The 122,916-nt window shown below is 47.4% G+C and overlaps 2 protein-coding genes across 7 annotated transcripts; one reads left to right on the top strand and one right to left on the bottom strand.

Annotated features, from left to right (window-relative positions):
• Nucleotides 1-67,848: 67,848 nt before the first annotated feature.
• On the bottom strand, nt 67,849-105,565 carry ABCB7 (ATP binding cassette subfamily B member 7). Its single transcript, XM_069868027.1, has 16 exons — nt 105,431-105,565; nt 97,508-97,585; nt 95,845-95,931; nt 89,732-89,851; nt 83,058-83,190; nt 82,333-82,601; nt 81,007-81,095; nt 80,837-80,924; nt 79,768-79,942; nt 78,206-78,363; nt 77,526-77,689; nt 77,215-77,344; nt 76,569-76,740; nt 72,652-72,755; nt 70,952-71,059; nt 67,849-68,928 (listed from the first exon to the last, which is right to left on the bottom strand). The coding sequence occupies exons 1-16, from the start codon at nt 105,563-105,565 to the stop codon at nt 68,710-68,712; spliced, it is 2,229 nt and encodes a 742-aa protein (XP_069724128.1). The 3' UTR covers nt 67,849-68,709.
• Nucleotides 105,566-106,793: 1,228 nt separating this feature from the next.
• Nucleotides 106,794-121,486, top strand: HDAC8 (histone deacetylase 8). 6 transcript variants are annotated; one of them, XM_069867609.1, is made up of 11 exons: nt 106,794-106,859; nt 108,112-108,164; nt 109,482-109,612; nt 110,778-110,919; nt 113,374-113,486; nt 114,508-114,585; nt 115,536-115,644; nt 116,607-116,779; nt 118,298-118,392; nt 119,992-120,097; nt 120,953-121,486. In XM_069867609.1, exons 2-11 carry the CDS (start codon nt 108,118-108,120, stop codon nt 120,973-120,975), a joined length of 1,017 nt encoding a protein of 338 aa, XP_069723710.1. In that variant the 5' UTR covers nt 106,794-106,859; nt 108,112-108,117; the 3' UTR covers nt 120,976-121,486. The 6 variants fall into 6 exon arrangements, 5 of the variants coding, with proteins under 5 accessions (XP_069723710.1, XP_069723709.1, XP_069723712.1 ...); XM_069867608.1 differs by having other exon boundaries at nt 106,795-106,902; XM_069867612.1 differs by lacking the exons at nt 106,794-106,859; nt 108,112-108,164 and having other exon boundaries at nt 109,590-109,612; nt 110,778-110,878.
• The last annotated feature ends 1,430 nt before the right edge of the window (nt 121,487-122,916 follow it).

Here is a 122,916-nt window from a genome sequence, read left to right on the forward strand (position 1 = left end):
CAAAGAATCACAGAATCATGGAATGATTTGGGTTGGAAGGGACCTTAAGGCATCAAGTGCACCCTTAGCAAGTTTGCGGATGACACTAAGCTGGGTGGAAGTGTCAATCTGCTGGAGGGCAGGGAGGCTCCAAAAGGATCTGAACAGGCTGGACCGCTGGGCTGAGTCCAACGGGATGAGGTTTAACAAGGCCAAATGCCGGGTCCTGCACTTGGGGCACAACAACCCTGTGCAGCTACAGACTAGGAGAAGTCTGGCTGGAAAGCTGCCTGGAGGAGAGGGACCTGGGGGTGTTGGTTGACAGCGACTGAACATGAGCCAGCAGTGGCCCAGGTGGCCAAGAAGGCCAATGGCATCTTGGCTTGGATCAGACACGGCGTCACCAGCAGGTCCAGGGAGGTTCTTCTCCCTCTGTACTCAGCACTGGTGAGACCGCTCCTCGAATCTTGTGTTCAGTTCTGGGCCCCTCACCACAAGAAGGATGTTGAGGCTCCGGAGCGAGTCCAGAGAAGAGCAACGAAGCTGGTGAGGGGGCTGGAGAACAGGCCTTATGAGGAGCGGCTGAGAGAGCTGGGGGTGTTTAGCCTGGAGAAGAGGAGGCTGAGGGGAGACCTCATTGCTCTCTACAACTACCCGAAAGGAGGTTGTGGAGAGGAGGGGGCTGGGCTCTTCTCCCAAGTGACAGGGGACAGGACAAGAGGGAATGGCCTCAAGCTCCACCAGGGGAGATTTAAGCTGGACATTAGGAAAAAATTCTTCACAGCAAGGGTCATTGGGCACTGGCAGAGGCTGCCCAGGGAGGGGGTTGAGTCACCTTCCCTGGAGGTGTTTAAGGCACGGGTGGACGAGGTGCTAAGGGACATGGTTTAGTGTTTGATAGGAATGGTTGGACTCGAAGATCCGGTGGGTTTCTTCCAACCTGGTTATTCTATGATTCTATGATTCTATGATTCAAAGCCCATCCACTTCCACTCCCTGCCATGGGCAGGGACACCTCCCACTGGATCAGGGGCTCCAAGCCCCATCCAACCTGGCCTTGAACAACTCCAGGGATGGGGCAGCCACCACTGCTCTGGGCAACCCAGCCAAGGCCTCCCATGCCTCACAGCAAAGCATTTCTTCCTAAGATCCCATCTCAGTCTCCTCAAGATCTCATCTAAATCTCCCCTCTCCACCTTAAAACCATTCCTCCTCATCCTATCCCTGCCCTCCCTGATCCGGAGTCCCTCTCCAGCTTTCCTACCAATGGTAGGACCAGAGGGAAGGGCAGGAAGATGTGTCAGGGGAGGGTTAGGTTGGACATGAGGACAAGGTTCTTCTCCCAGAGGGTGGTGGAGCCCTGGAACAGCTCCCAGGGAAGCAGTCACAGCACCGAGCCTGACAATATCCCAGCAGCATCTGGCCAAGGCCCTCAGCCCCATGGTGTGAATGTTGGGGTGTCCTGTGCAGGGACAGGAGTTGGACTCGATAGTCCTTGTGGCTCCTTTCCGACTCAGAATCATAGAATGAGAGGCTGTCCCAAGTCTCACGCAAGGGAAGGGAGCAGCTGCCGGTGGCTGTTTATCAACCGCACATCACCCTGGCCAAGCAGGGAGGGTGCTGGTGCTCTCCTGGAGAAGGGAATTGGATGGCTTTCTGCAGTAGGCACAGGGGCAGGACCTCAGAGGGGACCAAGCAACCTCTCCATTGTCTGCAGGCTTCTTTCTGTTCTGCTTTGTTAAGTAAACTAGGATTTATTAGCAGTTGGAAAGAAGGGAAGTGGAGGGATGGCTGCTCCATCCAAAGCAGGCATCCCCTGATTGGGAGATAAGAGCAGTGAAAGGCTCCCTAGGGTCACTTATGCAGAGCACTGAGCAGGGTTCCAACAAGGATTCCATACAAAGCCCACGGATTTGTTTCTGTGAACTCCTGCCTCCTAGGAAAAAGAAGGAATGCACAGTAGGAGAGGAGGGTGTGGCTACAAAACAAAAAGCAAATGGCAAAAATAAATAAATAAATAAATGCAAATATAAATTAAAAAGAATTCCTAGTCACCTCCAAAGGCACCGTTTGGTTTGATGTTTACTCCTGCTGCACTCGTATCTAAATACCTAAGTAATCATTTGCCGAAATATACTCTGCTATTATTTCCTGAACATTAGATACACTGTAAAAATGGACCCTGAGAGTAATTAGGAGGTGCAGGATAATGCTGCTATTATTTCTGGTGCTCAGTTCCTGTAAATAGTGTCTAATGCACCTCAGAAGCTCACTATTAATCACAAAAACATCATGTCTCTACCTAATTCACAACCTGCGAATACTGAACACTTATCAGACTGTGTTTTGTTTGTTGTTTCTTTTTTTAAGGACTCCAATTTTCCAAAACATCCAGAGGGCTCCCAAGGAAGAGCATAAAACACACATTTTGCATTTTGCAAAATTAAAATTCTGGAAGAGGCTCTAAACTCAATGCTGAACACTTACGCAACTTGAATTTTAACCATCTTAACATCCTTAATCTTCATCACATTTAGTACATTACATTTCTTTGACAACTAATCAATCAAAGGCATCGTACCTTTGGCAAAGCTGCCAATTTAGTGTCATTCTGCCCTCTCCCAACAATGATTTATTTTCTACAGAAACTTCCTTGTTTATTTTCTATACGTATATTTAATATATAAAAATATAGCAGAACAGATAGGGAAATAAAAAAAGTGAAATGGCCAATACAACATTGCATTACTCAGGATCATCAAGAAGAAACCTGTTGCTCCTTAGCCTCCAGCCAACAACTCATCCCAACGACTCAGTGTCCAACAACTCAAAGCAAGGAATTGGCTCTAAAAGGGTCAGAAGCTCTGGAAAGAAGCCATCGGCAACCAAACAGCAGTAATAAGCTCTTCTAAGCGGACAGAGAGGAGAAGTTCTGGTGGAGGAAAAGAAATTCCATGAGGCTCAGGCAGGACACCACTACCAAACCCATCAAGCACTTAACCATTTGCCCATGATTTGACCTAACTGTCATAAAAGATAGAGGAAGAGCAGAAAGAGATTGGCATCAAAACCAAAAGCAACAGCATAAAACTACTCGAGGAAATGCCAGCTCCGAAATCACCCCAATCCCTACATCTCCCCCAAAATGAAAGCCGACTTCAAAGGAGCCCACCAGGAGCAGATGTCCCCAGGGGAATTCTGCTCAGCAGAAAGGCAGAGTCTTCTGTCAGGTTCTGCTCCTCTCAAAAGCAACAGGGTTTTCAAAACAAGATTGATTTCCTTAACAGGAACAACAACCCAGACTAATTCCATTATTTTCAATGGAGCTGAATTCCAAAGGTCTATTCAGGTGTAATGGTACCTTCCCAGAAAAGGCAGAAAGGAATCAATTTTACAAACTGCGGTGACTGAGGCCATTAAAAAACAACAACAAAAAAAATCAAACCTTTCACAACAATTCAAAGAACCCTTGTCTTAAGCATTCACAAGACAGCCAGGAGAGCAGCCCATCCTTGCCACAGCACAACTGGCATTGCTGCATGTCCAAGCTGGGTATGCTGTTTCCCATCCCAGGATCCCATTTCCCATCCTGGGATACCAGCAGGTACCTGAATGAACAGATGCTGCCCATGAGGTCTCCCCCTCCTCCTAGAAGCACCTTTTTAGACAACGTCTGGGCAAGGAATGCAGTCCCAGGACCTGCTCTGGCTACAAGACCTCAGCTGATGGTGCAGGATCGTCATCCCTACAAGGACCTTGGGAACGGGCATGGACCGGGAGAAGAAAAGGATGAAATAATGCCTGGAAGCAAGTGATGCCAATGCCAACTGGCACCTAATAAAAAGTTCTATCCAGCCCACCAGCCTGCCCCTCAGCATAGAAGCAAAACCACTCCACACCACGGCAGCGCTGCTCTCAACCAGTTTTAAGAAGAATCGAAGTATTTTAAATCTGAGACTCTGGATGACTTACTAAGAGAGGAGGGGAGGGTGTAAGCGAGGAAGGCTTCCACCTGGGGATGCCTCTTGAACTGGTTAGCAGGAATCTGCATCGGAAGAGAATACAGCTCTCAATTTGAACACCTGGCCAGGGAGGGCATTCAGCAGCCTCGCACTCTTATCGGTTGTTTTTGAGAGGCTGTTCATGTGTCCTGGCCATGCTGTTCAGTGGGGCTGTCAGATTGGGGTGGGATACAGTGACCTTTTAAGACCGCATTAGTGGCCATAATTTGCTGCACTAACATTTCCTCCTGCTGCTTTTGAATATATCAAATTAACTTTGAGCTACTGCTCGAGTCTAAAAAGCTTGTTATAATCCATTCTGGAGCCAGCCCCAATTCAGCATGCTGGGCACAGAAATCCTGCAGTCTCTGAGATCAAAAGTTCTACACAAGTTTTACATTCTGCTGCTCTAGCACCAAGAAAATAAAATTCAGTGGTCTAAGGATCTGCTAAGTACGAAAAGGAGCACAGGTACTTCCCATGTCGTTTCTAGAAGTTAAACTGCATACCTCTTCTTCAGAAATCCTTGTAGCTCTGTTCCATCTCTGTGAGATGCCAGCAACACAATTACACTGCATAATCTGAAACACGGAATTTTGCCCAAAAGCTCTAACGTACATACATTCTCTGCAATAAAACGTATCAGGGTCCAGATTTACATATTGTCCTCCTTTCTGATCATGTTTCTGGGGTTCTTGCAAACATCACAAAGAAACTGCAATTCCTCCACCCCAAAAGTCAGCCCAGCGGGATGCTGTGGGTGGGCAACCGTGCCTGGTTCTGCCTGCCTAGTCTTGTGTGAAAGGATCAGTGAGGAACATCCTCGAGCTGGACAACAACGAGAGGCGCAAGGACAAAGAGAAGCTACCAAATACTGATCTACTAAAGAAACACACAAATACTTACAAACTCACGCTCACCCCTGCATACAGTCTCTATTCCACGCAGCTCAGGAAGCATCTCACAGAAGCAGACTTGTCATCTGTCCTGATGTCCGAGGCCCTCGGACCTGCTGCTGCTCTAGCTGGTGACATGTCCCCGCAGTTTCTCCTCCTTCCTCTTATCCTAATGAATCTTGTTTACTCTGCTCCTGCGCACCTCCAGACAAAAATGGCCCTTCTCGCTACCGTGCATCGCATTTGTCCTTGCTGCTGCAACGAGCGCTCACATCAATGAGTGTTTAAAACAGTGTAAAATTCAAAAGGAACTCCCCTAGGTGGTCTATGCATACAAATAAGTATATATTTTGCTTTTCTTCATAAAAAGACACCCTGCAGGTTTCAAGCTTCTCTCACTGCAAGAGATATTTGCAGGCAACAATGCTGGTTTGGTGTAAGCTGATCCGTGTGGCTGGATCCTGCCTTTGTTTTTGGCAGTCCCCTTTCAAGGTGACTCAATTAAAGTGGAAGCACAGTTCCAGGCAGTCCAACGAGGGGGCCAGGCTGTTTTGCAAAATCCAAAAGATAAATAAGATGAAGCAGACCTTCAAGCTAAAGAATTAGCTCAAAAAAAAGCCCAAACCCAACAACAATGTCCATGCTGCTCTGAGAATGGCACTGGTGACATTGGAACTGAGAAGACAACACCAGCCAGGAGAAACCAAATCCCAACCTCCTGAATCAGAGCTATTCAAAACATCCCCTATTCAGTGGTCAAGGGGATGGGTAGAGTTCATGAAGCTGCTTTCCAGACTCAGTAACTGTAAGGAAAGAGCATCAGTGAACCTGATTTATGAGAACCCAAATGGTTCAGATCATGGCAAGCAACACGACGGGTCAGCCCGCAACACACAATTGCCACTGACCCTAGTACTTCCAAAACCAGCACACATGGCACATATCAACAGGCAAATGAAAAACCTAACTACATTTGTTTTAAGTATACGAGCCTGTAATTGCTAAGAAAAAATATTTGCTCCCTGCATCTGTGTGAAACTGAGATTGTGGCTCCAAGCGCTCTCAACGCCGTGCACATGATGGCACCAATACACTAATTGCCAACGGATGTTCTACAATCCTGCTAAAATGCAAGAGGAAAGAGCAAATTTCCTAATCTAACATGCCTCCAAAGATGATCTGGTGTCTCCTTCCTTTGCAGCAAAACCCAGCTCATCACTATGGGGACCTCTTAACATAAGTAAAGATTTCGGTACATCAGTCCCTGCCCCACACGGCCACCGGCCACACACAACACGTGGCTGCACAAGTTACTGCACACGTGCTAAAGCATATTTTCAGTTTGTTCATATGGTGAATCACCTCACATAGAAGCATTCTTCACAGATATCAGGGCTGTCCTTGATACTCCAGCTCACCACAGATGAGCTTTTCAGTCTGTCTAAAAAACGCACCTTTAAAATGACACGGCAAGGGAAAGACTCAACATGGCCTTGGCAAGTCATCGCTGGATCTGCACAGCACTCTCACCCCAGCAGGGGATCTGGAAAGCAAACCCTCCAGGCATGGTATGTTCTCCTCCTCATGTTGGAGATGCCTCGGCAGCTCCTGTCTAGGTCCACGCATGCTGGTTCTCCTCCTCAACCTTGCCGAAGTCAGAGTGTAAAACCATGTGTGTGCCCTCACCAGCAGAAGAGGAAAATAAGGCCATGCGACCAGAATATCAGGCAGAGGAGGAACTATCTGGGTCACGGTGCACTAACAAAGCACGGCAAAGCTTCAGAGCCAGCAGCAGGACCACAGGGAGAGGCCCGTGGAGTAGCGCTGCCTACTCTGCAACAAGCACGCCGTACAGACGCAAGGCCAGCCTGCTGCAATCTGAAATAGCTGCTGCATGAAGAGCACAGCCAGCTCTGCATATTCAAGATCCAAGCGGAGATAAATGATGAGATTCTCTGTGCTATGCACAAAAGCCAAAAATCACCAGTGCATTTACAGTTCAATATTCTCCTAATCCCATCTTTATTTCCAGTGCATAAATAAAGCTCATTACAAATTATTTTCTTCAGAAACCTACTAGCAACCCAAAATAATTCATGAATGTGCTGTTTGCATTTATATATCCTCGACACCCACAGTAAACATCACAACAAGGAATTCAGTCAGTCACACTGGCCCTAACACATAATTCCCCTTCTCTCTGTGGATACTGTCACAGCTACACCCAAACTCCTGCAGCAGCAGCAGCTTCCATATTATTTGGTGTAAAAATACACCAGCTCACATGGCCACTTGCATAGAATTATGGAATCGTAGAATGGTTTGGGTCAGAATGGACCTTAAAGCCCATCAAGTTCCACCCCTGCCATGGACAGGGACACCTCCCACTGGATCAGGGGCTCCAAGCCCCATCCAACCTGGCCTTGAACCCCTCCAGGGATGGGGCAGCCACCACTGCTCTGGGCAACCTGCACCAGGGCCTCCCCACCCTCATGGTAAAACATTTCTCCCTAAAATCTCATCTCAATCTCCCCTCTTGCAGCTCAAAACCATTCCCTTTGTCCTGTCCCTGCACTCCCTGATCAAGAGCCCCTCCCCAGCTTTCCTGGAGCCCCTTTCAGGACACCCAACAACATCCAAGCTGGCGGCTCTGCAGGATCTGAACCAGCCACCTTGAAAGAAAGCGACTGCTGCAGTCTGAGCTGCACAACTGCCCTTCTGAGGGCTTTGGCATCACAAGAACCAGACACCAAGAGCAACCCTTGCTACCTGCTCAGCACAGAGTTAAGCACACACATTCCTGACTGCACACACAAGGAGAAGTCAGCACCATTGATCCCCTTCAAAAGAAAATGTGCATGCCAGCCTCCCTCCCTCAACCAGGAGGACTTGCCTGCTTAGCCCTTGAATGCTGATTATTTTATGCAAAACTCAGTGTTTGGACTGAGTGGTACAAAAATTTACATTAAAAAAAAAGGGGGGTGGAGGAGGAGGAAACAGAGCAAATCTTCCATTCTCCACTTCTGGAAGCATCATCAGTCAAACCCAACTTCACCATAATCATCCCTCTGCCCCCAAAATAAAAAAAAAGGAAACCCAGAGTGCAAATTTAGGAAACCAAGAAGGAAGCCTGGCAATCTGCCACTAAAGGGAAAAAACGGATATGGCTTATGGAATAACCCCACCATTCCGTGTATAATCGTTATTTCCAGTTTGGCCTCTCTAAATTAAATCAGTTTTAATCTTCCCTGCTCAGCTGGCACAACACTGACTTCAGCTTTTTGGTGTCCATTTGTGCTACCACATGACATCATGAGATGCCTGCCAGTAACAGAGAGATGCCTAAAAGCCTTGAAATTCTTGGCGTTGGGACTCCAGGTTTTCTGAAAACTGTTAATTTACTTTGGCTTAAATCCTAGATTTTGGCTCCACTTGACAAAAGTATTTCTCGCCCAGTAATTAAACTTGTAGTGGACAACACTAAATCAATAGCTGAGCTCCAGGAGTACGCGGTCTCGGCACGTCTTCCTGAGGCTTCTCTTCCTGCAGCCACACAAAACCAGCAGTGAAGGAGCTGGGCACCAGCAATGCAGTTTTAGTTCCAATTTGACAATTAAGGAAGAAGAAATGTCATTTGCTAGACAAAACTTTCTATATTACTAAACTGGAGAAAGGCTGGCTGTCAGCTAAAACTTGGTCCACATAAAATTTAGAATGGCCATCCAACAGCAGTGAGATTCCCTTTCCCAAGCCCTACTCCCTGGGGTCCCCGCAGCATCCTTTGGGTGCTGCAAAGGAGAAAGAGCCTCTCCTTCAAAACAATAAAATGGGAGAGAGCACAAGGACAGTGTCTTGTCCTCCAAAACCATTTGGAACACGGACCCTTGGACTGCTCCTTCCTCAGAGCTTCCCGGGAATTAGGCAGCACTTCCCTGCGCTGCTTGAGGAGCAGAACAGCAACGGCACAAGACTGTGAGTTCAAATACATTACAAAACAGTCTGCAAAAATAGCTGGGCGCTGTAAGAAATATCGTTCTCCATGGAAACCACCAGACGCTCAGGATTCTGGCAGACTGGAGACAGTGGGGCTGTATTATGAAAGGAAATGTCTGTGGATTGAGGCTTTTAGAATCCTACAGTTCAGAAAGAGAGCAGAAATTCCTGGTCTCCAGAAGCGGTCAGCCAAACTCCCTAGAGCCCTCCGTCCTCTTCCTCTCCTCCTAGCGGGACTGCCAGTCCCAGGGGACAGAGGGATGGACAAGGGGGAGCTCTGCAGGTCTCCGCAGTGCTTTTAATTACAGATACGGAATGGAAGGAAGCCAGGGAAAAAAAACTGCCCTGGGGTTTTAAACCACCTGTCCATAGAAACCAGATACCTCCGCATATGGAGATGTGGAATGAGGCAAAGTGATGATCCTGCACCACACCAATGAACACGAGGGATGTAGTCTAACACAAGGGATGTAGTCTAACATCTGTGTATTCTGAGCATCTCACACCCCAGCAAGGGCAAGAGAAGCCATTGTTATTGTCCTCCTCATCCTAAACAGTTTCTACTTCGGATGCCATGTGGGGAAGTATAGATTAATTAACTTCCAACTCTCACCGATGAGATAATTACGCTCGCCTGCCTCTGGGTTTCACTATTTCCAGATGAATTGCCACACCAGAAAGCAAATCCTAACCAGGAACCTCCGCTTCTCTGCTGTATCCCAACAAGGTGTTGACCTCTCGCCTGCAGAGGCTAGGATACACAATTCAGAAGAAGTTAATAGAATATTTTTAAAGAAATAAAAGTGCTGCAGCCTCCAAACATGAAAGGGCTGGGCTACAAAGGAGCACTCATAGAGAGAGCAATTACAGTTTTGATATCTAATGGTTCTGACTCAGGAAGCATGAGGTAACCAGCATCAAACTGTAGAAAAGAAAGGATTATGGGCTCATGAAAAAAGAAGAATGCCATTTTGATTTAAAACCCAGCAAAGCAGAGTGCAGATTTGTTATTTTAACTCACAGTGCTTAATTCCTACAACGAGCCAGAATGCCTTTAAGGATGAAAGATTTTCAAAATACTCAGGGTACAAGAAATTAGAAGTAGCCTCACTTTTCATCAATGGCTGCTCACCAAATCGGCCATTCCTCACTCCTTGAAACTGCCCCAAGTTCACACCACACATCTTGGTGATGCCAGAGTTCAACAGGAAAAAACAAAACGTGTAAATCCCTGCCAGAGAAGCTCCCCAGCATTTCCCAGTTTATGGGAACAACCAGACAGAAGAGTCCAGACCCTCCTCGTGACTTCCCAACCAGCAGCAAGAGCAGGTCCCACCTGCATTCCCAGGACTCTGCAGTCCCACCTCCATTGGTGCCTCCAGTACCGTGGTCGGGTTTGGAAAGCAGATCCCCAGCATTGAAAGCCCAGTCCCAGCAACTGTCATCCCAAGTGGAATAGAGAGCTTGCACGGAAAGGAAAACGTTCAGTTCTTCCTCAATTCAAGAAATTAAAGGATAATCCCTCATTATTCCGAATACTCTTGTAGTCCAGTACCTCAATTCACCATTTTACTGCTACAGTAGAGTTGCAGTCATATTGTTGTGGGTTTCTTTGAAGTGACTCGTGTCCAAGAGGATTCAGAAATTACAAAAACCTGACTGGTGCTCCCCGTTGAAGGACAGGGCATGTTCAGTGCGCCTTGTTCGGAAGGAGCAACATGCAATAGGATAAACTAAAAGCATATAAATACATTCTTCCTGCATCAGTCTGTCTGACAGTAAAAACACTAAAATAACTGGTTCTAACTCATAGACATGGACGTGGCCTCTGCAGCAGCACCACAGCAATGGGTGACAGCACTCCAACATGGGGAATGATAGAATCACCAGGTTGGAAGAGACCCACCGGATCATCGAGTCCAACCATTCCTATCAAACACTAAACCATGTCCCTCAGCACCTTGTCCACCCGTCCCTTAAACACCTCCAGGGAAGGGGACTCAACGCCCTCCCTGGGCAGCCTGTTCCAGTGCCCAGTGACCCTTTCCATGAAAAATTTTTTCCTAATGTCCCCTGGTGCAGCTTGAGGCCATTCCCTCTCGTTCTGTCCCCTGTCACTTGGGAGAAGAGCCCAGCTCCCTCCTCTCCACAACCTCCTTTCAGGTAGTTGGAGAGAGCAATGAGGTCTCCCCTCAGCCACCTCCTCTCCAGGCTAAACACCCCCAGCTCTCTCAGCCGCTCCTCGTAAGGCCTGTAAAGACAGGGAAGAGGCCAAGGCACTGAGAAGGCTGGAGAACAGAGTCCATGCTCAGGTGTGACAGGCTGAGAGAGTTGGGGTTGTTCAGCCTGGAGAAGAGAAAGGTCTGGGGAGACCTTAGAGCAGCTTCCAGTCCTGAAAGGGGTACCAGGAGAGCTGGGGAGGGGCTCTGGATCAGGGAGTGCAGGGAAAGGACAAGTTTTGAGCTGCAAGAGGGGAGATTGAGATGAGACCTCGGGAAGCAATGTTTTGGTGTGAGGGTGGGGAGGCCCTGGCCCAGGTTGCCCAGAGCAGGGGTGGCTGCCCCATCCCCAGAGGGGTTCAAGGCCAGGTTGGATGGGGCTTGGAACTGGATGGGCTTTGAGGTTCCTTCCAACCCAAGCCACTGTGTGATTGTATGGTTCTATGTGGCACTCAGGGATGGGGAGCAGCAGCACAGCTGCAGGTCCCTGGCTTCTGGCAGCCCCAGGCAGCCTGGAGCACACTCCCACCTGGAGTGAGCTTCCGCCAGGGGATGCTCCTGGCAGCAGGGGCACGTGAAGGGCGTTAGGAGAGAGCATGGGACTGTTGGCCTGGGCAGGCAGAACAATTCCTTCATGCTGAGCACATCTGGCTGACCTGAAGCAGCCAAAGCACAGGGCAGGGCATCGCACACAAAGCACCGCTGGCTGTGGAGATACATAAGGAAAAGGGACAGCTGCAACTGGATTCCAATGAAAACATTTTATAAAGAGTTTTTCAGATCCTACATTTGATCCAAATCGCCCTGACGAGTTTTTGTGCTGTCACAGTCACATTTGGGGTTTTTTCCCCCCTCCTCTCTCACAGTCACATGCGAATGCCCTCCAGGAACAGAACAGAAAACTTAGTTAACCTAGCAGAGCACCAGGAGCTCAGCAGTGCGGGGTCACTCACCTCCTCAAAAGCTTGGAGCAGGTGATGGTTGCAGTTGTTAAAAATAAAAATGAGAACTATATTTTTTTAATTTGTGGCATTTATTGTTTGTTCTTTTTAACCTAAACAAGTCACTGTCCACACGATTTTCTACAGTTGCAACCTCTGGTAATAGTCCTGAAAGGTGAGAGGGGTTTTGATGTCAGAATGGGTTTATGTTCATTTGGACAAGCTAAAGGATAACACTGCTGTGTTCTCCTGCCTCGCCACCCTTTCACATTAATGGTTTTTTTTCTTTTCCAGCTGCAGTTCCTGAGCCACAGAATGCAGAGTGAGCTCTGCGCCCCCCACCACACAGAGACAGACGGTCACACTTAGAACATGAAAAATTCCACAATCAAGTCACCAGACTTCAGGTACTCGTGCTCAGCCAACGTTACCAAAGCAGAGGCTTTCTCCAAGACATCTCTCCAACCACTTCACGCAATGGCAAAGCAGTGTGGGGTTCAACTCCTAGAGATGACCACCAGGTGGAGAGCAGGCTGCTCCTCCCAGGAGCAACACCTTGATCAAGTGCACATTTTGGAGGCTCCATTTAGCAGACCTGAAGTTATTCTCAGTCAGCGGAGACCTGAGCAGACACCCCAAGCTTGCCAGCCAAGGGTACGCTTGACCTGTACAACAGCAAGGCGACAAATAGCCAAGCTGGGTTGGCTACTGAACCACCTTGTGGGTAGCCTTGAACCCAAGATACGTGTCTATCTCCATCCTGGGCTGCACGTAGCACAGATAAAACAAACTGAGTTTGTTTGATGTCACATGTGTTCATGAAGGCCTGAGCAGCACTGGCTCCCCAACAACCTCCCAGCTGGGGGATCAATGCAAGCAGTGTTGCTTATTCAAACACTGGCTAGCGGTGAAGCCCAGCAGATTGACCGTGCCCCATGGTGTTTGCAGCCCCAGGAGCAGGGAAAGGGTCAAGGGCTGCAAACAAAGCCTTCGATATGTGAGTGGAAGTCAGGTGGCCTCTTCACGTAACAAAACTGATGTCCCTGCCTCGCAGCACACAGGCGTGAGGGAGCGTGATAAACGCCAACTGCCAAAGACCTCACTGCTCAACAAGTTGGTGATGTTATCTCCAGGCATTATCCAGCCGCTTCACCTCAAGGAGTGAGCTCTACACTGTGAAATTTTGCACAGCTTTTCAACACCAGATAAGGGGGGGAAGAGGAAAAAAAAAAAAAAGAACCACCAGAAGACAGAAGCAAAACATTTCTTCCTGCACAGAAGGACCATTGGCCTTGGTCACAGTGATGCCAACAGCCACGTTGCCACATGGGGCTCTCCTCCAGCAGGACCCCTGGCATGAGGTGACATCCCTGCCATCAGCATCGATCCCATGACATCAATCCAGTCTGGGATCCCTGTACCCCAGAGAGATGTGAAGAAGCAGCACAAGGAGACTCGGTTGTGCTGGTTTATTATGATTTTGTGTCTGATGAGCAGAGCTAACTGCACAGCATCGAACGGGTGCTTTTTCTGTGTTATGGGAGAATGTGGTGCCAGGGCTGACCCGCAAATGGGGTTAAGGTGAAACAGAGGAACAGGATTGTTTTCTTGCTCAATTGCTCTCTCCAACTGTGTTTGAAACTTCACATTAGACAAGCTCTCAACAAAATATAATGGTAGATAAAAAAACGTAGTTGTAACAAGTAACAAGCTGCCTTCTGACAAGATGGATAATCCATTTATACAGGTGTGTCAAACCCCCTATCCTATAACATGAACACATTGTTCTTCAGGAAGAAGAAAGATCATCTCCTGTCACACCCCATCATTCCCAACACACTCCACCCCCACAAAATGCCATCTCCAGGCTTCCCACAAACACCCCATCTCCTTCCTTTTTATAAAAGGGGTATGGAAAAAACTCATGAAAAGCTCAGGAATGGTGTCACTGATGGAACACAAAACATTGCAAGATGCAATACACAAAATGCCACGTAATCTCCACTACGGAAAGACAGCTCTGTTTCCTTAGGTGGCACATCTTGCCGACAAACTCTGTGGTCATCACTTGCTCTTTCTTACAAACTCTCCTGAAAAATTCGTGTCCGAAACACTGTATTTAATAAACCAAAGGGATGAAACAAGGGAACATCAAATTATTATGGCAAAGAAAAAAATCATAGAATCAGAGAATGGTTTGGGTCAGAATGGACCTTAAAGCCCATCCAGTTCCACCCCCTGCCATGAGCAGGGACACCTCCCACTGGATCAGAGGCTCCAAGCCCCATCCAACCTGGCCTTGAACCCCTCCAGGGATGGGGCAGCCACCACTGCTCTGGGCAACCTGGGCTGGGGCCTCATCACTCTCATTGTGAAGAGATTCCTCCTTATGTCTAGTCTAAACCTGCCCCTCTCCAGTTTACAACCATCGCCCCTTGTCCTATCACTACAAGCCTTTGTGAACACTCCCTCCCCAGCTTTCTTGTAGTCCTCTCAATAGTAAATAAAATGCAACCTATCTGAACACCAAGTCATCCAAGATTCGCTTAGGTAACTCCACCCCTTCTCCCTTCTTCTCTCCCTTTCCCTATCCCACATCTCAGATCCCAAGCCCAAAGCCCACTGGAGCAGGAATCCAGCAACACTTTTGGGCTCCAGCCCAGCTCACACAAGGCAGCACCCGCTGTTGGTGCCTCTGTACATCTTGGAGTGCAGGCCAGGTGGCTGGACTAACTCAGAGTGAGCATCCCAGGAAGATCCCAGAGTCTCCATCTGGCTCCTTTAATAACGCTCCTATTAAAAAAAAAAAAAAAAACAAAACCACACCCAACCTACTTTCCAAGATTACTTTTTGTAAAAAAACTGGGTTAATTTTTTCTGAACACATGAAAAAAAAGATGTAGGTTTTTATGACTATCTTGGTTTGTATAAGATCCTTTCAGAAGGGAAAAAAAAACCCCAGCTATCCAGGAAAATAACAATTCTCTACAAAACAGAGCTGTCAAAAGCAACCACTAGTTAAAAACACTTGTTAATTTCTATAAATCACAGTAAGCTTTGATTTTGGGTGAAACCACAGCAGGTACATAACTTGAAGACAAAAATGTAGTTCTCCTCTTGATGTCTTTAAAACAATCAGACAAAGGAGACAGCAGAAAAAAGAAAATACACCGGTTTAAGCTGATGGATGGTTCTGAACAGCTACAAATTAATATAAAAATAATACTAAAAGTTGGAATTTGAAGGACGAGGGGCTGGTGGAGGACAAGCACCAGAGCCTCACCAGCCAAACGCAAAGCTGTTTGCTTGTGACCCATTTGCTTCCAATCTTTCAAAGTCCTGGAGGGGAAGAGCATTTTGCAGCATTCTGCGTGTAAAGGCACCTCCAAGTACAAAATTGTGAAGTTTAATCCTGAGCAAAAAATACTCACAGAAGATGCAGTTAAGCTTCTGCACCGTTCCAGCTTGGATTCACAGAAGAAACCCACTGGCAGCTGGAGGGGAAAAACTTCACTGCAGCTAACACAGAGCACAATGCTGGCACAGCACACAGGTTGTCTGCTGGCTTGGCTTTCACCAACATACAGCTCAGGTTTTTCTTGTCTGTGTTTCTAAGAGGTCCCAGGAGATAATGGCAAGGCAGCCTGCCTTTCTGTGTGGCTCTCCTAGGCATGGCACCAGCCCCATTTCGATTTTTAGCATCTGAAAGCTTCACACAAACTCACTCCACTCTTTCACTCCCTCTACAGAGGAAAATCACCAGGGAAGCACAAAGACCCACATACATAGGTGTATCTCTGCCTGCTGGGACCAGGCTGTCTGTGTGTGGGGATGTCCCCAGCCTGGCTCAGCAACATGGCTTCGGAGCAGATCCCCGGCCAGGGTGAGCTCCACAAAAGCTTGTCTAGGACCGGTTTCCCTCCCAAAGAGATGTACTCAAGCCTGGATGACACGTGCTCAATGAACTCATCTGCAGATAAAACATTTTTGGCTTTTACACCTTTACAACCCATTTAAAGGCAACATCTTGAATTTTTCATACTGTTTAAAGCTCCATTTTTGTAGGCGCATAGCATCTCACGGTACCACAGCTCCATATCTGTTGTGCCACACACAGGAAAAGTACAAATCATAGAATGGTTTAAGTTGTAAGGTAGCTCAAATCCCATCCAGTTCCAACCCCCTGCCATGGGCAGGGACACCTCCCACTGGATCAGGGTCTCCAAGCCCCATCCAACCTGGCCTTGAACACCTCCAGGGTGTTGTTCATTTTAATTTAATTTGAGAGGCATGTGTCTGCTGCCATCCCATAGGGCACATTTATATTCTCATGCTGACATTACAGGGGTTCCAAACCATCACTGCTGCACCAGCCAAACTCAGGTTGCCAGCCGTGCCGGGGACACCGTCATCTCACCCTGGCTCCTGCAGCAGAGCAAAACCTTGATGCAGCCTCTCCTCCTGCTGGAGGACCCCAAGCTGGGCACTTGGGTTCCAGCCCCACTAATGGGGCAGGTGGATGGACAGCCAGCCATCTCCTTGCCCTGGAGGATGGGTGGCAGTTCCCAGAGGCGAAGGCTTCCCCGGGGTGATCTGGGCTGCTCCAGCTGTGCCGAAGGCGGTGCCGGCTGCGGGGTTTGGTCAGCTGCAGTAACGGGTTTTCTCCAGGATCGGTCCCCTTGCAGGAACGATTCAAAGCATCTGCTGATCATATACCATTTGCATCTTTCCAAGGTACAGAATTAAAACCACAATGGCCAAAATAAAACCTCACTGGGGACGATCCACAGCTCACACTAAGGAGAACAAAACAGGGCAGGGAGTGGCAGGGTGAGAAAGGATCAGAACTGGAACATCACAGTGGCTCGGTTCCCTGGAAGATGATAGAATCATCAGGCTGGAAAAGACACACCGGATCATCGAGTCCAACCATTCCCATCAATCACTAAACCAGGCCCCTCAGCACCTTGTCCACCCGTCCCTTAAACACCTCCAGGGAAGGTGACTCACCACCCCTCTCAGAATCACAGAATCACAGAATAACCAGGTTGGAAGAGACCCACCGGATCATCGAGTCCAACCGTTCCTATCAAACACTCTCCAGGCAATACAATCTCCTATTTTCTCAGGCTATTGCGATGTCTAATCCCAAACCCATGTGAAGATTGCTCCGCTCAAGAGTCTGCTTCCAACAATCAAGAGAACCCAGCATCTACTGAGCTTGGCACGAGCCAGACCCACACACACAGCTCACTGAGAAAAACATCACCCGGCTCGTTGGCCAATGTTTTTCACCCATCAGTCCAGAATCACGGCAGGACAGGAGAGGACGGCATCATTAGCTCCCATTTTACAACCTGCAAAGCTAAGAGAGTGAGCTAGCACATCTTGTCCAGAATTCATCCCTGCGGAGCCCAGGAGAGACAACTGGACAGGACAGAGCGCTCTCCCACCACTCTACACTCTGGCTGCACCTCTTGATGCCCAGGATGGGGCGCAGGTCACTGAACAGACACCACCAGGAGCTCAGACCCTGTCAGAGCCAGTTTTTAATAGAATTAATACTCTCTGCAGTCTGAGCATTTTCCTGAAGTCACATAACTGCATGTTTTTTTCCTTTTTTGCTCCCCACCCCCCCTGCCCTTTTTCTTTTCTAAAAGAATTAGTCAGGAATATTCATCATCACTCTGTCCACTCCTCGGGTGGGCGGGAGGTGTTTATGCCAAAGGTATCATCAAGCGCTCAGACAGGCTTAGGAATTTTAAAGCAAGACATCTGTAATAAAAGCAATCACAGTCACAAACCACTAAGAGGAGCAGTAATGGGATTATCTGTCAACACAAACAAAAGGATAAATACAAGCAAAACCACCAGTCCCTGAAACCTAATTCTCATGTATTTAAACTGAGACTATGGCAGGGAAATTAAAGAACCTGAGGATCAAATAAAAAAGTTATTGATTGTAAAATTCTGGCTTTAAACAAAGGATTTGTTTATGGTTGAAGCTAACCAGCACACCAAGCATGTAGCAGCAGCTGATTGAACCACAGACACCGCATCATCTCCTTCGCGCAACAGATACAGGGCTGCCCACAGATCCTGGCACTGAAACCCCTGGTCACCCTCACCCTTTTCCAGAGGAGAAACTTCTCTCCCTTCCCTGCAGCAGGAAAAACCCCACCCCACCATTAAATGACAACGGAGCTGAAGCCAAAGTCACAGTTCCCTTCAAATCCCTCTTCCATCTCCCCAGCTTTGCTTGTGTGTGTGAGGGTGACCCGTGCAGCCTCCACCGCACGAGTGATCGCCGAGGCAAAGGGCACTTGGAAGCGTGGTATTGTTTGTCTCTGTCTTAAACATGGAAAACTCCAGGCTGTGTTTGGCAGCAAGCGTGCCCCTGGGCACCTGCGAGCGCCGTCAGGTGAGCAGATACATGTATGCGGGCGCACACACGCACGCGTGGGCACATGCAGGGAGGGAAAGCAGGCACAGCTTTATTCCTCCCCCTCTTTCACAGCAAACCCTGCTGGCTGCCCTCTTCCCTTTCCTATGTTCCACACAGCTGCCAAGGCTCCATCCAGATGAAAGGTTGGAAGCATGACATGAGCATCTATCCTGCTTCCCTCTCGGTCCAATTACCGGATTCTACTCGGCACATGTCGGAGGGAAGAGAGGGGGCCTGGAACTGTGAGGAGGCAGTGGCAGCTCCCAGTTAATCCAACAGGACCCAACTTCTGATCCAATTAAACCCAAAGTATTCTGGGATGGACAGAGCGATTGTCACCGCTGCTAACTCTACCTACCTGGACAACTGATCCCAAGAGCCCACAGTCTCGTGTGCTGCCATCAACGACGAGATTCCCACGTACTTAATCAGACTCAAAAAGCCTCAGTGATGCCTGCAAAACCAACAGTGTAGCCACTGGGAAGGCTGCTTTGGATAGGGATACCTGCTCACGTCTCATATGAACAGGAAACTTACCTCCCTACCCTGCTCTGCAGACACCAGCATGTGGATATCCCAAGCTACTGCCCTTCACCTGGATTTTGGACCCTCCCATCTTTTCTGGAAACCATTCCCTCTGCTCTTTTTACACCAATGCCCCACATCCACTCCAGACTCAGTGATCCCGGAGGTCTTTTCCAACCTAGTGATTCTGTGACACATGCAGACACCAAGCTCCTGGAGAAAAGTACAGGACAGACCAGACATCTCCGTAGGCATTTTCCATCTCCTTCCACACACAGAGATCCGCACACAGCTCAGCTATCCACCTCACGCTCACTTAATGGAAGTGTTTTCAGAAACACACTACATGAATTTTCAAATAGAAACAATTAGCATTCACGGTAATTTGCATCTCCTTTTCCCTATTTCCACAGCAGCGTGCTCTGCGTTAATATTAACCCCTGCTTGCTCATCCAAGCCCGGTGTGGGGAGTTCGCCACACAACTCCCATTAGCGACCATGGGAGCAATTAAATTCAGCAGTGAAAAGATTACACGGTGGTGTTGAAACGTGGGGGGACTGCCCTTTGTTTTGGAGCATCCTGTGTGTCAGCAAAATGAGCTGCTTCCATCACGCTGCAGCATTTTTATTTCCTAAATCACTCTCCTGTACATCCACAAGCCTTGGCAAGGGACGACTGATGGGATTTACAGGGGAATCGCTCCCCCCGCATCTCAGATGCCCTGAACACACGAGGGTCTGAGACCAGAGCAGCCAGGCTCCTCGGGAGGCTGGAAGGCACCCGGTCACTGGGGCAGAGAGGGGGATGGAAAGGTTTCACATCCCTGGAATTTTGCTGCAAGGCTCATTTTGAATGAATGAATGATCTCATGAACATTTACATCTCGGAATCGCAGTGAACACCTTTATGCTGGGAAGCTTGGGTTTTTCAAAACACCAAACAGCCTGTCCTGCCTTTAAGACTCCGCAAATAGACAGAATGTGAATATTCTGTCGAATAACCTGCTCTTGCATCTCAGAAGACACCTCGTGGCTGGTACTCGTGAGGTGGGTTGTGCCCCAAGCGAGCCGGCCCCGGGAGTCGGCACCATTTCTTATGCCTACACCACACAGAAGGTGGGGAGCGGATGGGGACGACGGAAAGCGCAGAGTAATTCCCGCGAAACAAGACTGTATTTGCAAAGATGCCCAGGAGAGTTACAGCTCAATCGACGTGAGATGAGCAAACTCTATGAGGCAAAGAAGAAAGGGAGCAGCTTCTTATTAAAACACAGTATCTTTTTTGCTGTCTAGCACAGAGCTGTACAAGATAGTAGGGTTTGGGGATTTTTTCCCCCCCGTTTTCTAAATCCCTGAGGAATCCCATGGAAAAAAGTCCAAGTTTAAAGACTCCAGATCTGATGATGTCTAAGCAGAGAACACTTGTGCAATGCAGTGCCGTCCCCTGTGCACACGTGCTGCTCTTCTGTCTTTAGGAGATCACACACAACTTTTCCTGCAGGACCCTGCCTCCCTTGGCTCTTGGGATTGATGGGAAGCAGCAAGCGATGCAGAACAAACGGGAAGGGTCTCATCAGTATCTGCCGGATGCGATGCCCAGTGCTGTCACAGTGTGGGCAGGGCAGATGGGGATTGATACCGAAATACCTCAGTGCTACAAACAGGACGGCTGGCACGCAGCGAGTAGAGGGAAATATCACAGAATCATAGAATTACCAGGTTGAAAAAGACCCACCAGATCATTGAGTCCAACCATTCCTATCAAACACTAAACCATGTCCCTCAGCACCTCGTCCACCCGTGCCTTAAACCCCTCCAGGGAAGGTGACTCAACCCCCTCCCTGGGCAGCCTCTGCCAGTGCCCAATGACCCTTGCCGGGAAAAATTTTTCCTAATGTTCAGCCTGAACCTCCCCTGGTGGAGCTTGAGGCCATTCCCTCTTGTCCTGTCCCTTGTCACTTGGGAGAAGAGCCCAGCTCCCTCCTCTCCACAACCTTCTTTCAGGTAGTTGGAGAGAGCAATGAGGTCTCCCCTCAGCCTCCTCTTCTCCAGGCTAAACACCCCCAGCTCTCTCAGCTGCTCCTCATAAGCCGTTCCTCATATGAGGAGGATCTAGATGGTTCAGAGGATGCTCTGGATTACTGATGATGGGCTCAGTGGCAGGTAGAACACCTCATCATTTACAAATCCTACTCAGACAGAAGGAACACACATCATCAACAGCACGCTGGGTTGTTCAGAGCGTCAACAATGAACCGAAAGATTTCTGAGATATTCTCTTCGCAAAACATATTATTTTGATGTCAGCTTTTTAGGTAAGAAGGCTTTGGTTTGGTTGCAAGGATAAAGTAGTCCAAATAGCATTCTATCACTAAATTACTGAAAGCATCAGTAAGATGCGTAACTGAGTGAACAACAGAGGTCCCAGGTCAGCATCTCCTGACAAGGTAAAGGCAACAGGTCTGAGCTAGCGTTAAAGGAATTCCAGGGCAAAGGCTGGTGAGAGCACATCCAAGGACCCACCCCATGCCTTCTGCTCCCTAAGGCCCTTCCAAAGCCTGCAGGAAGCAAGCAGTAACGCCAGCAACCTCAGACAACGCAACTGTGCATAAGGAAAAGGATGTATTTTATCGTTATCTCTAACAACAGAACTGGGTAACACATCCATGTGCACGCTCCTACTGCAGAGGAGCCTGCAGAGCACCAACGCTTGACTTGAGTATTTCCTCCACACTAAAATAAATACAGTTAAAGATAAACCTCAGAAAGAGGGTAACGGTTTTCAGGTGAAAGAGGGGAGATTGAGATGAGATCTTAGGAAGAAATGCTTTCCTGTGAGGGTGCCCAGGCTGCCCAGCGCAGTGGTGGCTGCCCCATCCCTGGAGGGGTTCAAGGCCAGGCTGGATGGGGCTTGGAGCCCCTGATCCAGTGGGAGGTGTCCCTGCCCATGGCAATGGGTGGAAATGGGTTGGCTTTGAGGTCCCTTCTGACCCAAACCATTCTATGATTCTATGATAAGAGGTAAAACTACATGTCCCAAAAGGCTCTGCAAACATCTTTCTCTGCCCACTGCTTGGTGTAAGGTGTACCTTGCAGTTACCACCACACCTGAAAGACAAAAGGTGCTGACTGTGTTTCTGTTTCCCATAGACACAAAGCTCAGATCTCAGTTACCCTCAGAAAGCCGTTTCACACTCTCCTTTTTTTCTGCGAGCTCAATTAAACATCTCCTCATCCTGCCTACATACAAAATTCAGCAGCCTGTAGGACTTCAAAACGCATTCTAACCTAGTGTGGAGCAGCCACTGGATTGTGAACACTCCACTTCCATGTAAATGTTTAAAAACTACGCAAGAATTGAAAATCAGACCCACCTCTGCCAGTTTGCACATGGTACAAAGCTGTACCTGAAACCCCAGTGCCCACAGCAGCTCCACACGGTGCGGGGATGAGCCACCTCCCTAATCTCACCGGGGCGGCCAGCGCTTTGGTACGGGACGAGCAGAAAGCCTCTGCAGAACCAGGAGAAAGGAGTTTAGTAAGGACAGAAAACGATTCCTTCTCACAGAAGCTTCCTTTGGAAACTGGCTTCCATTCTTTAAAATCTACTGCTTATCCTTGCTGTTTTCTGCCCGGCACAATGCCAGTGGCATCTCTCGCACTAAGAGCTGACACATCCTCCACCGCAGAAAACACAAAGGGAGCAGAGCTCTTGTCCATCATCTAGAGATAAAACACAAGCCATCACAGCCTCCTTCCACTCCGGCTCAGTGCAGCAGCAAGCACACGCTCACAGTGCCTGCTCAACAAGCCACAAAATACAACCGTCCCAAATGGTTATCCTGACTCCAAAGTTGTGGGAACAGGAAGATCCCACACAGCTAACATGGGATATAAAAATATTCAAAGGATATTTTTCAAATAACAATTTATCCTCATCATGTTTCTTATGATATCCCTATGCCTGCATTCTTTACCTCTTTTTTTTTTTTTTTTGCAGCTATAAGGAAAATCTAAGGAATCCTCTGCTGGGAAGGCGATGGCCCGCAGCACGGTGCTCAGACTGTGCAGGCACCTCCACAGCTCTAGGAAGGCGGGGGACAGGATTTCAGGAGTTCCCATTACACCTATCTGGGAGAGTGCCCGAAGTCAAACACTAACAAGACCCCCCAGTGCAAATTTAGATGCCAAAAGTCATTTGCAGTCCTTCTCAAAATAGCTTGGAGTCTAAACAGACCTTAGGAGGGGAAAAAGTGTTGAGTAAACCAAAGCAGCCCCTCCAGAGAGCAAGCCGAGAACGCCTATCTATTCGTATGATTCCAGTGGCAGGCAGGGCTGGGAAGGTAAAGGAGTAGGAAAGAAAAATTAAGAAAATGAGGTACAAGGCAGAGAAAAAGAAAAGATCCAGAGTGCAGATGAGGGGAAGGTAAGATCAACAGGGATACCTGGTGATTCCACCTTCCTCCTCCTCCCGACCCCCACTCCTGGCTGCCTCAGAACAAAGCAACACCCACTTTTTTGCCTGCATCCCAGAAGAACCCTTTTTTTTTTCTAAATCTGCATGCACTGTGCCCTTGGTACTTCACTAGGGGTTGAGACGAGGATGCTGTCAGAACCTGCGTGTCCATGGCTTGCGGTCTCCCATTTGGGAAGCTGTCCGCCCCCGGAGGAACAACATTCCACGGATCCGTGGGCTGGATGCTTGAGATGGATTAACCGTGTAAACGATGAATAAAAAACTAATTTCCTTCTTCCTCTCTTTCTACAAGAAGGCTCAGCAAGGTAACTGCAGGCCTAAGGATATCTGGGGTTTATGTGGAGCATCCCTGTTTATTTTGGGAGGCAAGGGAGGTGGATTTACCCCCCCCACCCCGTCTCAACCTTGTTTCGAGGATCTGAAGTAGGAGAGCCAGAGCAGCTGATATCCATGTTAATTCCGTAAGGACTGACTGGAAGGGAACAACAGTGCATTTTTTAAAGGTCAAAGCCTGTGCAATCATACATTGTGCATGGGTGAAAGTCACTCTGTGACAGAGCAAACAAAGAGTGACAAGGAGGTGGAACAGCAGGGGTAAAATTTCAGTATCCCAGGGAAAAAGGAAAATTGCCACTCTTTGATTTGCATCTTTTGGGGAAGGTGGTTTTAAACCCAACTTTTAGATTTTCACAGATTAACATCTAATTTTCTTTTTTAATACACTTTGTTTAGACAAATCTCTTGAAAACATATTCCAGATGTCAAATATTGTATCAGCAGCAATAGAAAATAATGGCTTAGGCAAAACTATATCCTGAAAACATCACCTTTTTCAATGGGTGGAAGTCATTCCCTCCAGTAACACTGACACACTGAGAAAATGATCTTTGGTCTGTAACTGCTATGGAGCTATTAAACATTTTAGCATACAAGTATGGTATTTTTTCTTCTTTAGTGTGCAGCTCTGCCTAGGCAGAAATCAGATGTGAGGGAAAAAACAAAAATCAACATTTAAGCTTGGATAGGAAGTTCAAAAAACAAACACATAGTCAACAAGGAGACAGCAATTACGCTGGAGAGAGAGAGGGATTTAAAAAAGCATTGAAGCAGAAGCACAAGTGGCTGCCCCAGTACAAAATCAATGATGATGCCACATCTACAGCTGGGACCTTGGGTCACTCACCACATAAAAAGTGGAACTGAGCAAACGTGAAATAAGAATTTGACCCAATGATCCCATCCCTGGGGATACTGATCACAGAGTCATAGCATCATGGAATGGTTTGGCTGGAAGGGACCTCAAACCCCACCCAGTTCCAACACCTCCCACTGGATCTGGTTGCTCCAAGTCCCATCCAACGTGGCCTGGAACACTTCCAGGGATGGGGCAGCCACCACTTCTCTGGGCAAATTACCAATTCTGTGCTGAAGTAACAGGTTTCAAGGCGTGGATTTCTTAATTTACAAAGTGTCCTTGTCCAGCAGAGAAACTTTGTGCTTGTTTTTCCTATTAAAAAATAACTTTGGAAAACTTGTAGAACCTGAACAAGACGAAAAGTTAAGTAGATGCCCAGAGTCCTGCTCAGCAGGCGAAGCAAGAGAGACATCCTTCCCTTCACTATGCCAAGGTGTAAAGACTTCTCCATCACAACAGATTTTTTTAAGAAGCTATCATACATTCATAACACTAATTGATTTTCATAGAGAAGAGAGCAGATGAGGTCTCTTTGGGAACTGCCTGCTACATTTCTGCTTGAAGGGAGATCACTGCTGGTGTGCCTCAGCTCCTTCATAAAAAATTTAATTAACAGTATCTCCAAGAACGAACCCACCGTTAGGTCTCCAGCTATCGTGTGACTACCCGCACTCTGATGCACCACGGCAAATTAAACCTAAGCAAACGATACCTGTCACACATTGAGCAGCTGGCACATTATTGTCTGGGCAGCTTCTCAGGGAGAGGCAGGAATGTGATGGGAAGCAGGAGAGAACACAAAGGGACTGTGAGATGCCTGCATCCAGCCTGGCAGTGACAACTTGTTTTCCTAGCTGCCACTTCTGATGGCTACACATTTCTATCCACAACCCGGTGGCAATGCCAGAAAGCAAAATGCTTAACAAACCACGATTCCAGCTGATGATCTTCACAAAATGACATTTGAGGAAGAGCAGAAACTGCGCACATGAGCCCTTTGCTCTTGGATACAGAGGGATGACCGTGTAAATGGAGACTTGCATGTCCTGAGGGAGAGGTGCCGCATCGTCATCCCCGAATGGCACCAGGAATAGAAAGCTACCATGTGCCGGTCTGGAAGTCCCATCTGGCACAGCAATGGAGGAGAAGAGACAAGACTGGATTTCTCTTCTCTCCATCACCACCGCCACCCTCGCTGCCTAACCCCGGAGGAGCTCTCATCCTCAGAGGATTTGTTCCTTCGACAAACTGAAAGCAGAGGGAAGGGATCTGAAAATAGCAAGAGCCCCAACGCTATAAACGGATTCCCAAAATCACTTCTTGTTTCTGCAGATGGACTCCGGGCTTGCACACAGCGCAAGGAAGCACACGGTTCAAAATTTCCCCACCACAAAGTGATTAGCGCTGATTTACGAGACGATGGGCAGTGGCCACTGCCTGTGCTGTATTTTTAGCCCCTGTTTTGTTATCCTTTAAAAACTTTTACCACTGCAGACACGATACCAATACGCTTGATTTATTATCTATAATGTCAAAAGCGAAAAGGTTAATCACCGTGATTAGTCAGTGAAAATGAGGCAAGATTATCACCGGAATGTTGACGTTGACAGCGGCAGCAGCGCGAGGGAGGACAGGCAGGCATGGTAGGGAACCGTGGGCACTAGACCAGCCTCAACATCTGTCCTGTGGCCACAGAGCAGTCCACAGGGCAACCACAGCCCACAGGCAAGGCAGAGAGCACCAATGCCTCTGCCAGCCCAAGGATGCACCGAAAACAAACCAGGCTTTTCATAGAATCATTAGGTTGGAAAAGACCTTTGAGATCATCAGCTCCAACCGTATCCATCCACTACTAAATCATATCCCCAAGCACCTCACCTACCTGCGTTTTAAACACACCTCCAGGGATGGTGACTCAACCACCTCCCTGTACAACATCTGACAGTGCTTGAGAACCCTTTCTGTGAAGAAATTTTTCCTAATATCCAGCCTAAACCTCCCCTGATGCAGCTTGAGGCCATTCCCTCTTGTCATATCACTTGGGAGAAAAGACCAACACTCACCTCTCTGCAACCTCCTTCTAGGCAGTTGGAGAGAGCAATGAGGTCTCCCGTCAGCCTCCTCTTCTCCAGGCTAAACACCCCCAGCTCTCTCAGCCATTCCTCATAAGGCCTGTTCTCCAGCCCCTTCACCAGCTTTGTTGCTCTTCTCCAGACATCCTCCAGGACCTCAATGTCTTTCTTATAGTGAGGGGTCCAACCAAAAAAGTTCTTTTCTAAAAAGCACTGCTCCGTGCAGGTTCTGAAGTAGCAGCAAGGTGCTCTAGAGTTGTTCAAGCAACCTGCAGTGACGCAGTCAGATCTAGGTGGGCACACCTGGCGAAGCGCAGCAGGTGATGCTGGGAAGTGGAGGTGCACGGGGGTGGTGGAGCAGATGCCCCTTACACTTGCGTGACCTGGTCGCGTGGGCGCACTGCCCCACTGGCGTCATTTCAAGCAGAAGCTCCGCGCTGCAGCTTCGGCACAGAGCTGAGCTGTAAGCACTGCTGTGCTTCACCTCAGAGGGAACTGCACTTCAGCCACGAGTAAATTCATCCTTAAGAATGAGCTGCAGACTCCAGCAATGCTAAAAGCTCTTTGGAAAGAAGGCTGGGTGAGAGGATACTTAAGCTTGGATAGGAAGTTCAAAAAACAAATACACAGTCAACAAGGAGACAGTGTTTACACTGCAGAAAAAGGGAATTAAAAAAAAGTGTTGCAGCAGAAGCACAAGTGGCTCCCTGGTATAAAACCAATGATGATGCCACCCCTATGGCTGGGACCTTGGGTCGCTCACCACATGAAAAGTGCTAGAGAACAAGAATTTGCCCCAACGGTGTCCCATCTGGGGATACTGATCATAGAATCATGGAACGGTTTGGGTTGGAAGGGACCTCAAAGCCCATCCAGTTCCACCCCCTGCCATGGACAGGGACACCTCCCACTGCATCAGGGGCTCCAAGCCCCATCCAACCTGGCCTTGAACACCTCCAGGGATGGGGCAGCCACAGCTTCCCTGGGCAACCTGGGCCAGGACCTCCCCACCCTCATCTAAATCTGCCGTCTTTCATCTCAAAACCATTCCTCCTCTTCCTATCCCTGCACTCCCTGATAGAGTAAAACCAGCCTCCAGTGCACACAGAAAAGTTAGTGTCTGGCCTGCCCGGAATTCATCACCTGAGAATCCATCATTCCAAATATGTGCAAAGCCTCCATAAAGATAAAAAATCATCATTCCCAAAAGGCCATACGACCAACAACTAGAGGTGGTACCAACTGTTTACCCTCTGTCTTGCTCTGAAAAAAAAACAACCAACCAACCAACCACTGAAAAACCCTCAAAGAAAACCACAACAAAGAAAAATTCAAACAAAAACCCCAACCATGAAACAAAACAAAATGGAAAAAAGCCCTGCAAGAATAAAAAAAACAACCACCACCCCAGCTGGGGGTGAAGCATATGTTTTCACGCAGTGCTCCAGGATGGAAATGCAGCGATTAAAGAGTTAAGTGATGCTCTAAAAGTATCTCACCCTGATATGCTGAGAATTTGCTGGGATCTCGCAGAGAAGCGGGTGATTCTTACATACCATATGTTCTGCAAACGCTGGCGACAACACAGAGGGGAGCCGGGGATGGAAATCCACCTTGCCTGCTGAATTTCCCTGCTTTCTTGAAAGCAATGGAGACCAGCGGACACAACTAGTGTTAATGCAGCAACCCTCAGTCCACCACACGGCACCAGCCCCAGCTTCACCACAGCCCTGTCAGGGGGAACACTGGGCTGGGTGGGGGTCAGAGGATCTTCCCAGGCTTTGCCACCCACCCAGCACCCTCCTGCCAGCCTGTGTCATTCTCAGCATCACCTCCCCTCGTCTCTATTTCTCCATCTCACGGTGGGGCAGGGCAGTAGAGCTGTAAAAACTTGAGGAACAACTGGAAATGGGCAGACGCAACACTTTAGTTGGCAAGAAAGATGGCATCACACTCTGAGGATGCTAAACTGGACCAAGTTACCCCAGGAAAAGCTTTGCTGTGGCTTTCTCCCCCATCCCCAGGTGGTACCTCATATGTCATAACCAACCCCAGCCAGAGGAGAGGCCAGCAAAGATCCACTTCTATCACGTCTGTAAGGCAAGGAGACACAATACCTGGCCATCCTGTGGGTTCCTTACCTGAGCTGACACCCTGCTGAGCAGGTAACCTACCCAGGCACTGCTGCGGCAGTGATGGGACAGTCCCCACAGCGCTCTGGGACACGGCTGTCACCATAACAGCATCTGCTCTACAGCTGCAAAGCAAGTTGCTATGCATGTGGTAGGCTCAACCTCACATATTGTCACATTCTTCTGCAAGGGCAAACTCACTACTGCACTAATTCCACTATTGCACTCACTCCACTACTGCACTAACTCCTTTATTGCAATAGTAAATGCAAACAAAAATGTCCCAGAGTGAAAAAAAAAAGGGAACAAAAGCACAAACTAGAATTAGTAAACAACCCATCACAGCATCAGAGTGTACATTTGTGCTACTGCAAACCTATCTCTTCAAGAGCTTCCACATCCATGAAAAATTCGTTACTGATGCAAAACACAGCGAGCATATCATAATTTAACATTGTTGTTTATACTGCACGACACTATCTGGACAAGATTATAAAATAAATGCAGATTGCCTTTTTTAAATCTATTACAGCTTAGGTGAGTCAGAAGTTACTTTATGTACCTCGTCTGTCCCAGTTTCCCCCAAAGAATTTACAAATAATACTTTTCCCCAATACGAAGCCTCTGTACCCCTCCTGCAGCTAAGTGAAAAATCTATATAAAGCAGGAAAAGCTCTTTGAATGCACCAGTACCAGTGTCTGCACAGAAAAAGCCTGGAAAAACACAAGATGATCTTTTCTCAGTATTGCAAATATTAAATGCTACCTGCAAAACGGGGAGGTAAAAAAGCATTCTGACAAACAACAAATTCTGAAGGTGGTGACACCCCTGTGCAAACAGCAGATGCTGCCAACAACCAGCCACATATTTTTTTCTCCCTCTTTACCTTACCTACACTTTTAGGGAACACTCCTTTTAATTGGAGGGAGAACATATGAAATGGGAGGCTGCAGGGTTGTACCCGACCAGCTACATGCACAGTAGCTAAACGGTGCATCACTGATGATCAAAAACCTGAGTCTTTCATTGTCAACAAAACCCAAACCCCTGCCCCACCATAGCACCCAAACCCAACTCAACCCCAAATCCTCCTCCTGTCAGTTCCCCCCTTCAAAATTCAGAAAGCAGTGGGGAGAAGGAGAGGGAAGAGGAGCAGGAACATCATAAACTCCAGCTCCACATTCCACCTCTTCCCATCAGTCACCTCTTCCCAGTCAGAGTAACCTATTCTGAAGCCATCAGCTGAGAATTAATTACCAGCATTTAAAATAGTTTTTGATAACTGCAGATTCAAAAATTCTGTAATGCATTTCTCGCAGAGGTCTACAGGAACATGGAGGCAAACATCCACTTGAATATCAAAATGTTCCTGCCAGGGTGCTCGAAGTGCTTTTTATGCTAAATTATCACATACAAATATAAGCAACATGACATTTTTTGAGGGGAAGGAGCTGGGGGGTGGGGAATGGAAGGGATTGTTACTTACAATTAGGTTTTTCTTCCCAAATTTGATTCATTTGATTTTTAGAGCTAACACATCCTCCCAGGCGAGTCTCTAAAGCTGATGTCTCAATATGCTGCATATTCAGTACAAAATGAATTAAGCGATTACATGCTGAAGGTCACATAAATATCTACACGGACTGGAAACAATTTTAGAGTGGGAAAGAAAAAGCTTAAACCTGAAAGAAAATAACACGTGCCACTGGAATATCACTGCTGACGAGGGAATCGATGCCCTACAGGAGCTACATTTGTTTTAGATCCCAGGTTCTGCCAGCTGCCCCTTGAGCCCCAACATCATCATCCCCAGCCGCAAACCACCCCAACAAAGGCTTCCTTCGAGCTCCCCCCGAGAGGCTAGCTGCTGTGCTCACAGAAAGGGCAAAACATGGGAAGTTTGGAAGTCAGAGCATTCCCGAGCAAATCAGAATTTGGAAAATCGCCCTCCGAGAGGAAGGTGGGCAGCCTGGAATATCCCCCCTGTGCCGAAGCACAGTCCCCGGCGGCCGCGGCGTTTCACCGAGACAAAGATAGTGGCCGCTAAATGCCAGAACGCAGAACGGAACAGAAATAATACATGCACCCAGCATGCACTCCACACTCGAACTGTTTATCAGATCGGAACAGCACTGCGGCATCCAGGAGCGTGGATGTGCTGTTTTGTTCACGTTTTCATGTGCCATCTTGCAGCGGCTGCTTGCACAGCAGAGTAAATACAAGCTGTATATATACCCCGCGTGGGCGGCAGGGGTTATTTCTGACTGTCTTCATTACACTTCATTGCCAATTTGAACGTAAAAAAAAACCCAACAAACCCCGCAACAATTTGCAAAGTGATTTCAATCTGATTTATAATTATTTCCAGAACCTTTTCATTACGCAATTCCAAACACTTACTGAAAGCTCTCTCCCTGTCAGAAAGTTATCCTTGATGCAAGCCAAGCAAACCAGATGAGCTAAACCTTCTTCCTCTTCCTTCTTTATTAATAAATACAGACACGAACAACACACTCAACGTTTAGCCCTGAGAAGGGTTTAATAATGATGCTGCATGCTTTATAGGGAGGGAGCTAAGAAAGAAAAGCAAAGGCTAATGGGTACAAACATCGTGCTTCAATGGCAGTAAATAAATAGTGCTGAACCTGAGAAACGTAACTGATAGCAGCAATCTGAAAGATGCGGGTTCTGGTAACCCTCAAGCTAAAGCCGATTAGGTTTTGTTACACAGGTCCTTTGTGTATTTCCAAGCCGCTGTACCAGTTAAATTGACCTCTGCAGGCAAGTGTGTTGTTTTTATCGGTTAATGGCTTCACATTTTAAGCCTAACTTAGGCTAGCAAAAGCAAATAAATAACCAATTCCCTCTCCAAAGTGGTGTATGTGTTCAACCCACCTGCGAGAAGGGGGATCTCTGCGTGTGAAATCAGTGCGGGGAACGCTGAGCCATGAGCAGGACGGCCGGCGGAGGCAGGAGCTGCCAGGCAGGATGCTGGGGCTCCGAAATGGGATGGCAATTCCAGACGCCAGGTAGAACTGCCACCTCACAGGCAGCTCCACTGCCCGGCTAAACCACCCAGGACAAGCCTGGCCGGGGCTTTTCACTCTCGCCACCCTGCAACAGTCAACAATGGACGCTTGGTAGAGGCTGCAGAGCTGGGAAATCACAATACAAATACAATATTACCACACAAAGCTCTACACAAGGCAAAATTCCTTCCCGGTGCTTCCTTATTTTTGACAATCGTCTGTCTGTAATCGGCTCTGCTACAAATAAACACCAACAACTACAAAGTCCTTTGTGAATGCAGCTACTGCGTTTCGATCCACCCATCCCAGCACAGTGATCAAGCCCAGAGCTGGTCCAGATTTCCTCTGCACGGTGCCCACTGCCAGCCCACTGCTCTGCTCTGTGCGAGAGCGTTTTAAAATAAATAACCTGCTCAGATCTGTGTATCACTGATATCTGACACTCCAGGATGTGAAGGAACCCAACCAGCACGTCCCCACAAAACCAGCCCCTCAGCCAGACCAGGTGCAAAAACAGGAGGACTGGAGAGATGGAAAATCTTGTCTCAAATTGTTCTTATGCTGAAACACCTTTATTTGCCCATTTAGAACAGCCCGACCTCAGGGAAGCATCAGCGAGTAGCTAAAGGCAAGTTTTAGCCAAGTTCTAAATATGTATATTTTTCTGGAGCTTTGAGGAAGCAGAATTAGCTGATTTGGCTACAGGCAAGAAAACATAATGACTTACACAAGGTACATTTAGATATGTCACTACAACTGCTAAGAGGAATGCCCAGCCCCATAGATACGCAGCGATTCCATGGGCCAGCAGCTCAGGCACAGGCAAAACACCGGAGGTGATTCCCAAAGGAATAACCACCTCTTCAGAAAGGGAATTCAGAAATGAAAATCTAATTAATAGGTATACAAGGCTGAAACGTAATACGGCACCAATAAGGTAGGAGGCAAAACAGTGCAGTTTTACACCATGTGGCACATCAAAAAATGATCTTTTGGGTGCTGTGAGAAGAAAAGCAGGAAGAATCTGTTCAGAGACTTACAACCTGTTTCCTGCCTTCAGGAATCATGGATCACAGAACCACAGAATTGTTTAGGTTGGAAAAGACTTCTAAGATCATCAAGTACAACCACAAACCCAACACTGCCAACCCCACCACTAAACCTCGACCCTAAGCAGATTCAGAGGTCTGCGGAAAATGGAATTCTACTGAAGATACGAGAAAGCCATGAGCTGAAAACACTGGAAAACTTCACAGACATTGCTGAGGAGTAAAAACCTTCAAGATATTAAAATAAAAGAGCGGTGTATTAAGCGATTTGGTAAATGCAATTTGTCATTTAGCACTGTGAATCTATGGATTTTAATGACAGGGTCTCATTTACATTTAACAACCAGTGTACTAGAACATTTCTTGGAAACTGGGGATATTTTCTTGTCTCAGTAGGAATATATAGAAATTTCTTCTTGATTAACAACAGAGTAAGGGAGTTCTGCCCTGAAATCTCAGTCCCTCACTTTCTCTCTCAAGCTGGATCTACACATCGAACTGCGATTCTGACAAGAAACCTCTCCAAAATGCAGCTGCTTGTAGTAATTATGTATTTAACAATTCTTCCACAAGAATAACATTATAAAGCACCTCACATGTTATTGTTCTGTATACCATACATCTGCTTTAAAAACATGAGCAGCAAATCTTGTTCTTAATGACACATTTTGGATGTGACTTTCAAAAGCACTTACAGCAACTTGGGAGCACAAACCCCACTGATGCTCAACGGTGTTTGTGCCCTAAATGCCTGTAGCCATTACTGAAAATCTCATTCTTTTCCAGAGCTTTGGAGCGACTCCAGAGGTCGTACATGGAGAAAGAAATGGCAAGTGTCACAAGGTATTTTGTATTTCACAGAAATGCTATGCAGCTTTCAGACAGACATCAAGAATACTGAGCACGTATTTAAAAACCTAATGGGGAGTTTAAGAAGAAGGGAAAGGCTTGTGTCAGAGTTAGCCAGAAAATTAGGGATAAGGTTGATCTCTGTTGCATCCAAGCTGGCAAAAGCAGGATTCTTATTCTTTTTCATTCCCCTGGCTGCAGGGGCAAGCTGGAATGGAACTATACACTGCCCCATCCACCACTGACAACCACAGACCAGAGATGTCTGCTCCCACCTTGACAAGGATAATCAGAACTGTAGCCCTTACTCATAACTAAATTAGACTGTATAGACAACTTAGCCAGGCCATTTCAGATGCCTACTTTTTTTTATTTATTTTTTTTCAGGTCATAATTAGCTACCCTAGAATAATAACCACCCCATTCACTCTGATCGCTTCTGCAACCCTCATCTGCTTTCCATGGACACCCCAGTGCTCCACAGTTGGCCATGCCACCCACTCCCACTCGAGCGCAATCACAGACAGGAGCCCTGGAGAAGGTGTCAGCGGCACCGAGCGGTGGAGCTGAGCAGCTGGCAGGCAATGCTGGAATGTTAAGAAAGTTGCAAGTGCCCATGCAATTTTAAATGGGGCAGCCAAACCAGTCTGTGTGGCTCTTGTAGCTGCCACTGCTTCAGGTTTTCCCTGATCAAGGGAAACGCAATAAATAAAATCACTTCAATGCTGATTCATGGGTGAATAACCACCAGGTCTCATTCTAAGGAACAGGCTAATCTCTGACAGCTGGATAGGGAATTTGTCTGGATCGCATGATTCAAAAATGAGCACACAAGCTTTTTCAGCGAGGTTAACTGACCACAGCAGCCAGGCTCTCATCCCCCTCTGACAACCTTGGGAGTGAGGTGCCTACAGCACCTTCACAGAACTGAGCCATTCACTTCCTTCACTCTTTACCTTCCATGAAAAAAGGATTACAAGGTTTGTTAAAGAACATCCCCAGGATGGAGCAGGGCCGCAGCCGGCGCTTTTGCAGAGAAACTGGCTAAAACAGAGGGACACGCGGAACACAGAGCACTCAATACAGTTACACAAGCATGAGGTTTCAGCATTGAATTTCAACAATTACAAAAAGAATTGCTGTGGAGCAAACTGCATGGCAACTTCTTCATGACATACTTGACAGTAATGTTGTGCTTCTCAGTTAATGGCAAAATAACAAGTAAACTAGAAACTTTGCAGAGAGCACAAAGAAAAAACTTATGCTCCAAACATCTGCTTATAAGTTGCTTGCAATTGAGGTTTTTACAAAGCCTTAGCTTTTTATTCCCTCCTCCCCTCCTGTACCATCGTTTTTGGCTTGCAGCTTTAGGTTCTTGAACATTTGTGTGCACTTACTGGTTTGACTGCATTATTCGCTTAAAGCAATGACAAATTCTGGGTAGCTGAGTAACGGAAGAGCTGGACCATAATCATTTTATGGTACGCGGACATTACAGGCTACTGTATTCTGGAAGAGCGTACTGCAAGCAGTAAAATGGTCCTGCAGGAGCTCTGCCCGAAGGGCTTCACTTTGTTCCTCAGCTCTGGCAGCTGCCAGTGTGTGGTCACTTCCAGCAGCTCCAGCTCCTGCATCCCTGCTCCCTGTTACCATCTGCAGCTTCAGACACAGCCTCTGCGCCAGGACCGGGAAGGATACAGGGCAAGGGAAGCCAGGGAGACAAATCAAACAGGCAGGCAGAGCCCCAGCTTCCTTGCCAGGGCCAGCACAGGCCAGAGCGATCATCCAACTCCAAACAGATGCCCGTGCTCTTCCGGTAACGGGACAAACACTGAAGCTACGTTCACCAAGCGGTGCAAGGAGCCTATGATAACCACAGCCACCAGCTCCCCTGCTCCTTAAACACAGCGCTGCTGCCGGTGCGACACTTGCCAGATGCCTGAACTTACACTGCGATACTCCAGAGGCATCACTGCCAAAGAGCATCCCAGACTGGAGCTGTATTTCCTCCAGATGTCCCCTGCATCTCCAGCTTTTCCTTTAGGCACAGTGTATCATCCAAGATTTTTTTGCTGGACTACCTTTCTGCTCAGGAGGGATGAGATGAAGAAAGGAATGGCAGTGCAGCTACACAAGATGAGCAGTTCTTCTCTCGCCCCAACACAAGCGCTTGCGGCACCCTCACAGCAGGCCTTCAGGTCTGAGGATCATGCTCTCCCACCCAGAGGATCATAGAATCACCAGGTTGGAAAGGGCCCACTGGATCATCGAGTCCAACCATTCCCATCAATCACTAAACCATGTCCCTTAGCACCTCGTCCACTCGTCCCTTAAACCCCTCCAGGGAAGGTGAATCAACCACCTCCCTGGGCAGCCTCTGACAGTGCCCAATGACCCTTGCCATGAAAAATTTTTTCCTAATGTCCAGCCTGAACCTCCCCTGGTGGAGCTTGAGGCCATTCCCTCTCGTCCTGTCCCCTGTCACTTGGGAGAAGAGCCCAGCTCCCTCCTCTCCACAACCTCCTTTCAGGTAGTTGCAGAGAGCAATGAGGTCTCCCCTCAGCCTCCTCTTCTCCAGGCTAAACACCCCCAGCTCTCTCAGCCGTTCCTCATAAGGCCTGTTCTCCAGCCCCTTCACCAGCTTTGTTGCTCTTCTCTGGACTCGCTCCAGAGTCTCAACATCCTTCTTGTGGTGAGGGGCCCAGAACTGAACACAGGATTCGAGGAGCAGTCGAAGAGACCCAGCCTAAACTCCCAAACACTGGCTGGCTGGGTCCAGCAATTAGAATTGCTGATCCAGTATTAAATGAGCTCCATCTCATTTCTAGACACCCTTGATTCTGTCTCTTGCAGTCACATTCCTGGACACACTTCAGATACGCTCTGAGACTCAAGAGAAAGAGTGCACCAGAGGCATTGAATCAAGATCTGGAAGAGACTCGCTGCAAACACACTGTTCAAGCCACTTAATCCTTCATCAGGTTCTCACGTTTTAATGTAAGGATTCAATAAACAGCTCAGGAGAAAGCATAGAAGCAAATGCCAGGCCACCAAGGATTTTTCCTGCTTCTACCACTCGGCCACTCAGAGCAGACGCAGTCACACCAGCCTGACAGCAGCTGGGCAAACACAGTCTCTTCCTGTGCAACAGATAAGAGCGAAACCCCAGGACCAAACCGCACCCCTGGGACCAAACTGTACCCTCGGGACCAAACCGCAGCCAGGAGGGAGCAAAGGAGAAGCCATCCCCATCACCAAAACATGTACCCACCATGGAACTCCTGTACAAAGCCAACGGGCACCTAGGGTAATAACCACTCTGTCTCCTTAATATCTCATCCTGTTAGCCTGCACATCTGATATTTTCACACAAAAGAGACCAAAGAGCAAGCTCCGTCTTGGAGCACAGTTGGAGAGAAGAGGGGACTGCAGAGGGAACTGGCTCAGCAGGGTTCTCCCGGCTTTGCCACCAGACCCACAAACGAGGTCCTTTTTTGTTTTCACACTGTTCACACATACAGCTTCAGAACAGTCACCAATAAGAGCTCATCTCTGTAATTATAAATTGAGGTAGGTGGAAACCAGAGTAAGGATTAGGGAGAGGATTTACTAGCTGAACTCACTTAGCCAGAGGTGTCTTCAGCAGCCGTTACCCCTGTGACACCTGCTGCTGTCCTCACCTGCAGAGAAGTCACCATGGGGAAGAGAGCACACCTTGCATTTCAGCACTTCCCATTTGTTCCATCTACTCGTGGGAATCAGAAAAGGGTTTGAGTTTTAAGTCAAAATCTGAGCTTTAAACAGTAATTTCAAAAACTCGCCCGTAACATTTTGACTCAGTAAAAGCCAAACATGAAACTCCTTGGGTAAGGAACACAGGCACTCACTAGGAACAGCAGCTTAAAAGAATATATATAAATAAATAATGGTTTAGACTAACTCCTCTTGATGATCTAATTTCTCTGTTTAATACCGTGCACGTGCATTTCCTGCAGGAGCCTGCCAGCTGGGCAAAAGCAGCTTCAGCCAAAGTGGGTCCCCGACTCACTGCCCTTCTCCCTGCTCTTCTGTCACCAGCACAGTCCGGGGTGTCCTGCCCCACTGAGGAGACCAAGCAAGTCAGAGCTGAACCACGGATTTGGAGAAATAAGAAGAGTCATGATGAAGGGGATGTTCCTGAAGAAAGGCTTCGGTGTGCAGTGCAGCTCTCACCACTAGCTGCCAAAGTCATTCTGATAAGCACATATCACACTCATATCCCAAGAATAACATCTGTTTCCAAGGGGTGCTCATCCTTGGGTTCTGCATTTCTTTCAACACCTTATGTCTCCTTTGTATTTATAAAGCAGGTTTGTAATGGAAAGAAAATAAAATGATTGCATTATAAAGCACCAACTTTAGTGACAACAAAGATGGAAACATTCATTTAATTCCTTTCAAATTACAGCACATAAGTTGAACTTCATACTCCATTACGGTTGAACTCAACGATCCAAAAGGTCTTTCCCAACCTGGCAATTCTATGATTCTATGGAATTGGCTTGTTTTCTGCCGGTCTTTTCCCCTAGAACTACGAGATGTTCTACCACATACTAACTGGAAGCAACCTACACAGCTTTAAATACTAAACCAACCACTTCCAAAGCTGCTGCTCTGGTTCCATCAGGCTCAGGCCACCACTTCTACAAAAGCTCCAAGCAAGCCAAGACCTCCAATTAAATTCTGTCAGATCCAGCCTCCTGAAGGTGGGCAGACACTCATGTTCACTGTTCCTGAAGGCTCCATCTGAGAAGTGCCGATTTTAATGCTTTTATTGATTACTAACAATGCTATAATCCATAAAAGCATGAGGTTGTGGGTTTATTTTCTGCAGTAATGCTTATTTTGTGGATTACATGTTTACAGACCCACGTTTAAACTCACACCAGTCTCAGACTGTGAGGAAAACTGGAAAACTTAAACTGAACCACCTTGGTTTCTGTTCAGTTCCACCGAGAAGCCTCTTTTTCATTCTTGCACAACAGAACCAAACAGTGGACAGTCCTGGATACCTAAGGCCACTGTGTTTTTTTCTCCAGACAACTTATCCTGGGCTCAGCAAATACAGATTCACACCAAAAAAAAATATTTACCAATGTAAGAAATATTCTGTGTTTCCCCTAATGACTGTAAATTCCAGACCACCTGTTAAACAGCATCACCCAACCCAAGCAAATGCTTTCTTTGGACCATGGATAAGACAAAGCCTTGGTCCTGGAGCTTCAGCAAACTGCATTCAGTTCAGTGCCCCCAAAGATCATATAAAGGCTCCTCTCACACAGTCAAGGCTGATGGACCTCACCTGGAGCCCTGCATCCAGCTCTGGAGTCCTGAGCACAGGAAGGACATGGATCTGTTGGAGCAGGTCCAGAGAAAGCCACAGAGATGATTTGAGGGCTGGAGCACCTCCGGTACACGGATGGGCTGAGAGTTGGGGCTGTTCAGCCTGGAGAAGAGAAGGCTCCAGGAACACCTCAGAGCAGCTTCCAGTCCTGAAAAGGGCTGCAGGAAAGCTGGGGAGGGGCTCTAGATCAGGGAGGGCAGGGACAGGATGAGTGGGAATGGTTTTGAGCTGAAAGAGGGGAGATTGAGATGAGATCTTAGGGAGAAATGTTTTGCTGTGAGGGTGGGGAGGCCCTGGCCCAGGTTGCCCAGGGAAGCTGTGGCTGCCCCATCCCTGGAGGGGTTCAAGGCCAGGTTGGATGGGGCTTGGAGCCCCTGATCCAGTGGGAGGTGTCCCTGTCCATGGCAGGGGTGGAACTCGATGGGCTTTGAGGTCCCTTCTGACTTAAACCATTCCAGCATTCTGATTCTATGACGTGTTTGTATTCTCTCACAGATGGCAGCTGCCTCTAACACCATCACTTTACTACCTACCACAATGCATTTAGATGATATACAAGTCCATGGGTACCAGGATTTTCTGTTTGTAACATTTACTACCATGGTGGCAGTTCAGATGCACGCTTTCCAGAGGCATATTTTAAAAAATGCAGGAATTACACCTTGTTTTTACTTAAAAGTTTCTAAAACATTTGGCTAGACAGACATCCCAATACCAGCCTCTGAACTACCTGATAGGCCTTGACAACACAGCTGCCTTTTATGTGTCAGCTTGTAAAACAATAAATTTTGCTGGAAATATCTTCCCGGTGCAGCAAGATGTGTGTGTTGTGATACAGAAAATCTGACAGGAAAACAGAAAATAAATTTTTAAAGGTAAATTTAATGAATTAGTTGCTGAGATAACAACTGTCTGTGACCTGGGAAATGCGCTGCCTGAGAGACTTGAAGAGATAATCTTATTTTAGTGTATGAAAGGTAATTTAAAGGAGGAATAATTATGAATTACAACTAAACAGGCAGCATGTAGATTGAAAACCAGAGACAAAGGTACGAGATGGGTTGGATGGGGCCTTGGGCAGCCTGATCTAGTGGGAGGTGTCCCTGCCCGTGGCAGGGTGGTTGGAATGAGATGATCTTTAAGGTCCCTTTCAACCCAAACTATTCTATGATTCTATGAGAGCTGACAGCCACAGTCCTCCAACTCCATACTGGAAATGCAGTTAATGAAAAGCTGAGATCCTAACCTGCAGTTAATATTCCACCCCAAATGACAGCGCAGGTAGTTTTGAAGGTGTAACCTGAGCACCCAATAACCAGAACACAAACAGAAGAACCAAACACTTCTTACCAAAAACTGCACCACAGATTTTAACACCCATGTTTCTGCCTGCTTGCTGTTTTGAATCCAGATGCAGATGTTCTCCTTAGAGAGCTCGTTTTTTTTGAAGCCAGAATTATTTGCCAACCTTCCTTTTTGTTGTTTAGCATCATCATCCCCCCAGCTTTCATTTACACACCCTCTGCCAATGGGGCAGGTCTAACAAACCAGCATTAATGAACAGACTATTTTCACCGTGCATACACAGAGTTCTAATCCCCGGTCTGGTACACATCTTCACTTGGAAAAGAATAAATCTAAACAAATCCCTGTTGTTTACATCTTTACACAAGTTTAACTAGAACCCATGTAAAACTGGCACAATCCAACAGCATCTTAGAACTTGGTTTTAATGGGAGATTTATGCCAAATAGGACACGCAGCTTCAATTTGTTTTCTCTTCTGAGCATATGCAGAAGTCTTGCACCTACCAGCTGACTCTTCTTCAAAGAGATGAGCCTCCTGTAAACTTCATTAGTTAGATGCCATTTTATAGGTAATTCCGAACCTCTTCCCACCTTTCTGGGTTATTAAATCTATTAACAGCCCAGGATATTGTTATGTAAGTACTGCTCATCTCCATTATGCAGCAGAATTAGAAGATAGCTATTAGAACCAAGTTTGCCTCATTTCATCTTATTTCATCTTATTCCCTGCGTGAACTCAGACACCAGAAGCAAGATAACCTGCAAGGGAGACACCTCTGAAGTGCAAGAAGTAAGAGAGAACGAAAGAAGTCTGTTTGCCAAAAGCATCTGGGGAGCTAGCTGGACCTCCACCTACAGTCAACCCAGATCAACGCTTGGAAGGATCCCCTCCAAGAAATGTCTAGTTTATATGCTACAAAAAGAGTTCTGCCTAAGCCTAACCCTCTTGGTGGAGGTTCAGCTAGCTCCCCAGATGCTTTTGGAAGAAACTGCTAACAGAGGTCACTTTTTGACAAGAAATCAGTTCTGGCCAACAGCAATCTGCAGAAAGATTTCTCCACCTCTTACTGGAATAGAAGTCTTCAATGGAATATCATGAACCATTTAATTAAGCATGATAGCTCCTCTATGCCACACAGAAGGGAAGAAAGTTTTGCAGGCCAAACTTTGAGACATCACCTTATTTTTCCAGCACTTAAGAGTGTGCAACGTAATCCATGTGGGGTCGGTTTTACTTGAGAGAGTCCAACAGTTGGCTGCTCCACAAGGCTTCAGCTGCATTTGCACTGAGGCTATTCATCCTTCATGAACACACTGGCTGTCAGCACCTACTGGAGATAAGGGCTGCATTTCTCTCTCCTGATCTCATCTCCCATCTCCAGGTCCATCCCGTGATGTTCCTGCTAGCCTATCTGCTTCCCAGCTTACCCTAAAGATGCACCTAACACTTCAAGAGCTTTAAGGATCCCTCCGGCCCTAAACACCTTTCTCTAAACGGACGTGATGGAGCAAAGATGTGTCAATGCACACACGACCCACAGACACTGCTATCCAGAACAGCAGAAACCCTGGAGTTTCCTCAGCATACGGCATTTTGCTTCCTATTCACACCTTGCGTAATAACATACACCCTGAAAATCAGAATCTCAAATACAGGACAAAATACAATGTTTTACAAAACAAATATGTATGCTGAAAGCCCAGGGACACCGCAAACAAGTAACACAAAAAACAAAATGTAAAGACTAAACTCTTACAGAAGAGGAAATATTTTCACTAAAAGAAACAGAAAAGTGTTTTTAAAGCAGCAGTAGCAATAATTACCAGCACTGAGAGACTTCTTCAACACACTTTTCAGAACTTAACTTATTGTCATGACACTCCTGAGAAGTAAACGCATCTATATTAATAATCCCACTAAACAAGTGGGGTGAACAGGACAGGAAATGATGGCCAGGAGAGAAACCAACACTGGTGCTAGGGCTCTGGAACCCAGTGTGTCAGGCCATGTGCTCAGACCACTAAGTGCTATCTCCTTTGCATTTTAAATGCAAACCTGCCTCGCTTCTCAACTGTTCTACTGCCAGAACGCATATTGGGGAATAAAATCTATAGCCAGGCAGCATCTGAAGCCCACTGCTCCAGAGCAGGGTTCAGGTCCCATCTACTCATTCAATTCCTGCCTGCCCAGCCCAGCCTGCTTGGCCATAGAATCATAGAATCCTCAGGCTGGAAGAGTTCCACTGGATCATCGAGTCCCCATCTTCCCTCCTAGACAATAAAGTATCTCCTAGTGCAAAGGAGTGTGTTGTTCCATTCAGAAGAGCATTAAGCAATACAAATATTGCTTGTCATCTGCTGTGTGTTCTGTCATCCTCTCTGCAGGAGAGAAGCGTGTGCAGCGGTGATGGTTCTGAGTACGTACGTGTTTGCAGTCAATGTGGTCCAATCAGACCACGGCCCAGGACCAGTAAGAACAAAAACACCAGTGCACACATGGCTACGTGCTTATGCCAGATGGCAACGGCAAAGGAACAGCCCTCACATCCACATGAGCTCTTGTTCTATAGCTGTCCCATGTTCATGGTCCTACTGTCCTGAGCAAGCGCTTCGTTCGTGAAACAGCTTTTTCAGCAGAGTGGATTAAGACTGGCAAGTTTCACTGTGCCAAGGAAACAACTGGAAGACTTCTTACATCTTTTAGCTGTCTCATGCACAGGGCACTCGCTTCCCTGAAGACAAAGGCACTGAGCTCCATTCAAAATCACACAAGAGGCTGAAGAAACAAAGAACAGCTTGGCTGGGTTGCAGTGGCCCACAGTGCAGCGAGGGGCACCCCATCTTTCTCACCCCAGCCCTGCCTAAACATTGCAGTTTCACGACCTGGTGCACCGAATTACTGTTAGGCAGCCAAGGAGACTGAGAAACTCAGAAGATCATAGTTCATCACCATGCGTCAGACCCCTGAGGCCCCCACCGCAGCACAGAGCATCATTCACACATCCTGCTGCACTGGGGCTCAGCATCGTTGCCTGAGCCAGGAGCACTCCGTATGGACCAAAGTCCCAGGAGGGTGCTGGATTTCCACCACAACTGGAGTGCTTTCAGTGTTACCCTTAGTCCATCAACAAATAGAATCATAGAATGGTTTGGGTCGGAAGGGACCTCAAAGCACATCCAATCCCAACCCTCCTGCCATGAGCAGGGACACCTCCCACTGGATCAGGGGCTCCAAGCCCCATCCAACCTGGCCTTGAACACCTCCAGGGATGGGGCAGCCACAGCTTCTCTGGGCAACCTGGGCCAGGGCCTCCCCACTCTCATCATGAAGAATTTCTTCCTTACATCTAATCTAAATCTTCCTCCTTCCAATTTAAAGCCATTCCCCCTCATCCTACAGGCCCTTGTAAAAAGTCCCTCCCTAGCTTTCCTGTATGCCTCCTTCTGGTACTGGAAGCTGCTCTGAGGTGTCCCTGCAGCCTTCTCTTCTCCGGGCTGAACAACCCCAACTCTCTCAGCCTGTCCTCATACAGGAGGTGCTCCAGCACTCTGATCATCTTCATGACCTCCTCTGGACCCGTTCCAAAAATTCCATATTGAAGATTTCAGAACTGGACACAATACTCTAGGGAGGGTCTCATAAGAGTAGAGTAGAGTAGAGTAGAGTAGAGTAGAGTAGAGTAGAGTAGAGTAGAGTAGAGTAGAGTAGAGTAGAGTAGAGTAGAGTAGAGGGGCACAATCACCTCTCTTGACCTGCTGGCCACACTTCTTTTGATGCAGCCCAGGATATGGTTGGTTTCTGAGCTGTAAGCGCATACTATCAGCTCATGCAGAGCTTCAGCACCCCTCAAAGTCCTTCTCCACAAGGCTGCTCTCAATCACGTCATCCCCCACTCTGTATTGAAACCACATAACTTGGTTTGGGTTTACATTTTGGAGGCTGACTCTAATAACGTTTTTTGTATGAGAGTGCTCAACCTAATTTTATTTGAGGGATAACTGTGATACAGCTACTTCTTATTACACCACATAATTAGCGGCTAACTTTCCAAAACAAAAATGGCCATGAAATTTAGAATATGGCCATTCATCTACAAAACAGGGATTTTTTTTGGCTCAAGCTCTCCCCAAACGTAAATCCACTTAATGTTGACAAACGCCACAGAATTTAAACACTGGCCCACTGGCTTTATTTAGCCACTGTGATTTGAATTCCAGAAGCCCCATGCTTACAGAGACTCTACTCTGCACATACATTCAGCAAACAAATACAATATATAGATGTAGTAAACAGATTTGTAATGAGTGTCGCTTGCCCCTGTCAACTGCGCTGATGAATAATGCTGTTAAAATGGATCAGATCGCCCACCAACTACGATCACAGCTTTCCCATGTCCAAAAGCCACGTGCTTCTCCAATTAGTTGCTCCAAACTATTTGTCAGATGTAATTTTCAGTCAGCAGTTTCTTCTTCCTTCCTCCTCCTTAATATATTCCTCTCACCCGCACTCCCCGCAGCCCCTGAGTCGCTCGCAATCCCTCCCCCCTTCCTCACATGCTGCATTATGGCTGAGACCTAATCTCTCCTCGCAGCTTCTGAACACAGCTCTTCCAGGCAGCTGACATTTAAATAAGCTCTGCATTGACTTTCCTCCGCTGTACCTCAAGTCCTCCTTGTTTTCCTTATGTTCATATTCCGATTCAGCTTCTGTGCAGCTCCTTCTGAGGGCAACGGAAGCGGAGCTCGACTGATAATCAATAAATACCTTTACCCTGCAGTCCCTCAGCCATGAAGCCCAGGAGGAGATTCCCTTCTCTATCCGTGCAATATCCAGTATTTGGGATAAACTTCAAAAGGCAGAATAAGGTTTTTCCTAAATCTGTGGCACGTTTCAGACAGTGCTAAGCCTGTGAACTTTCCTTTAACTCGCATTAAACCGATACAACTTTTAATTAAAAAAGTAATTTTGAAAAATCGCTTGTGCAGTGCGTTAAGGTGGTGTTCAGACAGCATCACTGATCCCTGGAGTTCTGCAGCCTCGAGTTTAATAAACTGAATTTTCAAAAGCAAACACAGCTTGCATCAGCACCACACTTCTCTTTTAGACTAATATTTTTCACCCAATTTTTTTTAGCCAGAAGAGGAAGTTTTCAGTGCGTCACACACTAAACATGACACGGGTGTCATTGTCATGAGAAAGAAAGAAACCTTAAAGGTTTTGTTTTCAGCTGCAGTAACAGAAACACTAAACGTTCATCCATCAAGCGAAGGAGTCCATCTTCGTGTCCCTCACTCCAAAGCGCCACTGCTGATTATCCCATGAAACTTAGCTTTGGACAAATTTTATTTTATTAAACATAGGTCCAGATTTGGTCTCAGTTCCACAAAAGCTTTAAGCATGTGCCTAACCATTGAACATGCAAGCACGCCACTGAGTTCTGGCTTCAGGCTACCTGGTAACGCACCCACCAAACGCCAGAAGATCCAACACTCGTTGTCCATGTGAAGAGCTCCATTCCACAGCTCAGCTGTCCAGAGATGTGCCAGCTTTGCTCTAACAAGCTCTTTATGCGTTTCTAAGACTAACGGGCTCCACACAGTCATCTCCAAAGAGTATAAATTCCCTTTCTTCCTTTCCCTTTTAAATACGTCAGGCAACATTACAAAAAAAACAACATCCGTGCTGCAGCTCTGCAATAAGCAGCCTGATCACCATTAAAGTGACTTTAGAAAGAGCGGGTTGAAATAAAAAGGAAAAAAAAAAAAAAAAAGGCAGGGAAAAATCCATTCACCTTTAAACCTTGCGATCAGGGAGGTTTTCAGTACTGCCTTTCCTCCTTGCTTATCCTCAACTCCCTGTTCTGCAGCCCTTCTTCAGGGACACCCCATGGCTGTTAATGGGAAGTTTCAACGTGCACACTCTGAACAGCACGAATTGGATCTGGCTGGAAAGGGCTGAAACATCCAAGAAGAGCATCAAGAATCCCAGAAGTGGGTTTAGCATGTGTATAGGTTTCATCAGACTTAACAAACAGGACTACATATTTTCTTGTAACAGTTCGCAGTCCTTCTCTTTTCATAAATATAGGTCAACAGAGCTAAACTTTTTGCCATGACTCTCACTTTAAATGCATTAAGAATTCGACTTTTAGGCAGCAGAATGAAAGAAACAGCGTATTTCATGCTATTATATACCCAGCCAAGGATCCCAAAGGGTTTGTTTAGGCTTTAAAAACAAAACAAAACCCCTTGGCATTTGTCAGACTAAACCCATTTTTCTTTGGTTTCTGCACAACCATCCTTTCCAGATTTGAATAAATAACATCAAACAAATGCTTCTGACTTCCATTACCATGCCATGCACAGAAGCTGCTCAAGGAGAGACAGAGCAGCCTGTGAAAGCACCAGATAGCACAGGACTGAGAGGAACACCCTGCAGAACCACCACCAGATCTGGAAACTGGATCATTCCTACCTCTCCGCTACCCTTTCGTTATTTAAGCAGCCTACAATGCCCAAGAAAGAGATTCCAACAGTCACGGAGATCAAGTTTAGAAGCTACCACCACCATGGGCTTTAAACACAAACACATGGGGGACTGAAGGTATCAACAAAATAACAACACTGACTAAGCAGTGAGCTACACAGCAAGTCACCTTGACTCTTCATTTAGGTGAGATATAACACGGCCCCTTCAGCAAATGCCCAGGCCTGACTGAAGAGCAGAATTTAATACTGTGTAACCCTCAACCCCCTTTTGTTTCACCGCCAGCGCACAGAACACGGGGTGAGAACTCACAGATGACACCGTCAGCTGCAGATCTTACGTATTTTATATTTATTACAGGTTGTAATGGGGAAAGCAACCCCTACACTTTCACATGAAGTTTAAGGCACCACACAATTGATATACATTTCCAATATGATGTCTGGACTCCACCATGCACAAACTGACTGACTGCAATGCAGAGGAAGACTTTTCCATACAGTGCTGGGCAAACAGCTTCAAAACACAACTTAAGCAGCGTTTTCTTCTTCTCCCCCCTACTGAGACGGAGATGTCACACGTACTGTGCTGTCCCAGGATCACTGCCCCTCCCTTCCTTGGGACCATCCTCCTCCATCCCTTCCTCGGGATCATTCCTCTCCATCCCTACTTGCGGCTCCTCTGTTGGCTGTGAGAGGGTTGGGTTTGAAGGCTTCAAGGTGAAGACTTGACCTGGGTTTTTGCTCACAGTCTGAAGCCGCTTATGTTACAGAAATCACCTTCCACACCACTGACCAACTGCCTGCAGCAAGTGAACTAACCTTCAGGAAGTCTTAAACTTGTCATAGAATCATGGAATCACCAGGTTGGAAAAGACCCACCAGATCATTGAGTCCAACTATTCCCATCAATCACTAAACCATGTCCCTCAGCACCTCGTCCACCCGTCCCTTAAACCCCTCCAGGGAAGGGGACTCAACCCCCTCCCTGGGCAGCCTGTTCCAATGCCCAATGGCCCTTGCTGTCAATCCAGTACACGTGCCAGCAGATTACGCATAGAGAGGTAAATGTCATAAACAAAGGAGGAAGGGAAGGGAAGACGTAGGTAACAGGAAAAAAAACAACTAAGAGAGGGACCAGGGCACCAGGGTTTGCACCAGTTCCACGCCCTGTCATGGGCAGGGACACCCCCCGCTGGATCAGGTGCCCAAGCCCCATCCAACCTGGCCTTGAACACCTCCAGGGATGGGGCAGCCACAGCTTCCCTGGGCAACCTGGGCCAGGGCCTCCCCACTCTCATTGTGAAGAAATTCCTCCTTATGCCCAGTATAAATCTGCCCCTCTCCAGTTTATAGCCATTAATCAGCACAAACTAAAGTAAGAAACAGGATAAACCAGGCTCTTTTTACTGCAGTACAAACAATAAACTAACCAGACAAATATGACAACAAAGTAAGTGAAGGTTACAGGGTTAGGACAAATTATTATTCTGCAGGAGGTTTCAGCTGACAGGGTTCCCCACGTTTGCCGTGCCTGGCTGAGCTAACACCACATGGTTCCTCTACTTCAGATACACTCACAGGCATCGTGGGCCGACAACATTCCTAAATTCCAGTGTTATACACTAGTTGTGCTGTGTGTATTCCTGCACAAGCTGGCAATGCCTCCTCGATGGACTTCAGAATTAATGTATCTGACACACAAAGAATCTAAGCCAAGCCACTGCATGAACAGGTGAGTTTGATAGAGTGCATTTCCTTCCATACAGACATAAACTAACCAGGAGAGATGATCACCTGGCGGTCCCTACAGAGCCAGCCATGTCAAGATGATAGGGGTTTGCTTGTTTGCTTTAATGCGAGCTGGAAAGCTGTGGTTAGCAGCAGACACTCCCTTCTGATCTCCCCAAAAATGCTCCTCACCCTTCCACGCTAAAGGCCCAGCTGCCAATGAATGAAATTTCTTCATGTAATATAGGCAAAACATTCAAAAAACCCCCCCACATCATAACCTGTTGTAGCTAAAATAACCCCACTCCTCAACAGGCATGTTCACACAAATGACAAGAGCGACCACCAGGAAAAAGGCCATTTTCACAGAATTGTAGAATAGTTTGGGTTGGAAGGGACCTTAAAGCCCATCCAGTTTCACCCCCTGCCACAGGCAGGGACACCTCCCACTGGATCAGGGGCTCCAAGCCCCATCCAACCTGGCCTTGAACACCTCCAGGGATGGGGCAGCCACCACTGCTCTGGGCAGCCTGGGCCAGGGCCTCACCACTCTGGAGTGAAGAAATTCCTCCTCATGTCCAGCCTAAATCTGCCCCTCTCCAGTTTATACCCATCACCCCTCATCCTCTCACCACAAGCCTTTGTAAACAGTCCCTCCCCAGCTTTCTTGTAGCCGCTTCAGGTACTGGAAGGTCGCTTTAAGGTCTCCTCGGAGCCTTCTCTTCTCCAGTTGAACAACCCCAATTCTCTCAACCTCATATGGGAGGTGCTCCAGCCCTCAAGAGCGGGGAGATCCAATTGCTGCATTCCCTGAAGCTACGGGAAATAAGACCAAGCATCCATCTGTGTGGCCACCAAAATACCAGCCTGAACCTTATGCTTCTATTCAGAGCATCAAACCATGACATTGCAGGCCACAGGGAAACAGTTCTACTTGCTGGCCAGACACTGGATCCACGTTGTCCAGGTCCAACTCCCATCCACAGCCCTTGTTTCCATGAAGCAATTAAATATTGCTCTGAAGTTATTTAACAACTGGGAAGTTCTAGTGGTGTCCTAATTGGTCGGCTGCTAACAAATGCACCTTTTGTGTCAGAATGTGCTTCAGCCACAGAGCAAAACGCCCATCAAAAGGGGAACACCGGCAGCAAATTGGTAGCAAAGGGTGCAAACCTGGTCTCCAGAGCACAGCGACGCCTGCAGAGGTTCTAGCCAACCCAGTGAGAGACCTGAAAATTGGGGCCAGCACAACGGATGGGAAAGAAGTACTTTTTTTGATGTATAAAACTTATAGTTTCAGCTAAAATACTAAAAATTAAAAAAAAAGAGCTTCAGTGGCACTTCTGAAGAATAAAAAAAGGCTTTGGAAGCTTTAGATTTGAAGCTTCACAAGCTTCTTATGAAAAATGCAAGCTTTGAAAAACTTCTGAAGATTTAATATTCTTACTTTGGGCTCTTCTGCTGCCAACAGACTATGGATGCTGTAACTAATAAAAAATAATTAATGCCAATAAACAGGCCCTTCGTAAGGCTGCAGCTTCTCTTCTCCATCAAAAACTCAAGCCATTCATTGGGACACTGTACAGGAAACAAACCCATCTGCAGATCCTGTCTTTTCTACACCCAGTTCTTCTGCGCTGCAGCTCACCACCAAAAACCTTCCAAGTGCGAGGACCAGAATTGGATTTTTTTTTTTTTTCTAAGTATGTGGCTCCAAAGGCTGCTCCCAAGCACAGCAGAGACTTGACCTGGAATGGGATTGAGAGTGAGGAACTTGTGCGTTAGCCCAGGAGTTTGTGCCAGAGCTCAGGGCTCACGGAGACAACGAACCAGGCAGCTTCTGCAGAGTGTCACCACATCATCTCCTGGCACTCCTGAAAGTCTGGCCACGTCTTGCAAGATTTACAAGGGCTGATTATGCTGATACCCTCCACCTGGACGTCTGAACGTCCTCAAAAATGAAACAGTCCCATCAGCCACCTTCTCACCAGTTTCAGCACACCAGGAGAAGAGCAGTGACAATGCTTGGGCTTTAGCACATGAGAAGCTCCTGACCTCAGGGGCAGAAGGGAGGTAGAAATTGCCTCAACTGATTTTAGAAATCCCACCCACCCCCCATCACTCTAAATCAGCGGGGAAGCGTGTTACAGCTTCAGATAACAGCAGTGAACCCCACAAAGCAGTAAGGACAACACGCGCAACAGGAACTGGCAACCCAAGCACGAGGAGCCATTCTGCACCACGGAAGCTCTGCATCGGCAAGGTGAGAAAGCTGATTAATTGGTCAAAAAAAACCAAGCAGTGCCTAGGCTGAGCGCACACCCTCTGCTGCTCTTGCTAGTCCCAACGACACCCTGGAGACTGGCATCTCAGTGCCACGCAAGGTGATATCCGCGAGTCCGACCTCAAGCTCTGCCAGACTCTTCAGACAGGGAGGGTCTTGGTCTCACACCTAGGGACAGTTATAGCAGAGAAAACCATCACCATAAAGATAACAACAAGTCAGAAAGGTGTTAGAACTGGCGTGGTAAATCATTAACAGGTGTCCAAGCAGAAGCAATGCAGCCCTTTTGGTCAAGCGCACCATGGTCCTGCCCTCCAAGGGGCAACAGCGGCAAATCTGGAGAAGGTCAATCAGAAACTTCTAGTAATACATGTACTTGTGTTCTGAAGAAACGGCACAAACAAAATAAAACAAAGAAATACAGGATTAGTGAAGACGAACAGTTAGCCAGCAGAATTTTCTGTCACGGGAGACGAGAGCTTGGATAAATGAAGCACATCGGGCACCATATCATAAAAGTGTTTCCAGAGCTTTGTTAAAACCGAACAAGACTGCAAATTCGGGCTGACGCTGCCCAGTCCCAGCTCCCGCGGCAGCATCCTCTGACACAGCCAGCACCGGCCCCTCCAACGACCTGCGGGCACCGGGCTCCCTCCCCGCGTTATCCACGGAGCCGACGCAGCAATGCAGACAGAGCTGCAGCTCCCAGGTACCACTGTTGGAGAGCACATAATCACCCGCCTCAGCCCGTGCAAAAGCAATACAAGAACACCTTCTGTACACAAGAAATCCTCGAGATTTAAAGTTTTAACACAAGCTAACAAACGCCAGAGATGAAAGAAATCCTGGGATGAAAGATCTCCATGACACCTGCTTTGAATAAAAAGACATTGCTACAAAAATATCAGAGACCTGCTGGTCTAGAGCCTTTGCTACGTTGTCGTTCCCCAGACATCAATTTGCCATAGAGGCGCACAAAAGCAGCATTACACAGATTACACGCTACTCCCTGAACTGCAAACAAAATCCACCCAGCACCACCGCCTCACTGCCCACAGCACCATGAACTACAGCCACCTCCTCATGCTCCTCGCAAGACGACTTTGCTAAGGAATCATAGAATCATAGAATCACCAGGTTGGAAGAGACCCACCGGATCATCGAGTCCAACCATTCCTATCAAACACTAACCCATGTCCCTCAGCGCCTCATCCACCCGTCCCTTAAACACCTCCAGGGAAGGTGACTCAACCACCTCCCTGGGCAGCCTGTTCCAGTGCCCAATGACCCTTGCTGTGAAGAATTTTTTCCTAATGTCCAGCTTAAATCTCCCCTGGTGGAGCTTGAGGCCATTCCCTCTTGTCCTGTCCCCTGTCACTTGGGAGAAGAGCCCAGCTCCCTCCTCTCTACAACCTCCTTTCAGGTAGTTGGAGAGAGCAATGAGGTCTCCCCTCAGCCTTCTCTTCTCCAGGCTAAACACTCCCAGCTCTCTCAGCCGTTCCTCATAAGGCCTGTTCTCCAGCCCCCTCACCAGCTTTGTTGCTCTTCTCTGGACTCGCTCCAGAGCCTCAACATCCTTCTTGTGGTGAGGGGCCCAGAACTGAACACAGGATTCGAGGAGCAGTCTCACCAGTGCTGAGGAGAAGGTGCGCAGCCGGGTTCAACGCCAGAATCCACAGCTCCTCCCACAAGCTTCGCTCCAGTTCAGCTTTACCAAATACTCCCAATTTTTTCTCCTGTCCATAGGCATAACGGCACCAACACTTGGGCAGAGACGGCGGGATGTCATATCTCCAATCTGTGCGTTCTTCGGGCAAACCCCACACCCAACGCCTGGATGTTTCAACCAGATAAATCACCATCAGCACCCGTGACTTCACCACGCTCTACATCCCAACGCAACACATGGAAATTACTTAATGTTCTGCTGGAACAGCCCCTGAAGCCCTGGAACCAAAGGGCTGGGACCCCACCAAGCCTCTCGCAGGTCCCCGCGCTGGAATAGCTCGACCCTGGCAGAGGTGACTCCGCATGTCACCGACTCGGAGGAAGCAGGGACGAGCACGGCACCAACCAACATGGTTGGCTCGGCTTTCTGCCACATGGCTCGTTTCCTCACTGCTGGCGGCTTCCACAGCATCAGGCTCGTCAGGCACCCGACTGCGCACACAGGTAATGATTATGAAGCCAGCTCAAGCGGGGCTAAAAGTACACAAAGATTTACCATAAAGGCAAAGAAGTGCAGTCCCCTCGGGGTAAAAAGGCAGGACTTGGAACCTAACAGGTGGATTACATCAAAATTATTTCGATCCCGATTTTCAAACTATTTTTTTAAACCCCCTCGCAGACCAGGAATTGTTACTGCCATAAAGTGACAGCGACTGCACGGTGTTCAATGTTCAAAGTGCCCGTCCCTCCCGGGGCCAACCACGCACCCAAAGACGACGTCCGCACAGCCCCCACACAAGGACCATGGCAAGGCCTGGAGCACCCAGGGCTCTCCTCCTCGGATTCTGCCCAAGGAAAAGACTATTTTTGAACGTTGCTTTTCACTCATGACAGGGCATAAACTTTAAGCAGACAGTTTGCTGTTGTGCTTCAGGGAATCAGCATGGTTGGTTTGCTATTGCTCTGGGAAATGGGAAAACCTTATTATCTGAGAAGTGCTGCTGCACCTCGTATCAACGGCTACATCCTACACCCGGGATGCCAGCCTGACAGATCCCCCTTTGTCGGGGAACACCTTCTCCCCAAGCCTCCCTGTGGCCTTCGTGGTCCTGCAAACGCATCCAAATCTCTTCACAGGAAAAAGATACGCAAGTGATGGATCACAAAACCATCCAGGAGGCATCACCACCTGCAAAGAGGAGGACACCGTCACTCCCCATACCGGCTACAGAACAGAAAACCCACCGGCCACAATCCCTTCCTTCTTTTCTTTTTTAATCCAGAAAAGACTCCTCTTTATCTGGAGCTGAACGTTTAACCGGGCTGCCAGAGCCTCGCCTCCAAAAGGCAACAGCAAACACAAAAAAGGAAAAACACACCCCCAGCCCCCAAAGCAAAGCGTGGGGTGAGGGGCAGAGAGAGAAAGGGGACGAGGAGCACGGGGAAGCCAACCGGCTGCTCCCCTTTTCTGCCTCCCTTTTATTTCTGCTGAGTGCAGTAACACTTGAACTGGCTCTCTTTATTTGCAGCCGGATATGCACTTTCAAAGATACTGGACCACTGTGTAGGCCAAGCAGGGACTCTCTTTCTTCCCTCAGTTAGGGCTTTGGGGAAAATAATTATTCACCAGAACCGCCGCCGTGAGCAGAGAAAGCTAAATCAATGTAGCTTTGTATGGGCCATTGCCGCTGCAAAGCAAACACTCCATCACGACATGGATCAGCGAGAATTTTATCGCCAGGCGTCCTTACGCGCATCTTTGTGTATTTTTAATATCCAGCGTATTCCTCGGCGTGCCCCCTCCCTCCCCACGCTCCGGCATCCCACCCTCCCCGCGGATTTGTCTCGTGTCACTGGCAGCCACGGGGCTTGGCCGCGAGATCCACATGCTCAGTAGGAACGTCTTAACCACCCAGCCAGGTTTATCCCCTCAAAAACAGAAAAAAGCATCGGTGCATGGCAGATTTATTCACTGAACAGGTTGATTTATTTAACAGACTTGACATACATCAAAACCTACTATGGGATTACATAATTGTTACCCATTTAGCAGGTCTGGTTCTTTTGTCAAGCGCTGGGTTTTGAGAAGCGATTCACCGAAGGCTGCACAGCTCACGTACCCTAACGAACGGCGTCTCGCGCGGGGCGTCAGCCGAAACCACTTCGAATCGCGTTCTACCTGCTCGCGCCCCGCCGTTATTTCGGTTTCTCTACCCTTCTCTCACCTCAACTCAAAATTCCCCAGGCCCCAGCGGGTCGGGGCGCGCACCGTTCCCGTTCAGCGGGCTCTGCACAGCGGTCACCGCGTCCCCGTGCTGCTCCATGGGTACCTCCAGCAGCCACAACGCACCACGGAGCGGTGGTGGCTTAGAACGGCTCGAAACTAGAAAGGGGTGGATTTAGATTGGAAATAAGGAGGAATTTCTCGACTAGAGGCAGGGAAGTTGTGGCTGCTCCATGCCTGGAGGTGTTCAAGGCCAGGTTGGACGGGGCTCGGAGCCCCTGATCCAGCGGGAGGTGCCGCTGGATGCGGATGGGCTTTAAGATTCCTTCCAATCCGAGCCATTCCGCGATTGCATCTGCGGTTCTATGAACGCTGGGCTGCTGGTGGTCGCGTGGAGGTTTGGGACGAGCAAAGGGAAGGCTGGAGGAGCACAGGGCTGCGTTGTTTTCCAGGCAGGAGGCTCCCGGCGCACCCAAAACCCTCCCGAGCCGCGCAAAATACGCACCCATCCTGCGCTCGGCCGCAGCGGGAACGCCGGGCAGCATCCCCCCCCTCCTCCATCCCGGGGGAACGGGGGATCCCCGCATCCCCCCCGCGTCCCCCCCCGCCACCGGGGGGCTCGGCGGGCGGAGCCGGCAGCCAGCGCCGCGCCCGCCCCGGGGATGCGGCCCCAGACAATGAGCGACCCCCGCCGCCCCTTCCCTTGTTCCGGCCGGGGGAGGAGCCCGGGGGGGCGAGGGGGGACGGGGGGGGGGCGGGAGGGGCATGGGGGGGGGCGATGGGGGATGGCGGGGGGGCAGGAGGGATGCGGGGATGCAGGAGGGAGGGCGAGAAGGGGCTGCTGGATGGGGGATGCGGGGTGGGGGGCGACAAGGGGGTGCGGGGCTGCGGGAGGGGGGATGGAAGGGGGTGCGATGGGGGATGGCGGGGAGGTAGGAGGGATGCGGGGAGAGGGCAGGGGGTGCGGGGATGGATGGGGGGACGACAAGGGGGTGCTGGATGGGGGATGGTGGGGGGGCAGGAGGGATGCGGGGGTACGACGGGGGGTGCGAGGATGCGGGGGGCCGACAAGGGGGTGCGGGGCTTGGGGAGGAGGATGGAAGGGGGTGCAATAGGGGAGGGCAGGAGGGCTGTGGGGATGCGGGAGAGGGGGTGCGGGGATGCAGGGGACGACGACAAGGGGCTGCGGAGCAGCGGGAGAGGGATGGAAGGGGGTGGGATGGGGGATGGCGGGGTGGGTAGGAGGGATGCGGGGATGCGGGGGGGTGCGAGGATGCAGGGGGGGCGACGAGGGGGTGCGGGGCCGCGGGGGGGGGGGATGGAAGCGGGTGCGATGGGGGATGGCCGCGGGGATGCAGGGTGGGGGGGACACAGCGGGGGATGCGGGGGTGGGGTCCGGAGGGGGGGTGTGGGGGGTTGCGGGTGGTACCTGCAGGCCCGGTGGGGGGGGGGGAGGAGCTCCCCCCCCGCACACACACACACACGCACACAGACAGACAGACCGACCGACACGGCGGCCCCGCAACTGCCCCGCAGGCCTCCGCGCAGGCCGGCGCCGCCATCCGCCACCCCCCAACCGCGGATGGAAGGGGGGGGGGGGGGGGGGGGGGCCGCGTCCGCCCGCTGAACTCACCCGGTGGCGGCGCCGGTGTAGCCTCCTCCTCCTCCTCTTCCTCCTCCTCCTTCTTCTTCTTCCCCCCCCCCCCAGCCCCCGCGGTGTCGCGGCGGCGGCGTCGCTCAGCGCGGCTCCATGCGCCCCGGGCCCCGGCGCGCGCAGGTGGACGCGCCCGCCCCGCGCGCGCCGGCCCCGCCCCCCCCCCCCCCCCAACGGCGCTTTGGTCACGCCCCCCTCGGTTTGGCCACGCCCCCCCTCGCCCCACCGCAGGTTCCCTGCGGTGGGGCGAGGGGGGCGTGGCCAAACCAAATGCCCCGCCCCCCCGTCACGTGACCACGCCCCCTTCTCCGCGCCGAGGCCCGCGGCCGCCATTGTTCCCCTCACGGGGCCCGCGCTTTGCGTTCGACACACGCGCTTGAGGGGGAAGGGGACACACACACACACGGTTTCGCTGCTCGGTGTCCTGCTGGCCGCCTCCGGATCACCCTTTCTGAGCCCCTGCCCCCGCTCCGCACCCCCGCTCGCCATCCCCGCTCTCGGCTCGGCTCGGCAGCCAGAGCGCCCGCCACATTCCGCATCCCCGTTCTCAGCTCTGCGCCCAGAGCTCTTAATTTGAGCTCGAATCCAATTGCCACGTTGGAAAAGATCTCTTGGATCAGCGAGTCCAGTCTCACAGACTCTTGCCCTGTTGCGGATCCCCACTCTCAGCTCCACTTCATGACCGGAGCTGCTGCCCCAGTCCAGATCCCCATTCCCGATCCTCGCTCCGCATCCCCACTCTGAGCTCTGTGGCCAGAGGTACTGCCCTATTCAGCATCCCCACTCTCAGCTCTGTAGCACAGCCAGAGCTCCCCATCTGCACTCCCCAACCCCCACTCCCATTCCCCATCCCCACACCCCAATCCCCACTCCCTGATTCCCACTCCCCAACTCCCATTCCCCATCCGCACTCCCTGATCTCCATTCCCATTCCCCATCCCCACACCCCAATCCCCACTCCCTGATTCCCACTCCCATTCCCCATCCCCACTCCCCACTGCTACTCCCCATCCCCACAGCCCAATCCCCACTCCCTGATCCCCATTCCCATTCCCCATCCCCACTCCCCGATCTCCACTGCTACTCCCCATCCCCACACCCCAATCCTCACTCCCCAATTCCCACTCCCATTCCCCACCCCACTCCCTGATCCCCACTCCCATTCCCACTCCCCAATCCCCACTCCCATTCCCCATCCGCACTCCCGGATCCCCATTCCCCATCCTCACTCCCCGATCTCCACTGCTACTCCCCATCCCCCCACCCCAATCCCCACTCCCCGATTCCCACTCCCCAACTCCCATTCCCCATCCCCACTCCCCGATCTCCACTGCTACTCCTCATCCCCACACCCCAATCCTCACTCCCTGATTCCCACTCCCAAACCCCCACTCCCATTCCCCATCCCCACTCCCTGATCCCCATTCCCATTCCCCATCCCCACTCCCCAATCTCCACTGCTACTCCCCATCCCCACACCCCAATCCCCACTCCCCGATTCCCACTCCCCAACTCCCATTCCCCATCCGCACTCCCCGATCTCCATTCCCATTCCCCATCCCCACTCCCCAATCCCCATTCCCACTCCCTGATCCCCACTCCCACTCCTCACCCCCACTCCCCGTACCCACCCCACAACCAGAGCTCCTGCTGTGCACCTGGAGGACGGTTCACGTGTTAAGGCTCCCAAACCAACCAAACTGCTCTACAAACAGAAAGCAAACCAGACACACGGACTTCACCTGCAGCTGAAGCGAAGCAGCATGAGCCTTGGCTGTTGGGTTTAACTACAGTCACTGTTCAACAGCACAGAGGTTCCTATTCCCGAATTATCACTTGCGTTTACATGGAATCCTGCTGACTTTTCATCCCAAGCAACACAATACACAGCGTCTAGAAATTTAATACTGAAACAAAGGTGTTAAAATACAGGTCCTTGTTCTCACATCACCAGAGAGAATCATAGAATGGTTTGGGTTGGAAGGGACATTAAAGCCCATTGAGTTCCACCCCCTGCCATGGGCAGGGATACCTCCCACTGGATCAGGAGTTCCAAGCCCCATCCAACCTGGCCTTGAACACCTCCAGGGATGGGGCAGCCACCACTGCTCTGGGCAACCTGGGCCAGGGCCTCCCTACACTCATTGTGAAGAAATTCCTCCTCATGCCCTGTTTAACTCTGCCCCTCTCCAGTTTATCCCCATTGCCCCTCGTCCTGTCATCACAAGCCTTTGTAAACAGCCCCTCCCCAGCTTTCCTGGATCCCCTTCAGGTACTGGAAGCTACTGTAAGGTCTCCTCAGAGCCTTCTCTTCTCCAGGCTGAACAACCCCAACTCTTTCAGCCTGGCCTCATATGGGAGGTGCTCCAGCCCTCAGATCATCCTTGTAGCCTCCTCTGGATCTGTTCCAACAGCTCCATCTCCTTCTGATGTTGAGGATTGCAGAACTGGACACAACACTCCAGATGAGGTCTCCCAAGAGAGGAATGGAAGGGAGAATTCTCCTCTCTGGTCCTGCTGGCCACACTTCTGTTGCAGCCCAGGGCACAGTTGGTTTCTTGGCTGCGAGCGCGCATTGCCGGCTCGTATCAAGCTTCTCATCAACCAGCTCCCCAAGTCCTTCTCTGCAGGGCTGCTCTCATCACATCATCCCCCAAAGGGCTCCCCAGCCCTGCTGCTGCAGTTGATAGTTCTGTCTCAGGAGCTGCTGTGCAGCGTATGGGTCCCTCCTGCCTTCATCTGAGCTTTCTGCTTGGGCAGATCCTGATCCTTTTTCCTTCTGCTTTTGTTCTAACCTGTGCTCTGGTTCCCTACATCTAAACCAGACCATTCTGGAAGCTTTTTTGTTGTTGTTGCTGGCTGTTTTTCTTCTTTCCCTTTCCCCTCCTCCCCCACTAACAGAGTCGCCATCCCAAAAGTGGCCGAGGTTGTTAGTCATGCCAAGGAAACGTGAGAACACTGAGCCTTCTGTCCACAACGCCGGACTTGGCCAAGGCACAGACTCGAGCTTTTATTCCCTCCTGTTCAGAAGCCTCCAGTAAATGAGGTGTTCGGCCATGGGGACATGGTAAGACAAACACACAATTTACACAAAGCTTTACAAATTGAAGATGAAACGTTGTGCGAAAAGCAGGGGGACAAAGAGAAATAGATATGGACTAATCTGGAGGATCAGAGCCCGTCAGCAGCATAGTTTTAATGTTGTCTCAGGCTGCACGAGCCTTAGAGGCCATGAAAACCGACTGGAACTTTCTGACTTGAGCAAGGAGGTTTTTTTAGCCTCGTGATGGAGCTGGAAAGGAAGGTTGAGGGTTTGGGTGGAGGGGTTGACTGGCAGCGTAAGGAGAAGCCTGGAATCTCTAGTCATCTCCACTCTCCCCTAATCCAGGACCCTCCTCACCTTCCTTCCTGCTGTAGCTCTGTCAAGCACATTGGAAATGTGTCAGAGAGGCCATCGAGAGCCTTAAGTTTCTGCTGAGCATTTCTGCAGCACCATCAGGGCAGAGAGAAGGTGCAGACTACCAGGCAGCGCTGTTTCTCCAGCTCCTCTCGGACAGCACCCTGGAACCGGGATGCAAAAAGCCTGGAGTGCTGTCTTTCCACAGGCAGCCGCGTTCATAACTAGCAGCTGCTTTGGGTCAGGTTTTGATGGTTTTTTTGACAAAGCTCACAGGCCGGCCAGGTGTGACAGACATCTTTCATGCTTGGCCATTTTTCCTGTTATGCAGTTGTCTCCACTTGGGGTGGGCTGCACGAAACCAGAAGAAAGCAAAGGCCTGTTTATTGCTGATGGAATCGCTACTCGCAGGGTTCTAATAAATGGTTTCGTTCCTTTAGGAAATAGGAAGCTCCTTGTGCCTGGAGGCACCTGGTGCTTTACGCTCTTGCTTCAAGTCCAGAGGATGCTCCAGTAGGGAAAGGAGGTTGGAGAGAGCGGAGCTGATGAAAATGCCTGGGTTAATGCAGTCGGGGCAGAAGCGCATCCTGGCCATGAAGGTCTTGCCATCCCAAGTGCTGCTTGGCCAACCTTCAACAACAAATCCAACCTCAGAGAAACACGGAAAGGTAAATTCCTCTTCCCAGCACAAGCACTCTCTAAAATGAAGGCTTGTGAAAATGCTCGCTTCCTTTGAACCTCAGCATCCTCCAACTCTCCTCCTGAAGCACTGAAAGCCGGGGATGCTCTAGGAGGGAGCTTGCAGTTCACCTCTGCACCAGCCAACAGGATCACTGAAGTTCAGCTCTCACCTCTTTTAAGCCCCACCTAACGCTGTAACATGTCTACAGCCAGAACAGCACTTTGGCTGAACATGCAGCAGTCTCGTCATTGAATCACGATGTGGGGAGCCAGAAGGAAAAGGCTGTTTTGTTTAAGGTGTGAGCATCTCTACAGTGCTTAACTGATGTGGAAAATTCAGAGCCCTCTCTGATATCTTTGGAAGCAAATCCCTTTTCCTTGAGTCTTGGATATACCCACATTGACCTGCCCGGAAAGGTTGACGTCTGCGAGTTTTTCCTGCTCACGGTTCTGCAGGGCTGTAGCTCAAACAACGAACGCAGTTTCATTCATGTTCATTAACCAGAGACTTCCCTGTTCCCGCTGCCGTCTCCAAGCAGAGAATCAGTTAAGGAAGACAAGGGCAGAGGGAACAACATGCTTTGGCAGCTTTAAGGTTGCACACCCGAAGCTTTATATCCTCTGTCATATATTTTTACGTTACAGTATCACAAGATACGACTGTATTTTTCATTATTATTTGTGGCACCAAATACTGCCACACACAGTGCCAGATGGCGAATATTCAGAGTAAAAATAATGCAAGGCCAATCTTAGAAAGACTCAATGAGAATGTAACAGCGCGTATTCATCCTGGTTTCCTAATGCGCAAAGTTCAAATATTAGCAGACTTAAAACTGAGTTTTGCAATTCAGAAGAACAGCACCTTACAGTGTTCTGTGCATAGAATCATGGAATGGTTTGGGCTGGAAGGGACCTCAAAGCCCATCCAGTTCCACCCCATCTGCCATGGGCAGAGACACCTCCCACTGGATCAGGGGCTCCAAGCCCCATCCAGCCTGGCCTTGAACACCTCCAGGGATGGGGCAGCCGCAGCTTCCCTGGGCAGCCTGGGTCAGTGCCTCACCACCCTCAGCATGAATTCCTCCTTATGTCCAGTCTAAATCTGCCCCTCTCCAGTTTATCCCCATTGTCCCTTGTCCTGTCACCACAAGCCTTTGTAAACAGTCCCTCCCCAGCTTTCTTGTAGCCCCTTCAGGTACTGGAAGGTCACTAAAAGGTCTCCCTGCAGCCTTCTCTTCTCCAGGCTGAACAAGCCCAACTCTCTCAGCCTGTTCTCGTATGGGAGGTGCTCCAGCCCTTGTATCACCTTTGTAGCCTCCTCTGGACCCGTTCCAACAGCTCCATCTCTTTCTGATGTTGAAGATTCCAGAACTGGACACAACACTCCAGATGAGGTCTCACAAGAAAGGAACAGAGGGGCAGAATCTCCTCCCTGGCCCTGCTGGCCACACTTCTTCTGATGCAGCCCAGGACACGGTTGTTTTCTGGGCTGTGAGCGCACATTGCCGGCTCATGTTGAACTTCTCATCAACCAGCACCCCAAGTCCTTCTCAGGGCTGCTCTCCATCACATCATCCCCCATCCTGTACCGACATCGAGGACTGCCCCGACCCAGGTGTAGGAACTTGCACTTGGCTTTATTGAACCTCATGAGGCTCTCACAGCCCCACTTCTCCAGCTTGTCCAGGTTCTTGTGGATGATCCCGTCCTTCCAGTGTGGCACCTGCCCCACTCAGCTTCACGTCATCTGCAAACTTGCATGCACATATGTCTTTAAATATGTGTATGTATAACAATTTCAGATTATTTCCATTTTACTTACACCTTTCCAGGGTCTCATCCTGATACACGGGCACATCCATCTTCTTTCCCTCTGCAGAAAGTTATTTTGATCCACAAAGAAAACCAAATAATTTTGAAACGCGCAGGGACAGAAGCAAAAAACTTTTTTCTAGAACCTGGTATTGGTACAAAATACTTTTAAAAAAATGTATATATAAACAGCTTGAGTCCTAAACTTAACCAGATGGAAACGTGCCTGCAGAGAGTTGGACCTCATTCAGAAGAGTCTGACAGCCAACAGATGAGCCAATTTAGACCATCCTATGCCAAAAATGGTCAATCATGTTATCTTACGTGTGACTCCGCTCTGGCAGATGTCAGCTATATCCACACAACTCCCAGCATCTTTTTGGAAGACGGGATTATTTTACACACACTTTAAAAAACACCATAATAATGCTTGATTTTTCTGGATCAGTTCCACTTGGTTTCAGCATTTTCACATGAGATTTTTATTAATTTATTTTAAGGATAATTTTTTTTTACGGCCTACTAGCAGAATAAATGCTTTCCAATCCAACAAAGTGACTAAAAAAACACTAAACTGCAGTTCAGTGACAGCTCCCCCCGCATTTATTTGAATATTAATGAAAAAAAAATAAAAGCCCTTTATACCTGCGCAAACCAATTGAGCATCATAGCCTCAGGTTTTGCCGGGGAGGGTTTAGATTGAACATCAGGAAATATTCCTTCATTGAAAGGGTTCTCAGCACTGGAACGGCTGCCCAGGGAGGTGGTGGAGTCCCCATCCCTGGAGAGGTCTAAAAGACAGGCAGATGAGGAGCTCAGGCGTGCAGTGGACAGGTATGGGTGGACTTGATGATCTCAAAGGTCTTTTCCAACAAAACGGTTCTATAATTCTACAATCATCTTCCCCAAAGTTAAGACTAATGTTAAAACTCAAGAACATTTTTATGGTGAGTGATTACAACCAAGGCTTGGATATGGAGCTGTCGGAATGTGTCCAGAGGAGGCTACAAGGATGATCCAAGGGCTGAATCATCTTCCATACAAGGACAGGCTGAGAGAGTTGGGGTTGTTCAGCCTGGAGAAGAGAAGGGTCCGAAGAGACCTTATAGTGACCTTCCACTACCTGAAGGGGCTACAAGAAAGCTGGGGAGGGATTGTTTACAAAGGTTTGTAGTTACAGGACGAGAGGCAATGGGGATAAAACTGGATCTGCATGGACATTCACCTGAATGACTGCATGTATCCCTGAGGAAGCCTTTTGGCTCCCGCTTTGGAACGTAACCACTCCATTCCCATGGAACACCACTCACACCTCACCCCAGTCACTAGGAATAAACCAAGTGTGTTTAACAGATGTCACCGTTTCTGGGCTGTCACAGCTTTCCAACGTTTTCTAGTTGATTGTTACAAGACTCCATAAGCCACCAGCAAACCACCGTGCTCTGCTCACCAAGTTACGACTCAGGACGGGAGCTGTCAGGCTGTAAACTCCAAGTTGTCAAATAGCTACAAGTCACAAATCCAGTAAAAGAGCTTAACGTTCCTTTGAGCACAGGACTTCAGAGCTGCATTCAGTGGCATTTAAGGTCTGCACAAGTCTCTCCAGTTCTCTAGTTAGAACAAGATCTCCATAGCACAGCTCAAATGCCAGTAAAGCAGCTTTGGTCTGAATCAGAGGCTGCCATTAGCCATGAGCCTGTATTCCCACTGAATGAATTTCCACAGACACTTCAATACCTGAGCCTAAAACCACAAGCCATTTGTAGGATTTGCCTTTCTACACATGCAAAAGAACCACTTGGACGTTCATTTGCGAGAACTTGATTAGTCTGGTAGACTAATTAACAGCTAGAAAGTTTGGGGCCTTACAATAAAAAGCAAAACTCACAAAATAATCAACAGAAAAAAATTTTTGTCAGCTTCTGGAGCTGATCATACACTGAAAAATATTTTTTGTACTTTCCTTTTGTTTTCACTAGTGTTATTTGGATTTGAGTTCCTGTCAGTGACTCCTGTGCTATTTATATCAGGTAATCTTTTTAATATTGCAGGTCATCTTCAGTTGTTTCCTGTTTCTCTCTTTATTAACTGCAGTCTCTGTGTTTATATTTAGTGCATATATATGTACTCAGGGCTTGGTGGTGTGGCATGACGGCTTTATCTGTATGATTTAGGAGCAGAGGGCATTACTCACTTGTGAATCGCACACACATCTCCCCTGAGAAGATATGAAGTGCTTGAAACCCACCCTCTGCTGCATCCTGTTTAGAAGGCATCTACTCATAGAACCATGGAATGGGTTGGGTCAGAAGGGACATTAGAGCCCGTCCAGTCCCACCTCCTGCCATGGGCAGGAACACCTCCCACTGGATCAGGGGCTCCAAGCCCCATCCAACCTGGCCTTGAACCCCTCCAGGGATGGGGCAGCCACCACTGCTCTGGGCAACATGAGCCAGGGCCTCCCCACCCTCATACCAAAACATTTCTTCCTAAGATCTCATCTCAATCTCCCCTCTTTCAGCTGAAAACTGTTCCCCCTTGTCCTGTCCCTGGACTCCCTGATCCAGAGCCCCTCCCCAGCTTTCCTGGAGCCCCTTTCAGCACTGGAAGCTGCTCCAAGGTCTCCCTGCATCCTTCTCTTCTCCAGGCTGAACAGCCCCAGCTCTCCCAGCTGCAGGATGTGATGCGGATAAATACTCTCCTGATCGGGTAGAAGCATCCAGCTAATCCTGACCGAATTACAGGAACTAAAGTACAAACCTATGACACAAAATGCACAAAGGAAGTCTGAGGGATCTTTAAGCAACTAACAGCCACTTTTTGACACAAAATATTTTGTGACTTGAGAATCTTAATACTTGATGGAAACTCCAACCACCAGGTTTGCTGGGAATAGAGCTCAGGCAACAGCAACTGCTTTTAACCCCCCCCTCCTAGCACTCCACACGCTGCCAGCATGGACAGGAAACTTCTTGGTTAGCAGCAGCTAAAACTTGCCCATGCTGAGAGGTAGAATTTTATCCATGGAGACCTACAGTTGGCGAAGGAAGGTTTCTGTGGTCAGCTAGAGGTTTCCAACATCAAAATTGCCAGGGGACTGATGAGAAAGCAGTGGGCTAACGGGGACTGAACACAACTGCCTCCGTGTGTTGCAGCGAGGCTGCACACACCTCAGCCAAGGGGAACGCTGCCCAGCAGCACCGAGCAGGGACACAGCCTTCTGGGAAACACCAGTTTTCAATGGATACAACAAAAAAGCCTTCACAGAAAGGGTCATCGGGCACCAGAACAAGCTGCCCCAAGGAGGTGGTGGGGTCACCATCCCTGGAGGTGTTTAAAAGATGAGTAGATGAGGTGCTCAGGGACACGGTTTAGTGGCAGATAGGAACGGTTGGACCCGATGATCCAAGAGGTCTTTTTGAAACCTGGTGATTCTATGAAGTCTTTCTTCCCACCCTGTGAGAATTGTGTGCATGTACCCCTCTCTGCAAAGCTCTCTCTGACCATTTTGGAAGCGCTGCTGTGTAACACGATCACACAAAGAGAGGCCACTGGAAAGGAGATGCCTTTACAACCAAAAAACCCACAGCAGCCACAGCAGACAAAGGCAGCACCGTGCAGGCTGCTGTTATCGGCTTCCTCACATTTCAGGCCGCTCGCCTGCCTGAAGTGGGAAAAGCAGAGGCAGTGGCAGAGCTCCTCAAGCAGGGCTTCACACAGCAAACCTCTCCGTGCAAGACAGAGGCTACCTGAGAGGGCCAAAAGGAGAACAAGGACCTTGCTTGTGCAACATCCCACCCCACCGAGGGCAGCACTTCCCCAGGACACGAGGGGAACAGCCCAGCTCAAAGGCAGGAGCTGCTCATGTTTCCTCAAGTTTATATGCAGGAAATATTTCAGGGAGAATTGCAGCCCAGGTATCGGGAGAAGGCAGGAAGAAGAGGAACACAGCAAGGCAAGGGAATGTTTAAGGAGAAGCGATTGGCTTGCAGGCAGAGCTGCAAGGAAAACTCTTGCAAGCAGCCACTGTTATGTGAGGCCAAGGCTCAGCACTCAAAGTTTGCAGGTAAGGGACTGAATTCAGAAAACTTTCCTTTCCACACTAACCCTGGTTTGCCTCTCAATTTCTCTCCCTCTGATATTTACAGTTAAATACTGTAAAACACTGTAAAAAAATAAGAAGTCCCTGCATTACTCCAACTTCAGGACATTGATCAATTCCTACCTTAGAACCTCAGGAAACACTGTTTGCTCAGGCAAATGACATTTTCAAGTAACACCCATGGTCTGCACATATCACACACCACTAAACACCGATCAATTCCCTCCACACTCTCAGAGATAAACTTCAGGTTTTCCGTGATGCAGCTTTTAGGGTTACTGATCTTTTCAAATCCCTCCCAGTCTCCACTTTAAACAATTCTCAGATACAAACACACACTCTGTTCGTACACAGAAGTCTGGATTCAAGTTCTTAAAAAGCCTAAAGTTTGCCAAATCAGTTCTACCCCCTGCCCTGGGCAGGGACACCTCCCACTGGATCAGGGGCTCCAAGCCCCATCCAACCTGGGCTTGAACACCTCCAGGGACGAGGCAGCCACCACTGCTCTGGGCAACCTGGGCCAGGGCCTCCCCAACCTCTCGGGAAAACATTTCTTCCTAAGATCTATCATTAGTACAGTGTTTGTTTACTCACTCAAGAATTATTCCGACTTTTCCTAGGCAAAGGTGCTGACTTCATGGAACAGACAGCTCCAGTGTGGGTCCTCAGGGTTTACAAGTCCCACCAGCAAACTTTCTCCAGCATGGGCTCCTCTCTCTACAGGACCACAGATCCTGCCAGCAGCCTGCTCCACCGTGGGGTCCTCCCTGGGCTTTAGGGGGATCTCTCCTCCACTGTGGGGTCCTCTCTGGGCTGCAGGGGGATCTCTGCTCCACTGTGGGATCCTCCCTCGGCTGCAGGGGGATCTCTGCTTCTGCGCCTGGAGCACCTCCTCCCTCTCGTTCTCCACTTCCCTTCAGTCTGCAGAGCTGTTTCTCGCATGTTCTCACTCCTCTCTCCCAGCTGCTCTTGTGCAGGTTTTTATCTCCCTTCTTGAATGTGTTATCCCAGAGGCGCTATCACACTGGCTGGTAGGCTCAGCCCTGACCAGCAGTGCTGGGTCCAACTTGAAGCCGCTGACATTGGCTCTATTGGACACGAGGAAAGCTTCTGGCAGCTCCTCACAGAAACCAGCCCTGCAGCACCCCCGCTACCAAAACTCGGCCACGCAAACACAGTGCACGTGTAGAATCCTGCAAATCCCAAAGACTGAGGTTCCCCCACCACTGAACAAGTTTTGACTACTGAAATGAGATTATTATAGCAAAGCTTTCAACGTTATCCAGGTCACTTTCACCATTAATGACATAATAGAAATCTATGGAAGTCTTTATTGAATCTTAATTGCTCCTTAAGACCACGACTCAAATAGAAAAAATGACCGTGTTCTGCTTTGACTGCTGCAGCAGCTGTTGAGGATACAGAATCCTGAACTAAGAATTTTTAATTTAAGGACAGGTTCACATTCTTCACTATTTACATACCACGCGTTTTCTGGAAAGCCACACAATAAATTTGACAAAAGTCAATTCCAGGTCTTTGCCAGCTCTTTAAAATACTGCTACTTTTCCTTTAGAATATCCTTCCTGATAGCCTGCTATGACAGATGCTTTTGAATGGTGAGATGGGTAATTCCAATATTTAGTTTGCTACTAGAGGTCTCTAATATTATTTTTTGAGGCTTTTCCTATTCTTTACAATGAAGAGTGTTTCAAACCAGAACAGCACTGAAGAATTTAAATTGCATCTTCCTCACTAGCAAATGAGTTCAAATTAGCCCAATTACAATTAAACATGACATATTTATCAACCATTAATGATGAGAAATAATGCAAATCGAGGTCAAATCTGTTTAAAATTTAATAATCCACCTGAAGCAACTACCAGGATAACTTACCGATACCTAAAAACTGCTGCAAATGACATTCTTAGATGAGAAGTTTAAAGTTTTTGAAAAAGCTCAGGTCTTGCAGCTGCACTGAACATGAGAGATTGCTGAAGATGTAAAAATATAACTCCTTTGGTTGAAATTACACCCCTCTGAGACACTAAAAAAAACCCCAAACCTGCAAAACCCAAGAAGTTTTTCAACACTGGCTTAGAAACAAGAGCTGCACTTCACTGTCATCATGTGCATTTTTAACCTGTTACGGAAGATCAATCCAGGATCATACTCAGCATGAACAGTTTCCACAGCCTTTCACACTACTCATAATTTCTTCTTCTAGTTTCTTTCTTTCTTCCTCCTTGGACATCCGATTATTTCTCTCTTCCCAGTTTGGATTATTATGACTACTGAGTACTTTGCTGCTCTGCGTGTGCCACATTTCATAATAGAGATTGTTCGGACTTGCAAGGAGGTCCGCGTGTCTGCCACGTTCCACGACCTTACCCTGGAAAAGAAGGGGAGCAAGTCAGTGATCAGTGTTACCAGATCTTGAGGAATTTAAACGCTGCCAATACACAGCCCAGTTTTACAGTATAGATTACAGCAGGTATTGATGAGAAGGGACGCGGACAGCAATGAAAGACTGAATTCTGTGGAACACTGTGGAACACTGTGGAAATGGGAAGGAAGAGCTGGAGAGGAGAACTCACACGCCATAGAGAGCGAAAGAACGCTACTCCTCAAAAACCAGACTCTGGTTTGTGTCAGAAGGGACTTTAAAACCCATCCAGTTCCACCCCCTGCCATGGGCAGGGACACCTCCCACTGGATCAGGGGCTCCAAGCCCCATCCAACCTGGCCTTGAATCCCTCCAGGGATGGGGCAGCCATCACTGCTCTGGGCAACCTGGGCCAGGGCCTCCCCACCCTCTCAGGAAAAATTTCTCCCTAAGATCTGTTATTACAGTGTTTGTTTACTCACTCAAGAATTATTCCGATTTTACTTAGGCAAAGGTGCTGAAACAGTGAAATCGTTTTTCCATTGCTAAGCAAACCCAGCCACAATCATCTGATCTCCTCTCCACCACTGAGTCTTATTTACCCGGCTGCTAACGCAGAGCTCATCAATCAAGCTGGGACGACGAGAGGCAACTTTCTGCTGAGCAAACGCCAGTGATGCCTCGTGAAGCAGCCGGGCACTCGCCGTGATGCACTGCGCTACCTTACTCATTCACAACCTTTATTACACCAACATTATTCATGAAAGTGAGCACCCTCGCTGTTTTACAGTGCCAGGTTGTGCTTTTATTTTTAATTTAACAGCTACACTATAACATAAAACACAGTCTCGGTAAGCTGTGAAAACTTGCATTGAAAACAAAAAGTCACAAATTTCCCACGTTAAACATTTGCAAGATGTTTTAACACAGTTACATAAAGGATACACCTTAGGAAAGGATTTTTCAGCAATAGCTGAAAAACCAGGTAAATCCGAAACAAATAAAAAACCCACAGAGCGGTGCGAGTGATTTATTCTACCACTGCATTTTGAGATTCATATGAAGCTGAGATTTGTGTAACAGGCACAAATGTTGCCCTTTTGTAAGACTTTGTTCTAATTCCCCACAAAATCATTTAACCGACGGCAGGAATCATTTATTTTCTTTTGGATATGCACATTTTAGTCACTAAATTTACCTATGATCACACGCACATAAATAGTAGCTGAAAAAAATGAATGCAGAGATAAATTTAACATCTCTTCTCAACAGATTAGAGCACTATATTTTCAGCATCACCAGTTAAAACGGGAACTATGAAGCTATAATAAGGACCTCTGTTTATTATTGTCTGATAAGGGTAATAAAGAACAAAATGACATTAGGAAAGACTGAATAAGAGGTCACAGCTGAATAGTGGTATTGGTAAATCCCATTGAAACTTTTTCTCTTATGAGAGATACATACAGAAAGAGAATAATCACAGTTTTCTACAGGTACAACAGAATGATGTTCAGATTTATAATGTTAGACTGAGCAATCCCACAGCAATTTTATCTGCATGGAAACAGAAGACGCTATCCACTCTCTCTCCATTAAAGAAAAAATCCAATGGATGTATGTGAAAAATAAGACACTGAGTAATGAGAACGAAGCACAAATCAGGGGAACATACGAGGAACCCTCATCTGACAGAAGCAAGTTGCAACTTTCAGCCAGTCCCAGGGCGTCAAGTGAAATTTGTCATGACCCAAACAAAGAACGTAATTAAATGGACTATGCAAATGAAGTAAAACCACAACATCCAAAAGCGTCACACACTAAGTTTCGGCAACTCAGAAATAGGCAGCTGCACACAAGAGCAATAGGTAAAATGCAACCTGGGACTGGTATTTCTAACATGGTTCCTTTCTGAAGAACGAACCTGCAGCAGCTTGGTGGGAGTACAAGATGTCAGAACGGCCACACAGACTCTAGCATAAATGCTGACATTATGTGAGAAACACACCCCGCAGGGGGATCGCCTCACCTGATCCAGCACGATGATTTCATCGGCATCGACCACTGTTGACAGCCTGTGAGCGATGAACACTGACGTTCGGTGTTTCACCATGTCCCTCATGGCACTGAGGATATTCTGCAGGATTAAAACAGACAAACTCTTACACACTCCTAGGCGGCACAAAGGGAAATAAAAAGCTGTCTGGAGATACACCAGTTGCAGTAAATGAGGTTTGAGAAACATCTCCAGTGCTGTGGTAGCTTCACAATAAGAAACAGCTAGAAGCACCTGCAGAAGAAACAGAAGAATCCCAAACATGAATTATCTGTGGCTTTGATAAAGTCCTCGAACTGCAGCCCCCTCCTTTGTTCACAGAATAATGCAAGGAACAAAGGGACAAAAGACAAGAACAGTTACTTAACTTCAGGGAAGAACTTCCCCGTGCAGCCACGCTACAAAAGCAACCTGAACAGCAGGAAAGGCACCTGGAATCATAAATCAGCACAATAATGGTACTACTTTCCAGTCAATGAAAGTTAGAGAAGAAAATGCCTCTCAATAACCTGCCAATGTGAAATAAAGTTAAAGCAATCCCGGGAATTACCGCTACATCCACCGCCTCTCCTCTGTGAGCACTCTCCCACCTTCCCGAACTGCAGTCAGACACAAGGAAGCCTCACTGGGAACTGGCGCCCTCACTACAATGAGGGAAGTGTCTGTGTTACTGTCCTGAAAAACACTCACCTTTCTCAGGAAGCATTTCACTTCTCAGACACACTTCTGTGGAAAGGACTCGTTTTCATTTGCTGCCTTTGAAATGGAGGGTCTGACTCAGCTTTGCTTATGATTCTTGCAACAAATACAGCAAAACAGAAGGGAGAAAGAACCCAAGGGGCCTTTTGTAGGGTTGCATGTGTTATGAACTTCACTGGTCCAAGGAGGAACTGAACTGTGTCTGAACACTGAACCATACACATGTATAGTTTGTACTTCAATTTCTTTGTATTTGGAAAGTGTAAGTAATTTAGTGATTACAGGTCAATAAATGTGCTCAATAATCTGCATAAGTGAACATAAAAACCAGCTCTGGCTCCAGTTCTCAATGATGTTAGTTTGTGGAAACACTGCTGGTGCTGTGAGTTCCATGTTTAAGCAAAGACGCAGTGATGAAGCCGGATGCAGTCGCCGTGGTAGGGTCATTATATCTATGTCACAACGCTCTGATGTCCCACAACCCTCCCTGGGAAATAAATCCAAACCAAAACCTACCCAATTTGCATCTCAGAAGGCTGCTGCACAACAAACAAGGTTTTCTGTTCTGTATTATGCCACAACTATTTATAAGATAATTTTAATGAATGCTAGGTGGCATCGAAGCACCTTTTCAAGTGGATTGGAAAGCTTCACACACTGTGGCCACATAAAGTATTTGGAACAGCTGCAAGAGATGAACGTTTACTGCTGAATGGGACCTCAAGAGCATAAAACAGAACCCAGAGACAGAGTTGATATCCTGTGTCTCAGGGTAGACAGAGACTTAGTCTCTCTGCTCTGGCCTTTGGGAAACAGGCTTGGCCATAGGATCTTGTAATAATAATGCCAGGAAGACACACAACAGCAATTTTGCAAAAAGAACAAGATTCTTCCTGAGAGGAGAACGAGGAGACAGCATCAGAATCGAGACATTATTACACCACTTGTTCCGTATTTCTTTTATCCCAACTTACTTCTTCTGTAATTGAATCTAAAGATGATGTGGCTTCATCATAGAGGAAAATAAGCGGGTCCTTTAGCATTGCTCTGGCAATTGCAACTCTCTGCTTTTCTCCTCCTGAAAGGGGGTAGCGTAGGGAAGGAGGGGAAGAAAAAAGAATGAGGTTACAATCAGGACATTCTCAACTCAACAGCACTGGGGTTGGCTCTTTTTATGTTTTCAAATTTACATCACATGTGCTGCTGTTAAAGGTCTGCACATGTTACACAACATAGCACACAGGTTCCTGCTCCCTGGAAACTCCGAAGGGATTCAAGATCACTTATCCCTTTAGAAAAGGGCAGAGAACTCAAGACGAGCAGATGTTTCTGAGCGCGTTAGCATACACATTACTGGAAGTCATTCATCACTAGGGTTTAGTGGTTGATAGGAATGGTTGGACTTGATCCTGTGGGTCTTTTCCAACCTAGTGATTCTGTGATGCCGTTTGCCAATACTCATCTAATTTGTTGAAAATAAGAAACTGAAGTTACTACTTCAATGCAGGTACCCACTGACCTTTTCTATCATCTCAGAAATCCAGTGTCTGAGAGTTATTTTACATGCTCTTTTTTCCTTAAATACAAACAAAACAGAATAAGAACGCACTTCTCTCCACTTTCTAAACACCACTTCGGTTAAAGCACTGTTAGAAAATACCTTTAAGATCATTCAGTCCAAGCTGATGTTAACCTAGCACTGCCAAGCTACCATTAAACCAAGACCGCATCCACCCATCTCTTAAACCCCGCCTGTTCCAATGCCTGACAACCCATGTGATGAAGAATTTTTTCCTAAAACACCATCTGAACAACAACACAAGGCACATCGATTTGAGCAACCAACTGAAAGATGCCTCTGCGGTATACAAGAAGGTCCCTCCCACCACAAACCATTCTACTGCTCTGTACATGCCAAGATATTTCAAACATATTGTTAGTCTAAGCCCTCTTTCTAGAAATTATAAGTGTGGGGAGACAGGTGGCACAAGAGAAATCTTTCATCATTATCACAGCTCTCTACAGTTCTGCCAGTACCTGTTTTGTATTTTCAGCTCACTCACCTAGAGTCGAGCTCCACATATTTTACTTCCATTCTAACCTTCTCTGCATTCCCCTTTTGCAAACATGCGCGCCTTCTCCTGCACACACATTCTAGACACAGGATATAATCTCAGGTGCTCTGATTCAGAGAGATCAGGATTCCTTCACAGTAGGGAACACCACCGACAGCTCACCCTCTTTGCACCACGCAGCATTTCTGCCTGAACAAGCTGCACTCTTGCACTCCTGCCTCTGCACCCCCACATCCTCTGAAAATCATAGAATCATGGAATGACAGAATGGTTTGGGTTGGAAGGGACATCACAGCCTACCCAGTTCCAGCCCCCCATGCCATGGGCAGGGACACCTCCCACTGGATCAGGCTGCCCAAGCCCCATCCAACCTGGCCTTGAACCCCTCCAGGGATGGGGCAGCCACCACTGCTCTGGGCAACCTGGGCCAGGGCCTCCCCACCCTCACAGCAAAACATTTCTTCCTAAGATCTCATCTCAATCTCCCCTCTTGCAGCTCAAAACTGTTCCTTCTCATCCTGTCCCTGCACTCCCTGATCCAGAGCCCCTTCCCAGCTTTCCTGGACCCTCTTTCAGCACTGGAAGCTGCTCTAAGGTCTCCCCACAGCCTTCCCTTCTCCAGGCTTAACTCAGCCTGTCCTTGTATGGGACGTGCTCCAGCCCTTGGATCATCTCTGCGGCCTCCTCTGGACTCGCTCCAATAGCTCCATGTCCTTTTTGTCCCGAGGACTCCAGAGCTGAATGCAGGGCTCCAGGTGAAGTCTTCACTCTGCTGGTCCCACTGCTTTGGATGCAGCCCAGGGCACAGCTGGCTTTCTGGCCTGCAAGTGCCCATTACCGGCTCACGCTGAGCTTCTCATCCACCAGCAGCCTCAAGTCCTCCTCCTCGGGGCTGCTCGCAATCCATTCTCCTCCCAGATTGTAATTGTGCTTGAGATTGCTTTGACCTGGGTGCAGGACCTCCTCAAACAATCTCAGTAACTCAAATGAGTTTGGAAACTTCAAGGAGGTTAAGTTTCTCTCTTCTATAAGCCCATCCCTCCATCACAAGAGTACAGTGTCTGCTCTCCACTGCTCCATCCTACTTGCAAGTGGAAATAGCTGACCTGATATGTGCTCTGCTCATCAATGGTGTCTTGCACACGATGTCAGGGTGGAAGAAAATTACGCTCTGCAGCACATTAGTTCAGAGTTTGCCAAACAGTGAGGCTTTGTACGCAGGAGACGCTGTTCAGGAAGCCAGGTCCTATGTGTCAGCACAGCGCCACGGCCTGTACGTGTGCTGCAGCTTCTCCCCTAGTGCTCTCTGCATGCAGTTCAGCATCGTGCTACCTACCCTGTCAAATGCCTTCCAAATATTTTCAGTGACCTCACATTTACCTGAACACCTATAAGGTTCTGTTAGAAAGGTGCCAAATCCATACAAAAACCTGTGTCCCACCACCGCTCCTGCTGGCTAGCAGTTTTAAGCAAAACTATTTCTTATTTTGCTTTTCAAAACAAGAAAAGAGGAGATGGTTTTAATGAACTTGGCAAATGCATCTTCTGCTTCTCATAATATCCACCAGGGATACAATATCCAACCAAACCTATCAGCGAATTAAATGGGGAAACCTGATGAAATTAGTATCCAATTTTATCTTGCATCAAGTATCTAGTGAAATAAGAGCTACAAGAAGATAAAGATTTATTTAAAATCTAATAAAATAACCTAATAATAATGTATCCTTCCACCAAAACAGTCATTTAATTTGCATTTCTTTCAAGGCATGCTTGGTTAAGTGTAACATTTAGGTGATAGACAGCATCACTTTGTCTCAATGCAACTTCAACCTAAGAGATTTGAGATAGAAAGCACCCCAGTGGTGTCTGGCTGCTGCTTAGGAAGGGAGACTTCAACGCTGTATTTGTGAAATCCTATGTTCTCTAACAAAAACCAAAAACAGAACATGGGAAATCTAGACATTTCCCAGCTTCCATGGGGTCCCTCATCCTACATTATCACTCTGTCAACTCTGTCACAGGAAGAACATTTGTTTTCAAGCACCACCTTCAACAAGGTGCATGTGATTTATTACAGGTGAATGAAGAGGAAGAGGAGTGAAGCACATTTTTTGTAAGAGTGGCCTGGGAGGCTGGTATGGATGGGATCCTTCCAGGCTAGAACATTTCTGCTACAGAGCACATACCCAAATACAGAGCGACTCGGAGAGCCTAAACCCAAGTTTTTTGTTTCAGTCCCAAGGTTGTGTAAATCCATACCCTGCAGATACGCAGACACCATTTTCATGTTGTTCCTTACACAATTCAAGGGTAAGAAACATGTAAGACATGAAGGCACTGTTATTATGAAGAGCATCCAGAACAACTGCACTGCTATCACATATCCCAGTGCCTTACTACCAACAGCAAAATCAAACCTTGTACTCTCAGCTGCCACAAGTTTAGATTTAAAAATTAACATCTGGAAGGTCTATGCATATATATAAACCTATCGCATCCCACATGCAAGCACACACACATAGAACTCCCAATTTCATGCACGCACATTCCAGTACCCAAACAGATCATAAGATAGAGAATTTTTACTTGATTGCATCTAAGTCCTTACAGATCAACCCATATAATGCAATGCCCTGAAAATACATTCCTTTAAATATCTTGCCTTAAACTACAGATCTTCATATAAATATTTAGCCTTATAATTAGGTTATAATATAAATAAGCTAAAAGCTAGTCTGACTGAGGGATAAACCAGGAATCAACTCTGAGGTAGCCAAAAGGATAAAAAGAACTTGTGTGCTTTAAGAACCCACCTGAGAGCTTGAGTCCTCGTTCACCAACCTGAGTGTTGTAACCATTTGGCATTCGAAGAATAGCATCGTGGATCCCTGCTAACTTCGCTACCGCATACACCTCTTCTGGTGTTGCATCAATATTGCCATAGAGCAGGTTGTAATAGATGGTATTGTGGAAGAGAACAGCATCCTACGTTTATGGAAAGAATGTTTTATATAAGAAACCATGAACAATAGTATAAAAACTGTCCCAATCTATGAAAGAAATCAATACAGAACAGCTTATAATTTTCTACAAAGTCTGACAGTAAAGGCATTTGGGGAAGATTCCTTTCGTAAAAATGAGATTAATACATTGTGTCCTAAATGTGTGTTAGGCATACTTTGCTAACTTATTATGGGTGGTAATCAACTATAAAGCTAAATCACTTAAAGCTGGAGGCAGCTTCCCATGAAGAGACACATTTCAGAAATTGGCTCAATAGGATGATGCACATAAAAACATTTCCTGGGGGACAGGGAAGAGTGGAATGCAGGGTGGTGACTTTCAAAGGAGCTAAGACAACACACCTGCCTTACAATTGGCCTTCAATGAGCCACAGTCCCAGAACGCTGATAATTTCTATCAGGATGTGCTATGTGGAGAGAACAAAATACAGCGTACCTGAGGTACAACTCCTATTGCCTTTCTCAGACTTTCCAAATTGACATCTTGTATGTTCTGTCCAGCAACATAAATATTTCCTTTCTGAGGTTCATAGAAACGAAATAATAATCTCACAATTGTGCTTTTCCTGAAATTGAAAAGAATTGAAGCTAAAAATTGAAATTGCTATGTTTCTGGCTTGCCATTTATTACTTCCAAACGGAACTAACGTCACAAACCAAAGTAATAAAAAGCACAATGGAAGAATAAATGCATTTAAGAAATAAGGTTCTGCATCATTGATTCATATATTTAGTCCATTTACCCACCCTGACCCACTACCTCCTACAATGGCCACTTTCTTTCCTGCAGGGACTTCAAAAGACACTCCAGCAAGGACTTTCTGCCCCTCGAGATATTCAAAATGCACGTTATCAAAGGTGATGGCAGCAGTCTGAGGTGTAATCTGCAGGGGTGGAGCCAGCTCTTTGTCCTGTTGAAGAAGAGTGCAACTCACATGCTGCCTCAGAAAGCATCTCAAGCAGTTCAACAAGCCAAACAGCCCACTTCCCAGCTCAGAAAAAGGCAAACAGACACTGCAGCGTGGGTATGTCGGAAATCATTATAATCCACCACACAAGAGAAATTGGTTTGCTCTTCCTTTTCCCCAAAGAAGGTAAAAATTTCTTCTGCAGTAATGAATTCTGCATCATTAATTACAAATAAAAATTCAAGCACAAGGCATGAATACTTTAATTAAAAAATTTCATTACAAACACAGCTTCTGTAAAACAACGTCTGCTGTCACTAAAAGGTTCTCCAAGCAAAGAGCAGTTGCTATTGCACTAACTGCACTTCAAGAGAAGGCAGAACAGCATCCTTACACAATATCTCTTTCTTGGATAGAAATTAAACCTGGAAGGTAACAAACAGAGTGAAATGATGGCAATTACCAGAAACCAGCCCTAATAAGTACCCAGATACATTAGGAAAATAAGCTGCTACTTACTTTAATTTTGGTATCTACACTGAGAAGAGTAAACAAGGTATTCATATCTATAAGTGCTTGTCTTGTCTCTCTGTATACTGTTCCCAGGAAGTTTAGGGGAAGAGAAAGCTGGAACAGCAATCCATTCACCATCACTAAATCTCCAACAGAAAGGCTACCTTAAGACAAAACAGATCCAAGAAAATAAGGACACTTGAAGGGTTTTCTGGTTAGGAAGCATCAAAAGATTTTTAAAAATAACCCAGTCAATCAAGATACGTTTATTTTATGCCATTTCTAAACCCAAATGTTTAAACACTAAACAAAACACATTCCTAGAAGATCAGGTTTTACACAGGAAGGCGCAAGGTGACTGAAAGGAATGGCAATGTTTGAGCGGATTTCACTAAAACTAAAGCTATAACAGCACCTGGAAAACAAGACAAGAAGCGCAGCTAGAAATTCACAGAAAACAGACTTTAAATTCCACAGAGAGAAACATAAAGGGGCCTAAATAAGTTAGAAGACTAGGAATTAACACATGAAAGCAAGAATCTGTAAAGAATCTTTAAGTACGATTACAGACAAATCTAAAGGATAGAACTGTCACGATCAAGAGAGGCCTTTCACACTGTATACAGCGCATAGTTAGAACCTCAGCTTAATATCAAATATGCTGATCAAGGGGGAGCTCAGGATGACACACCAGCAGCTAAAGGTAAGCGACAGGTCAGTTTAGCTGATACAGACCCAGAAAGATTATTTAAAGCTGTGTTTCTGTCATCTGGCTTAAAGGTTAATTCTCTTAAGGACAGCCACAAACTGCACCTACAGACCCATTCATTCACAGCGTAACTCTTCTCAGTCCCGACATCTCTTAAACGGAGAAAAATAGATGCAAGAAATGCAATATAATAGAAAGGTCTACCCTTCAGACACATCTGGATGCTAACAGTGTTTAAAGCATCATTATTTTCACTCTAACTCCCCCCTTTTTTAGCTGAGCCTCCTCACGAGGCTGCATTTGAGGCTCACGCTGTGTCTCCCTAAGGCAGCAGCTTTGACTTCAGGTAGCAAATCAGACAAATACAGAGGAAAAACTAACATATGCAGACAATTCTTTTAGCTACATGAGCTTATTAATCTAAGGAAAGTGAAAGACACTGGTAACAAACTACTAGAGACAGCACCCAGGTACACAGGCATTGGGGAAAGGTTCAGACTCTTACCAGTGTGGGAAGGAAGGAGGACAAAAAGAACAGGCCTCTGCATAACGCCCACATACGTATTTGTATTTATACAAGTGTCTTTCACAATCTTTCAACAGAAATTTCCTGAAGTTACATTTTCTTAAGATCTCTTAACTGCTAACCTTATAAAATGCTTCTATCAAAACCATACTCATTACTGAGATCTACACAGAGAGAGAAGGGGATCAATAACACCTCGAGAAGCAGAAATACCCAAAGCTCTCAAGCAAAAACTCTCAAAATGAACCACCACATCAACTGTAAGTTAATTAAAATTAACACCTCTTATGGGTGAATTAAGATAAAGGATTTTAGCTTACAGACATGAATTACCTGCAACAATGCCCTGGCTGGCGAGCACCATGATGGCCGTTAAGCCAACACTAAATATCGCATTCTGACCAAAGTTCAGAAGAGCTAAAGTAGAGGTAGTCTTCAGGGAGGCATTTTCATACGTCTTCAAGAATCCATCGTACCGCTGGGCTTCATATTTTTCATTATTAAAATACTATGACACACACAAAAATAAGAAACGTGACATTCTCAAACACACCAGACTGGACTTCTAATGAGGTTAAAAGTTCCATATAAACATGCCATATGCACAGATACACACACAGAGCCCCTCTTCAGCACTGCTAACAGCTGAAGAGAAAAGAAGATAAAAGATTAGTGTGCGAAGATAAAAACCATGAGCAAACCCTAGCACATCCTGCACTGGGATAGGAGACAGAGACCCCTGCCATCCTCGTGTTCTAATAACACTGGGTGTCTCTCTTGCAGAACTTCTATCCAATCAACAACCAAACCAAGCACCATCTGCCAGCAGATACCAGCAAGGAGAGTTACCGTCCTCTGGGTATGAGAGCATCCTTGTCACTGAGGATGGCAAATTCTCCAGAGCAGCACTTCTCACACAGTGTCTGCTCCTGGGTCCTGCTTCACAGCTAACTCCATGGCTTACCTTCCCAGCTCCAGATCTCCAATAAAAAGCATAAAGTAAGCAATGGAGTGCTACAAAATGCAACAGGTAACGCAAACGGTACATATGGTCATTTCAGAGGACAATACCACATGCTGACCTTCAGAAAACAATTCTGCAAACAAGCGAAGAGAAGCTTCTTCCAGAGTCTAAGTTTAAATTTTACATTCACATTTTTACAGAACCTGATGGCCAAGGCAATTCAGTCATAAAAGAAACTTCTCGCTCTTTATTAGCAAAAACATTTTTTCCAGCCCCATTAACAACTTTCACGCTACTCTGTCAACATCCTGTAGTACCCTTCAAATTAATAAAGTTTTAGAAAATATGCTGTTGCTCAAATATGCAATATGAATCTTACGACTCGCTCTCCTCAGGCTGACAGGAGACAAAAACCTTGGTAGGAAAGATTGTTCTTACCTTCACAGTTTCATAATTCAGCAGTGAGTCAATTGCTGCATTTCCCGCATCATTATCTGCTTTGTTCATTTCTATTCGAAATTTAGTCCTGTAAAATGAAGGTTTAATACAGTCAGGAGTTCAGGCTGAGATAAGACTGCGTACCCTGATGGGTCTGAGAGCAGCCTCACCTCCACTGTGTGACTCCTATTGTGAACGCTGCATAGGCTGCCAGTGTCCCCAAGGTCACCAACGCAAACTCGGCACCACACTTGTGATACTGGAGTATTTAAAATAAGAGGAGGGAGGGAAAAAAAAAAGTCATAATAATTTTCTAAACATCACTGCTGTCTCAAAATGATGACAGCACAGCCTGAGCCAAGAACTCTGCAGGTCCCTCCCAGCACACTCCTGGCTCTGAACAGCCCAAGACTAAACACTGGCATGAATTTAAACGGGAAGCAGTGACGACGAGGGTGTGGATAGAAAGGGGCAGAGATTACCAAGAAGTAGCGCATAACATAATACTAGAAAGTCACCTGGCCACTGTAAAACATAAATTTTGCTGATGTTTGTGCTGTTATCTCACAAATAAGTATGTGTTTTCATGCTTTTTGGGTGGATTTTAGAAGAAAACTGTGGAAGAAGAAATTGATGGCCTTGCAAAACAATTTATGACACTTGTTCTCTCCTTCAGAGTGCATCAGGGGAGAAAAGATATAAGGAGACAAATTAAAGCCTGGAGGCAGCTGGCCGACAGCCAGCTTCATTTGCAACTTCCAAAGGTTATAAGATTTAACCCAACATCAACAGGGGGCTATAGCTGACGTTGTTACATTCAAATTTGATTAAGTCCTCCTAAAAAGAAGGGAACTAAACTAAAGATTCTTGCTTTTAATTTAGGCTAAGCTACAAAATCAAGATTTAGATTTTAGCATATAAATATCCAAAGATCCTGATTTCTAGGACAGTAAGCGTGGCTCATAAAAGCAAAGTTTAAAATTGAGCTTACTAAGCTTAGAATTTGCAAGAAGTAGTCTGTTTTCCAAAAGATTATTCTCACTGTTAAGTTCTGGGTAAGGACCTATCAGCCCTCAGAGCAGCACCAGCAACCACTCTTCCTCTGTCCTCGATACGCTAAGACACAAGAGGCCCAGGCATCCATATTCCGATTCCTCGGTATTTGCCTGGTAGTTCTGACACCGATGGGCACACTTTACTTCTCTGATTTCATTTTTTTCAACGAATCTGAAGAAGAACATTTAAAACTATGCACACAAACACCACTGGCAGCAGACGGGCAGTAATTGTGAAAATAATCTAAAATAACCCAGTTGAAGGGATGTGATATTTGAAAATGATGGGTTGCTCTCCTTTATAGGAGTTGCTTTAAGAACTACCTTGTGCATTCAATTATCAGTACTGGCAGTATTATTAATACTCAGTCTTTGCTAGAAGGAAATCAATATATTATTCCTAAGTGAGACAATTCCAACTCAGGAAGAATCACCACTCACCAGAATTCCACTGACCAGTGCCACTTCAAACATCGTAGGTCCTAGATTAAATACTAAAGCGCTCAGAACAAAACTGATGCCTCTTGTTCCTCTGTCGATGGTTTTTGACAGAGCTCCAGTTTGCCTACTTAGATGGAATGCCAAATCCAGGTTATGGAGGTGAAGAAAAACATTCTTTGCTATCCTTCTGATTGAATTTTGAGCCACTTTCCCAAATACTGCATTTCGAGCCTCATTAAATAACGCTGCCCCAGCTCTTGAGATACCATCTAAAAAAAGATGAAAAAGTTCACAAAATGAAAATAATTACATTTCCAACTTCCCTTCATGCATGAAATTACATTAGACTCGTTCTTTATATATTTTCAACATTTTTAGTTCAAAGTAATTTATACTTAATTGGTCCAAAAATTTATGCTATTTTTCATTTATAAACCATTGTGCGTACATTTTAAATCAATTTCTTTTTCAGCCGGTTATAAGAAAGGGTAGGATTTACAATCAAGAATCATTTCTATAAGCATTATTTCTATAAGCGTTATTTCATTTTTTAATTGGAATACCAGAAGCAAGGTCACAGAACACTGGAAATGGACATCAACAGCACAGCAACTCGGAAATAACCACCCCAGATGCTCAGTAGCGCCAAGGTCAGAAGCTCCATGATCCTAGCCCTGTCCTGAAGAGCATTAACATTTGTTGACAGGCTCAGGAACGCCACTTACAGCCAATGAGGACAGCAGTTGCCACTGTTGCCACTGTATGTGGTGCATCACCGAGGTGGAGGACATTTCCAGATACCTGGTTGAGGTTGTCCACTGCATATTTAAACATGAAGGGAACCAATATATTCATGGCCTGGAAGCGCAAGAACACCACATGCATTAATACAGATATCTATACAGCACAATTCTTTTCTGAAATTGCTCTGCTCTGTTTAGTTCTTCACCACTCTGCACGGGTGAGATTGCTCTCCATTTCAAGCACAACATTCTCCATACTATGAAGTCTTTGCTCCTGGAACTGCAGGCTTAGTTTATCTCTCACTGGCCCCTTACAATTATCAGTTGCTATCCTAACCAAACTGTACAAACTGTGTCCAGTTCCAGAACCCTCAACGTAAGGAGATGAAGCTGTTGGAACGGGTTCAGAGAGGAGGCTACAAAGATGATCCGAGGGCTAGAGCACCTCCCATACTAGGACAGGCTGAGAGAGTTGGGCTTGTTCAGCCTGGAGAAGGCTCCGAGGAGACCTTAGAGAAACCTTCCAGTACGTGAAAGGACTACAAGAAATCTGGGGAGGGACTGTTTACAAAGGCTTGTGGTGATAGGATGAGGGGCAACGGACATAAACTGGAGAGTGGCAGGTTTAGACTAGACATAAGGAGGAATTTCCTCACAGCGAGGGTGGGGAGGCCCTGGCCCAGGTTGCCCAGGGAAGCTGTGGCTGCCCCATCCCTGGAGGTGTTCAAGGCCAGGTTGGATGGGGCTTTGATCACCCTGATCCAGTGGGAGGCGTCCCTGTCCACGGCAGGGGAGTGGAACTGGATGATCTTTAAGGTCCCTCTCAACCCAAACTATTCTATGATTCTACATACAAAGGTGCTTAAACAGAAGCTAAGTGCTCAGGCCTGCAATAGTGAGGCTTGGAAATGAGTCAAGCAGTAGACACCGCATGACGCGTACCCACAAGGCTCCTCAATCATGCCGTCATTACAGGTTCTTTGCTCTTGGTGGCACTGGTAGCGTGCAGCATGTAGAACCACTCAAAGAAACAACAAAAGAAACAACTCAGGGTCACTTGAGATGTGTTAAATCACAGCTACAGTGAAGAGAAAAAAGGACTACGAAACTCTCCATACAGAATCATCCAGACAGCTCCCAAAGGAGACAAAGGAGACCTGAATGCGTCCAGCTGAGGTTATGACTGGTTAGTTTGTGCCTGAAAGAACACAGCTGGCAGATCAGTTCCTGCTTCAAACACATCCAGTGCACACCTGAGAGTTGGCCAGCAACAGCTCCCTTTTTAACAGACAGGAACCAAGGACATCTCCATGAAAAAAAAAAGGACCAAGATCAGCATTATCTGCAGAAAGCCAACAAATACTGTACACTGCTGCTCTGAGGGTAAGGTCCGACAGCTTCAATTATATGACCCGCTCAGACCTTAAGCACTAAGCCTAAGAACTGAGAGTGCGTTAACAGAGATTTGGAATCCTGACAATACTAGAATTCAAATCCCCACTCCCTCCCCAACAAAATCAAACCCTACTTATCCCTCAGAGTTACTAAAATCTGATTTTTGGGTGGCGTTTTGTTCCTAACAAAGAGAAATACACTACCATGGGTGCTAAAGTGATGACCAACATGAGAGAGTGCAGGTTCTCCAGGAGAGACTGCCCTGTAGAAGACCAGAGCGTGGTCATGCAGACTGGCTTGATTTGCTGCAGATTCTCACCAATCCCTCTGCAGGGATGTAACTCTTCAGCAGATTGCTCCACTACAGGAAGCTTAGAAATACAACTACAGAGATATTTTAAAGTTCATTTAAAGAAAAGAGAAGTTCTCCAGTTGCTATTAATTTAGCTGGTAACAGCCTACAATTTTGCAGAAATGTCTTCTTCTGTATCAACGCAATTCTCCCCAATGGAGTTTTAAATGAAATTTAAAACCTGGTCTCAAGTTACAGTTGTTCTGACTCCTGGAGGGAAAGCCTGAACAAGAACAAGGCAGCATGGCACTGCATTGCATCAACAATCAGGACAGCCCGCTTTCCAGTCAGTTAAATAAAAAGTTAGTCTTACAAATCTGCAAGAGAAAGGAGAGGCCATTATTAGAAACAGGCCTTTCCTACTCAATTTGTTAAGTCAATGAGTTCACATTCCCATTTCTGGAAACAAAATTTCAGCCTCCCACACGAACTCAGAGCTCGCTCTCTCTACCTGGATTTGCTGGCACGGCACAGCTAGCGCTAAACACATCCTGTGGAGAGCGACTGTGAAAACAGCTGTCCTACGCCACACATCTGTACAGGCTTCCCTCCTTTTTTTCATGCCTGAGGGCTACATAACTTAGAAGACCCTTTTAATAGAAATTTGTACACTTTCTACTTACGATTTGGAATAAATAGCTATCCCTGCCTGAATTTATTGGAAAGCAAATACAGCACCCATGAAGTCACCCCACCTCAACTGCCCACAGTTAACAGCAAGTTAGACTGCAATGCATCTTGCTTAAATGAGCTTAAACGTGGCTTTAACTGGCTGCCCTGTTTTAAGCTGACAATGCACCATCATCTCTGCTCCCTTGTGGGACTGTGCTACTTCTAAGGCAAACAGGCTTATCTCTCGTTTTGCTCTTCTCCCAGTATTTCTCATTTAATAAAGATGATGAATTAGTGACAGGCTGAGCCTCAACACAATAAAACTGGGATGCACCAAACTCTTCTGCCAATAATTCACAGAGAAACGTTGATGTGAAGATGACTGAATTTATCTCTGGACCAATATAAGCATACACATGCAACAACTCCATTTGTGGAAATAAAACCAGAGAACATCATCCCTTACAGAGGAAAGGCTGCTAAAAAAGCTCACAAAAGGTGTTTAACCCAGCGTCGCAGAAGCCCAAGCACTTCTTTCTGCTTGTGTCACAGAAGAAAAAGGGAAGAAACTGAAAAGTAAAGTAGCATTTACTGTACATGCGGTCCCTCACAATTGCCCAGTGAAGAAGACAAAAAAAAAGGAGAGGGAACGTGGAAAAAAAAAAATGCAGCCATGTAGAACCTGTGCAGGTTGATCTGCACCTGAGGTTATAGGTATTCCTCGTGTACTCCTCTCACCTGTCTTTCTGTTGAAATTTCAGATCGCACACATCTAGATAGCCTATAAATACTTAAGATAAAAATTTAAAGCATGTCATAATACAACAAATCTTCTAAGAGAAAAACAGACTTCAGTAGCCCTGAAGCAGACTCCATCCTGTCAGCTCCCAGTCGTGAAAAGCCATACAAAGGAATACAAAGCCATACTTTGAAGGAAAACAATACTAGTAGTGGTTATGTGCAGACAAAAAGGAACCAAACATCACAATAATTTGTTCATGACAGGCAACTGGGCCTGCAGAAGGAGCCAAGACAGATTGTAACTGCAGGGTCTTCAGCAGCTGCACACAAATCAGCTTTTGCTTTAAAACTGAACTTCACTGAACTGAGGGACTGACAGAGAAATAAGAAATAAGAAATTATTTCCTCAGCAGTAGGACAAGGAGGTATGCTCTCCAGCTTTTTTGTGCAACCAGCCCAACTCAAACTTGATGTGAATTCTTGAAGTTTTTTTCCCACGGCTGATGATTCCATAACCTACCTCTCCTCTGTGGTTTCTCTGGAATAAAACTGTTACCATTCTACAGCCTCCGACTCAGAGTCACCATTTGGATCTGCCCTTCTAACTGTAAACTTAACTTTAGAAATACAGAGGTATAAAACCTCAACAAACTTCTGTCAAACTCAAGGAAAGTGGCCAAAAAGCTTAAGCCAATGTTTCTTACAGGGGAAGGCAACCAGCAGCAGGGATCAGGACCACAGAACTCTCTGCAAAACCCCTGACAACAAGCAGCCTTCAGACAAAACCCATAATAGGGGTGTAAATACTTCAGATACAGACAGGTTCATAGTGAACAAAGAAACAAGGCCAGGACTGCAGCGAAGAGTGAGATCTGCTGGCAGCTTTGTGCTGACACAACTGCGCAGCAGAGAAACCTTAGTGCACTGCTTGTGTGCTCGATCAAGTACATTGCAATTAACCTCATGAGTAGCAGCAAAAAAGGGCTCCCAAATGAGATAATGAGCAACAGGATTATACACGGTCCAGGCAAGCTACAGGTAAACTAATTTGTATTTAATTTTCCCTCAGACAAAGTGACCTTTTGTTCATTTTGCAAGAAAGGCAGATGTTCTGGGCTCAGGACAGCCTGATGGGAGCTCTGTAACAAACCATGGTTGGATGTATCACAGCACCTACGGGCGTACCGAGCACGCGTGAACAGGAAGCGATTCAAGAAAATTTACCCTGCAAAGGAAGAGTGAGTGCAGCTCAGGCCATGAGGGGTAACTGGTAAATTGCAGTTATCTGATAATGCCTGAGTTCTAATGGAGCTCAGCTATGACAGAAACAGAAGAAACCCTAGAACGCTAGCCCAGGACAGCCAGGAGACCACCAGGAAATCTTTCATCCAGGGAGTCGTAACATACACTCTCTATAGAGTTCGTGGTGTGCTTTCCATACAAAATCCTTGTTTTCCAAACCAAACATTCTCATAAAAGTTTCTGCTTTAACAGGCATCTCCTAAAACCTGGGCAAAGCTCATTAGGTTTTCTGCTCTGCTTCTGGGAAGCCACTCTGGACACCAAGGCTTCCAGTAGCCTCATACAGAATCTGAAGGAGGAAATTTAAGAGAATGCTTAAGAAAAATACAAGTTACTTCCCCAAAGAGCAATTAAGAATCTGGTTTTGTGACAGAGGGAACTGTCTCTCTCTTCCAGTAGAAATTTAATAGCTCTGTATTACACCAAAACCAGCTCTTTGCAACAGTCAGGTACCCTGGCCACCAATTTTGTTTTCACTACACCTTAGAAAGCGCATGAAACATCAACTGATTTCCTGAAAGCAAGGTACAATGCTACCACATGCAGGGTTGGATTCTGGATTCACCTTCTCCACCATAGTCACATAACCCTACAAATCAGGAAAGTAGAGAGAAGAGAGAAAATAGAAAATACTTCAAACTTCCTTCAAAACTGCACTGAGATCATTACCCACATTACAAGCAGGAGGCTTTAAAAAGAGAGTGAGTTAGGAGAACTTTTACATCTATCTGGAAAGTGAAGTATTCTTATAATAGAAGTGGATCACAAAACGTATTCTTATAATAGAAGTGGATCACAAAACCTCAAGGAATCAAGCACACCATCAGTTAACCATCATTGTGAGGGTAACCTGCACAGCACGCAAGGCCAAACATTCCGAGCATCTGCATTCGGAGCAGGCACATATTCCAGAAGTGTCACCAAAAGCATCACTGCACGTTTCGTGCAGGCACAGGAAAAGAATGGGAGTTCACTTGAACAGACACACTCTGCGTGTCATCACCTGCATTATCAGAGCAGCACAAACTAAAATATCGACTGCGGACAGGACCAGGCAGTGCCTGATAGACTGCTCAGAGAGCTGCAGACCAAGCGATTGGCCCTTCCTCCACAGCTCACACGAGCACATTTCTCTTCCAAGTACTCTTCTTTTAACACCTACAGAGCTGAAATTTGTTTCTTCTTCCTTTTTCATGACATGGCAATGGTGCTGAATGTCAATAAGCTGCTGGTGCAACCAGCTGAAGCACTAAAACTCTGCTATGCAGTACCTACCTCAGCTTATCCCAGCAAATTATGAATACTAGCTCTACATGTGGTTGAAACCCCCATACTTACAAGTCACCTAGTTGAGTCACAGGTCTCAATGAAATTTACTACCAATATTTTGCAGTCAAATATTTCTTTTTTCCCCCCCCCTTATAGCAAAAGATTTTTTACACAAAGCCAACATTTGCTCTTCTGAACTGTTTCTACAAGGTTTGCACAAACTCTGAACTGTATACTCCACTGACCTGTGGAGAGCTTTTGCAGGCCAATTTCCTCTAAGAATGAATAAACACTAGTTTTGTGGCAGGCAAGAACAGAACAGATCCTTTCAGACACTGAAGTAAAGGTAAGATCCTCCTCCAATTCGTGTTCAGAAGAGTACAAGAGAAATCCTTCGAATGGTTCAATTCAAACATGTTAGACTGTTTCTTTCATATTAGGACGACAAACAAGTCCCAACATTAGAAATTCCACTGTGATCTCACATAGATATATCAAGAAAAGGCTAGAGCTCAAATCCCCTTTTCTACTGCACGGCAAGAGTAGTGAGTAGGTAACACCACAATGCCCATGTTCAGAGCTGAAAATGGACACAGAGACTTGAAGAAATCCCATTTGACAGATACAGCACCAACCACAAAGAGAAGATCTGTCAGCAACCTTTAACTTGCATTTATCCCCTTTCCTGTAACTGATGATGCAAATGATTAACTGGGAATGGAAAATCCAGGATGAAACTAATGTGAGCAATGGAAATAAAAATTCTGGTCGTCATCATCACCTCCCCAACCACACACATGTACACTGCATGCCTGTGCACCCTGCTGAAAAATCTAAACTGTTATTTCTAATACTCTATGCTTCTCAAACAGAAAGCAGGCATCTGAAGACTGGAAAAGCCCTTAAATGACAAAAAAGACAATGATTCCTTGTAGGAACCCCAGGAACAGGAACTACCACAATATAATAAAGTTTCTGCTCTTACCTTTGCACTGGCTAAGAAGCCCAGTGAAATGGCTACTCTGGCGCGCAGGTCTGGTCTGTCCTTGGGCCACACATAAGACAACATCGCTCTGACAATCTTCTTGGCATCGATCTCTTTCAGCTGTTGGGAAGAACAAACAGAGGCATCACTTACAAACAGACCCCAGAAGCAAAATAACAGTACAAATAAGAATGAATTTTTAACGCATGCATCACTCCTGTAGTTATGTGACAGAAATGGACTCTTCCCAATGCTGGGGACCAGGACTTCACATTTCAAGTTGGCAGTTTTTAGGTTCAGATCCATGACTGCTGCTAAAACACAGGAACTGTTCGGAATTCCCATGTCCTCAAGAGTGCCCGGAAAGCCAGCTGGAAACAGAACAGAGGGAAAGCCAGTTTCCCACAACTGAAACGCTCCACAGAACAAAGGAACTGAACCTTCGTTATGATCTTCTCAAGATTTCTGCACAAATTGCAAGAGCCTGGCATTTCTTCTCTGGCAGCTATTAACCACAGCAAGACACAATGGAAGGAAATGCAAAACCATAACACAAACTCATGAAGTAACGAACTCGGGTAAGAGGGAAAGGTCTACAGACATCAGTGGGCTGGAGAATGCTCAGTGAGTCACAATAGAATACAGCATTTAAAACAAATCCCCAGCCTTACAGCACCTTAGGTGAATCTCTTAACACTTAAACCAAGAAAGAAATGGAACTGAACACACATTTAAGCTCAGGTGATTTGGTTGCAATTCGAACAAATTCAAGCATCTCCAACAATTACTTTAACATTTCTTTCACAGTGAAAAGAAATGTAATCTCTGCAGAGAAGCAAGCAATATTCTTATTCTGCCTGTATCTTTCAAGGCCTGTTTTCAGGAACCCAAAGCACAGAACTCCAATGGGTGCTCCATGAAGTTACTCTGACCAGCAAGGACAGGTGTTCCTGTGCCCTTAACTCAGCTTCCAGTGCCACCACCTTCTTTCACAGAACAGACCCGACACTAGGTTACTGGGCTTCATGAGGCAGAAGCTGCACATGGCTACATCAGCTTAACTGAGCAAGTAGATTTTTAATGAATCCTTCAAGCAGGTTCTCCTTCTCCAAACCTTCAATTTGGCACTAAACATGACCACAATTCAGGGAAGAAGTCTTCTTGAGAAATATAAGCGCTTTTGGTTTGGGCTTTTCCAGAGTTTAGAGGTTGTTTAGGGATATCATCGTTGTTGTTGGCTTTGGTTGTATTTTTTTATCAAAGTTTACGTATTTACAGAGGGACAGATGTCTGTGTCACTTACACCTGAGATATATTCCACTAAATCCCCAAGTAAACAATTATCTGAAGCCTAAACCACACTACCCAACCGAGAGTAACAGCACACGCAGCAATACACAGCACATGGACCAACAATTCACTGTTCTCTGCTGGCTACACTGGGGTTAACTTGAAGACATGAAGGTTATCTAAAGCTGAAGGGAGGGCAGCAAGTAGCAGCTAATCTCTCCACTTCAGGCAAAATTTTGTAGCCAAGGAAGAGAGGCGAAAGAAACCACGCCTTTTAAATATTAAACTTTTCATCACAGACGTGGATAGAAAAGGAGAGTTATACAATATGTTTTAATGCTCCTCTCACTAGATTGTGTACTTTACATGTTCCCTCCTCAACTTTGAGGATAAAACAAATGAGAATAGAAATTCTTAGTTAAGGTTCAGTGTGAATGAGCAAGAAAGGAGACTTCTGTTAAGACTTAAGATTGCTGAGGCAACCAGGGAAGCCAATCCTACAAAGGTAAGCTTTTAAAAGCAACTAAAAAATTCACCTCAGTATTTCTAATCATAGCTTCAAAGAAAACCAAAGGGTAAGAGGTATTATATTTTGTCAACTACAAAAGTACTGGAGCATTATAATGTGTAAGCACAGTTCAAATGACTTTTAAAAATAGATATAAGGAACATTCCTAAGTGAAGAGAGGATGCAAAACCGTTTCTGCCGTGTCCTACCCATTCAGGAGATGGAGGCACCTGCTGCAGCATATACATGAATCTTGCCATTTGAGCCAAGGATATGCATAAAGAGCAGTTCAAACATTGAGAAAATATCTTTGATCACCACTTACAGGTTAAAAGGAAGTTTTAAAAAAAATGGTTTCGCATTAACACAAAAGATATTGGTGCAAGCAGAGCAGCTGTCATTACTGGTTGCTATTGGGCAGGCAGATTTTGCACAGAAAAGCTATTAAAAAGATTTAAATACACTGGCTGCAAACAAGGAATCTATTTCCATTTCTTCATGGCTCTGAAGGCTAACAGAAGAGAATCCATTCAGGAAAAAAGTCAGAAGGCAGGCAGTCACTTGCCGAAGGCCTTGCAAAGGAACAAGAGGAAATATCAATGGAGATGCAAAAAGCATACACACTACATCAAAGTTTACCCTGAAATACTGTTGTACTGTTGTGTACTGTTGTATACAAACACGAGTCGAAAATGGTTTAAATATTCAAGTGGCAACATTAAGAATTAAAATGAGCTACCTGTTCAATGAACTCCAGACCTTTTTTTTATTCTCTGTGGTGTATAAAAAGGTGAAGAGATGCATTTATTTTACCTCCTTTTAAGCAGCAGTAACGCTTTATATTTTCTAGTAATGCCTATTTCTACAGGAATGGAAGGAACGGAAGGAAAAGTGTTATAAATCTAACACAGAAGGGAGCAAAGAAAAGCCTTTTCTTCTTTTTGGATGCAGCATGTTTTTAAAACACGCTACCAAACACTGAAGACTGCTGCCCTGGCCAAGACAGTGAGCTACCAGAAGCACAGTGGAAGATAATGGCAGTTTGCCTTGCGTTTAAGCTGCCATTACTGAAAAGACAGACATACCTCGTTTTGGCTCCATGTGCTCACTCACAAAGCTCTATCATCTCTTTCTTGCATCAGCACAAGCCGTCCTGCATCTGCATGAGGTTACTCAGCATATCACCAAGAGCCTGCTCCATTCCCTGCTTTCTCCTCTCCTTGCACCACTCAGTGGCTCCATCCCAGCCCACATCTCACACCCTCTGGAGCTCATGAAACACCTGAGAAACCGATTCAGTTCATGGACCTGACAGAAAACTCTCCAGTGTTTGTTGCAGGGTTTCCTCTTAGTGAAGAGTCAGATAAACCTACAAATTCACTGTGACAAAAAGTTTGGCTGACAACAGAACTTGCTGGTTTTAAACAGCAGGAGTCCCTTCAACAGTTTCAGTCCGTGATCTGCAGCTCCTATGGGGGAAGCAGCAGTGGTTGTTGGGGAAGGGAGTGTTCCCACCACCAGGACACGCTATTTTGCGGCTCCATCACTCTTCACACTGGCTCACTGCTTGGCCATACAGCGAATAACGTAGCAAAACACCATGGGAGGTAGGATTCTGTTTTCCGTTGCCTTATCAGCGTAAATAAATGTCAAATGAATGTGCCTGAACTTTCCTTCCCAACTTTCAGAAAAAAAGTATTTTGTCTTCTTTCTCCGTGCTACCCATCCCTCCACAGAAGGCAAACAATGACTAGCAAACTAAATAGCAACTGAGTGAAATGGTAGTAGGGGAAGGCTGATTATTAGAGCTCTATGGCAACTATCAGTCCTTCCATAAGAAAGTAATACACACTTGCTGAGCAAGTCAGGTATCGTTGTCTTTCTTTCTGTAGATTCTGTGTACAAAAGACTTCACACACAAACCCACCCCAAAGGTGGTAAAGAACAACACTGTAACTCTCAGTTTCAGTATTCGACACATCAGCTACTGCTGCAAGCACAAATTCTTTTGTAGAAAGCCAGATGTATAAGGCTCCTCTCCCCGTTACCCAAGAGATGCAGGTAACGTGCCCTTCACGCTCTGTGTTTATCCCTCCTATTCAGGTCTGCATCCCCTGAAGCTGCCATAAAAGGCACAATTTCAAAGATTAGTCCCAATGTTGCTCTCCAGAACGTACAGGCTGGAAGAAAGAAGGGTGCAGTGTGGCTGATGTGTAGATCGCCTGTAGTTTTCCTAACAGGATAAACCTAGGGGGAAAAAAAAATCTCACATGGTGAACTACATGCCAGAGACATGGTTTGGTGGCAGATAGAAACGGTTGGACTCGATGATCCAAGGTCTCTTCCAGCCCTGGTGATTCCATGATTTACACTAGCTAGCAGACCACAAAAAATACCAGCCAGCATCAAAATTTCTGCCTAACAGACTCCTGACGAATTCTGATGTTAAGGAACATCTGCTGGTCCTTAGTATTACCAGTGTTTTCATAAAGAGAACCTTCCTTTCCTTTTCTGACCAAAGAAGACCCTGAAATTTAAATTTTTGAATGATGACAAACTGCAGACCTTTGAAATGCAATAACTCCAAAGAAAACAGATGATGATTAAACATGTAATGCCTATAATGATTAAACAGGCCTGTCCTGGAAGTTGCCCATCACATGCAAAGGGATTAATTTGAAAAATGTCTGCATTTCAGGAAACAGCTTTTTAGAGAAAGAACAAACAGCCCTAGTTGTGAAGCTGACTCAGTGAAATGGATTTGTAACTGAATCATATGAGGAGGGGTTGGTTTTATGTATATAAATAAAAACCTTTTCCATGGAGCTGTGAAAAATGAAGTTATGACAGCAAACATTCAGCCAGTCAGCACACCCAGGCACACAGGAGTTCTAGTAAGAAAAAATCCCCAAGAAAAAGCCATCAAGCCCAACAGATGCACAACCACGAGTACAACACAGGAGAGAACTCTCCTCCCACTCACAGGAGAAATACAGTCCATAATAATTACACTCCATAACTAATATAATCAGGGTAAATACGGAGAAGGAGAGTCTGCTAACCTCAAAGTTTGTTTTGCCTAGGAAAGTTGCAAAAGAGCCTATCTCTGTTATAAGGATGGTCTTAAAATTAGTCTGAAGTTAACACTACACACAGAGCCAGCAGCAGCACCAATGAAAGAGGTCCAACTGCTCCGTTTCCCCTGTGCCTTATGCAGAAAAGATCACACACAGCTGCTAAAAAAACTGTCTATAACTGCAGGTTATGAAATTCCCTCTTACTACCAAAGCATAAATCTGGGTAGCTTCTCTCCTGGCTTCTGCCTGCAGCACACATGGGTTTGGATTCAATGAAGGGATAACTCTCAAATCAAACTTGAAGAGGAAATCCTAGGCTTAACTCTTTGGTTTCTTTACAGCTGAGGCTGCAGGAAATACACCCTCAAACAGTTAAGAATGAGCAAACCACCCTGAAAGACCTGGACTCTGCACCAAAGTTTCACTTTGTCACTAGCATGGTCATCACCAGTTTCAGGGAGATCCCACCTAAGTTTGCGTTAAGTTATAACCACCACAGAATTGTTCTGCAAATGCACAAAGCATCAGAAATAAGTTTGCACAGGAAGTGACAAAATGAAAGTTATACCGACTCGAAAGCTTTGATTCTGCAGTTGTAATCATACAAAATAGATATTGTGTTGCTTTAACCAAAAGCTTGCCTTATTTTCTAACCATAACCACTTGGTCTAATAAAAGATACTGCTCCTTCCAGCAGGCCTATCATTATTATTTTGACACATGCTTCCCAAACAAACACAGTGAGAATGTACCGGATGCACTAACGTTAAATCCACGGACAAATACACGCAGCTTAATTATTTCTCTCCCCACTCTGCCTTCAAGGTCACCAACCGATGCGCGAACATGTCTCCACTCGCCGAGTGCTGCTATCCTGAACATCCCAGGGCAATATCAGTCACAGACAAGAATAACAAACCACAATGAACTCCAACGGAACACACTTCCTATGAAAAAAATCTACCATAGCGTAGGCTGATTTGAAAGGACGGTGCAACACCAGGATTGCATTTGTAATCAAACAACTGAAGCACTTCATAGTTACTACAAATGTGGTGATTTAAGAGCTAGTGAGCCTACACCGACAACCGTGCAGCATCTGCTCTGTACAGTGTTCACAGATCTACCAGCATGCTTTGTCACAAGTTGCTGCTTAGGGTCTTCAGCTATTTTTTTTCAGGGGGAAGCTGATCACTTTTTTTATTTAAAAAGCAATAGTAATTAAGCAATTCTTTTACCCCCTCCTTCGGATCTGTGTGAAGCCCTCCGCCTGCATGACCATGCCAACACGTTCTCTTTTCTATCAGTCGCCATCTCAGAAGGATCTGTGGGAAAAGGAAGAGTCAGTTTGCAACAACCTCAGGAAAAACGCCTGTAAAAGCCAATAGGAAGAAATACTACTGGTCTGTTTTCCTCCCTCAGCTAGTACAGGAGGGCTGTACAAGTTTACATTAATAAGAGATATTACCTCTCTCTAAAAACCTCGACTTGCTTAAGGAAACAATAGTAAGAAAGGGACTATAAATCTAGCAATACAGTAAGAGCATGTTCTAAGCAGCCAGGAGCAAGGATAACAGAGCCTTAAATATTTCAGCTTAAAGGGGACATAAAAAATGAAAAGTGGACTAAAAAACAGAAAAGAAATTAAAGTTGTGGAGGATAACTGTAGTCAGGTACATTAATAAAGAGGAACACACTTAAGCAATAACATTCTTTCAGTGAACATAAAGAATATCCTTACTTGGAGGCAAGATAAACAGATTTGCCCTTCTCTCTCCTATCAGGATGCGAACGGTCAATCCGTGCCATGCGACAGGTGCCCAGTAACCCAGCCCAGAGCACGCACAGCGTGCAGAGGAGTGGCTAGGAGAAGGGTCTGCTTTTTAAAAACAAATGCCAAGATTTCTGGCTAAATAAACATCATGGAGAAAATACCTGAATGCATCAATGCACACAGATGTATGAAAAAATAACACACTCCCACCAGAGTTTCTCCACGTGCAATTTCCAAGCGCCACAGAAAACAGATGTGTTAAAGTTTTGCAAAAAACAGTCTGCATTTTGTTTAAAACATTCCTCACCTACTGAAAATTTCTGGGTTCAAGTTATGCAAAAGCCCTTCACATATCTCATTTAACGTGTGTGGTTTGAGGGCAGGCCTCAGGGTCTCCCAAATCAAAATTTCACTTTTCATATTTTGAAGAAAAATGTTATAAAATCTAATCTGTGCAGATTTCATGCTCTGAAGTCCCGGTGACCCTCAGCAGATTTTAACTGTTTATGGCACTTCTATGTGTGGTTATTTTTTCATAATAAAAAACTGAAAACGAGAGAAATCCATTTCCTCACTTCATCCACAAAAAGTGTGTTACTTAGAAATGTCTCATAATAATTCCAAGAATATTGCATCTTCCTTATGTTTCAACTAGTGCTAAGGCAAGTAGACCTCAAAGGAACAAAAGCCTGACATCCTGGTGCTCAGAATGAGGAGAATAAACTTCCATGGTTTCTTGATAATCCACCACCGAAGCAGAATTTTTAAACTATAAAGCCCTGCATCTCCAGGAAACCTCACAGCTTTCTAGGCACTGGTATTTTCCATACCTGACAATAGGAATCAAAGTATCAACACAAAAGCTACATTTTTAAGAACTCTTCTTTATAAATAACTCTATTATTATTCAAAAAGACTTCTTGAGGTGAGCACAATAGTCTGAAATGTCTAAGCAACGTCATCTCCTTTGCTGGAGGTAGAAATATCACCTCCCATATAACTTTGCTGCACTTCAAAACTCTAAATAGTGATATGTAAAAAATAACCAGCAGAAGAAATGGAAAGATACCCCAAGGGCTTGAGTTTTCTCTGACCTGCAAGTAGGAAGAGAACCAATTTATACTTACCTCTGAAGCCTCTAACAATGGCCTGGAATGATCTCCTCCCAGACTGTGCCATGATCTCTGCTTGCAGAATGGTGGAATCTATAGAACGAAAAAGGATGGGGGGGAAGTGCCAATGGAGCCACACAGAACACACGTCACATTCACAGACTATTCCTCTACTTCATGTAAGTCAGCATAACATGAAAACAAGGCAGATGGCCCCATTTGTTTGTACCAACTGACCAGAAAAAGGAAACAAAATAAAATAAATCACGTTCAACGACTCAAACTACTAAGCGGCAACGAAATCTCCCTCCTCAAACCTCGACTCCCATCGGAATTACTTTCTTCTGTACCATGAAAGCCCAACATTTTCCTTTTCCTCTCATTTTAATTTTCTCCCAGGTTGTCTTCTGAGCTTTTTTAAATATTCTTTTTTTATTGTTTCTCACTCAGAACTGTTATTCTTATGCACTTCCAGATGATCAGAAGGCTGGAGCACCTCCCACACGAGGACAGGCTGAGAGAGTTGGGGTTGTTTAGCCTGGAGAAAAGAAGGTTCTAGGGACACCTTAGAGCAGCCTCCTAGTACCTGAAGGGAGCCTGCAGGAAAGCTGGGGAGGGACTTTTTACAAGAGCATGTAGTGATAAGAGAAGGGGTAATAGCTTTAAATTGGAAGGGGGAATATGTAGTTTAGACATTAGGAAGAAATTCCTCATGATGAGGGTGGTGAGGCACTGGCCCAAGTTGCCCAGGGAAGCTGTTAACGGACCCTCCCCGGAGGTGTTCAAGGCCAGGCCGCATGGGGCTTTGAGCAGCCTGGTCCAGTGGGAGATGTCCCTGCCCATGGCAGGGGGGTTGAATTGAATCTTTAGGGTCCCTTCCAACCCAAACCATTCTATGATTCTGTGATTCCATCTAAACAAATATGCTCTCCATACAAGCTGTGACAGTTCCATAAACTGAAAATATAATGGAGAAACAGACAGACTTCAAGATGCCCCCACACCCCAAGTTACTGCAAATTAATGCAATCATCAGAAAGGCACAGTTATGTCACAGGGCAACTCCCACCAATAAGCAAGAGGAGGAGCCGGCACTCCCAGCAGCAACTTCAGCCACGGCATCTGGGAAGGACCTCAAACACAACACCAATGAAGTTGTACAACCAATACAAAAGACAGCAGTGCTCTCTAGTTCAGCAAAGGCAGTTACATCAATGTAACTCCTCTTGCTTCCCTAAGCAGAGACGTTCAGAAGGGTGATTCAAACAGGACAATCTAGAATTTATAGCAGAGATGTGATCCAGGGTGAGAGGCTTAAATACCAACAAGTCCAACCCTCACGGCAATGAGACCGATTTCCTGGCAATAGCCTAGAGCACTCTCAGCACACCGAAACCCTTAGCGTCCTACACCAGCACTTACGCTTCATTAAACACACGATGCTGATAAAAAGACTGTTAAGACATCTCACCAAAGAAGTCCTGGGGCTGATGAACCATTGGTTATAACCTTGTTCTGGTTTCTCTGAAAATCAGACAGCTGCAGCCTCTCCTGAACAGAGCTCCTCTCTCCAGCTCAGCCCTGCCAGAAAAACAACCCAAATACTAAAGGAACTGAACTTCAGGTATTTAACTCTGAATGCGTTTTGTTGTTGACGTTGTATATTCCTAGTACGTGGGAAAAGACCACTGATGCTCCAGAAGCTGCTGGAAAGTAGCTAATTACTATTCTGCTACAGTGTACTAACAGGACAGCATAAAAATATTTTACTAAGAATTCACATCCTTTGACACTCAAGTTAACAGAATTCCCTTCCAACTGATGTATGAGGCAACATCACAGAAACAGCTTCCCCTAAAGGAGCAGCAGATCTGGTCACAGTTCCTACGGCCTGCTGAACCTACAACCGCTTAGAGGGTTCAGAGGTTAATACACCAAAAAAAAAGAAAATATTTGCACAAGGTACCCAGGAAAACTTAAATTTCTTATTTTCAGTCTTGAGCTTCAACTCTCTTCCAAGCTCCAGCGAGGAAATAAAGAACTAAACAAGGTGAAGAATTTACTTCATTCTAAGCCCTCCGGCCATTGCAGCATTATTGACAAAACTGCCTAGATGTGTGGGACTGCAGCTCACCCTGTCACCCTCCGCACATCCTGCAGGCAGACTGGGGACTCCACTTTCCCCCACTACAACTGTTTCCCAACAGATTTAAGAGTACAGAGGAAAGGCATACTTGGATCTTATGGCAACAGACCGAAGTAATGCTTTAACAGAGCAGGAGTGAGTTCTTATTTCTGTTAAGAAATCATGCAGGAAGCTTTAATTCCAGCATTTCCTAACTTTCAATTGCCTAACTCTGCACCACTGTGTTCTTCCAGTGTATTTTTGGATATGCTCCCCTACGCTCTAAAGGATGACACAGATGTCTGGCACTTGAGTGCACAGAAAAGTCATGTTGCTGAAGTGTCATGACTGTTGGTAGTAGTTTAAAAGCTCTAAATGCAAACAAACAACAGGGTTTAAACACACTTGCACACAGTAAAACTCACATGCGGAAGCTTCTCTTGGGAGTACCTTACATACTGCTCCAGACGTACTGCACTGATCTAATTGGGAGGGGCTTTTTGAACTAACTGTAACAGAAAAGATAACCGAAGGCTGGCTCAAAGTGCCTGTGTGGTGTTTGAGTCCCACAGCTAATTTTGCTGAGTTTTAAAGCAAGGAAAGAAAAGATAAATAGGAAAGAGCAGAGGAAGATGAGAGAAAAGGTGAAAATATTCTGGTATGGACAAAACTGCCACCAATATCATTGTATAGACTTAACCAGAGTTACACAGGACAGTGGCCAACATGCAACTGCTCTGCACACTAATCCAGAGCAAATGAAACCTAGGTTAACAAAGAAACACCTTCAGGAGTTTCCTTCATAACATTTTACTGACATCCCCACATCGGCTGTGGTGGTAAGACATTTGAGAGGCAGCACAGAAAACCCACACGGCATCCACAGCAGGAATGCTGGTGTGCACCACAACCCCCAAATACCGGGAGCGCTGCCTAACCCCACATTCCCCTCATCTTCTTCCAGTTACCAGATTTCCATCTGTCCTACCTCACTACATATCCTTCCTTTCAACAGTTTTCAGTATTATTAGATGCCCATTTCTGCCTGGGATCGCTGCTCCACCCAACAGCAACACTTCCTCTGTGAAGAGATTTTGGAAATTCATGGAATTTCAAACTCTGTGTTTCAAAGTGTCTGTCTGTCAATAATGACTCCTGCCCAGCAGAGACTGCTGGTTCCTAGTGCCCACGTGCCAAGCTGTTCAACTGCACCTTCAAAGCCCAGAGAAGAGAATCACAGAATCACAGAATCACCAGGTTGGAAAAGACCCATCGGATCATCGAGTCCAGCCATAACACAGCAATGCACACGGACATGTGAAATGCCAGCTGGACAATAAACACCAGCATAAGGGTACAGAACAGATCAGGCTTCAGGTTAAAAAAAAATAAAAATAAATAAATCTAACAAAAATACCTGAAACTTCTCTTACCACCAGTTCCAGAGAAAGGGATATTATTGAACTATGCAGAAGAACATATTCCTTATCACGTTATGGGACAGCTGGAAAGGCATGATAATGTAAGGAAAAAAACAAAGTCTTTTCTGTTTTTTACCATTACATCAACAATAATCTACATAGCCCTGCTTTCTACAACCACCAAAGTCCTCTCCAAAACAAACCTCTCAGTGACTTATACAGAGTCCTAGTACAACAGTTACCCCTGGGTAATGGCTGCTGGATCTTTTCAGTCAAATGCTGTTTTCCTTCCATTTAAGTTTTAGATCAAATAGATTTTGCCATTGCTTTTACTTCAGATGTGGGCCAACTGTTCTTTAAAAAAAAAGAACCAAACAAACAACCCCAAGCTTTGTAGAAAAAATATAGTTTTTGGCTACTTTTCCAAGCTTAACAAGCAGGTCACATCCAACATGCCCACTGTGGCTATCTGTACGCAGCAGAGATTCGGAATTCAGAGGAGGCTGGACACAACAAGCACCTGCCTAGTCCATCAGCAGGAAAGGGAACTGGAGAAGCTACGTTTACATGGACACACACTGATCTCAACATCGAGAAAGAGTCTGATTGCAGTTCCACAATATTTACAGCACCCGTCATCCCCCTCCATAAATTTTGCTATTTTCCTCTCCAAGAGACAAATGTTTTGTGTCTTATGGCTCAGAAAAGCAAGAGTCCAATTAAAGCCACTGAACAAAGTTAAGTGTGAGGGAAGGAAGGAATGGATCTGTAACACAACAGCACCAGAACTGCTCTACCATATCTCTTTGCACTACGTGCACAGAAAATACATATACTGCATTGGAACACAATTAAGATTACAATTAATTGTAAGCTTAAAAAATAAGCTTACAACTGTCACGAAACAACGAAGACATGGGATCAGGCAGTGCACAGATGCAAAGCAGAGCAGAAGAACGACAGGCAAGTGCTTGAAATCATCTTTTTCAAGAGGAATGGTTATAAGTTTGCTGCGCTGGTCCTATTTCACCAGAGCCGCTCCCTCCCCTGACCCACACCCTCCTGTGTGCTGAGCTGTGGCCGTACCAGCCTGCACTGCAAGAAGCAAACTCCCAGCTGCCACGAACCTCTGCCGTTCGTGTGGCTCTATTAACAGATGTAAAATTGTGGCTGTGCAGTTGATTTTACACACCACAGAGATTTTACTGCATGATTTCATACACTAAAGCACATATCCGAAGACGTGTCAGCACACAGCAGCCCAGCAGCCTTCAGGAAACCTCAGGCTATCAAACACTGCTTCCATTAAACCTTGCTACCAGGGGACTGGGAAGCATGCAGCTTAGGACCATGGCAAACAAATTTTAGTTGTTTTAAATGCAAAAGCAGGCATGTTTCTTCTATTTTTCTAATACACATAAAAGCTTCCAGAATAAGCCCATTAAAAAGATTTACAGTTCTGCTTATTGTATAAGCATAGCAAAATAATTACATAACTAAAACCAAAGCAGCACGTACTTGTTCACAGAAGATTTTTTTTTAAATGCTGAATTATCTAACTAATAAAAATCAATGGCTGATCACTCTGAAACACACCTACTGTAGTACCTAGCCAACTTTGGACAGTCACTTCTGTTGGTGCAGGGACAATGTTTCTTGAACTATGAGAAGGGAAAAAAAAAAGAAAAAGGAAATCACAGGGTAGTGCATTTTCCTCTGTCAGCAGATTTAATTAAATGTTAAAAAAATTATGTCAAGTGGTCCCAAAACTTTGAAGGACACTATAGTCAAAAGCCCCAGAACACTAGATTTCCACCTCCTGCTAGATAATCACCAAGCAAATTTGCACAACACACAAAATGTGTTGCCTATTTGTCGAATAAAACCTTTGTGCCCCATTATAACAAAACGTAAGATCTTGTTGATGCAGTTAATGAATTCTGATTTTCGTCCAAAACAGTCTGAGGCAGAAGTGAAGCAATAAATAATCATAGGATGGTAAAACCAAGAAATGCATAAAGGAATAATTTCCAACACAGGAATGCCTAGGGACTAACAGGCTAAAGAGATGGATCTGTACATACACACTGCAGACACAGCCTGAGATTTCCCGTTCAGAAAATCTAGTGCAAATCAACGATTAGCAACTTGTAGCAATTAAAACTCAGCAGCAGGAGATGGTATTTCTCACATGAAATTAAAAACATTCAAAAGCAAACCAAGACTACAATTACTACTTCTAAACATCACTGTAATAACGCTCTTGTTTATTTACAAGTACCTAAGCAAAGTTTCCAGGAACGCTGGACAATACTGAGCACCCAGATACATTTTAGTGGATACAAATACCTTTGGTCTGCATCAACTTCAACACTCAGCTTCGTGTCTTGCACTAAAACTAAACTAAACCCCCCCAAATGTACCATTTCAGTCCAGCTCATCTCATCTACCAAGTGACTGCAGCCCGGGGCGGAATTCTGCCCATCAGAAGCAGCTCACTGAGGCAGGTGACACCAAAAAGCTGTCACAAACAGTGGTGCTCAGGGTAGGGAGAGTGTTAAGGAAAATAAGGAGGTATAATGAATATATTGATGTAAAACTTAAATATCATTGCTAGTGGATTGTGATAAAGAGTATTGTGTTAAGAGTATAATCAGAACTGATGTGGAGAAAGTAACCTTTAGGGCAGTTTTAAGAACAATGCTCGGTTACGCAGAGCCCTTTCTATGGCTGGTTTAAAGCCCAGTCCAGCTGAATCAACAAGTTGTGCAAGAAATATCAGACCTAGGACAGCCATTTGCTTTAATGACAACTAATGATTAAAAGGTTAAACTACTCCGAGTACAGGCATAGATAAAATACAGGAATCAGTTAGTGGAACTGCTTGAAGTTTTCTTTAAAAGTTTTAAAGAACAAATAGAAGCGTCTGAAGAAAGAAGATAAGCGATTTTTATGATCGGTGGAGAAACATGAAGCATCACTTCTGACGGAGAACTGAAACGAGGCAGCAGAGATGAATTATCAAGATGGACTTGAAAGAAAAACAAACAATAGAGAACTGAGAGCCCATGGAAAAAAACAAAGAACTTTTTGAAGAATGAATACACTGAGAACTTCTCTGAAAAATACCTATTGTATAATGTGTATAAATATCTGATGATTTTCTGTGGGGTTTTGCCACTCACTGAGGCGATGGCCCAACTCCGAGTTGTTAATAAAGCAAAGTTGTTAATAAAGAGTTACCCAGAGCCTGTGGAAAATTCTATAACAGAGAGTAAGGTCGTTACTGAACAAGAGAACAGCTATGGGAGAGCATATAGAAGGCTTATTAACTTGTTCTTTGGGATATGGGTCCTTCAGTCACTTAGAAAAGCGTGTGTGAAAACTGGACACATTCAGTAGCAGATATGAACTCAGTTCTTCACTTGTAACAAAAAAATTATTCACTGGAAGACCTTTCTGTCAGCAGTGGAAGGCTGTATGAATTCCAGTTGCAATTTCCTTCCCCTACACCTCAGTAAGACCAGCTGGCAGCACAAGTTGTCCTCTATAATAAACACTTAGCAACCATTTCAAGGCGGTTTTAGAACACTTGTCCACTAAAAGACGATCGAAGGCCCCAGGAACAGACAGAATGGTCATAGAATCATGGAATTGTTTGTGTTGGAAGGGACCTTAAAGTTCAACCAGTTCCTCACCCTGCCATGGGCAGGGACACTTCCCACTGGATCAGGGGCCCCAAGCCCCATTCTACCTGGCCTTGAACACCTCCAGGGATGGGGCAGACACAACTACTCTGAGCAACCTGTTCCAGTGCCTCACCATCCTCACAGTGAAACATTTCTTCCTGAGATCTTATCTCAATCTCCCCTCTTTCAGCTGAAAATCCTTCCCCTCATCCTATCCCTGCCCTCCCAAATCAAGAACCCCTCCCCAGCTTTCCAGGAACCCCTTTCAGCACTGGAAGCTGCTCTAAGATCTCCCTGGAGCCTTCTCTTCTCCAGGCTGAACAACTCCAGCTCTTTCAGCCTGTCCGAGCAGATGGAGAATCATGGAATCACAGCACAATTCGGGTTGGCAGGGACTTTTAAAGACGATTTAATTCCATCCCCTGCCATGGGCAGGGACACCTCCCACTGGATCAGGGACTCCAAGCCCCATCCAACCTGGCCTTGAACCCCTCCAGGGATGGGGCAGCCACAACTCCCCTGGGCAACCTGTCCCAGGGCCTCCCCACCCTCACAGGGAAGAAACTGCTCCTTATATCTTGTCTAACTCTGCCCCCCCACCCCCCCCGCAGTCTACACCCACCGCCGCTCGTCCTATACACATACACACACACATTATATACATACACGCATACATACACCGCCCCCCGCGCTCCCCACGCACCTGCACGCGCCCCGCGGCCGCGCGAGGCCGCTCGGCGCCGCCGCCCCCCGCCCAGCGGAGCCGCAGCAGGGCGAGCGCCAGCGGGCGCCGCGCGCGGGACAGTCCCGGGCTGCGAGGGGCGCGCAGCAGCGCCATGGCGGGCGGCCGCGCGCGGGGCATTGTGGGGCGGTGGAGGAGCGCGGGCGGGGCCAGGGAGGGGCTCAGAGCGCCATCCGGGCTGGGCCTGGGCACCGCCGGAGGGGAGGCTGGGGTGGGATCTTAGGGAGAAACGTTTTCCAGTGAGGGTAGGGAGGCTCTGGCCCAGGCTGCCCAGAGCAGTGGTGGCTGCCCCATCCCTGGAGGGGTTCAAGGCCAGGTTGGATGGGGCTGGAAGCCCCTGATCCAGTGGGAGGTGTCCCTGCCCATGGCAGGGGAGGAACTGAATGGGCTTTAAGGTCCCTTCCAACCCAAACCATTCCATGATTCTATTCTATGATTCTCCAGAGGAGCCAAGCAGCCTTTAGCTTGAGATCTTAGGGTCAGCACTAAGGCTTGCAGCTGTCAGCGTCAAGGATTTCAGGTCTGTGTGAAAACAGCCCTGCTCCAGAGTGCCATCTTATAAGCCGACACTGAAAATCTCCGTTATTACCACTGACTGCAACACAAATGACTGCTAATAAATAACTTGTAATCTAAAGGCATCATGGACATATTCTTTTGGACAAGACACTAAATCATAGAATCATAGAATCACCAGGTTGGAAAAGATCCACTGGATCATCAAGTCCAACCATTCCCATCAATCACTAAACCATGTCCCTCAGCATCTCATCCACCCGCACCTTAAACCCCTCCAGGGAAGGTGACTCAACCCCCTCCCTGGGCAGCCTCTGCCACTGCCCAATGACCCTTGCTGTGAAGAATTTTTTCCTAATGTCCAGCCTGAACCTCCCCTGGTGGAGCTTGAGGCCATTCCCTCTCGTCCTGTCCCCTGTCACTTGGGAGAAGAGCCCAGCTCCCTCCTCTCCACAACCTCCTTTCAGGTAGTTGGAGAGAGCAATGAGGTCTCCCCTCAGCCTCCTCTTCTCCAGGCTAAACCTTCCCTGGAGGTGTTCAAAGGACGGGTGGACGAGGCGCTGAGAGACATGGTTTAGTGTCTGATTGGAATGGTTGGATTCGATGAGCCGGTGGGTCTCTTCCAACCTGGTGGTTCTACGATTCTGTGAGTCTCCCGGTGTGCCAAGGCAGGACTACGACTCCCGGCATGCCCAGCACAGAACTACAACTCCCGACATGCCTCGCGTGGAAGCTACCGAGATGACACTAAGGGACGGCAGCTCCCGGCATGTCCCGGGCGGGACTACAACTCCCGGCATGCCCCGGGCTCCCGTCCCGGTGCGGGGCGTCCCGTCCCGATGGCGGCGGCGCCGGTCTATGTGTACAGCCCGGAGTACGTGGCCCTGTGCGACTCCCTCTGCAAAGTGCCCAAGCGGGTCAGCGCCCGGCGGGGCTCGGGGTGCGGGGACCGGGCCGGGAGGGGTCCCGGGGGGGCTCCGGGGATAGGGGCGGGCTCGGGTCCCGTCGGGTGCCGGGGGCTCGGCCGTGGGGCCTGGGGTGGGAGGGGGTCTGGTTGGGGGGGTTCCCGGGGTGGGGTGGGAGGGGACCCTGGGGGGCTCTGTGGATTATGGGGAGGCATTACGGGTCCCAGGGGGTGATGGAGTGAGAGGGGACCCGGGATCTGGGGTGAGGGGTCCTGGGCTCTTTTGAGGGGCTGCAGGGAGGCCTGGGGGATGGGAAGGGACTCGGGTGGAGCTCGGGGGGGGGCTAATGGACCCCGTGGGACCCCCGGGGTGGAAGGGAGGGCTCGGTAGTGGGAGGGTCCCAGGATCTAGGGGCCTTCCCGGGCTCTCTGGGGGCGCAGCAGGGAGGCCCAGGGTGGGAGGGGACCCGGGGGGCTCCGTGGATTAGGGAGAGGCATAACGGGTCCCAAGGGGTGCTGGGGTGGGAGGGGACCCGGGCTGGGGGGGTTCCTGGGCCCTGTGGTGATGCAAGAGGGAGATGTGGGGTTGGAGGGGACCCTGGGGGCTCGAGCAGGGCTGGAGGCGGGGTTAATGGCCTGTATAGGGGCTGGGAGGGGAGGCCTGGGGTGGGAGGGTGTGCGGGGGAGGCTGGGGAGTTCACGGGCTCTATGAGGATGCAGCAGAGAGGTTTGAGGTGGGACCCTGGGGGCTCTCTGGGGAGCTGGGGCGGGGTTTATGGGCCCTGTTGGACCTTGGGGATCTCCAGGGGCTGGGGCATTAACGGGCTCTGTGGGGCACAGTGAGGAGGCGTGGGGTGGAAGGAACTCCTGGGGGTTGCTGCTGGCCCCAGGGGCAGCAGGAGGGCGTGGGGAGGTTGGGGAAGGGGCAGCAGTGGGGACACCCCCTGGCCCTAGGCAGGAGGAGGGGGTCAGTGCCAGCCCTCCCAGCACACAGGGCCAGGAGTGGAGGCTGGGAAACAGTCGTGATGCTTCCCAAGCTTCCCTCCAGGAAACTGCACTGCTGTGCTTCTCCTGGCACAGCGAGAGTCCCGCAGCCCCCCTGTCTGGGGCCCTGCCCAGGCTGGGAGCAGTGACAGTGGCCCTTTGGCTGCAGGTCACGTACCCCAGTCACTGTGCTGCTCTCCTAAAGCCACACTCACGGCCTGATTTTTCTTTTCTCTAGGCCAGTATGGTTCATTCGTTGATCGAAGCATATTCTTTACTTGACCATATGAAGTAAGTGCTTCCATTTTCTGTGAAGAGAATGTTTCCTTCTCTTGCTAATCAAAGAATCAGAATTTTTTGGGTGGAAAAGACTGTTGAGATCATCAAGTCCATTTGTACCTGTCTACTACTAAACCATATCCCTGAGCACCTTATCTGCCCAGGCTTTAAATACCTCCAGGGATGGGGACTAAACTACTTCCCTGGGCAGCTGTTTCAGTGCCTGAGAACCCTTTCAGTGAAGGAGTATTTCCTCATATCCAATTTGAACCTCCCCTGGTGCAACTCGAAGCTATTGCCATTACTAAGGTGTGGACGATACTGAGTAGCCACAGGCCTTACACTGTCCCTGCTGGCAGCGCAAATGTAGGAGCCCACGCAGAGCCTGTTTCTACGATCTAAGGAAAGTCTGCTTGTTTTCCTCAAGGTTATGTTACATGTAGTTTATGGTTTCCCTTCCTCATCTAATGGAGTACAAAGTGCGTTGTGCTTTCTGTGTAGAGCACGCTGTCACCTGCTACTGGCGTGGCTCTGAGAAGCAATGGCGTAGAACCTGTCTGGTGCTGCTCCAGATCCAGTGGCTGGTGTTGGTGTGGAGAGGGGCTGTGCTGTTTTGCGATTGTTCTGGGAGATTTTTTGTGAGGTGTTGGTGCTGTTTGGGAGAGAAGACGAAATCTGAAGGGGAAGAGTGAGAGCCCTCCCAGCCCCTTAGGCTTGTGATGCTGGAGGATGTGAAAGGAAAGAATCGTGGAATAGAATCATAGTATTATTAAGGTTGGCACAGTGGGGTTGGGCTGATGGTTTGACTGGACGAGCTGAGAGGTCTTTTCCAACTTTAATGATTCTGTTATTCTGAGGTTGATTCAGGCAAAGTGCCCAAACCCAGGAAGGGGTGGTGTACGAGTTGCTGAGTACAGAGATGGTCTCTGTTTTGAATGCAGGTGGCGTTAAGGGCACGTCAGAGGCTGGGCTGTGATGTTTTCTCTCTGTTATTTCCTCTGTGCGTAACCAGAATGTTGGATCTGCTGGGGAGACTGTGAGAGCACACAGAAAAGCAAAAAACACTTGAAGCAAAGAGGGAAGGTCAATTCAGGCAGCACCTGCGGATGTTGATCTTTGGGGTGAACACAGCAGGCAGTGCCAAGCTGGGGGAAAGGCCCATTGCAGCACAGCTGAGCGGCTTTCTCACTGAAAGGAATGACCCAGAGGAAGAGGGGGGGTTGTTTGCTTTTTCAACAGTAGCTGCCAAAAGAAGCCTCCTAGTTTGAAGAGGTTAAAGCTGGGTGTTCCAGCCAAACCTGATGTGCTCCCTTCCTCCTCTCTGCCTAGAATAGTCAAGCCAAAAGTGGCCTCCATGGAAGAGATGGCAACTTTCCACACGGATGCCTACCTGCAGCACCTGCAGAAGGTCAGCGAGGAGGGGGATGATGACCACCCAGAGTCTGTGGAGTATGGACTGGGTAAGAATGCTTGTTTTCAGCAACAGATTAACTGATTATTTGGTCCAGGATGTTTTTTGCTGGAGCTGAGATTAGACAGAGGGGTGAGCTCAGGTGGGCTGCTGGGCTGTTTGTGGAGGGAAACGCTCTTTGATGGGGTGTTGTTGAACCCCATCAGCCAGCAGTCACCTGCCAGGCTGGCATTTCACTGTTGCTGGTAGAGAAAACAGTCAGCTTTGTGCTGTGGCGCTGTGCAGCTCAGTCTGTCCCTTGCACACCAGGAGTCGTTGGGCCCTCCCTGGGCTACGGGGGGAATCTCTGCTCCACCGTGGGGTCCTCCCTGGGCTGTGGGGGGATCTCTGCTCCACCATAGGGTCCTCCCTGGGCTGCGGGGGGATCTCTGCTCCACCGTGGGGTCCTGCCTGAGCAGCAGAGGAATCTCTGCTCCACCGTGGAGTCCTCCCTGAGCAGCAGGGGGATCTCTGCTCCACCATGGGGTCCTCCCTGAGCAGCAAGGGGATCTCTGCTCCACCGTGGAGTCCTCCCTGGGCTGCGGGGGGATCTCTGCTCCACCGTGGGGTTCTCCATGGTCTACATAGGGATCTCTGCTTCACCGTGGGGTCCTCTATGGGCTGTAGCAGACAGCCAGCTTCACCATGTCTTCCCAATGGGCTGCAGGGGAATCTCTGCTCAGGCACCTGGAGCACCTCGTCCCCCTCCTCCACTGACCTTTGTGTCTGCAGAGTTGTTCATCCCACATATTCTCACTCCTCTCTCTGGCTACTGCTCAGTGTTTTTACCCTTTCAATATGTTATCCCAGAGGCACCACCAGCGCTGTTGATGGGCTCAGCCTTGGCCAGCAGCAAATCTGTCGTGGCTCCATCTCTGTCCGACATGGGTGAAGCTCCTGGGGTCTCCTCACAGAAGCCACCCCTGCAATCCCCACTGCTATGAAAACATTGCCGTGCAAACTCAGCACAGTTGCTTTTCTACTTACACCCCCTAAATCTGCTGCGTGAGCCCAAATCTGATCCCTGTTGTGAGGCTTTTGTGCCGTGGCTTCTTCATTGCACCTGAAACAAAAAGTTAGTGTGGCAATTGAAGAGAAATCGCTCGAAACAAAGAGAAGGTGCTTCCCCCAGAGAAAAAGCCTGTTGTGCCTGAAACATGAACTCTTACCTGCAGGTTATGACTGTCCGGCTACTGAAGGGATCTTTGAGTATGCCGCAGCCGTGGGAGGAGCCACCATCACTGCAGCCCAGTGCCTGCTGGACGGCAAGTGCAAGGTAGCGATTAACTGGCCTGGAGGGTGGCATCATGCAAAGAAGTAAGGAAACAATCTCTTCCCTTGTGTTTTCTTGCCTGATGTCTGAACCCTGCCTCCTAGCTCCCAGCTTCCCTGCGGACGTTCAGGGTGTGGTGGTCTGGCTGGAAGAGTGTGAGATGTGAGAGGGGTGAGAGAAGGTAGGAGGTAGATAGGAAAGAAGCAGAGTGTAGGGCAGAGGGTTCCTGGTGCTATCCGGGACGACAGCATGGATTTAGGGCAGGTATATTTAGAGGTGTCCTGCCATGCATTCATACATGGATATCTCTGGAAGATTAAGTGGGAGTTGGTTTTGCAAAGCCAATAGCCATAAAGAGGCTGTGGAGAGGGAAACAATTGGTGTCCCTACCAACTTAGAAGAGAATGGGAGCATGGCCACACATTGTCCACATTGTTTTGTGTGGCTTTCTTGGTTTCTTAATTAGAGGTTAGAAAGAGTGCAGGTGAGCCTCTGGTTTTGCCCATGCTCTGCAGGTGGCTCTTTGCTCTGAGCTGTAATGTTAATAATGATCTTCCAGAACAGGAGAGGAGGTAAAAATTTTGTCTCCAAATCCTGTGATTCTGTAGTGGCAAAATGATTTGTTTGCGTGGATGGCCTGTTTTCCACAGGTGCATGTTTTATTTTAACTTGTGCCACCTCCCTCCCAAAAAATGAGGCCTGTCTGCCAGTGCAGACAAAACAGCACCTGTCCTTGTCCCCAGATAAGTAGCGCTTGCAGTGCTGTTCTGTTTCCCTGGGGACCCCCAGAATCATAGAATCACAGAATGGTTTGGGTTGGAGGGGACCTTAAAGTCCATCCAGTTCTAACCCCTGCTGTGGGCAGGGACACCTCCCACTGGATCAGGGGCTCCAAGCCCCATCCAGCCTGGCCTTGAACACCTCCAGGGATGGGGCAGCCACAGCTTCCCTGGGCAACCTGTGTCTTCTCAGCCTCACAGGAAAACATTTCTTCCTAAGATCCCATCTCAATCTCCCCTCTTACAGCTGAAAACCATTCCCCCTTGTCCTGTGCCTGCACTCCCTGATCCAGAGCCCCTCCCCAGCTTTCCTGGAGCCCCTTTCAGTACTGGAAACGGCTCGAAGATCTCCCTGGAGCCTTCTCTTCTCCAGGCTGAACAACCCCAACTCTCTCAGCCTGTCCTCGTATGGGAGCTGCTCCAGCCCTCAGATCATCTCTGTGGCCTCCTTGGGACTGGCTCCACAAAACCACGTAACATCCAGAAACTAGCATGTACCATGTGTCTAGCCCTAGCAGCTGATACGTGACTGTGCAGGTGTCTCTTCTAGCTCTGGTGACTTTTTTGACCTGGTAGAGAAACTCTGGAGTTATAATAGTGGTGTGCAAACTTCAGCAATAGCAACATCTCTGCAGGACCCACTTTTGTGGATGTGGGTTCAAGTATGGCTCGGTGAGGATGGAGAGCGTTTGTAGCGGCTGAGCCAAGCCCTCTTCCACTTTGCAGGAGGGATGAGTGGCTTTTTAAACATTTTCTGTTCTTGTTTGTCTTGGTTGCATGGTTCACAAGATGCCGTAGCAAAAGAAATCTTGGAATCATAGACTGGCTCTGGTTTAAATCAGCTCTCCAGGGTGATCTAAGAGAGCATGTGGGCTAGTGCTAAGTGGTGATGGGGACTTGACCTCAAAGCAAGTCTGGAGGAGAGATTAAGAAACTTTCTTGTTCCTTTGATGTCAGCATTATGTACGATGCTCCTGATGTATCTTGGGGAACAAATCTTTCCTCTGTTTAACTGCCAGGGCTGTCTTCCGGCCGAGCCCAGGAACTGTATGGTGAGGGACTGCTTGTGAGGCATCCTGTTTGAAGTTTCCTGGGGAGGAAGGGAGAGGGCTTTGGGGAGAGGCTTAACTGTCATAACCTGAGACTTTGGAACAGAGCAGCAGAGAACTGTGACTGCTTTGGACCTGCCTTTTACTGCCAGGACCTTTCTGGGAGCTGTGACTCGGACCACAGGGCTGGAGTGGCTCCTGCCTGTGCCTGTCCAGCACTCAGAGGAAAATGGCCATCAGGGCTGTCCAGGGGCCTCTTGCTGCAGAAGGAGAGGAAGTACAGCACAAAGTGGATTTGAGCCAAGGGGCTGTGAACTTATTTATAGTATCTCAAGTGCAGAAAACTAACGTTTTATTGGTGCAGTGGTGAAATGGTCAGAGGAACCCTGCCAAGCCCCTCCATAGGTCAGGGCCTTTCTGCAGCGTAGCCAGCTGCCAGCAAGCCCAGGGTTGAGAAGCCATCAGCACAAGCAGTCCTGTTCTCTGTGCTTCTAAGCCATGCTCCGAGCTGTTCCTGACCCATGCCTTGGTCCCTGTGGGGCCTCGGCTGGCTCTTCATCCTCTTCTGTGTGTCCCTGTGAGATGGAGGCTTGCAGAGTAAAAGCGATAACACTGAAGTCAATGGTGATCGTGTAGGTGATGTTCAACCTCGTGGACATTGTTTTCACAGAGATGAAGCTTCTGGCTTCTGTTACCTGAATGATGCGGTCTTGGGGATCCTGCGGCTGCGCCAGAAATTTGACCGTGTCCTTTATATCGATTTGGATTTGCACCATGGGGATGGTAAGGCTCAGCACAGGCTGCGAGCACAGCCACACAGGCTCAGGAGGAAGAGTGGGAGAAGTCAAAGCCTTTCAGGGCAGTAGGGCTTTACCTGCTGCAGCAGCCATAGCTTTGCCTCCTTTCAGTGCAGTCAGATTCCCTCAATCCATTCTGCCTCGTCCTCCTTTATCGATTCGCCCCATGCTGCTCATCAGACCTCTCTGGACCATCTGGGCAGTGGTCTTGGACCTTAAGCATGAAGCAGCATGTTCCCATGCCAGTAATCCCCTCTGCCACTGGCCCTCCAGCAGGGACTTCCCCATGTCCCTTGTCTCCTGTCCCAGCAGAATAGCTTAAATGTTTAAACAGTGCTTAATGTTTTTAATGCCTCCAGTGCAAGAGGAAAGCAGTCAGTAGTAAACAGTGTTTTTGAGAGAAGGCTTAACACTATAAAACTAAAGCCAGGGCTGGCCTTGCTGAAACTGGTCTCTCCATCAAGGCCATTATTTCAACACTGTTCAACATTTCTTGCTCTTTTGAATTTTATGGTGTGTTTCATGTCACTCCGTTTTCCTGCCACATTTGGTTTCTGTTAAGTTTGCCTTTTCCCACTCTCTGCCCGCTATTTTAATATGTATTTATGGAAAAGAGAAGGCAGCAGCACTGAGAAAAAGCGAGAGAAGCCTGGTAGCTTTGGCTCTATTAAGAGCCAATCTCTGGCCACGGTATCCGTGCTCAATTCCCTTCCCGACCCTTGCAGGCCAAGCACTGTTAACAGGGGTGCTGACCTGAGGTATTGAGATCTGCTCAGTACTGATTAGCGTGAGGCCTGTCAAATTCATTTCAGTTCTGACCTTTGCTATACTTCAGGTCTTCATTAATTAAGGAAGGATTTAGTGAGACGCACCTGGTTTTCTGCTTTGCTCATTCTGTTCCTGCTCTGCTTGCTGCCCCGTGTTTATCAAGTGGCTTGTTTGCATGTTTAGATTGTCGTTTATGTGAATGATGCATGAAAGCATTTTTCTCTTTGCTTTTTTGATAGGCGTTGAAGATGCCTTTAGTTTCACCTCGAAAGTCATGACGGTTTCTCTGCACAAGTTTTCACCAGGATTTTTCCCAGGCAAGTTGAACTTGTGCAGTTTGTGCTAATTTGGTTCATGCATTCTGCCCCTCTGCTCTTCTCTCATGAGACCCCACCTGGAGCCCTGCATCCAGCTCTGGAGTCCTCAGCACAGGAAGGACCTGGAGCTGTTGGAGCGAGTCCAGAGGAGGCCACAGAGATGATCTGGGGACTGGAGCACCCCCTGTACGAGGACAGGCTGAGCGAGTTGAGGTTGTTCAGCCTGAAGGAGAGAAGGCTCCAGGGAGACATTAGAGCAGCTTCCAGTACTGAAAGGAGCTCTTGGAAAGCTGAGGAGGGGCTCTTGATCAGGGAGGGCAGGGATAGGATGAGGGGGAGCGATTTTCAGCTGCAAGAGGGGAGATTGAGATGGGATCTTAGGAAGAAATGTTTTGCTGTGAGGGTGATGAGGCCCTGGCCCAGGTTGCCCCATCCCTGGAGGTATTCAAGGTCGGGCTTGATGGGGCTTTGATCACCCTGATCCAGTGGGAGGTGTCCTTGCCCATGATGGGCTTGGAACCAGAAGGGCTTTAATGTCCTTTCCAACCCAAACCATTCCATGATTCTGCGATCACTGGCAAGGCCCCAGCACAGACAAGTCCCATCCCTTCTGTCCAGCAGACGTGACTTGCTGCCTCTTCTGTTGACCTAGGAGAATGAAAGAGGAGAACTACATGTTTGGGATTTCCCCCTTTCTGATTGTTGCTGAGCTCTGGGCAGAGCCACTGCTGGATGCCCGCGTGCAGCCCTTGAAAGCTGCGTGACAGAATTGGGCAGAGGGTGAGGACCAGGTCCGTCCAACCCCTCCTTTATTGGTGGTGGCCAGAGGACTCTCCCATAAACATGCTAAAGGTCTTGGCTCTCTGCTCTCATCTGAGACATACTATCCATTTCTCTTGCTGCTGATCCCTTTCCCTAGCAATTAACCATGGGATGTTTCTGTTTTTCAGGCACTGGGGATGTGACAGATGTTGGCTTGGGCAAAGGTCGCTATTACAGTGTGAACGTACCTATCCAAGATGGCATTCAGGATGAGAAATATTACCAAATCTGTGAAACGTAAGCCCTCTTGCTCTGACACAGTTTACTTGGATGGCATTTTGGAGAAAACTGCTCAGATTTTGTTTTATGTACTATTTTTAAATACAGTCCTTCCTTAAGTTTTGCCCCTGCTCCTGTTATAGATTTGGATTGCAGCAGACACTGGACCTCAAGGGGTCTCGGAAGTCTTGTCTGAATTCTTAGGCAAACTGAATATACTGTGGAATTTGTGGGTGGCTGGGGAGGTCTCTGCCATGAGGGTTGAAGGGGGACTGAGAAGGGCCAAATACTTTTTATCTGTGGATGTAGGGCATGATGCTAGTTCTTCAAATAAGGGCTCAGAACCATGACCACTTGTGAAAGATACACTCAGGGCTGAGCAAAACGTGTTTTCTGAGCACCTTCTGTTTGTGCCAGGAGAATGAAAGGCTGAAGGCTGAATGCCTGCTGGTCACTGAACTGCCTCCTGGCAGGTCCCTCTGTCACTCAGTTGGTGATGGACCTCACAAGCAATTGCCCATGCAAAACCGGGCTGTGCGGCTTGTTCTTTTCAAGGAGGAGGAGGCTCAGTACAGAGCTGCAGGACACGGTAGCACACCCACCTCTCGGCTCGAACAGCTGTGGGCTGAAACCTCTCTAGACTTGTAGCTTGTGGGGAGAGGCTCTTTATCAGTGGCACCTCCCCCTGGATCAGGGGCTCGAAGCCCCATCCAGGTTGGCCTTGAACACCTCCAGGGATGGGGCAGCCACCACTGCTCTGAGCACTTGGGCCAGGGCCTCCCCACCCTCACAGGAAAGTATTTCTGCCTCCCATCTCAATGGAGGCAGAAGGCTAACTAGCAGAGAGAGCGTGACAGGAGGCAGGTGGGAGCAAAGAGTGCAGAAACCTCGAGGGGCATTGGTGGATCTGAGGGACCGTGTTCATGCCACAGCGTCCCTCTGAGCTGTGTTGTGATAACCCTTACCGCTTCTCTCCCCAGTGTGCTGAAGGAGGTGTACGCTGCCTTCAACCCAGGCGCGGTTGTGCTGCAGCTGGGGGCAGACACCATCGCTGGGGATCCCATGTGCTCGTTCAACATGACGCCTGAGGGAGTGGGCAAGTGCCTGAAGTATGTCCTGCAGTGGCAGCTAGCGACTCTCATCCTGGGTGGAGGTGAGTGCACGCCCTTCCTGCTGTCCATAAGGAAACCGCTTTGGCCTCTTGTGGCCTTTCCTCAAGTGCGTGCCCCTGGGCTTGGCACTGACTGGAATTTAGCAGGGTGACTGCTGGGCGGTGTCCAGGGGGCACTCGGGAGCAGGGCTGTTTTCACACAGACCTGAAATCCTTGACGCTGACAGCTGCAAGTCTCAGTGCTGACCCTAAGATCTCAAGTTAAAGGCTGCTTGGCTCCTCTGGAGAATCATAGAATAGAATCATGGAATGGTTTGCGTTGGAAGGGACCTTAAAGCCCATCCAGTCCCACCCCTGCCATGGGCAGGGACACCTCCCGCTGGATCAGGGGCTCCAAGCCCCGTCCAACCTGACCTTGAACACCTCCAGGGATGGGGCAGCCACAGCTTCCCTGGGCAACTTGGGCCAGGGCCTCCCCACTCTCACAGCAAAGCTTTTCTCCCCAAGATCTCATCTCAATCTCCCCTCTTTCAGCTGAAAGCCGTTTCCCCTTGTCCTGTCCCTGGACTCCCTGTTCCAGAGCCCCTCCTCAGCTTTCCTGGTGCCCCTTTCAGCACTGGAAACTGCTCAAAGGTCTTCCCGGAGCCTTTTCTTCTCCAGGCTGAACAGTCCCAACTCTCTCAGCCTGTCTTCAAAAGGCAGGTGCTCCAGAAGAGCAGAGGTTGTTACCGCTGCTGAACTGACCCTGGCTTCTCAGTGGCATCTCTGACTTCCATCTCTGCTCCTCAGCCATCCCTTCAGCACTTCTTTTTAAAAACGAATGGTGTGTTCCCAAACCTGCCTTGATGCATCTGGTAATGAATGTTTTTTTTTCGTTTTTTGGATTCAAGCAGAGTTCTGGGAAAAGGCCTGGCTGCCTACACAGTACAGCAACAGTACAGTACACATAGAATCATAGAATCACCAGGTTGGAAGAGACCCACTGGATCATCGAGTCCAACCATTCCTATCAAATACTAAACCATGCATAGCTCTGCCATGGGGCATAACCAGCTGCATTTCCAGTATAAAATAGTTGCAAGTTGTACTGATGAGCTTTTTATTTGTCCTTTTAAACATGACAACGCCAAAGAGCTCACCAGCAAATGGCTGGACATGTGTATTATGCTTTATGGGTTGAAGGCTGGCATTAAAAAGCAGAAATCCCCGTCTCCACTGCTGCCTTTGTACTTCTCCTCCTCTTTCCTTTGAACACCCCTTCTTGTTGCCAGGAGAGGGCCCAGCGCATGGAGCCAGGAGCTTGTGCTGGGTCTGAGATTGTGGCTGGGAGGAGCATGTCCAGTTTGGGTGGTTTCCCTTCATGGACATTGCCATTTGGACCTGGACTTGTGTAGCTAGTGCAAAATGCGGTTTTTGGCATAGCTTAACTGGATAAATTAAGCTGAATCAATGTAAAGTGTGTATATTGTCTCCATGATTTGTTCCTCCCACTGAAACCTTCTTCTCTCTCCTCTTTCCCCACTTTTCCCCCTCCAAAATGATGATTCTTGCTGGAGACAGGAGGCTACAACCTTGCCAACACAGCTCGCTGCTGGGCGTACTTGACTGGGGTCATCCTTGGGAGAACGCTGTCTTCCGAGATCCCTGATCACGAGGTAGAGTTTGACAAACCCTCCCCTCTCCTTGAGTCTTTCTACCCAATCCAAACAGCATCCTTGCTGCTCAGTACTCTTTGGCCGAGATGCTCCTGTCACAAGAACGCCCTGTCCTAGCAGCATAGTGGGTGCTCGTTCCCATATCCTGAGGCCGGCTGCATCTTTTTGCAAGGGCTCTCAGGAGCTGATTAACTCCAGTTTCAGTTAACTACAAAGAGGATGGGGAGGGCGAGTCACCTTTTTGCTCAAAGTCCTCTTTGGGATGTGCCTGTACATTTGCCAGGGAAGAGCCAGGCCTTTCTCAAGGCTTTAAATTTTTAGCCCTGCTTTCAGCAAGTACCAGACACAGCACTGAAGCTTTTCTGACCGCAGTCTTGCAGTGAGCAATGGGCCAGGTGCTGTTCACGATTGCGTCTGAATCGTCTCAATCCCTGTTTAAATGCTTTTAAAGTCTTGAGCGGAGCTGGGCGGCTGCTTGAGGGGCATGATCTAGACTGACCTTGGGTGGAATAACTATAGGTTCATACTAGGTTTCAAACCGCAGATCGGTGTTATTGACACTGCAGGAGGAAACCTGCATGTGGAAAGCAGTTCAAGCACACAGTGACTACAGAGTGAGAATGATGGGTTTGCTTTTGTCGAAGGATCTCACAGGCCAGTACACGTGAGGAATTAAAGCTCCTGTGTGGCCTGTTTTGGTGAAAACGAAATGGGGAGAGGAAAAAAAAAAAAAGAAAAGGCTAAAACAGTCATATTCTTAAAGGGGGAGGATATTTTCTACTGAATAATGACAGATCTGACAACAAATACTGTGCGAGTAGCAAAAAATCAGGCATTTTATAAAATTCTAAATTCTATCTCTGATTTTCGTACAGAATAGTGGACAGTCAGCATTGGATGTTCAAAGAAATTCTATCTTGGTTCCTCCAGACATCCTAAGACTGTTCCAACACCATTATGCTGCTGCTTAGTCAAATGCTTTCTGGATGTCAAGAGCACAGCTGTCTTGTTTTCAAGCCCTTTAGGAACAAAAAAGAACAACCAAAAGACCTCCGTGTTTGTGAAGTACTTAAAGGGGAGGCTACAGGAAGGCTGGGGAGGGGCTCTTCTCTTCTACAGGCTGAAAAACCCCAACTCTCTCGGCCTTTATCAGCACTTGGGCCGGAAAGACACGTTATTATCCTCAAAGCACACTGATTTTCACAGTCATGTCAGCGCAGCACTCTGCATGGGGGTGTGTGGAGCCGAAAGGAAGGATACCCCATAGGCAGCATTTCAAATTTGTTCATTAAAATCTCAGATTTGCAGATGACCATGTGTAAAATGAGTGGCTTTCCCTAATAAAGCATTGGGAGAGGGACTGATTTTGGCTGCACAACTGTGCTCTGCTTCCCAAGCCCTTGAACTGGTAGCGGTTGCGGACTCCAGGCGGGCACAGGCAGTGCAGAAGCACCTCTTTGATGTAGTGAAGCTACACATGCCTCTCAGATGAAGAAAATATTTTTGCCTTTTTACAAGCAGATAGCCCTGGGGAGCCTTCCCTGCAGCTTCAGCCAGCCAGAGACCTTTCTGCTGACTCTCCTTTCCTCTTCCCTGCAGTTCTTCACAGAGTACGGCCCTGATTACGTGCTGGAAATCACTCCAAGCTGCAGACCAGACCGCAATGAGCCACAGAGAATTCAAGAAATTCTGAACTCTATCAAAGGTGAGTTGTTCAAGCCAACACTCCTGCTTCAGGCTTACAGGTATTTTTAGAGAGGACTTCAGGAAAGCTCCTTTGAGTCTTTCTCACTAAATGGAAAGATGAACCACATTGAATCGCAGAATAGTTTGAGTCAGAAGGGACCTTAAAGCCCATGCAGTTCCACACCCGTCATGGGCAGGGACACCTCCCACTGCATCAGGTTGCCCAAAGCCCCATCCAACGTGGCCTTGAACACCTCCAGGCTTCTCTGGGCAACCTGGACCAGGACCCCTCCACTTCCACAGGAAAACATTTCTTCCCAAGATCTCATCTAAATCTCCCTTTTTCATCTTAAAACCGTTCCCCCTCATCCTATCCCTGCGTTCCATGGTAAAGAGGTGATGACCATGGGTGTCCTGAGGTATCCATTCCCAAGCACAGGCCTGTCCTAGGGAGGGGACATCTTCCTGACCTGTCCAGGAGGGCAGGAGGAACAGCATTGCTCAGAGCTGGAAGGGAGGGATCTGTGCTGTGCACTCCAGCCTCGAGGAAGGAGGACACAGCAGGGAGTGAGCATGAGCCTCGCTGGTGCTGGCTGTAAATCTTGAACCAGCAATCGGCCTGCAGGAGAAACTCGTAGCAGGAGTGGTGGCAGCACCTCCCTTTGTTAGTTCCTCAAATCTGGTTCAAAGAAGAGCAGCAGACTTTGAATGGAGCGAGGGGCCAGTGGGGAACAGGGTTTGCGCTGAGGCTGGGATTGCTGTATGGCTGCTCACTCCATCAGGCACAGGGGTGGCGCTCTGGTCCCTGGCCAGGCCACTCTGTCAGGCTGTAATATCAGTGGAAATACTTTTTTCTGCCTCCTTTTATTTGCAGGGAATCTAAAGCACGTTGTTTAGTGGAGAAGGAAGGCTCAGATTTCCACCAAAGCACTTCCCGTGGGGAGGACTGCGTGTTCATGTGAGCAGCTGGTGAAATGTGTGGCTGCCGGGGAAATTTGGAAGATACTAATGTTGGTTGGTGGATTTTTTTTAAATTTTTTTTTCTCTAAAGAAGAAAAGCTGCTCTGCACCGTGAGTTCCGTGGCTCTTCCCAGGCCAGGAGCGTGGGCCCTCCAGCCACAGCCTTCCAGTGCCAGCAGAGCCTTTTTTAACACCATAGAGTTTATTCTCGCAACTGGTTTTAAATAGTTTTTAAGAGAGGGGCTTCTCAGAGCTGTGAGCCCTTCCCAGCCTGAGCCCAGCGCTGCGTTGCCTTCCTGGAAGGAGCATGGTGACTGAGCTGCCCACACAGAGAGCAGGTGCCGAGTGCCATCCAGGACCCAGACTGTGCCTGTTGGCCACGGAAAGGCCTGGCTGTTGTGGTTTTAACTGGGAGATGTTTTTTACAATAAAATATTTGGAATACTTCTCCAGCCCTTTCCTTTCTTCCTGCCTTGCCCGTGCCCTTTTCCACAGCATTTCATGCGTTCAGCAGAGGTCAGGCCTGTGCTGGAAAGCGAAGGTCTGAGGTTGCGATTGTGACTGTCACTTCCAGCCCTGTGGCGTAAGGTAGGGGAGACCCCCAGGGCGGTGGGTGAGCTCCCAATGGGCTCCAGAGGGGTTCTGGGTGTCTAAGAGGGGTCTTAGAAGGCCTTAAAGGGGTCCCAGGGGGCTCTAGAGGGTCTCAGATGGTACCTGGGGATCTCAAAAGGGGTCCTAGGGATCCGAGAGTGGTCCTAGAATGTCCTGAAGGAGACCCAGGGGGATCTAGATGGGTCCTGGAAAGGTCCTGGAAGCGCTTAAAGGGGTCTCAGGGTCTTCTAGAGGGATCCAGAGAGTCCCATTAGGGGTCCTGGTAGTCTCTAAAAGGGTCCTGAGTATCCAAGAAGGGTCCTAGAATACCCTAAACAGGTCCCAGAGGGGTCCTGGGGGTCTCTATACAGGTCCTGGGGATCCAAGAGGGGTCCTAGAATGCCCTAAAGGGATCCTATGGGACCCTCGGGACCCCTCTTAGACAGCCAGAACACCTCTGGAGCCCACTGGGACCCCTTTAAGGCCTTCTAGGACCCCTCTAGAGCAACCCCTTTAGGGTCTTCTTGAACACTTCTAGGACCCCCAGGAACCCTCTAGAGATCCCTGGAACCCCTTTAGGGGGACCGCCAGGGTCCTTGTACTGGCACCCAGACCTATGTAGAGTCCCCGAGTACCAATCTAGGGCCGCCAGGACCCCTGTGGGGACCACCAGCACCATTCTAGAGTCCTCTAGGTCCCTTCTAGGACCCCCCAAGACCCTTTCAAGGCCTTCCAGGACCCCTTTTAGACACCTAAGACCTATCTAGAGCCCCCTGGGACACCTTAAACGCCTTCCAGGACCCTTCTAGGAAACCCAGAACCCCTTTGGAGACTTGTAGGAACCCTCTTCAGACTTCCAGGACCCTTCTAAAGGCACACAGGGCTTTCTAGAGCCCCTGCGTAACCATATAGGGCCCTCAGGATGCCTGTATGGACCCCCAGCACCCCTCTAGGGCCCCCAGGAACACTCTAGAGCCCCCTGGGACCCCTTCATGGCCTTCTCGGACCCTTCTAGGACCCCATGGAACCCTCTAGACCCCGCCGAGGCCCCTTTAGGGCCTTCTAAGACACCTCTTAAACACCCAGAACCCCTTTGGGGCCCACGGGGACCCCTTTAGGGCCTTCTAAGACCCCCAGGAACCCTCAAGAGCCCCCTGTGACTGCTTTAGGGCCTTCTTGGACCCTTCTAGGACCCCCAGGAACACTCCAGAGCCCCTTGGGACCCCTTTAGGGCCTTCTAGGACTCCCAGAAACCCTCTAGAGGCCTTTGGGACTCATTTGGGGCCT

The sequence above is a fragment of the Phaenicophaeus curvirostris genome, chromosome 13, assembly GCF_032191515.1.
Source record: "Phaenicophaeus curvirostris isolate KB17595 chromosome 13, BPBGC_Pcur_1.0, whole genome shotgun sequence".
Taxonomy (NCBI): Eukaryota; Metazoa; Chordata; class Aves; order Cuculiformes; family Cuculidae; genus Phaenicophaeus; species Phaenicophaeus curvirostris.

Excerpts from the sequence above, each read along its gene's own strand:
- ABCB7 (XM_069868027.1), bottom strand. The coding sequence starts at position 105,565 with ATGGCGCTGCTGCGCGCCCCTCGCAGCCCGGGACTGTCCCGCGCGCGG. Across the intron at positions 78,364-79,767 it reads CAGCCAGGGCATTGTTGCAG|GTAGCCTTTCTGTTGGAGAT; the intron begins GTAATTCATGTC and ends TTTTGTCTTAAG. Across the intron at positions 68,929-70,951 it reads AAATCATCGTGCTGGATCAG|GGTAAGGTCGTGGAACGTGG; the intron begins GTGAGGCGATCC and ends CTTCTTTTCCAG.
- HDAC8 (XM_069867608.1), top strand. The coding sequence starts at position 106,825 with ATGGCGGCGGCGCCGGTCTATGTGTACAGCCCGGAGTACGTGGCCCTG. Across the intron at positions 106,903-108,111 it reads TCTGCAAAGTGCCCAAGCGG|GCCAGTATGGTTCATTCGTT; the intron begins GTCAGCGCCCGG and ends TCTTTTCTCTAG. Across the intron at positions 114,586-115,535 it reads TTCACCAGGATTTTTCCCAG|GCACTGGGGATGTGACAGAT; the intron begins GCAAGTTGAACT and ends TCTGTTTTTCAG.